This window comes from Anolis carolinensis, chromosome 3, assembly GCF_035594765.1.
Source record: "Anolis carolinensis isolate JA03-04 chromosome 3, rAnoCar3.1.pri, whole genome shotgun sequence".
Lineage (NCBI taxonomy): Eukaryota > Metazoa > Chordata > Lepidosauria > Squamata > Dactyloidae > Anolis > Anolis carolinensis.
The window spans coordinates 263,965,035-264,109,213 of NC_085843.1; the positions used below are offsets into that span (position 1 = coordinate 263,965,035).

Sequence of the window (144,179 nt, forward strand, 5' to 3'; positions counted from 1 at the left end):
TGTTACTACCATTATTTCCATGTACAACGATCTATGGTACGTATGTTTACCGATCCTGCATGCTGTAATGTTCTGTTTGGCGGGCATGCTTCCAAACAAAAACTTTGCTAGGTCTTACTTTCGGGGGAGGCCTTTTATTTAGCAATTCAGCAAAACTTCTACTAGGTCTTATTTTCTGGGGATGTCTTATTTTAGGGGAAACAGGGTAGCTCCTGCCTCTGGAATCCCTCACTAAACAGAACCGCGAGGAACAGGGAAATGCCCACAACATAAATAGAAAACAAGAAAAGTGGAGGCTCGTGGAAGAAAATATGATCCCTGGATGCATCTTGGAAAAAAGCTTTCAAGTGTCTGTAGTAGGTTCATAACAAAACTGTGCAAGGCTTATCTGACCCAGTTGTTCCATTTTCCATGTGTACACTGTTTTGAATGAAAAAAAAATATTCAAACATGTTGAACTATTTTTTATGGTTTAGAAAGATATCTCAATTTTTTGGGTTATTTCTGTCACTGGTTCTAAATTTTCTGTTAAAGAAGTAATGACCAGGAACACATCTACTTGGATAACTGAGGCACACTGAAATAAACGTGAGATGATGAGTATGAATGTGTGCACTATGATTTTGAGACATATAACTATAGTGGCTGTAAATTACATGGCAGTGAGAAAGCTTTAAAATAATACAAGAACAAAATGTTATGATTTAAATATGATTTTTAAAGCTCAGCCTTTCTACTAAAAATGTTTTATGAAGATTAAACTATAATATTTAATGCTATATAAATAAATATCTTCCCTCTATATAGATTACGAGAATAAATAAATATTTACTGTTTACAAGTTTGAAATAGATTTTTAAAAAGAAAATCAATCACAGTGCTGAAAAGATCCCATAGCCCTGTAAAAGGCAGCATGCCTCTTGAATGATTGGGAACCAGATTTGGGATTTTGAGAAATACTGGTATGAAAAGAATGAATGTGTTTTGCAAAATGTTTGAAGTAACAAGGAAGAAATGCGTACGTGCCTTCAAGTCACCTGTCCACTTATGACAAGCCCATGAATTTCATAGGTCTTTTTCAGACAAGAAACACTCAGAGGTGGTTTTTTAGTTCCTTCCATTGAAATATAGCCTACAACACATGGTATTCATTGATGGTCTCCCATGCAAGTACTAAGCAAAGATGACCCTGCTTAGCATCCAAGATCACACGGGATCTGGGGCCTGTAGTACTGTATTTAGTAATCATACTCCCCAAAAGTGTGTGCATGTGAAAAAGATAAAGACATTGTATATGTTCGGGTTTTTATTACCTGAGGGTCTGCATGCCCTATTGCTCTCACAGCTGAATTTGCCACAGTAGTGATGGCAAACCTGGGAGATCTTTTCATGTAAAAATTTTTTTATGGTAATGGAATAATACAAGTTTTTAAAGAAGTACAATTTCCAGGAGCCTAGAAAAAGTGTGGATATCCTAAGGTTAAGATGTTTATCCTTCATGCTCCTTTCTTTCTCTTTAAATAAAATAAAAAATTCAAAAAATTCTTGGTGTCTTGGTTTTTAGGCCTGTTCCTGGGGTTATTTGGGTGCTGATTCTGAATATTGATAGACCACATTAGCTCTATTTTCTTAAATATGGTTATTATGATTTTCTGTGGATGAACAGATGGCAACTGATAGATGGCATATATTCTCTATTTCAAAAGCTAGAGCTGGTAGGGGGAAACTGATGCAATTTTTGGAAACAGCAGGTCAAATATACCCAAAATCAGGGCTAACGTTTGAGGCGCCCAAATGTGTTTTGGCTAATCTTCATGCAGAAAAAAGCACAGTACAACCCCGCGTTACATGGGAGATACAAACCTGAATACCTCCTTGAATACCTGAAACCATGGATAATTGTAAAACTTATTTTGACTAAGTTTGGGCCACAGAAAGGCTAGAACCTAGAGAAGCTCACAGGGAAAGGGGAGATATCTCTTTTGAAGTGTGGGTAAGTGAAACAATAGATATGAAATCCATGGATAATTGAGTCGTATGATATGTGGTCTTGGGCCTTTCTGTTTGCTTTCTGATCAGTTAGGGACTGGGGAGGGGGAATCTTGACTTCCATTTGCATTCACAATTTTAAAACCTGATCTCCTCGTCCTGAATTCTTTTTTAAATACTTCCATGTTTGAACTAACCAAATCTGAAAATTTTACGCATTCTTAGTATAGAGAGAACCATCTTGTACCTGCCCATTTTAATGGCATTGAAGATGATGAATTTCTCAAAAGAGATGACAACTCCAATTCAGCTCTGATGCAATAAAATACACAGGTATTCAAATTCTAAACTACCCTCAAAGCCTGAATCCTGTTTCTTCAGCATCAACATATTTAAACTCTTTAGTTATTTCCATTCTGAATACAAATGCATTTGTGTATTTTAATAAATTCTTATAAAACATTAACTGAAACTCACTTCTTAGGATAATGGTTTAATCTTGCAATGCCTGTTCTTATAACCAAGATCCTTCAACAATGCATTATTCATTCCCTCCTCTAAGTTGATCCTCCTGTAAAACTAGTTGCTGGTCAAGGTTTTAGCACAAATCAATCTCCAGGGATGTGGTTGCAACTGCTTAAGCATAATGAATGACTTCTTCCTAGATTATTTTTTCAGTGTATGATGAACTAAGAGTGAAATCTGATGCTCCTTCCTCCAATTACTCTCATATTGCCGTTAAGTCATTCCATGCTTTTATTACTTCATTACAGGGATGTAATCTAACAGCTTCAAATAAACGAGCAAGTCCTTTGCCAGAATGATATACGTTACACATATACCTCAGTACAAACACAAACATTAATCATGCAGGAAACTGCTGCAAGAAAATGAAAGTAATTTTTATTTCTATTTAGTAGAATCTCTAAAACACTGTTTTCCTGTATTTATCAAATGATAAATGTGGAGGAAGGATTTTTATTCCATATGTTCTTCTAGTCTGAATTTGCTGGAGAATTATGTTCTCTTAAACCAATTCTATCTTTTTTGATTTAGAGGGAAAGCAAAGGGTGAATCTGCACTATGGTGTAATAAATTTAGCTAGGACCACGGTTAAGAGGTCACTGCCTGCTAAACCAGATCAGCCAGGATAGAGAAACAAGTTCCCCAGGTTGAAGGCAAAGCCACAGAAGTTTATTACGGTTTGGCAAAAAAGGATGCAAGTAGAAGCAATACACTTCAAAAGTTACAACTCACAGATAAATACATGACATTTTATACAGTTCTGACAGCTATTCAAACATCCCGCTCCCTCCCCTGATTGGCTGAAAAAGAGGCAGGCTAGGATCTGAGCCCAGGTTGCCCGGGGCAGAGCCGGCCCAAGGTAATTTTCAAGTGTAAGCGAAACAGTATTTTGGTTTGGACTTGCTAATAATCAGTTTTGTTTTGGGGAATGCAGCCCCAGGAGAATAGACACTTCCTTTTTCAGGAAGTGAACTCTTGTCCTTCAGAAGTGCCACGCCAGCCTGGACCATTGTAATGGGTGTGGCAAGATAGCCAGCCTCTGGGCCCTTTACTTGAGTGGATATTTTAACATCCAGTTTTCCTTTACACAAATTAACTCGAACACTTTTAAAAATTTAAAACTGATTTTTCTGATTTTCAATTTTGAAAACTCCTGTACTAGGGAATCTGTTTCCATGTCATCCAACAAGCTATTTTCAATGGCCAAGGTTAATAGTCCACTCAAGCTCCCCCCTCCCTATGACTTCCTCTCACATAATTATACATGGCCATCCTGTCTCCTCTCAACCTTCTCTTCCACATGCTTAACATGCCCAGCTCCTCAAACCGCTCCTCATAGGGATTGTTCTCCAAACCCTTGATCATTTCAGTCACTCTCCTCTAGACATATTCCTGTTATCATTTCTCATTATTATTGTTGTTGTTGTTGTTGTTATCAGACAGACAATCCAGTTCAAGGGAAGCAGCTACATACAGGCCAAAGCCAGTAATATATATATATATATATATATATATATATATATAATTATTATAACTATAAATCCCAGCAACTACAACTCCCAACTCAATTAATTAATTAACTTAACATTAAGTCACCAACTACAACTCCCCAAACGAGCTGGGCCTCTAAGACAATCTTCAGATTAAAATACAATTATTCTTCAGATAATCATCCAGTGCTTTACTTGGCTCAAGAAAATGCACAAAAATATATTCAATGCATGTGTTGTAGAACAAAAGTCTTTCAGAAAAGTATAGGGATTAAACATTAAACATATTGAGAAAAATGTACTTTTAAAGAAAGCATGTACAAAATAATATTTAAATATGTATTTGTATCTTATTTTTGAAATAATTTCTCACATTACTACAGAAATATGATTCCATAGATGAATGAATTAACACATTAGAATGGACACACATTAGAAATTGGCCCATCCACTTCCATTTCTTATTCTATGCTTCTATATATTTTATACTGTTTAATTTTCTACAATTGATATGCACAGTCAACTTTGTTTATTTATTTACTCTATTTATACCCCGTCTTTCTCTTTCAGAAATAATCACACCAGAATTCTTCTATTTATCAATTTTAAATTCCATAATCATTTATGAGAGGTATGCTGCTCAATTAGGTGTAATATAGAACCCAACACAGTCCTGTGATTTATATCCAGGAATCAGATCCCAAGTACAAAATCAAAGCTATTAAATAGCCTTAGCTAAAACTGATTTTTTAAATAAAAAAACCCCTTGTGCTGGCAGGACTGCTGACCAAAAGGTCAGCAGTTCAAATCAGGGGAGTGAGCTCCCGTCTGTCAACTCTAGCTCCCCATGCGGGGACATGAGAGAAGCCTCCCACAGGATGGTAAAACATTAAACATCCAGGTGTCCCCTGGGCAACGTCCTGCAAATGGCCAATTATCTCACACCAGAAGCAACTTGCAGTTTCTCAAGTCACTCCTGACAACAAAGAAAAAAGCTAAAACTGATTATAGTACTAAGGAGCTAGGAAACATAGTGAAAGCACAAGAGCAATTGCCCATTCATTTGGTACAATACTGTAAGATTATTTTGTTGTTAAATGAGATCATCTTTCTAGATATACATACACACACAAAGATTCTGATAGCTATCTGGCTTGGGAAATAGCTGGAGGGATCCTGGCCATCATCCCCTTTCCCAAGGGATTATGTAAACTGGGTGCGCAGAAAATTTGCTGCCTTCAAAAGACATTTTGATACATCTATTTGATGCAGTTCATACACTTCATTATGGTAAGAATTGACACAGTATATAAAAGATACAAGTTCTACAAAAATAATCAAATTGATACATTTTATTAAAGGGTTAGATTTGATAGAGTTTGTAGGATACAACTGCTGCTAGGTCTGTTCTGGAACCTCTAGCGCTGTGGCATTTTTTAGCTCGGGGTCCACCAAAAATGTTTTGATAAAAAGAAAAAAAAAATCGTATCATTTGCTTGAAGTCTTATGATGTTCTATAAATCTGGGGGTTGGAGGGGGTGGGAGTGCCATGGCTCAACAGCAGTGAGATTAATGCAGTTTGATAGCATTGTCTTAGCTCAATGTTGTGGAATCTTGCAATTTGTAGTTTGGTGAAGTGCCAGCACTTTGGGGCAGAGAAGACTAAAGAAATTATAAAATGACAATTCCAAGGATTTGATAAGATTGAGCCATGGCAGTTAAAGTGGCATCAAACTGCATTCATTCTAAAGTATAGAGGTACCTAAAGAAACAAGTCACCATTGCTATTATTTTGAAAGATTTAAGGCATTAGTAAGCATGGGTTATAGAGGTCTGATCTCCAGTGGGAGAGGAATATTTAATATAACCTTTTCCCCTATGTGATATTTTCTAGGTTTAAATCCCTGTCCCAAAACTGTCATTTCCTCTAGGCCAATTGAAGCTTTGCAGATGCATTCAAAATTTGCCTCCCAGCACTACAGTATCTGACTGAATTTGATTCTCCATTCAAATTTGCCATTAATACACACAGTGAAACATATGCATGTGTGCCCATGCATGGATTTCTAAGTGTAGTGGAATCTAAACTAGGTTTCTGGCTTATTTGTATCAAATTTTTCTTGATCTGTACTCCCTTGCCACATGTTGTTTATCTCCTCAAAGCTGAAACCTTGTCGAGATAGAGTGCCTTCTCTAATAGTCGCCCACCACACATTCGTTGTGATAAGTTTACTAAATAATTTGTGGATTTATTCTGACTTGGACTCCACAAAAAAAGATAGATTCTGAAAAGATAACTAAAGCATGTATTTGTTCAATTTTGATGGATGGGTTTGAGGTTGTTCAGCATGATGATGTGTACTAGTAGTCTCTTCCATTTTGGGTTAAGGCCTGGTTATGAGACAGAATCTGTTTTGGTCATTTGGTGAATGACCTACTCTAAGGATTGGATGGGGAAGTGAAACTTATTTGTCCTCCTGGATCTTTCAGTGGCATTTGAAAGCAGCAGCAATTGCATCCTTCTGGGTTGTCTGGATGATAAGGGACTTGAGGGCATTATATTGCAGTGGTTCTGGTTTTTTCTTGGATGAGTGTTCCTAGAGGATGGTCTTGGGCGACTGTTTTTCAGCCTTTTGATTATTAGTCTCTGGGATTCCACAAGGTTCAAAACTGTCCCCTATGCTTTTCAACATAGGTAGAAGTTATCTGGAGCTTTTGAAGTTGAGAGTCATAAATTTATTGATGATACTCATCTGTGTCTCTCTGTTCATGTGATCATAAAGATCTTAAGCTTGTGTTAGTACTGTATCATTGTCTGGGTGTAGTAAAAAACTAGATGTAGGTGAACAGACCGACACTTGTTCTAGATAAGATGGATGTTGTTGCAGTTCAGTGAGAAACCAACCAAGGATTGGGATCACAGTCTGTTCTGGATAGGGTAGCTGTTCCTCTGAAACATCAGAAATACTTTATTTCTGCAAACCTCTTACTTCTAGCTCTCTCTTTAATTCTCAATGGGTCTCTTTTGGCTGCTTAATCAACTACTATTCACTGCCATTCTTTTGTACAAGGTGCTGCTGGAGCTGGCTTTCTGCTGCTGGGGCTGCATTTACACTGCCATATAACCCAGATTTGCAAAGCAAATAATCCACATTATCTGCTTTGAACTGGATTATATGAGTCTATACCACCATATAATCCAGTTCAAAGCAGATAATCTGGATTTTATATGGCAGTGTAGAAAGCATCTAGGAGGGCCTCATGGACTGTCATCATCCCTCCAAATTAAAATGTTTGGAAGTTGTTTGGAAATGTAGGTAATCATTTTTTTAAAAAACTGCTGAAGGATATGAGATAGAAAAACTAATGTCTAAGTAAACATTAAGGATTAGATTCTGTTTGATCTTGGAAGCTAAGCAGGGTTAACCCTGATGAGTACATGGAAGAGAGTCTGTCAATGAATACCAGGTGCTGTAGGCTATATTTCAGAGGAAGGGACTGGCGAAACCATCTCTGAGCAGGCCTGTAGCGAGGGGGGGGGGTTTAGGGGTTCAACCCCCCCCCCCCCGAAATTTTTCAAGTTATAAAAAAAATCTCGTTTACTCATGAATTTTAACTGGTTAACCAAATCCCCATGCTAAGTCTATGAGATGCAAAACATTAAGAGTCCCTCCAGGCACTATCTCAAGCAGATATTGACAGGTTTGTAGCGAGGAGGGGTATGTGCTAGGGGTTCAACCCCCCCCCCCCCAAATTTTCAAAACCCCTCCCGAATTTTTTTTCTGGCTACGGCCCTGTCTCTGAGTATTCCTTGCCTGAGAAAACCCTAGGAAATTCATGGGGTGGAACTGCACAAGTGGCAAAAGTGGCATATCTTACCCACCCTGTTTAATAATTCAGAAGTGTCATTGTGTAATGGATAGGAATTGTGTAATAATGTATTCATATGTAATTAAATATGGGCAATATTTATTATTAATTGTGTTCTTAAATGAATGTAGATTGGCTTTCATTATACGGGCAATTTCAGAGGATGGATTGCAGCAGACCAGCGAGAAAAGGAGATACAGCTTTTTTTGCTTAACATGGATGGATGCAGAGAGATTACCCTCCAAAAACCCTTAAACAGAGCATTGTTCATTCTGGAGGTAACCAATATGGTTAGTCCCTGTGGACTAGCTTTCTCATGCAACACTGCTGCAATGCAGAAACTACTTACAGATTCAAGAAAATGGGTAAGAAAATTCACATCTTTTAAAAGTTGTCCTTCCAGGCTCCCAGTGGACAACATGTATGTGCCACAGCTATTCAGGAGTGCCAGAAGTGCAAACTAATCCATAGCAAGTAGTGCTTTAATTTACAGTGATGCTGGCTAGTTTTGTTGTGATCAAACATATGTTAATAATATGTCATTGTGGCAGGGACTATTGTGATGCAGTAGGATTCCCCCCCCCCCCCGAGTTTAGTAAAGTTAATAAGCAATGTTACTGACATGTCCCCCATGTTGTTTAACATATACATGAAACCACTGGGGAATGTCATCCGGAATTTAGGGATTCAATGCCATCTGTATGCAGATGACATCCAACTCTATCACTCCTATCAAAGAATTATAGAGTTGGAAGAGACCTCGTGGGCCATCCAGTCCAACCCTCTGCCAAGAAGCAGGAAAATCACATTCAAAGCACCCCCGACCGATGGCCATCCAACCTCTGCTTAAAAGCCTCCAAAGAAGGAGCCTCCACCACACTCCAGGACAGAGATTTCCACTGCTGAACAGTTCTCACAGTTAGGAAGTTCTTTCTAATTAATGTTCAGGTGGAATCTCCTTTCCTGTAGCTTGAAGCTGTTGTTCCGCATCCTAGTCTCCAAGGCAGCAGAAAACAAGCTTGCTCCCTCCTCCCTATGACCTCTTCTCACATATTTGTACATGGCCATCATGTCTTCTTTCAGCCTTCTCTTCTGCAGGCTAAACATGCCCAGCTCTTTAAGCCCCTCATAGGGCTTGTTCTCCAGGTCCTTGATCATTTTAGTCACACTCCTATGAACACATTCCAACTTGTCAACATTTCCCTTTAACTGTGGTGCCCAGAATTGGACACAGTATTTCAGGTGTGGTCTGACCAAGACATAATACCACGTTTCCCTGAAAATAAGACAGCGCCTTATATTAATTTTTGCTCCCAAAGATGCACTAGGTCTTGTTTTCAGTGGATGTCTTGTTTTTCCATGAAGAAGAATTCACATTTATTGTTGAACAAAAAAATGAACATTTGTTGTATACTATACAGTAGTGGTCATCACAAACCAGCATAACTAGACAAAATGTGAATCCTATCAAGAATTTCTTGGTACTATCATTATTTCAATGTACAACAATCTATGGTACGTACATTTACCAATCCTGCATGCTCTGGAGTTCTGTTTGGCGGGCATGCTTCCAAACAAAATGTTTGCTAGGTCTTACTTTCGGGGAGGCCTTATATTTAGCAATTCAGCAAAACCTCTACTAGGTCTTATTTTCAAGGGATGTCTTATTTTCGGGGAAACAGGGTAGAGGGGTAGCATGACATTCCTGGATCTAGACAATACTCCTATTTATGCAGCCCAAAATCCCATTGGATTTTTTTGCCGCCGTATCGCATTGTTGCCTCATGTTTAACTTGTTGTCCATGAGGACTCCAATATCCTTGTTGCACGTACTGCTGTTGAGCCAGGCATCCCCCATTCTGTATCTTTGCATTTCATTTTTTCTGCCTAAGTGGGGTATTTCCCCTTGCTGCTAAGGAGGCTGTCCAGGTCCTGAACCGATGCTTGGCAGCTGTGACCATCTGGATGAGGGAAAACAAATAGAAATTGAATCCAGACAAGACAGAGGTAGTCCTGGTCAGTTGAAAGGCTAAACAGGGCATAGGGTTACAGTTTGTGCTGGATGGGGTTATACTTCCCCTGAAGTCACAGGTTCGCAGCTTGGGAGTTCTCCTGGATTCCTCACTGAGCCTGGAACTACAGGTTTCGGCAGTGGCCATGGGAGCTTTGTGCACCAGGTGCGCATCTATCTTGAGAAGCCAAACTTAGCCACGGTGCTCTCGTCACATTTGGAATAGACTACTGCAACACACTCTACATGGAGATGCTTTTGCAGGCTGTTCGGAAGCTTCAAGTAGTCCAAGGTTCCTTACGGCAGTCAGGTTCCTTACTGGAGCAACGTACAGGGACCATACAACCCCCCTGTTATGTCAGCTCCACCGGCTGCCAGTCTACTACTGAGCACAATTCAAAGTGCTGGCTTTAGCCTATAAGACCATATACAGTTCTGGTCCAGCTTACCTGTCCAAAAATATCTCCCTTTATGAACCAATCCAAGTGTTAAGATCTGCTGGGGAGGTCCTGCTCTCGATCCTGTCACCTTCGCAGGTGCGATTGGTGGGGATGGGAGACAGGGTCTTCTCGGTGGTGGCCTCTTGGCTGTGGAACTCCCTCCCCAGTGAGATCAGATCACCTCCCTCCCTCCTGGCTGTGCAAGCAGGTGTTTGATGAATGAGAGAATTATAGTATAACACCTATCACAGTATAAACATAAATGAAGCAGCTAAAGGATAACTATGGGATTTGTGCAATATTTAATATGTTTTATTATTGTTATGTGGAACCTCAGGTGGCTCAGTGTGTTAAAGCGCTGAGCTGCTGAACTTGCAGACCGAAAGGTCCCAGGTTCAAATCCGGGGAGGGGAGTGAGCGCCCGCTGTTAAGCTCCAGCTTCTGCCAACCTAACAGTTCGAAAACATAAAAATGTGAGTAGATCAATAGGTACCGCTCTAGCGGGAAGGTAACGGCGTTCCATGCAGTCATGCCGGCCACATGACCTTGGAGGTCTCTACGGACAACGCTGGCTCTTCGGCTTAGAAATGGAGATGAGCACCAACCCCCAGAGTCGGACACAACTGGACTTAACCTCAGGGGAAACCCTTACCTTACCTTATTATTGTTATATGTTTATGTTGGTTGTTATTGCTTTTGTGTTATTGTCTTTGCGCTTTTTGTATTTTAGGTGTTTGCAACATTGAGTGCTTTGTGTGTCGCCCTGAATCCTTCTTGGAGATGGTGGTGGGGTATAAATAAAGTTATTATTGTGTTGTCGAAGGCTTTCATGACCGGGATCACAGGGTTGTTGCATGTCTTTCGGGCTGTGTGGCCATGTTCCAGAAGTATTCTCTCCTGACGTTTTGCCCACATCTATGGCAGGCATCCTCAGAGGTTGTGAGGTACCATACCTCACAACCTCTGAGGATGCCTGCCATAGATGTGGGCGAAACATCAGGAGAGAATACTTCTGGAACATGGCCACACAGCCCGAAAGACATACAACAACCCAAAGTTATTGTTGTTGTTGTTGTTGTTGTTGTTGTTGTTGTTCTTGTTATTATTATTTGAATAATGTTTTTAACTGGTTTTAATTTAAAATAAATAAATAAATAAATAGATTGAGAAGGTAACTACAAACAGGGAATATTGCCTTGAACTCTTTTTATTTTGATATGGGTTGTTTATTTGTTTTGAGGAAATAAAATAGAAATATGGTTTATAGCATCAAAATAATAAATAAAGAAATAAACCTTGCTTGTATAGGAAGCAGTATCCTCTGGATGCATTGGAAAGGCAATCCAGAGGTCAATGCATTATTTCCCATGTGCCAACTGGATAGGCAGGATTTCCAAATTCTTTTTCAGTTACAGCCCTTTATTTCTCTCCCTTGCTCACCAGTTTTTTTTTACTTCCTGCCTTGTCAGCTGAATGCTAAATCTCTTAGCTCATAATGAGGGAATATTTACAATTAAGATCATTACTCTCATGATAAAATTGAGAGTTATAATAAAAAGAGGAAAAGCACTGATAAAGAAATGAAGACTGGGGCCATGGCACTTGCCAGAAAGGGACAAACCGTGTTAGATGTTACACTTGCGATAGAATCACTGACTTCTGCCCATGAGTTTAAAATGAAATAAAGAGAAGCAGCTCTGGATGCCTGCTGCCCAGTTTGAGTCCGAGAAAAAATAGAAAAAAGGCTGATTTATTGAGAATATATCCTCCAGTGAGTGAGGTGGGCGTAAGGGTATTTTCCCTCAGTACAAAGAAGAAGAGACTCAAGAAGATGAGAGTACGAACTCTGAGAAATGCAAGGTAAAAAAAGATTGAATAGCAAGAAGTGATTAATGGAAATAAAATAAAAAATATTCAGAGTTTTTCAGCAAAGTGGCGGAAGGAACTCAGAGTTCTGAGGCTGAGAAGTTACTAAAGTCTGCTTTGAGCTGCCATGTTAACAATGGAGGCTCTGAGAAAGTCTCCGGCAATCCAAGCTGGCAGACCTGGTGTAATAGAGCAATTTAAGACAGCCATGGATTATAAGATCTTGGCTGCAGATAGTGAAACCTGAGGCATGGATACTGAGTCCTGTTAAGTTGGTGGCCGGCACTAGCGGTGGGCCACCTGTGGATCTGTGTGCCTTGTGAGATGAAAAAGCTAAACCCAGTGTTCCCAATCAAGAAATATTACCAAGTTGAAGAGAATAAACTCTGCCCCCCTCGTGTACAGGAAGCAGCCAGTCCCTTCTTCACTTACTTCTTGGATGTCGACCCGCCCGCCTGTCGCTAACAGTATAACAAGTCAGTTGCCTAGTGTGGCTGGGTAGGAATTTTCCCCCTCTTATGTTTTAGGAGGGTTTTTCGGCAGATTGGGAGGTATGGTAACTTAAATAGAGTTGTCATCGGAACCAGTAGGGTAATTGCATCCTTCGGTGTACACCTCATAGGCACCTCAGTTTGGGTGTAGGCCAGAAGCGGAAACCCTCGCCTAGGATTCAAACAACTCTGGCCAGGGAAAATGATTATGGCCTAGGAATGGGAGACTATGACCACAATTATCCTTGAGGCAGAACCCTCCACCACATTCCCCTTTAGGTCATCCAAGTTTAGTTAAACTGGGGACCTGGTGTTTCGCCCTAAATTTAACCAAGGGGTAGGTCAGGAAGGACCACCAAAATGGGCTGTTGCCTCACCAAATTCTTAGTAAACAAATTAAAGAGTTAATTCGGTAACATTTAATAAAGTTACCTCGTTTTAAACCCAAACTTGTTGTGTCGGCTCTTTATTTCGGGAGGACGTGGGTGGGTGGGGTTGGATGGCTGAGGTATTTTATTCCAGTTAGCTAAAAGGGATGCCAGCTTGCGGTAAGATGCAGAAGAAAGCTAAGATCCTTGGCAACAGCAAAACAGACATGTTTATACACTTTATCCTTTTGTTTTTCTGCACCCACCCTGCCAGAGCCAACTTTTCTCTGATTGGCAGACGTCGTTAACAGCTGGGAGGGATTCTACCCAGGAGGTGGGACTGTGGCAGCTGTCAGCCAATGAGAGAGCGTTCCTCGCTCCCAATGCAGATTTCTGCTCTCCAATGGCTGGCAGGGAGCTGTATGGACTCTTAAATAAAGGAAGATATAGTTTTATGAATGGAATACAGTGTCCCAACACTGGGACAAACAAAGAGGGGCCCTTGGGTCCCATGCGTTTCATTGTTGTGGTGATCGACTTTAAGGGCCCTGCACCAGTGTCCATTGTGTTTCAAAGCAGCATATTGTCCAAGGTGATAGGACTATAGGATCCGTTTCTGGGAAAAGGGGAAATGTCGTTGTGGAAAGTGGGGCAAGTCATCCTAACATCAGGAAAGGAAATGCCAGGTGAAAAATGTGGCTGGACAAAAACCAGGCGGTCCGACCCCAAGTCCTGCTGTCTCTTGCACAGCTGGCTTGACAGGTCAAAGATGATGGGTGATTGAGTCCTTTGTGATCAGGTGATGACCAGGCAAACATTGGAAGGAATTCCCAGGTCAAGGGGTGAAGATGAAAGGTCACCAAGGTCTTACTGGGTGGGGTCAAGTTCCAAAGTTTTATATGAAACAAAAAATAATATATTAAACACACAAGAAGAGTCTGTGGATACCAAGGAGGACCCAACATTATGGAGGCCTGGGTATCCATGGAGGTGAAGGATGGCTAAGGGGTGAATTTGGGTGCAGGGATGGGATATCAGGAAGGAGGGAAGGAAGGAGGGAAGAAAGCCCTGCCATAAGGGCCATGAAGGGCCATGGGGCCATGAGGTCACCAGGGCCGGTTGCTGGAGGCGAAAGGGGAAGATAAAGTCACAAAAGTCAAAGGAAGATACAAAGAGTCAGGAATAGAGGATAATGCAGTAAAGTGCACATTTATTAAAGGGTTACTTTGTGATAGACTAATAATATAAAGGAGAAAGATTGTAGCAGAATGTATCATTGGTAGTTGTTGTTGGGCTCCTCCAGTCCTGCAAACGTTTGCATAACCAATTCCCCAGGGACAACAGGCTCCCCTTCTCCTGCACCGTGGTTCCAACTATATTTTATTTATAATTTAACCTGGGGGTGGGGGGTGTCAATGCTTGACTTCACTGATAGGTATCATGGATTCAGCCATTACGTGACCTCAAAGACTGACTAATGGCAGAAAGAGATAAAATTTAGAAATCAACCTTTTCATAGCCTGTTTTTTTTTTATTGTGTCAGAAGAGAATTGAGAATATACTGCAAGTTGCTTCTGGTGTAAGAGAATCAGCTGTCTACATAAACGTTGCCCAGGGGATGCCTGAACGTGTTACCATCTTGTGGGAGACTTCTCTCATGTCCCCACATGGGAAGCTGGGACTGACAGACAGGAACTCAGTCTCGCAGAAATTAAATACTTTTTAAGAGTCTGGCAATCAATTTAAGGTGGCATTACTGATCAGGAGAGACATTAATTTACAACTAATTGATTATTTCATACAAATTAATTTAAGAAACATGATTCAATCTCGTATTATGCATGGAATGAATTCTTTATATAATGATTCTTATACAAGGGTGCATATTTCTTTGATGTACGAAAGAAAGAAAGTAAATGAGAACTTCGTCAGCAGAAACAAATGGCTGAAGCCAATGTAATGAGCAAAGAACAGCAAAGAAAAAAAAATGGGAAAATGAATTTGAAGGGAGAGATGTCCAAAGAAAACAATGCATTTGGATACTAAGTTTGATTTTAGATGAGGAATTGGAGCAGTGGTTTTCAACCTGTGGGTCCCCAGGTGTTTTGGCCTACAACTCCCAGAAATCCCAGCCAGTTTATCAGCTCTTAGGATTTCTGGGAGTTGATGACCAAAATATCTGGGGACCCACAGGTTGAGAACCACTAGTCTATGATTATATGATGTTACAGGTAAATTTTAATTTAATTTTGTGTTAGAAGCAACTTGAGAACATACTGCAAGTCACTTCTAGTGTGAAAGAATTGGCCTTCAGCAGAGACGTTGGCCAGGGGACACCTGGATGTGTTACCATCCCACTGGAAAGCTTCTCTCATGTCCCATCAAGCTAGAGATGACAGACAGGAGCTCACCCTGTCTCACACGTTCGAACCGGCAATCTACAGGTCAGTAAACCTGCAAATTGGAATCATAAAAAGTGTAACACAAAATCACATAGCCATGGGTGTGTATTCCATTCTGTTCATTGTACAGCTGAGCAGTGGATCTTAGCATCGAGTGTTGGATTTAAAGTTCTTAAACACTTATCTGAAATATCGATGATTTAAGATGGAAATAGCATTGACAAAGATTGGTGCATGGATGGTTTCTCCTAACTCATCCAGAGATTGAAACATGGGATGTTAAGTCATTATTTTGCAGCATAAAATTGCAGTGTAATTGGTTGATTATTTTTGATGAACATCAGAAGGTAGTTAATTAAAATTCAGCAAGGTCATTTAGGCAAGGCTATATATAAGCCTCGGGTGGCTCAGTCTGTTAAAGAGCGGAGCTTCTGAACTTGCAGACCAAAAGGTCCCAGGTTCAAACCTGGGGAGCGGAGTGAGCGCCCGCTGTTAGCTCCAGCTTCTGCCAACCTAGCAGTTCGAAAACATGCCAATGTGAGTAGATCAATAGGTACCACTCTGTCGGGAAGGTAACGGTGCTCTATGCAGTCATGCTGGCCACATGACCTTGGAGGTGTCTACGGACAACGTCGGCTCTTTGGCTTAGAAATGGAGATGAGCACCAACCCCCAGAGTCAGACACGACTGGACTTAACGTGAGGGGAAACCTTTACCTTTTTATATAATTGAACTTGCAACGGAGAGGAATAAACGACTGTAACTAAAGAAGAATTTGAAACTCTTGCCTATCCAGCTGGTGCGTAGTTGGCTTGTAGATTGCTCCTTCTACTATCCAAGAATGACTTATCAAGGTAGGTCCTAATGTTTCATTTCTTGAAATTCAAAACAAAAATGATCTTGCCTCTTCACAACAATTGAATAAACTGTAATCCAGAAATCAGTGACTAAATCTCTGGATCTCATTTTATAATCTAATGGATGTGAATTCCTTTCATACTATATAATTATAATTCCATTTTGACTGTCATGGATACATCTTATGTGCAGTTGAACACAGAGAATTCTCCGAGAGCTCTTGTGTCTTACCAACAACAAAATCTGCAACGTGTAGCCATGGTAGTTGAAGTGGAATTATAGGGCTATCACTGAGCTTATGTCAAGGTCCCGGGACAAGACTTCTTACTGCCCCGGAATTTGTTTTTGTTTTTGCACAAAACTCCCAGTTAACGTCACCCGAAGACTTGTGAATAGTTTTCCCCAGTTTGAACCGCTGCCATGTATAGTCTGTTTTTTTTTGTTTTTTTTAAACAGGGGTGGAGAGAAAGAAGGCAAAATGTATAATCCCACATAGTGGGACAGACCAGAACTCATGCAATTTTTGCAAACTCTGCCCCTTTATTCATTCCAATATTCATTCACTGCAGCTAATATAATGTGGTTATTTGTTTACTTAGTTGTGGTTCTGGAGGATTGATACAAAAGTTGTAGAAAAATGAATTATATGGAGGCAGTGCCACTGGAGAAGCATTTGAAACATGAACTGCTGAATGGAGGTGTGCATGGTACCCATTTCTCCCGTTTCATCCGTTCTTTTGTTCCTTTAGTTTTGGGCAGGAGCATGAAACGGGAACCCCTAACCCAGAATGAAAATAAGCTCGACATGAAAGCAAGTGGGAGTGGGTACCGTTTCCTTGCCTGCTTTTTGGGCCACGTGGCGTTCCTCACACGGCCCATGGAAAATGGTTATTTTTCTCTGAGCCCTGCCTGTTGGGCCAATCAGAGGAGAAGAACACTGTCTTCCTCACCTGTATCTGCCTCGCCTTGCCCTCCACTGCTCGTCTGCTCTGCAGATGGAGGGGAAAGCATCACAGAAATAGTGGTATCTTAAGCCCGTTTTTAAACCCAGTTCTCTTCTGCAGATGGAGGGGAAAGTATCACAGAAATAGTGGTATCTCAAGTTCTGTCTTTAAACCCAGTTCTCCTCTGCAGACTGAGGGGAAAATATCACAGGAAGAGTGGGACTCGGCTCAAAGCGCTCAGCCTCAGCCTGGAAGGGAAGGCGAGGCCAGTGAGGGGAAAAGGAGAATGTTTATAAGGAGATATTATTTATAGAAAGAAAAAAAACCCTTAAACAATTGGGGGATGACCCAAACATTATAAAACTTGGTGGGCTAAAAGTGGTAGATGTGGTAAAAGTGATAGACATTTTTCAGATACCAACTAGAGTTTCACTCTAGCTGATACCTGAAGGAACCAACTGTGAGGCAGGGGGAGGACTAATAGAGAGTGGAGTATATATGCAGTCCACAAGCTCTAACCACTGCTCCTCCAGATGTTTTGGACTTCAGTTGCCACAATTCCTAACAACAACAACAACAACAACAACAACAATAATAATAATAGTAATAATAATAATAATACTTTATTTATACCCCGCCACCATCTCCCCAACGGGGACTGGGGGTGGCTTAAATGGGGCCATGCCCAGAGCAATACAATATAACAAAATATAAAAGAACAACACATTATAACACATTAAACAATACAATAGATAATAATATACAACGGAAGAGCCATGTTTTCAAATCTTTCTTGAAGGCTAGTAATGTGCCTAATCTCAATGGGCAGTGAGTTCCACAATCGGGGGATCACAGCAGAGAAGGCTGGTAAGATGGTTGGGACAACTGGTAAGATGGTTGGGATTTCTAGGAGCTGAAAACCAAAACACCTGGAGAAGCACAGTTTGAGAAACACTGTCCTACCGAGTGTTGCCAATGCAGACAATTCACAGCTACAACATCCCTTTGCATAGAAATTTTTAAAAAGAAAAAGTTCATCATACCATTGATTCAGGTGAAGGCACAAAACAGCAGCAGTGTTAACCAGGCGCTTTTAAAAATTAACAAGCAAGGTACAGGTTATTAAAAATAACATTACATGGTGCTAGCAAATCCTTTCACACAATGACATAAAAGAACTGGGTCAACACAAATGCTCAGAATCAGGGACAACAAACAAGATGGTTTGAACCTGGCCTCTTTTGTGTCACTTTCCAGCTATTGGCAGAGCTTTACAGAAGCTGACAGCTGGTTTAAAAACAGCAAACCTGTGTAACTTGCTACTTTGGGGTGCATTTGTTCTCATATCTAAAGGGCAAGCTGTACAGTAGACTAGAAATTGGAAAACTTTCAAAATAAACATCAAAACAAAGTAACATTTCACTGCCCTCCTATATCATCTGTGTTTATGTATCTCTGGGGTGCCAGGGATTAACATTAAATCAAAATGAAACACTACTCTTTATTTCTTTCTGCAAACCACCTTTTGTAAGTGGGGCAATATATTTGCATTATAAAGAACACAGGTAACTTTGATCTTCAAGATTAACTCTGACAGGTTATTGTTATTTCCTTCCTGCATCTTTATTATCTGTCTTCTATTAACAGGTTAAACTTCCTGAAGCCTCTGCAAGTCAGCAATGGATCTGAAGCGAATAAAAGACTCCATTCATTTCTGGTATTTTCAGTATCTCCTGGTCACCTGCTGCTATGGCCTACTGCCCTGGGAACAATGTATCATCAACAGCATTATATTTATTGTGGTGGCCATGGTGGTCTACACTGCTTATGTCTTCATTCCCATCCATATCCGCCTGGCTTTTGAGTTTCTCTCTCAGATGTTTGGAAGCCAGCCTGAGAGTATGGCATCACTTATAAATTGAGTCAGCCATTTTTGCACAGATAATGAAATACAGTCTTGCACTTCTCTTGTCTTCCCCAACTATGCCAATGTCCATTTTCAATCTGTTTCAAAGTTTTGGGTTTCTGAGCACATGAGTACATCTCCTTTTACTAATCTAGGTTACAATTCCACTGCCTCCTGGCTAATGCTCACTGAAATGTCTGAAACTTCTGTTCTCTTGAAGTGACATGGTCCCACTGGGATATGCTGCTCTGCTAAACCTCATCCCGTGAATTGCAGTTGTATGCGGCAGATCTCCCACAAGAAGGAACTCTTTGTTTTTCATAATAACTTTTGAATCTATTTCTTTACCATTTGAGGATACTAAGGACTTCATCACATTGAGGTTCTGAAGCTGAGTGACAGCAGGGAAATCCATGGGACAGCGGAGGAAGCAATTGCTCTGTATCCCGTATCACCTGCATTGCCACCTTCCCTTCATACGGGGGAAACCTTTGCTGCTCGGCTTCCCTCTGCACTGTCACCTGCTTACTCAGTCAGAACACAGGCAGTCACTCATGTTCTGAATTCTTCTTCCCTACGTCACCTGATGGGCTCCATACTGGCTCCATGTTGAAAGCATCTTGTGGGAGGCTTCTCTCATGGGAAGCTGAGGCTGACAGACAGGAACTCACTCAGTCTTGCAGATTCGAACCTCCGACCTTCAGGTCTTCAGATCGGGAAATTGAGCTAGCACAAGGGTTTAACCCATTGCGCCACTGCAGCTCCTTCAAAGCATGCTGATATGTTTAAAATCAATAATGATGGGAGATGCACAACCAATGCAGCTGGCGCCAATGCCTCTACTTGCAGCTACTAGAGATATGGTGGCAGGAGAGCAAGAGATGCATGCCCAATTGACAAACAAACTATAGTTAATAATACAGTACCCAAGAAATTAAATACTTTTTAAGAGTCTGGCAATCAATTTTAAGGCGGCATTACTGATCAGGAGAGACATTAATTTACAACTAATTAATTATTTCATACAAATGAATGTAAGAAACATGATTCAATCTCATATTATGCATGGAATGCATTCTTTATATAATGATTCTCATACAAGGGTGTATATTTCTTGGATGTATGAAAGAGAGAAAGTAAATGAGAACTTCTGTCAGCAGAAACAAATGGCTGAAGCCAATGTAATGAACAAGGAACAGCAAAGAAAAAATGTAAAGTCAGCAGGGGAAAATGAATTTGAAGGGAGAGATGTCCAAAGAAAACGATGCATTTGGATACTGAGTTTGATTTTAGATGAGGGCTTGGATGAGAATGATATGGTTCACCAGTCCCATGAAGACAGTGATGAGGAGATTTCCTCAGGTGCACGTATTGAGCCAGGTAATAATTTAAAAAGACTATTTATGGTGGAACGATTCAGAAATTTGATGCCAGGGGTGTTGTCAACCTTAGGTCTGGAATGCAGCCCACTGGGCAATATAAATGATAAAGTTAAAAGAAATGAGAATAAGAAAATTGTATGAATGAGAAATCCCTTCAATTTCAAAAAGATTGCTAGTATATTCTCAAAGGTTATGTTCACTTAGTAAAAAATGGAGTTTTTTAAGATTACCCTTGGTGGGACTTTTTATTTTGAGAACTGTACCTCCAAGGAAGGGATATATAGTTCTCAAGGAAATGGACAAAAGTGGGGCAGAGGGAGCATTGAAGACATCACAGGAAGATTCTGCCATATTGATTAGAAGTTCAATAGCAGCAGCAATGGTTGCTAAGGCAATAATTTGGGCACAAGATATTTTAGATTCTCCAGAAGACAAGTGCAGGAATTTAAACAGTATTATATAGGATTAGAGTACTATAATGTATTGATGATGCGAGCCATGATGCAGTGGCATTTGCAGCTTGAAGTATTTTGACTTCAACCATTGCATGTACTGATATTGGCTATGTCACTGAAAGGTAGATCAAAAATCCAAAAATAATCTCGCATACATGCCATTCAAGGAGAATTGATGCAAGTGATTTCTGCCATTTATAGAAAGAGATTGATTTTAAAATATTCTTTTGCAATAGCTATTCTTCCTTTCAAGGAAGAAGACATTTTTAGGTCTCTACAGCCACTTACAGACCCACTGCCAAGACTCTACTTCTGGAAGACAATCATACTTGATCATGAGGGATCGTCTCTGAGAGTGGTTCTCAACCTGTGGGTCCTCGGGTGTTTTGGCCTACAACTCCCAGAAATCCCAGCCAGTTTACCAGCTGTTAGGATTTCTGGAAGTTGAAGGCCAAAACATCTGGGGACCCACAGGTAGAGAACCACTTGTCTATGATGATATGATGATACAGGTAAATTTTAATTTAAATTTGTGTTAGAAGCAACTTGAGAACATATGGCAAGTTGCTTTTGGTGTGAGAGAATTGGCCATCTACAGAGACTTTGCCCAGGGGATACCTGGAATGGTTTAACCCATTGCACCATCTCAGTTCCAACAGATAAAATAATTACAATGAAAGTAAGTGCCTATGGAACAGAGGAAGAATATAAAGCAAAAAACAAAGTTTCCAACAACAAAATTGAAGGTCACATCTGTAGATAATAGACAGCAATATTGATATCAAGGACTTTCTTACTGTGTTTTAGGTGGATTTGCGGGATATAGCTATATCCCATTGAGTAACTCAGATAGCTGGAAAATAAAATTCTGTTCTCTCAAAAACCAACCATCAGATACTTTTGTACAAAATGAGATAGACCATCTCCAGCAAATTGGAATCATAAAAAGAGTACCACAAAATCACATAGTCATGGGTGTGTATTCCATTCTGTTTATTGTACAGCTGAGCAGTGGATCTTAGCATCGAGTGTTGGATTTAAAGTTCTTAAACACTTATCTGAAATATCAACGATTTAAGATGGAAATAGCATTGACAATGATTGGTATGTGAATGGTTTCTCCTAATTCATGCAGAGATTGAAACGTGGAAAGTTAAATCATTATTTTGCAGCATAAAATTGCAGTGTAATTGGTTGATTATTTTTGATGAATATCAGAAAGTAGTTAATTAAAATTCAGCAAGGTTGTTTAGGCAAGGCTATATAATTGAACTTGCAACGAAGGGAGAGGAATAAACAGCTGTAACTAAAGAAGAATTTGAAACTCCTGCCTATCCAGCTGGTGCACAGTTGGTTTGTAGATTGCTCCTTCTACTATCCAAGAATGACTTATCAAGGTAGGTCCTAATGTTTCATTTCCTTGCATTTTCTTTCTTCTCTTATTCTCTTATTACCCATTTTTCTTTTGCCCTTCCTCCCCCTTCACTACCCCCACCAAAATGTTTTCCTTGCTTTCATTGTAAATATTGCTTATAATATCATGAAATATATTTTTAAAAAAGAAAAATTCATTTTTTTGGATGTGGAATGGAAACGCCCATTCAGAAAGGCACCTGTTTTCAGAAGGTGCTCGAAAACGAAAACAGGGTCATTACAAATAAAACAAATAGAAACAGATTATGATCTATACAACCGAGCAAGACTACTGCTGGAGCAATGGAAGTCAGAAATTTTTCAGGTACCAGCTAGAGTTTCATTCTATCTGATACCTGAAGGAACCAACTATGAGGCGGGGGAGGATTAGTAGGGAGTGGAATATAAGCTCTAACCTCTGCTCCTCCAGATGTTTTGGATTTAAGTTGCCACAATTCCTAACAGCTGGCAAGATGATTGGGATTTCTGGGAGCTGAAGTCCAAAACATCTGGAGAAGCACAGTTCGAGAAACACTGTCCTACCGAGGTGAAAAGCTCATCTTGCCAATGCAGACAATTCACAGCTACAACATCCCTTTGCATAGAAATCTTTCAAAAGGGAAAGTTTATCATGCGATTGATTCAGTTCTCTCCCATAGGTATGCTGAATATTTTTTTCTAAACAAAAATGTTTTACAAATTTCATTATCATGTCTTCTTCGTCTTTTAGCTGTGGGTACTAGCAAGAATGAAACACATTTTTGCTAAGGAGCAAGTCAGTATAGAAGAAGTACCATTTGTCTTTAGGTCATAGATTTGTATTGAACTGGTCTGAATAACTATAACCATAAAAAGAGCAAGAACATCAGGGGTTTTTTTGGAACACGATACAACTGTCTTTAAAATTTATCTTATCAATCTTACTCCAAGAATACCAGTAATGAAAACTGGTCAAAAACAGAAGAACAAGGTTCCATAAATATTCTGCACTACTGTTTTTGACACTATTAAATTTAAATGTCTTACTAGCTAGCTGGTGTAGACCCCCTTCCTTCTCTTTCTTTGGCTTCAGATTGAACTTTCAACAAAGACTACATTCAATTTCTCATTCTTAAATTCTGAAAGGAAAGAAAGGTTATAGGTTACAAGGCCAAAGTAAGGCATGCTAAAGGAAAAGTATTCTAAATTAAGAAAAACTGTAGAAGTTTTCCTTTTTCTTTCTTTTCTCAATTTTAAGGGTGACTTTGTTGTCTTCATTAGAAAAGTTTTTTTTCCTAAATTATGCAAGGGAATCCCATTCTCCACAATGCCCTTATAACTTGGTATGCTTAAAAAAATTAAATAGATCTTCCCTCAAAATGAGGTTTCAGAATGTGAAATGCTGTGGAAATGGTGTTGGAGCATTTTTTTATCTTCAAAAAACTTGTTACTAACAAGTGGCATCAGTCACTCCATTAATAATAGCAAATGTCAACAGGAGTGCTCGTTTGAATGAAGTTCAGGAGACTTGGCCACGGAAATCCACTGGGTGACCTTTGTTCAGAGAAAGAGAATAACATACTTCCTTTGAATGCATGACAAGAAAACGCTATTAGTCACCATATGATGGAAATGACTTGAAGGCACCAAAAGGGAATGACTTGAAGGCACAAAACAGCAGCAATGTTAACTAGGCACTTAAAAAATTAACAATGAAGGTACTTTTTTAAAAATAACATTACAAGGTGCTAGTGATTCCTTATCAGAATCAGGGACAGCAAACAAGATGGCTTGAACCTGGCCTCTTTTGTGTCCCTTTCCAGCTACTGGCAGAGCTCTACAGAAGCTGACAGCTGGTTTAAAAACAGCAAACCTGTGTAACTTGCTACTTTGAGGACCTTCAAAATAAGTATCCAAACGAAGTAAAATTTCACTGCCCTCCTATATCATCTGTGTTTATGTATCTCTGGGGTGCAAGGGATTAACATTAAATCAAAATGAAACACTCCTCTTTTTTCTGCAAACCATCTCTTGTAAGTAGGGCAATATATTTGCATTATAAAGAACACAGGTAACTTTGATCTTCAAGATTAACTCTGACAGGTTATTGTTATTTCCTTCCTGCATCTTTATTATCTGTCTTCTATTAACAGGTTAAATTTCCTGAATCCTCTGCAAGTCAGCAATGGATCTGAAGCGAATAAAAGACTCCATTCATTTCTGGTATTTTCAGTATCTCCTGGTCACCTGCTGCTATGGCCTACTGCCCTGGGAACAATGTGTCATCAACAGCATTATATTTATTGTGGTGGCCATGGTGGTCTACACTGCTTATGTCTTCATTCCCATCCATATCCGCCTGGCTTTTGAGTTTCTCTCTCAGATGTTTGGAAGCCAGCCTGAGAGTATGGCATCACTTATAAACTGAATCTGCCATTTTTGCACAGATAATGAAATACAGTCTTGCACTTCTCTTGTCTTTCCCAACTATGCCAATGTCTGTTTTTAATCTGTTTCAAAGTTTTGGGTATCTGAGCACATGAGTACATCTCCTTTTACTAATCTAGGTTACAATTCCACTGCTTCTGGCTAATGCTCACTGAAATGTCTGAAACTTCTGTTCTCTTGAAGTGACATGGTCCCACTGGGATATGCTGCTCTGCTAAACCTCATCCCGTGAATTGCAGTTGTATGCGGCAGATCTCCCACAAGAATGAACTCTTTGTTTTTCATAATAACTTGTGAATCTATTTCCTTACCATTTGAGGATACTAAGGATTTCATCACATTGAGGTTCTGAAGCTGAGTGACAGCAGGGAAATCCATGGGACAGCGGAGGAAACAATTGCTCTGCATCCTGCATCACCTTCATTGCCCCCCTCCCATCATATGGGGGAAACCTTTGCTGCTCAGCTTCCCTCTACACTGTCACCTGCTTACTCAGTCAGAACACAGGCAGTCACTCGTGTTCTGAATTCTTCCTCCCTACGTCACCTGATGGGCTCCGGCAGGCTCCATACTGGCTCCATGTTGAAAGCATCCTATGACAGGACAAAAGCCTGATTTGATGAAGTCCTAAGTCTGGTTGAAGCATAAATACCTTTCACAGTACTGTTTTGCACATGGAATAATTTTGAGGATTCTTTTAAAACAATTTCTAGCAATGCACAAATCTGTCACCATACTTTTGAAAGGGGAAACTTTGGAAACATGTTTAAAAAATAAATGTACATAAACTTTTATCCTCTTGTGATGTCATTCTCACAAAGTTTTTATTGCTGTTATTCAGAGCATGTCATGAGAAATCTACATTAAACACAGAGGTTGGAACCATGCCCCTCACTTCTGCTCCTTCTTCCCTATACATGGCAAATAAGCAAAGAAGTAACAGACAACATTTGTAAATAACAGTTGGAAAATGCTGGCTTTGGTCCTCTTTTCTCTTCCCCTAGAATGACTTTAATACTGGGTTTGAGAAAGACAAGTAGAAGAGATGTATGTTTCTTAAATACTGTCATGCAGCGGAGTGTAACTCTACCTAGAGCTCTCTCTACTCCCCAGTTCTTGTTACATGGCAGGTAATTCTAAGATGTTAACAGAGTGCTGGAAAGCATTTCCGTGTAGCCAGGATCCAAGCACCTCTTTGGACTTCATCAGATTACACTGGGAAGTGTACAGAAGACGAGAGTTCAGTCTAACTCAATTTCGTAATAAAATGGACTTTCCCCCTACCTTTTAATTGCATTGTTTAGTTCACTCAATTGTCTTGTGTATTATTCAATGAAGAGGTTTCCACACTGCAGACATTTGGCCCCACCCACCATCCCTCTCGTTCCCAACAGCAGGTTCCCAACAATTCCCAACAGCAAGGAGGGAAAGAGAGAAAAGGGATGGGAGGGAAACCCATCTGGAACAGTAACAGCAGGGGCTCTCCCAACACAAGACAAAGACAAATCATGGAATGAAGGAATAAAGGTATCCTAAAAGACTATTTTATTTTTTTGCAAAGTAGAAGCGTTACGAGGTAGCTTACAATCAATCCTTCCTTTTTGCGAAGCAAAAGGAAATTGCCCAAAAAAGTTTATTTTGTCTCCTCCCCCCATTTCTCCTCCCACAAATTGGGTGATCCTAACTTGAGAGCAACGATTGCTACTTCATTAGAAATTTGGCAAAACATCCGGAGTTTTGAGAAAAAACCAATTTCCTCAGCTCTTCCTGATACATTGGAAAAAAATGCTGCTCTCAATGTTTAAACAACAAAAATTGCACTGTAACCAAAACGAATGTAGTGAACCCAGTGGAATATCAGATTTTAAGTGTAGAACCTCAGTGGAATTTATGTTATGTGATGAAGTGGTTTGTGTAGTGCAGTGGTTCTCAACCTGTGGGTCCCCAGGTGGTTTGGCCAGAATTCCCAAACAGTTTACCAGCTGTTAGGATTTCTGGGTATTGAAGGCCAAAATATTTGGGGACCTACAGGCAGAGAGCTACTGGTGTAGTGTATGAGATGACTTCAGGAACAACACAAGACAACATACATAGTTGTTCTTTCCAAATGCAGGAAGGTTCTATCTTCAAAGGTTGCAGAAGATATATAGAGCTATAGAGAATGTACAATTTCTCTGTCTAGCTCTCTATACCCCAATTCACATCATTCCTCCTCAGTTCCTCCTCAGTTCTTCATCAGTTCCTCCTCACTACCATCACTGAGCACAAGGGAGCCACTTGTCACCTGGTCATGGTGATATAGCATTTTTCCATATGTCCAGGCCTGAGTGACTCAGTCTTTTACCATTTTAATATGCCAGGTATTTTTACAAACCTTGCACCCATTCCATATAAAAATGGTAAATATCAGACATATTTTTACAAACATAGTACAATACATTTCATAAATTTTCAGTTACACAATCACTGAAGACATTTCCATTTGTACTTCCAACAAAATCATAACAAGATAGATTTGGTTACATTCACTTAACATTACATATACCATCACTAAACCCAGAACAAACACTAATTTTGTGTGTGACCAAATCAGTTCTTTTTTTGCCTCTGGCCAGAATGACAGACTGAAGGTAAGTGCCATTCCTTGTCCCTGGGTTCCTTGAGCTTGGAGAAAACAGGATGACAGGAAGCAGCCTAACTGTTTATAATGGCACAAAATGTGGGTCACTTTTTTAAATAAGGAGAAGGATGCATTAAGACAAATAGACCCTGTCCATCATGTGAACTCACTTGGACCATGTAGTTGGGCTCATAATTATATTATTTTTTGGAAGCAAGAAAATTTAGAACAGTATATATACTGTACCTATTTTTTAAAAAATGTTTTGCCAAGTAAAACCAAGAGCAAACCTGAATATCTAGTCAATCTGCTTTGTGTACAAGTGAAAAATGGTTTTAAAAGTCAAAAGCAAATAGGTCTCAAACAGTATTTTCATGACTACATGCAATACATGACATATTTTGTCTCTTAGGCATGTTAACTGTGTATATTCATGAATAACAAGTTATTAGATTTCTGCTATGAAGTTTTGAGCATGTGTTGGGATCCCCAGAAACAACAAATAATTGAATTTCTTCTATTATGTGTCTGCATATTATTTGCTGAGGCTTCTGTATTAGAGGAAGAAAACACTGCAGGATTCTCTAAGCAGGTCCACTATGATGGTCCTATTACGTTGTCACCACAACAAATCAACCAATAGTAGAATCATAGAGTTGGAAGAGACCACATGGGTCACCCAGTAAGACCCTCTTCCATGTCAGAAAATATAATCAAAGCACAATTTCTTTTCAGTGCACATGGTTGTTTTAAAAGGCTGGATTTTTCTTATGTTCACAACAGGAGTAAAACACATTGCTTTTCTGTGGTCCTACAAATTCACCACCCAAAGTGACATTTTCTTGGAATGACCCTCGTGGATTTTATTTTCTTGTGGCCCTTATTTTCAGAGTGGCAATTCCAAGGGAGGGAGACACAGTTCTCAAGGAAGTGGATGAGTGCTTTTAATCCAGGAGTCCAGCAGGCTACTCCAGTGAGTAAAGAGATCTCTGAGGTCGTTAAACAGTACATTTAAAAGGGACTTTGAATGCGAGGTGGAAAATTTGAACAGGAATACCATTTGTGGAGGAGAATAGGAATTGAACATAGAAGTATTTCAACAATTGGGGACTTGTTATGGCCAATTTTAAGTCGATTCAGTTGCTTCCGCAAATAACTACAAATCAAAGAGACTTTATTTATTTACAGTATTTACATTCCGCCCTTCTCACCCCGAAGGGGACTCAGGGCGGATCACATTTTACACATATAAGGCAAACATTCAATGCCATATAACATAGAACAGAGACAGACACAGAGGCAATTTAAACCTTCTCCAGCTTTGTGATGACTCATGGGCCATGTAGTCCCGTTCCTAGTGCTGTTGTGACAGATGAAGAGGAAAACTTGGGTTTTCCACCATTTCAGCCAGAAAGGGAACTTTCCCAGCCTGAATTAGAGCCCTTGCACCTGCAGGAGGTTTGTATTCCAGAAATCTGCCAAACAAGCCCTGAGTCAAAATCTCCCCCATTTTCTCGCCGTAATTATTATCTACAACAAAAAGGAGTTCAGCAGGCTAATCGCCGAAGCCTGAGAATCGCAGCAAAGCATTCTGATGATTAAGCCTGCTTCCATGAGAAATTTTAGGGAGTCATACATCTGGACACAGAGATTGACTTTCGTTTCTGGTTTCCCCAGAGAAGTGTTCTCTGGTGGGAAACGAGGCCCTATTTAGGTTCCTTGCCCCTTTTGGAATCTTGCGGAGTCAATTCGTCAGCTACTGGAGTAGCGTGTGTGGACAGCTACTCCGTTTCCAAGCCTCGTTCCTGTTTCCAAGCCTTCGTTCCCAGCCTTGTTTACTTCCACGGATCTTGCCTTGCTTCCCGGACCTTGCCAAGTAAATTCCACGGATCTTGGTTTTGCTCCTCGTTTCTTGTTGCCTTGTTCAAGCCTTGTGTTCCAAGTATCAAGTTATTACCTAGCCTTGCTCAAGTTTCATGGACTAAAGGACCTTGTCATCTCCCCTCACTTCGCTTGGCGAAGTGAGTGTTTCGGTTATTGGATTACAACTTTGGACCTTAATATTTCATATTGGACATTGTTTCTTTGGACTAATTTTGACCTTCCCTGAAAGGTCTACTCCTGAACTATTTCCTACACTTGCTTTTATTAACCTTATATATTTCCATAATAAAGATATTAGTTAGATTCTGGCCTCTGTGTATGGTTATTGGTGCTCTGCAGCCTGGGTCGTGACAAGCTTCCAGCTTCCTGAGGGTATGCTTGATTCCAGCCACAGGGGGAGCAGCTGCTTCATCATCCACTGTGACGGTAACTTCCTCATTCCAACGGCGGCTGGATAGTGTCATAAATTAGCCTCACCACATATAAGTGGTACCTAAATTTCCTACTTGATAGATGCAACTATCTTTCCGGTTGCTTAGGTCAGCAACGAGCAGGGGCTATATTTTATTTTTAATTATCGGGTGCTCACCCCGACATGGGCTGGCCTCAAACTTATGACCTCTTGGTCAGAGTGATTTATTGCAGCTAGCTGCTAACCAGCCTGCACCACAGCCCGGCCCATCTGATAGTTGGAGGAAACAAAACCAAGCAGCATGATATAATGGCTTAAAGTCCACAACAGGGTGTGCATTATGCTTTTCTGCCACATGTCCATAAGTCAGAAAGTGTTGGCCAAGATAAGGATGGAAAAATTATGGTGGTAATCACAGTCCCATATTAGCCAAAGAGGCCCTGGCTGTCAGTTTTGCTGCAGATGTCAGTGGTAGCCAAGACAGTTACCATACAGACTTTATATAACACATCAGAACCCAGGTTGGTTGAATAAAATTACCTTCAGGCTATATGTGTAACATGTATATGAAACATAAATGAATTTTGTGTCTCAGTTTGGGTCTCATCTACAAGATATCTGATTGTGCAAATGTAGGTATTCCAACATCCAAAAAACCCCCAAAATCCTGAAATAACTCTGGTTCTGAAAGAAAACTGTCTCCAGTTGATCTCAGGACACAGACAGGCTCATGGCATTTGTTAGATTGCCTGGACCTAAGTAATATGGTAGAGATCTGCAAAATGGCAGAAATCTGTTCTGTTTTCATTTCAAAATTTCCAGTGGATTCTGTTTTTGGGAAGATTATTCCCAAAACAGAAATGGATTTCCAGATCCCAAATTACAAATCCGAACACCCCCCCCCCTCCTAACCCCCCAGATTCTTTTATTAATAGCATAGGAAATGAAGTATTTCATGAATGGATGCATGATGAAAAGCAATGTTGTGGTGTGCTAGCAAAAACCAAACCAACTTCTGCAGTTTGGAGTAGCAGCTTATGAAGGAGTTACAAGGTGTTAAATTCACTTTAATTATTTCATCTCAAGGCACCTGGCTATATTCACAATGGAACAAAGAAATGCTTGTGTATTTTCAGACATTTATATACGGTATATAAAAAAACCCAACCACATATAATCCTGCTGCTCTTGCTAGTTAAATGCATTGCCCTGAGGGGAATTTTAGACTTCCCAGTAACAATACACTGTTTCCATCCTATTTCTTATTCATGTTATTCTATTTTTACATAACATGTTTTTTAGAGCTATCATGTGTTCTGGTTTATAATCTTCCCCTCCCATGTATATTTTCATTAGGCGTTTAGTTAGCTGTTCTGTTAGGCCAATAGTTTTATATTCCTTTCCCCCTAAAGCCACTCTCTGTGATCCTGTTAAAAAAGAGATAAAGAAACATTTTGTTTTATGTTTGTTTCCCTGAGCATCCTACAAATCTGTATGAGGTTGTAATGCAAACAGTTTCAGAAGCTTTATAACAGTGCTTCTCAACCTGTGGGTCCCCAGTGTTTTGGACTACAATTCCCAGAAATCTCAGCCAGTTTACCAGCGGTTAGAATTTCTGGGAGTTGAAGGCCAAAACATTTGGGGACCCACAGGTTGAGAACCAATACTTTACATATATGATGAAAGCAAAAGGGATGTTTGTCTTTATGAAGGAATGGAGATTATTAGTAGGAGTTGTTTATTTGTTCAGTTGCTTCTGACTCATTGTGACCTCATGGACCAGCCCACACCAGAGCTCCCGGTCGGCCATGGCCACCCCAACCCCTTCAAGGATATCATCCATTCATCTTGGCCTTGGTCAGCCTCTCTTCCCTTTTCCTTCCATTTTCCCCAGCATCATGATCTTCTCCATGCTTTCCTGCCTTCTCATTATGTGGTCAAAGTACTTCATCTTTGCCTCTAATATCCTTACTTCCAGTGAGCAGTCAAGCCAAATCATAAAAATCCAATTGCTGTAAATCAGCAATTATCCCTTTAATTTTAATTTTAATTCAATTTGCTGCTCTTGCCTCCTCTTTCACCTCCTTAAGGTGAAAAAGTAGGCAATCAGGCTATAAAAGGTAAAGGTACAGGTTTCCCCTGACGTTACGTCCAGTCGTGTCTGACTCTGGGGGTTGGTGCTCAACTCCATTTCTAAGCTGAGGAGCCAGTGTTGTCCGTAGATACCTCCAAGGTCATGTGGCTGGCATGACTGCATGGAGTGCTGTTACAGGCCATACAGCCCGGAAAATGCACAACAACCCAAGGAGGCTAGCATTTGAGAAATTTTTGGTCTCAAGGAAATATTCCTCCTGTCTTTAAATAATATTTAACTCAGGTAGACTTTTAATTATAATTTTTTATTATTTTTCTTTATTTGTGTATTGGAGTTGCTTATTTTACAGTAATTTTAATTCATATTGTGATTGTTGGTATTTCTGTTTTATTTGAAGTAACTTTTCACATGTAATCTCTATTACACCTAGTCTTCCCTTTGAGTGGGTGGGGCACACTCTGTTCTGGAAAAGATCCATATGTAGATGAACTAGTTAACAAGCTTGCTACTTCCTTTGTGCTGGGGTTCATAGCTCATTTATGCGTGGCACTTTATTCTGGACAGAAAAGGGGAAAGAAAATCTAGAGCCAATATTGTAAAGGCAATTGCACTATTGGGAAAGATATGATTCATGCTGATCAGTCTTCTGATGTAACAGAAAGGATGAAAGTGATGTACAAATAAATGGAGATTATACTAAATTAGCCTTTACAATGCCAAACTCATTGGGTCATATGTAATTCAAATGAATCTACATTATGCCAGTGTTATAATAAATGCAGTATAAGAATACAGTAGAGTCTCACTTATCCAAGCTAAACGGGCTGGCAGAACCTTGAATAAGCAAATATCTTGGATAATAAGGAGGGATTAAGGAAAGCCTATTAAACATAACATTAGGTTATGATTTTACAAATTAAGAACCAAAACATCATGTTATACAACAAATTTAACAGAAAAAGTAGTTCAATATGCAGTAATGTTATGTTGTAATTACTGTATTTACAAATTTAGCACCAAAATATCACGATATATTGAAAACATTGACTACAAAAATGGCCTGGATAATCCAGAACCTTGGATAAGCGAGTCTTAGATAAGTGAGATACTGTAGTTGCTTTTAGTGTACCATACTTCTGAGAATGTAATAATGCTGCCACCTGCTGGATAAATTTCATTACTTAGTTTTAAATAGCATTAATATATCATAATGTTTGGGAGAAAAAAAAGTGTTTTTGGATTATATCTCCCAGAATCTGTTAGCCAGTATGAGCAGTGACCATACTACCCAGAGGAGTCTTGAAATTATAGCCAAAAATGTAACTTTTTCAACTTATGTGGAGATCATCCTTGTTTTAGTATATGCAAACCTGGAAAACTAGGGAGAATAAAGCAATGTACTCAGCAGTTTCTTAACAGTAAAAATACATTTTTGTGAGAAGCTTATGATTCAGTCTTCATACAAACACTATTCAATTCCCCAGGGATGGCTGATAGTACATTGCTTGACTATCTCTAGACAGATGAAGTTTCCTGGATGGCAGCTGTTCTTGCATCCAATTGTTCTCAATTATTCATTATTCACTTTATCAAAGAATTTGTGTCCTACCTGAGAAAAAGAAGAAAACTCCTGTTTTCTGAGAAGGACATTCATGCATTTACAGCATTCTATTCTTGCACTTTTCATTTACAGTAAGTTTCAGGGATATAGACAAATTGAAATACGGTTATTGATATTGGACTGCCAATAGTTTGTTGGAAAGGGTTCTGATACTGCAGCTGCGGGGCTGTAGGTATGAGAGAGGCAACATGAGAACATTGCCCTTCCAAACAGACTTCTGTGCCTTCAAATGGAAAGTTTCTCCAGTCCAGAGAAAGACACTGAAAATAGTTCCAACCCACAACTCTAATATTTATTGTGCTTGCAATCCTTTAGTAACTTTACGAAGTCTTAAATTACTGCAATGTTTAACATTTGGGGAGTGAAGGAAGATAATGTAGGGGAGACTTTTTCATCTTCTCTTTGCCCTTCCCAATAGTTACATTCTTAGCTTAGTACTCTCAACTATAACCATGGAATATGACCATTTCGATATAGACTTATTCACTCACTCCAGATATAAAAGCAACCCATCTTTTGTTATTCTTAAAGGAGTGGGGAGGTTGAGAGCCTCAATCTCCTCTCTATTTATACATCTGTTAGATTCCTCTGTGTTTACTTTTAGGCAACACGTTATGTGCTTGCTTAAAAGTAAAAACAGAAGAAACTAGATGCAAAATAGTTATAAAAATAAGATAAAGGTTTTTCCCTGACGTTAAGTCCAGTCGTGTCTGACTCTGTGGGTTGGTGCTCATCTCCATTTCTAAGCCGAAGAGCCGGCGCTGCCCGTAGAGGTCATGTGACCGGCATGACTACATGGAGCGCCGTTACCTTCCCGCCGGAGCGGTACCTATTGATCTATTCACATTGGCATGTTTTCGAACTGCTAGGTTGGCAGGAGCTGGAGCTAACAGCGGCCGCTCACGCCGCTCCCGGGGCTTGAACCTGGGACCTTTCAGTCTGCAGCTCAGTGCTTTAACGCACTTTGCCACCGGGGCTCCCTAGTTATAAAAATAGACAACTGTTATTTGCATCAGTTATACTATTTCCAAACTGGGATTTTAGAACTGATTTGGGACTGTACCTATGCAAGAATTTTGTATTTCCAAAGAAACTTAGGTTTTTAGCACACACCACCCTACCTCTCACCTTAAAGTAAAATTGCTGACATAAAGCCAAATTACTAGAAATATTCAGGAAAGTGGAAATATAGATTTTTTTTTGTTCACTCAGCCTACGCCTTTAGGAAGAAGGATTGGGAGCCAACAAATTAGATCATTTTCTTTCCTCAAGGTTTGTGTCTACTATTTGTGTTGGTCAGGTTTAAGAGTTTTTTTTTAGGGATCTTTTACACAATGATTTGTCTTCATGACCTCTGTGCCTCACACAAATGGACTTTGCAGCTGGCAAAGTCACCATTTGGAGTGGCCCTCTTTCAGATTCCTATTCATCTGAAATGGACTTTGAAACTGAAGAGGAAATATTTTGGTGGGCCAGTACATGCACAGTATGTTTGAAGGCAAAGATGACCATTTGAAGAACCAGTGTCACAAGTGAGCAATCTGGTCTATCATTTCCACTGTCATGGAAATCTCCTATGAAATCCTGGGATTTGCAGTTCAGGGAGAGATATTTAGAATTTTTAGTTTAGTGCCTTACACACTATGAAGCCAGAACTACATAGAGTGTTAAAGTGGCATCATCATTTTGTAATTGAATAAGCAACCCAGATTATTTTATGTGTAGGTTTCCCCAGCCATATGGGATGAAGAAAGTCCACTTGTTGCTTATGTAGTGCAAGTCACAATGAAGCTGTGACTTGTTTTGCTACTGAGACGGATCACCTGATGTCTGCCTAGAGTCTAGACATCTCCGCCAACACAGTTATTACAGTCAGGGTTTGAGTGAGTGCAAGCAAATTTCTCCGCAAAGTGCCTAGCAACTCTGTCACATTTGGCCTCTTTGAACTTTATCTCAACAAACGGTTTACTATGAACTAACAAGGGCACCAAAGGGAGAAAACTAACTTTTCTCAAAGAGTGTCTATTCTTTGTCTATTTGACCAAATAGGAAATAGATGCCCTTTTAACCACATTCCTGTCAAGTTATAGATTTTTAGAGATAATTTACACCAGCTTTGCAGTTAGAATGGCCACTTATATGTTAATGGAGAAGCACATGTATTTGGACAAAATGTACACATTTGAGGTTATATGTGTAGATGCAAAATAGAATGAACCTTCTTAATTTAAGTCAGTAGTTCCCAGCCTTTGGGCCTCCGGGTGTTTTGGACTTCAACTCTCAGAAATACCAGCCAGTTGACCAGCTATTAGGAACTGTGGGAGCTGAAGTCCAAAACACCTGGAGGCCCAAAGGTTGGAAACCACTGATTTAATTAGAAATACTATCCTAGATATCATAGGAAAAAGCAAGTTACTGGTGTGCCTCCTTGGCTGCAATTATTGATGTGAAATTCAAAGCTGCTGCGTCTCTTATTTTATGTTAATTAAATGGAATGAAGACTGGAAATAAACTCTTCAAACAAGTAAAGCCTTCAAAAAACCCTGTTCTCTTTGAAGTAGGATACGCAACCACACTACTTTCAGTTCACTCAAGAATTGCGTGTTTGGGGAGGAGAATCAGAATACAGAGAGAAAATGAGTTTGATTTTCAGACTGTAAAGTATTGTTGCGTTCTGTTCTACGTTTGATGATAATCACAGGGATTGCTATAGGTAGGCTGTGGTTTGGGAAAAGATTATTACTGTGTTTTTCTTCTGTTTTGAGTGAGTAATGAATGAAGTTATACAGAAGACAATTTTGTCATTTTCTGAATCTACCTTGTTGTCTGGATCCATGGTATTATCCCATTGTTGTACCTCCTTAATAACATAAGAATAACTTACAGTAGCTCAAGTATATCACTTAATAGCCGAGTATAAAGATGCGTCAGCATAGTGTAATAGTTTGTTGGGTCATGACTCTGCCGATCAGGGTTCAAATCCCCTTTTGTCCATCCTCCCAGTTACCTCATCATCTTTTTGATGTTTTATGCAATGCATGTTAGCCTGGCAATGTGACTCCCCTGATTTGTGTACTGCAAATATGCTTGAGAGCAATAGCAAAAGTAGTCCCATTTGGTCATTGGATCATTAAACAGGTTAATGTCACTTTAAGATATAAGATACAATCTCTAAGATTTAAATCAAGTCAATAATACTTGAAATGTAATTGGAAATGGACATTTGTGCTCCTTAACTCATTGACCTCTATGAGCATCAGGATAAAGAAACAAACTCCCTGTTCTGGAGTGTAGGGAAAAAAGGAAGGACACATTACTTTAAGCAATTATATTAGACTCGCTGAATAATTAATAGTTAGATGAAGAATGATAGATATTAATAGTAATTGACTATTAATGAAAACCTATACATGTCACTTGGAACTAAGTCGCATGGAGTTCATTGGAGATTGCTCCCGGATAAAAGGATATAAAATATCCACATCACCCTCAAGGAAATTATTATTAAAGAAAGAGAAATCCTTTCAATTGTGTAATTGTGATTCAGGACCAATGCAATATGGTCCCCAATGGTCTAGGAGTGACAGAATACTGGTGAGGAGTTTCTCATGTATTGCTCAAAATGTCATAGTTGAATAAATGCTGAGTTACATAACTTTGGTAGAGTTCTCTGCCAATGAAAGGATGCCTTCTACTGCTACTCCAAAACGAGTGAAGAAATAATAGTCTTCCATTGCCCTCTAGTGGACCAGAAGATACTTGCAATGTGGACACACAAATGCCTTGCTGTTCTCTGCAGCAAATGAGGAATAATACATTTATTCTGATATAGGTCATTTTATGTTCGTCTGTAGGGGCCTACAAAGTACCCTTATTCTTCTTTGCCTTCCTCTGGAGGAAACACAAAACAAAAATGCCATAGCACACACTTCTGTTTTCATTATATCAACTGAGTTTTGCTGTTATGGTTGTACTTGCCAAAAGTTTCAGAGAGCTGTAGTTTCAACTAATAACTTTCCCAAGCTTTGGAGTGAATCAAGCACAATGTTGCAGTAACTGTTGATCTGATATGAAGGGGCAGGGTTGGGGTGCATCTACACTGAAGAATTAATGCAGTTTGGCAGCATTTTAATTGGTATGGCTCAATTCTATGAAATCATGGGAGTTGCAATTTGGTGTGATATCAGCATTATTTGGCAGAGAAGACAAAAGACCTTGGACAGCTACAACTTCCATGTTCCCATAACATTGAGCCATTCTGGGGAGGCTCTTCTTTTGCTCCCACCTCCGTCCCAAATATATCTGGCAGTGACGGGGGAGAGGGCCTTTTCGGCGGTGGCCCCCTGGCTCTGAAACTCTCTCTCTATGGAGATTAAATTAGCTCCCACCCTGGCCACATTTCACAAAAAATTGAAGACTTTGATGTTCCAACATGCTTTCAAACAATAGGTTAGTTTTTATCACCGCCCAGTCTTAATTGTTTACTGCCCTAATCTCCAGCACTTTATGCCTAATCCTAATTTTATTACCTTGCATTTTGCACATACCCGCCTTCCCTTGCAATTTGTAATAGTTCCACCTTTTTTTCAATACCCATTGATGTATTTTATGAATGTTTATTTTATTGTTAATTGTTTTAATTATATATGCTGTTATTGTGTTCTGCTTTTATCTGTTTGATTCTTGGGCTCGGTCCCCATGTGAACCACTCCAAGTACCCTTGGGGAGATGGAGGCGGGTTATAAATAAAGTTTATTATTATTATTATTAGAGCCCCGGTGGCAAAGTGTGTTAAAGCGCTGAGCTGCTGAACTTGCAGACCGAAAGGTCCCAGGTTCAAATCCCGGGAGCGCTCCATGCAGTCATGCCGGCCACATGACCTTGGAGGTGTCCGGCTCTTTGGCTTAGAAATGGAGATGAGCACCAACCCCCATGTCTGACTGGACTTAACGTCAGGAGAAACCTTTACCTTTTTACTTATTATTATTATTATTATTATTATTATTATTATTATTATTATAATTATTATTATTACTATGGCAGTTAAAGTTTTTTTTCTGTGTGCTTAAAACTGCCCATTTTTGGTTGGAGGTGGGAGGAAAAACAGTACTGCTTTGTGCACATATGCTTGTGTGTAGGTCTTACATTTCCCTCCTTTTCTTTTATACCACCAGACTCTTATAACCCTCAATTTTAATAAAATGGCATGGACTGGAGAAAAGGTTAAATGGTAGACTCTATTGTGCCAGCTGGGTTGTCCCTCCCTTCTTCATCAATGACTTTCAGATCTGCAGCAGATTTTGCTTACCTTTCAAAATTGAAGAAAAGCAGGCTTGTTCTAATCACATCCTTTGAATTTTTTTAATATAAAGTGTAATGTGGACCTTTATAGTCATTGAAATCTTCTAGCCCTCTCTTCTAGCCCTCTCCCATTATTATACTGAATACCAGGTACTGGAAGTAATTATTAGTCTGAAGAACTAACATATTAGATAGAGCCAAGGAAATCCTTAAGAACAAGTTTCATTTATAAGGATCCAACAAAGAACAACTAAGCTCCTCCTATATATTTTTTTAAAAAGTTGTACCAAATACATGGTCTTTGTTTACAGTTTTAGTATTTAAGTTGCTTCACTTTGGCGGAGCATCAGGTTGGATGCTGGAGAACAAGCCTTTGCGACTCTGAAGACTATTCAGGTAAACAGCTCTTAAGAATTTACTACTTGTGCTTTAATAGCCCTTCTCTTTCACTCCTGCTTTAAAATAGTTTCATTTCAACCTTAGAGCAGGGCAAAATTCAACTAGATTTTACCTTCTGTTCCTGCATGCCTCTGAGGCTGGGTCTAAACTGCCATATAATTCAGATTATCAAAGCAGGCAACCTGGATTTTATATGGCAGTGTAGAGGGAGCCTGAGGCTGGATCTACACTGCCACATAATCCAGTTTCTGATCTGAGATTATCTACTTTGAACTGGATTATATGGCAGTGAAGAGAGACTCATATAATCCAGTTCAAAGCAGATAACCTGGGATCAGATACTGGATTATATGGCAGTGTAGGTCCCGCCTGAGGCCCCATCCACACTGCCATATAATGCAGTTTGAACTGCATTATGTGGTCAGTGTAGACTCATATACAGTAATGCAGACTGAACGGCATTGAACTGGATTGTATGAGTCTACACAGCTATACAGTCCAGTTAAATCTGCATTGTAATGGTAGTGTAGATGGGGCCTGAGAAGCAAAGAATGAAGGCAACCACTTGTTCATTTTGCTTTCTGTTTTTAGTTCATTATTTTTATATGCAGGATGATTATCCCTTATACAGAAGTGTTTCGGCTGTAGCAGATTTTGGAATATCTCTATTCACATATATGTACATAAATGAGATATTTTGGAGATGGGACCCAAGTTTAAACAATAATTTTATGTATTAAATTAATTGTATATACATAATATTTTAATAATGTTTTGTATGAAACAAAGGTGGTGTACATGGAACCATCAGAAAGCAAAAGTTTCACTCTCTCGGTCACCCATGTGGTCAATTTTAAGTTTTGGAGTATTTGGGATTTTTGTAATTCTGGATAAGAGATACTTAGCGCATACACACATGTGCATGCTTACAATGGGTGTATCTACATTGTAGAATTAATGCAGTTTGACACCACTTTAACTATCATGGCTCAGGGTATGGAATCCTGGGAGTTGTAGTTTGGTGAGGCACTAACACCTTTTGGTAAGGAAGTCTAAAGTCCTTGAAAAGCTACAGCTCCAATTAGGGAAATGAGTTAAGGAATATATAACGTAGTATACTCCTGTCTGGAGACAAATCCTCCAAAAACTGGAGAATTTGCATCCTTATATCACCTGGATATAACCTGTGAAAATTGGAGACTCAGGGCCAGACTATGGTAGTGTAGATGGAGCCTCAGGCAGAGACACATTCTTAGTTCCCATCATAGTTACCGCAAAATTGATTCCCCTAAAGCAATTGGGAATTTGTGTGCTTTATGTATGTAAAGGCACCATATCATACCCTTTAGCCACAGATGCTCCTTGGGCAGATTGCAAGACATGAAGTAGGACTGTCCGTGCTTTTAAATCCAAGAGATTGAGAGATAAAAGATGAATACTCTTTCAATACTTCTAATTTTTCCAATGAAATTATAGTGCTGTTAACAGTGTGCAGCATAAGAGCCTAAGGATGAATGACAGGTGATCAGTAGCCACTGGTGGCTTAAATATCAATGGGACAGTGAATTCATTGTGGGTTTTAAAGTGCATCTACAGTGCAAAATTAATGTAATTTGACACCACTTTTAACTGTCTTGATTCAATGCTATGGAATCCTGGAAGCTGTAATTTTACAGAGTCTTTAGCCTTTTATGAAAAAGAGGGCAAATTATAAATCCCAGGATTCAATAGGATTGAGCCATGGCAGTAAAGTGGTGTCAAACTGCATTAATTCTACGGTATAGATGAGTCAACACTCTTCTGAATTTTAATCTATCCAAGGTACTAGACCTAGTTTGGTGAGTAGAGTTTGTTATCTTGAATAACTCTATTTAAGTTTGGTCAAAACCTATAGCAGATTCTCCATCCCACAGATATGGGAGCAAACTCCACTGCAAGTACCTAGCTTTTTCTCTCTTCTGTAGTCCATATAAATGTTAGAAGTGAATTATTTCTTGAATAGATGGACCTTATGAGCTCCCAATGGCGCAGCGAGTTAAACCGCTGAGCTGCTGAACTTGCTGACCGAAAAGTTGGCAGTTTGAATCTGGGGAGCGGAGTGAGCTCCCGCTATTAGCCCCAGCTTCTGCCAACCTGGCAGTTTGAAAGCATGCAAATCTGAGTAGATCAATAGGTACTGCTTCTGCGTGAAGGTAACGGCATGCCATGCATTCATGCTGGCCACATGACCTTGGAGGTGTCTACGGACAACACTGGCTCTTTGGCTTAGATTTGGAGATGAGCACCAACCCCAAGAGTAGGACACGTCTAGACTTAATGTCAGGGAAAACATTTACCTTTATCTAGCCAAAATCCATAAGTAAGAGGAGGGTGTCAGCAGGTTTGGGGAACCTTGACACTTTACAGAACATGAAGGGAGAAAAATCATTACGGGGGAAGGACTTTCTTCCAGAGCCTATCGAAGTTTGAGTGTATCTGGGACTTTTTGGGTGGTGTTGGTGGTGAATGGAATACTAGAGCTGTTTCCAAAGGAGGAATGGAATAGCTTTGAAAAGAGCATTTCTAAATTAATCTCAGAACAAGAGTTCTTCACAGTGCAATATTTTGTTGCCAGTCTCATTTGCTAAATCTATGGCTGAGTCAACAAAGTCTCAGCAAAATTGTATCACTATGAAATTCATTAATTATTATGTATCTCGTTGCAAATTATCCAGTCAATTTTTCCCCATTTCTTATCAGATGATTCAAATCTTTAACCAAAATCTCTTCTATCAACTACACCTGCTCATCATAATCAGTCCTCGCATCATTATCTTCCCACATTAAATTAAATTATAAATAAATAAATGCCAAAATCCAATTTTCTAGAACAGCAGGATTCTAACTGTGGCACATGTAGTCCAAGACTGACCATTGCACTATTCCATGTCTTCCAACATTTCAGATGAAAAACAGGACACAACAACAAGAAGGTAATCAAGATAGCAAAAGTTATTCATGAGAAGGAAAACATAAGCTAGGAGGATCTGTAGTAGTTTGCTTTTGTTTGCGGGCCCTTCTATACATGCTGTAAACCCCGGAAGTAACTGGGTTAAAAGGGGAAGGGTGGCTAAATGACGTTTAGCCAAAGTGTGGGAGGGATCAGGTTAAGAGCTAAAAAACACTTGTTACAAAGGTGTGTTAAAACACAGTTCAACCTGAAAAAAGTGCACCTTTGCATGACTATATCACTGCAGTCATGCAAAACACCTGCTTTCCTTCCCTCTCTCCTGTCTAGAATGCTCCAGCACAAGTGTGCTTTTAAAAAGCCCAAAACAGCTGATCAGCTGATTGGGCTGTCAAATGGACACACAGTTGGTTCGAAGGAAGTACAAAAGGAAAAAAAATTAAAACTCTCTGAGACTCTTTATTTTAAACTTTCTATGTGCACTGAACATATATGGTCCAGTGCATAATGGAGGGAATATTTTAAAAAAACTTCCACCGGATGTCCTCCATCCATCCTCCATCCATCCTCCATCTTGATCAGCTTCAAAAGAAGATGTGGTGATGGTGAGGGACCATATCCCGGGACTGACAGGTCCATGTGTTGACCTGCTGTCAGGTCCCAGGATTTTTTTTGTCTTAGATTTAAAATGCAGATTTTGGTGCTGTCTGGAAGCGCCCTGAGCCTACTGGGAAGAGTAAGATACTATTTCCCCCGCAAGACTAAGATACTCCCTTTCCTTTCCTTTCCTTTATTCCATTCTGTACAAAATACCTTTGCATTTTGAACTCAGTTTACAACAATGTGAAGAACACTGAAGACAAAGGGAGAAAGTGAGAGGAGGATAGGGAAATAGGATGTTTTAAAGGCAGTTGAAAAATGGGGTCTGCCCCTGCAAAAATGGGACAGCTAGTAGATATGCTATGCTGACTCTTGGGAGCATTAGGCTGATATGCTGGAGACAATGTGAGTCCCATGAATCAATGTAAGCCTGGGTAAATAACCTTGATTAACGCATAACCTTCTTGTGTTTAATGCTTTTTATTTGTTCATGTTGCAGCCATGCAGTCTGTATTCCTAATCCAAGCTCTGCTCTCCAGTATCGTCTGGGATCCGGTGAGAATGACAGTCATCTTTAGTGTTGCTCCCTACCAGCTATTTGCAGCGGAGTCACTCAGCGGCACTACTGAAACTGTAGACCCTAAACAAGTCTTCACTGTTCCCCCTGATCAGGGTCCAAAAGCAAATGAAATTGATCCAGTCGCAGATGGTGGGAATCGAGCAAGTTCCCAGATTGCTGTAACCTTTCCAGCAACCTTTAACGAGGCAGATGGAGTGGTAAACAAGAACCTTCCAGAAGCAATAGCCGGGATCAACACTGCATCTCAACAACAGATCACTTCAAAAGTGCTTGCTGATGTAACTCCAGGTAGGTCTGGGGATAAAAACAGCAGTAATAGTTTTATGCTATTTTCTGGCTTTCACAAAAGTCTTGCAGTTGATGATTGGTTAGCTCCTGCTGTCTCAAATGCACCAAAAGAAAACGGTGCTGATACCAAGTGCTTCTGTAAAATTCCAGAATCTGAAGGACAAAAGGTGGAAAAAAAAATGCTGGTAATTTTATCACTTAATGCCTTTGGGTAGCTGGAAATCTTTTTTAATGAATCCCATTCATTTATTTCCTAATTAAAAACAACCAGATCAGTATCATACTGAAAATCCCCCAAATCCACATTCTCTGTGCAATGAAGTAAAAAGATACCCAGTGGCGGTAAATGGGTAAATTGTGTCCCCGATGGCTGAGCATGTTGCCAGTATGCAGAACCAGTGAAGCTGAGATTTGCTGTTGCCCTGTTGAGCCCAGCTGTTCCATCGGATGGCTGGCCTACAGCATTACACACTGGGTCTCACAGTCTGGCCGTACTTGGTATCTATGGCAGTATAAATATTTGCAACTTTATAACTAGCCCAAGCATTCTAATGAACCATACTGTACTTGCCACAAACGATATATTATGGCCTGACCTGATGTAACTGTGTTCTAGAAAACCTACAGGTTCATTGGAAGTTCAGTGGGGTTTTGGATAATAACAGGGATGAAAACGTTCCTGATAAGCCTTGTCAGTCACTACCATTTGTTCTTTTAAAAGGTGCAGCTATAGGAGCCTTAGTTATGCCTGGTGATGCTCCAAACACACTGATCGTTGTTAGTGGCTGTCAATTCAACTTTGACTTACGGTAACCCTATGAATGAGAGACCACCAAATCCCTTTATCATCAGACACCCTGCTCAGATCTTGCAGATTCAGGGATGTGGCTTCCTTGATTGAGTCCATCCGTCTGGATCCCCATATTCACTTCACCAGTATCCACAGTTTGACTTATTCACTTCCAACACAATATGCAACCTCTAGGCAAAATTTAGGTCTTTCAATGTGATGTTATGGTATTTTGGGGACAGAGGTCCTTCATTTCAATACAGTTGACTATTATCCCTGGTTTTATAAATGCACATGAAGTCCAGGAACAGGTCCTCTGTAGATACAGAGTTCATACTTGATCTTTCTTTCTTTTTTCTCACTTCTGCATTGACATGATGAACTGGAGAAGTAGCGTTTACTCATTTAAGGATTGACTACTATTTCAGAGAAAGATTTTTTTGGGTTGATGTTTAACTTATTTCTGGCTCATGGTGAAGTGCGTTTCCTGCATGGCAGGGGTTTGGGCTAAATGGCCCCTGTGGTCTCTTCCAACTCTATTATTCTATAATTCTTTGATTATCATGGGGTTTTCCTGCAATAATTGTTCTGAAGAGGTTTGCCATTGCCTAGACTGAGAGAGTGTCATATCCCCAAGGACACTCAATGGGCTTCAAATAATGTATTAGTCTCCTAGTCTGACACTCAAAGTACTACCATGTTGACACTTACACGATATTGGCCACCATATTTGCTCTCCCCTATGTTGTGCCAGTATCTGATAGAGACTGGGTCTACAGCTACCAGATTAATCCACTGCAAAGTGCTCTGGAGCTGCTCCAAGAAAGTCTGGGAATGTCCCTAGAACCCTTTGGCTGCCCACATGTTTGGGCTGAAGGTGCCTCAGGCTACTGCCACTGTGTTGCTGCCAGCAAGTAGCTCCCTGGCAGAGATTTACTGGTGATATTGCATTTTTGGGCACATTGCTGGGCACCCAGCATAAATATAAGGTTGCCGGGAAGCCTCTGTCAGGGAACTCTTTTCCAGGAAACTGTTTGCTGGAGGTGATTCAGCGATGTGTCCTTGGGAGATACATACTGTTCACATCACCAAAACTCTGAGATTCTTTAGAGCTTCCTGGAAGATCTGGAGTAAGCCCCACATTCTATTAACATGTGTTATGGCTGGATGCAACAATTCTGCTGTTAATCCAGCCATGTGTCATGTGGACTCCCTGCAGCAGCTGAGTGCTTATTGAGTTCTCTACATTTTGGCTGTGTAGACTTGGTCAGAGTGTGATGAAAACTTCAAAAGTGGCTGTTGAACGTAGTGTAGTTCAGTTGGATGGCAGTAGTGTGCCATCCAACTTGTGGACCCAGTATGGCTTCTTGAACCCAGAAAACAGTTGCCACTTTTCTAAGATGCATGGTACCATACATATGCACCAAAGCATATTACTTTATTTTTACTCATAAATAAGTCTATGCAAATATAACCAATAGATTGACTAAAACAAGTATGATTAATTGATGATTATGGTGTTCACAGCTGGATTGTGGTCCTACTGCTAACATAAATAGCACAACAGTGGTTAAGTCTTTTGTGAAAGTGCTTGAGGATTCATGTTTTGGCTTTTCACAGGCTTCAACGATGCTTAATTCAGTGTGGAATATAAATGTTAGGCACCTCCTGTGCTGTAATTAAGAAAACTACAATCCTTTCTAGAGGGGTGTATAATTCACTACAATGAGCTGCAAGGGCTCATTTAGAGACTCACAAGAGCCTCATGTAAATAAGCACATTTTAATGATACTTTAAGTATGATCTTAGGGACTCCTATGGCTATAGTCACTGACCCAAAGGATAATGATGGTTGCCGCAATGCTCATGCATATGTTTAATAGTAAGGTTTGAGAATGCATATTTTGTTTGGGATCTTCCAGGTATTAGATCACTTACTCAGAGACAAAAATGGCCAGGCACAAATCAATCAATGAGCCTTTCAGAAACAGAGTGAAATTCACATTTCATCATGGCACATTGTGAGAGGCAAAGGTCAGCTTTTGATTTGGCTGTTTTGGTTCAGGCAGATGGGAAATGTAGTCCAAAAATATCTTCTGGTGCTGCACTTTCCACAATGGAAGATGCTTGCCAGAAGGTTTTGCTGTCACAAACTTGGGCCCCATGTTCCTTCTCTGTGAGTCAAGAGACAAGGACACAGAGCAATGGGTTCCGGTTATTGGATAAGAGATTCCACCTAAACATTAGGAAGAACCTCCTGTTTGTAGGAACTATTCAACAGTGTAATATGCAGCCTCAAAGTGCGATGGAATCTCTTTGAAGATTTTAAAATAGAGTCTGGATGATCATCTGTCATTTGATTCCTGCGTGGCAGGGGGTTGTGCTGGATGGCTCTTGTTGGAACTCTATGTTTCTATGAAAATAGCAGCTTGCGGAGGGAGAATTAGTTGGAACAGTAGCAGCTAAGTGCTAAACCAATGTGTTTTGGTTTACAATGTGTTAAACTCTCCCCTTCTAGCTCCACTAGTTTCATTCTTATTCTCCCTCATCATGTTTGAGCCTGATCTAAGACATTTGCTGCAGGAGGCAAAGGATAAGATGGTATTTCTCCACCTATATTGAGAAGGTGATCAAACTGGCACTTGATGCAATATTGGTGACAGGATTTCATCCTTCTACTCTTCCTGAGTGGAGTAGCTATCTGACACGAACTGTGAAGACAGTATCAGTGCAGCAGAGAATCTTTGTCAGGTTTTAATGCCAACTTTGAAGGAACACTCCAAGGCCTTGAACTGATTTTAGAGTTAATCTTTTTGGATAGCTTGTTTTTGGTTTAGACTAAAACCCGTAGCAGATTACTCAGCACACTGAAAGAAAAATCATCAATCTAGGCAGGCTGGCACCAAAATGATTACAATGTTGGTGCCAGCCTCATCTCCTAGACAAATCCTCCAGAATTTCACAGATGAAAACCAGGATATGTGTGACCAACTGACAGGGCATGGTCCATATGGCAAAAGTTATTAAGGATGAAGAATACACAAACTAGAAGAGACTGCAGCAATTTGCATTTATTTGAGCCTGCTAGGAAGGGTGATAGTTCATCCTCTTCTCACTCCCACACCTCCATTAGGTTAATTACTTTTGGATTTGAACTCAGTTTTCATCAACTGGAGTCCCCGGTAGCACATTGGGTTAAACCCTTGTGCTGGCAGGACTGATGATTTCAAGGTTGGGTTGCTGACCTGAAGGTTGCTGGTTCGAATCCAACCTGGGGAGAGCGCAGATGAGCTCCCTCTATCCGCTCCAGCTCCATGTGGGGACATGAGAGAAGCCTCCCACAAGGATGGTAAAAACATCAAAACATCCAGTCGTCCCCTGGGCAACATCCTTGCAGACAGCCAATTGTTTCAGACCAGAAGTGACTTGCAGTTTCTCAAGTCACTCCTGACACACACACACACACACACACACACACACAAAAAATCAACTGAAGTAAGCTGAGGACAAAAGGAAAAAAAATGGGAGGAGGAGAGAGAAACTATAACATTTTACAGGCAGATATAAAAAAGGATGAGAGAGGATTAATCAGGACTTTCTGAACAGTTGTAGGGTATTCTTTGGTATTTCATTGTTAGAGTTGCACAGCTGTAAAGGTTCACTTTTCCTTGTTGACCAATAATGGCTCTAAGGTACTTGGGAAAGACATCTTAGGATCTTAAGTCACAATCAGTCTGAATGGGGAGAGATGTTCCTTAGCTTTGTAGGTCTTTCAAAGTAAGCACCATAAATTAAAATATGTTGGGGCATGAATACATGTGGTACTATTTCAAAATATCATTTTCCTTGCCTTCTAGGTGTCTCAAACCATCCCACAATGAAAGAAAATCCTGGAGAGCTACTGCTCCAAGGCCAGACAGAAAACCTTGGTGGGTGTAACAATCTTTCTTGTCCAAGAGGTGAAAAAGGTGATGCTGGAAACCCTGGTCCCATAGGCCTTCAGGGACCAAAGGGAGAAAAAGGAGAACATGGTGAACCAGGTGCAAAAGGTGAAACTGGACTGAAAGGGGATATTGGAGAGAAGGGAGAAATAGGTCTGCCTGGGCAAAAGGGGGAGCAAGGTCCAATAGGGCTCGAAGGAGCTCCTGGCATAAAAGGGGATCAGGGGATCCAGGGAAGAGCGGGGCCTCCTGGCCAGTGGGGGCCAACAGGACTTCCAGGCCGCAAAGGAGAAAAGGGACAAAAGGGGGATTGTAGACCCGTTGAACCCACAGCCTTTTCGGTGGCTCTTCAGAAAAGGAGACCCTTGCCTTTGCCAGGAGCCCCAGTGATATTTGAGAATGTGCTTCTGAATGAAAATGAAGGCTATCATGAAGAAACAGGTATATTTACTGCCACTGCTGGAGGTTTCTATGTTTTCAACTATCACCTGGGTGTTTCTGGGGGGTCAGTAAAGGTTGGGCTTTTCCACAATGGTCAAAACATTCTCCAGGGATCAAGTGCAAGGCAGTTTCCCCAGAACGTTAGCCAAGTTTCTGGCTCAACGTTGGTCCAGCTTTCTGAAGATGACGAAATCTGGCTTCAGATTCTGAATGCCTCTCAGAATGGCGTGATGGTCGATGAAACCACAGATTCTGTGTTTTCAGGGTTCTTGTTATACCCTGATTAATAACATGAAATCAAATCAAATAATAATATTAATGATAATAAAGAGCCTGAATCCAATTATCTAGTTTAACTAAAGTGGACCCATAGGATCAATGGAATTTACTAAGTGCTGTTTTTTACCATTCAGCAATTGATTCGATGAATCTATTTTAATTAGGATTAATATTGGCTTTAGTCCACAATATCAAACATTTGCAAACCTCTGACAGATTTCATTATTGCAAAACAAACAAACAAACAAACAACTGTGTACCAAACCATACTCTTATTTAAAGGGCAACTAAAGTTTTCAATTTTTTAAAAAAATTATCTATTGCACCTTTTCACATGTATTGCTACATAGGGCTTAACTATAGTTGCCAGTTATAATGACTTTTATTATTAGTTTAGAAAATTTGAAATGATCTAATAATCTTAAGATTGGAAAATCTGCAATAAAATTGTATGGGTGGATTGGACAGAGCAAGAATCACCGAGCAGCTATCATATTCAATAGCTATTCTTTGGCTAGTTACCGAATCTTAGCCTACCTAATAAAAAGGTTCTGAAAGGAAGCCATGCCCTTGCCTTGTGCTCCTTTCTTCAAAGGGAGAATGCAAAGGTAAATATATGAAAGTAAATTACCCAAAAGATGAGCTGAGCTTGCTTAATCTGCAAACTGCGCAGGCTTTGTGTTTTGCATGTCTGTTGACAAAGCTTTGTTGATTCCTAATTAAGGCAAACTCAAGAGACTGCAACTTGCACTATCCTACCAATTGGGATAACTGTTTGCCTCTCTTCAAGGAGTATCACCACTGGGTTACATTTCAGTAGAACTGTGGTGCCATTTTTGTTATACTTGTTTCCTTTGTTAATGCATTTATGTTGGAGGGGGAAGATTACAGTACAAATAATAAAGTGGAATTGGGAATTAAAGCCTTTACATCTACATATTATCTGCTGTTGTCTGACATGTGTTTTGGTTCTTGGTTATCAGCGTTCTTGGTTCAGTTCTTGGTTATCTTGGTTTTTATTTTACATACATAAACTCTAAGGGTTACTAGTACAAACAAAAAGGAGGGATACTATGACTTCCTCTTTCTTAGTCAGAGATTATAACTAATGTATATTTGGGTACCAGCAATAAAAGAAACATAGTCTAATGCTTAACTAGTGAAATTTTGCTAAAGGCCTTTAACATTTTGAATACAACTCCTGAATAATCATCTAAAAGAGTCCAGTAGAAATCAGTAAAAGTCAGTTTCTGAAATGTCTGAGTCTATATATGGCATGTGACCAATTGTAGGGGAGTGGAAGGGATGAAACCCAGGATACTTTGAGAAATGGTTTGGATGCAAAACCATGAATATGTAGATAAAATTAAAACAAAAAAAGATTGGAATGTCTTGATACTTCCAGGGACTTTTTTGTTTCTGGATAAACCCTTAGAAAAAATAGGACTTTTTAAGGAAATCTGAAAAATCTAACTGCATTTGAAAGACTACCATTCCCAGTCTTCGTACTAAAAGGATGTTTGAGTGGATCCTCCACACAAGCCTTCAATTTTATTTTCTGTCCCCACCACTTTGAACAAGAACAGCTAAAAAGTTCTATCCAATCCTGTACCATTTGATGAATTGTAAAATAAGGCAATTTCTTACCATATCTTCACAAGAGTGATGTTCTTTCCCAAAATGCCACCTAATTCACCTAGGACAGTGGTTTTCAACCTGTGGGTCCCCAGGTGTTTTGGCCTACAACTCCCAGAAATCCTAGCCAGTTTTCCAACTGTTAGGATTTTTGGGAGCTGAAGGCCAAAACATCTGGGGACCCACAGGTTGAGAACCACTGACCTAGGTATAAGCTGTGTATTTGTCAGCTGCTTGACATCTTTCTGAATTAGTGACACAGCTGACACTCATAACTTGACTGTGCAGAACATGAACTTCCCCAGTGTGAAAATTCATGGCTAATTCTTATGATATTTAAGCCCTAGCTCACAATTTTCTGAAGGAAGTTAAAGGTGGCGAAGTAGTAGAACGAATAGAATAATTGAACCATAGAATCTTAGGCCCAGATAATAGGGCGGTGGCGACTCATATAATCCAATTCAAAGCAAATAACCTGGGATCAGATCCTGGGATATAAGGACAATGTAGAATAGGCCTTATACTTGTAAGGGACTACAAAGACCATTTAGTTCAACTCCCTGCCATACACTCCTGAAATATGCCCATCCAACTCCAAAGAAGGAAAGACCCCATAGACTGAGTCAGACTGTTCTACTATCAAACATCTCTTGCAGCAAAGGGGAGTTTTGTAATGTGTAGATGGAACTTTTTTTCTTTAAATCCCATAAGTTTGTGTTCTAGTCTGTGAAGCAGCAAAAATTAAGCTCATTATGTCTTTTATATGACATCCCTTCAGGTATTTGAAGATGACCATCTTGGTCACTCAGGGCATTACATGTTCCAGATGATTCATTGGACAATGGGATTGCTTCCCACACTGTAGTTCCTTGAGCAATCTTCAACAGCAGCACTTCCCTCAGTGAAGTATGAGTACAGATATGAAGTCATGGGTGCCGTTGTTTTGGTTTTAGGCTAGCTCTTTTGTTACAACCAGACAGTTCCTCAAAGTCCATTCAAGAAATCCAGACTGGCTCGAAATCCAGACTGAGACATCAATTGTTTTTGTCTTGTCCCCTTCCCCCCAGTTTGCTCATAATCTAATCCAGAGGTGTCAAATGTGTGGTCCTCTACTGCCTCCAGATGTTTCAGAATCCAACTCCCAGGAGATCTAGCCAGCTTGTCCAATGACCAAGAACTCTGGGAGCTGAAGTCTAAAATACATCAATGGCCATACGACTGACACCACTGGTCTCATCAGTGCAATTTCTATTATTGCCAAAACTGCATTTTCCCTTCGTACAGCTAAGTGATACACACAAAATGATCACAAAGACACCAACATCCAACCGAATGCTACTGCTGTTGCTAGTCCATGTAATGAGACAACTTTATCACACTTTCCAATACTTGATGTTTTATAGGAATATACAAAACTCATAGCCAAGAAATCATAGACTTTCTCCTAGATTGGAAACCTTACTCCACAAATCCTATGATCACTCAGTTACATCAAGGAAACAAATTTTGAAGGTTTCCCATAGACTGTGCAAATATGAATTGAGTCGGGATTTATATCCTTATGTACAGACAGCTTTAATTTGGAATCACAAGGGCCAGGTACACTTTGAGGAGAGCAGCTATCAAGCCCAAAAATAAGCTGCAAGATGAAAATGACACTGTCACACATTCCTATTTAATAACTCATGTAAATGAAGCAAAGCGGAAAAAATCCAACTATTACAAGGAACATTGCAGCTTGGCTACTGTCAAAAATATGTGTTGCCCTTTATAGCTATCCAGTTCTGGACATAATTATATACTTTCTCTTCTTCTATATAGTCACTGTTTAAGTAATTCAAAAGAACTTCATTAGAAAAAAATATTAATGCGAGCCAAGAAATTAAATCTAGATGTCATGCTTAGAATCAGTGGGTAACTTTGTTGATGCATAACTTACATTTAAACTTTTGGATTCAAAGCGTGCATAGTAATTAGGATGCCATTAATTGAGCCCCAATAAGCAATTTCCTTACAAATTGCAAGTGTAAATTGCCCTTTTTGCAGCAACATTGCATTTTTGTGCCTATTATTATATTTCATTTTGTTTCCAGTCTTTGGATGCAAGGCTATTAACAGAAATGGATTCACCCTTCTCTTAATTCAGTGGATTTATCATTGTGAACAATAAATGAAAGGCAACACAAACTTTATTGGTTTCATACTGTTTATTGCTACTTACAATGGAGTGTAATTAGAAGCATTTAGACAGTACAGACATTAAAAGGAAGTTCTTATCCATACATTACTGGCTGATCATTGTAACTGGAGCTTGGTTTTAAAGTTGGCTATTTGATGATGATATTGTTAGGTACCAAGACAAGGTAGCAGGAGGTGTCCGGTTTCTGGCAGTCCTATAGTGAATATGGGGACAAAAAATTGGCCATCACAAAACATTATGGTTAATGGCAAGACCTTGGGAGGGAAGAAGGAAACATTTTCTTCAGCTACTATTCACTTTCCCATCTTATTGGCCTGAGGAGCTCCCAGGTCTTACAGGATGTCCACAAGAGTCCAAAAGTCCAAATTTCTCTCATTTTTCTCTGTCTCTCAGACATATATTTTCTCAGTTGTAATCAACCAAAAATAACAACAAGGTTTCAGATTCAGCTTAAAACTCTATAACAAGATTGGGGAAAGTGAAGCTCACAGGTCACATTCTTCCTATGGACCCATCTTTTGCAATGAGAAATGGAAACAAAACAAAGCATTTGGAAGTGCTCAGGTCCATGGTAGAACTGAGAATAGTTTTGGAAAATTGGAGCTATACAACATCTGTAGTTGTCCACCTCTTCTTTATAGAATAGCCATCCGAACCTATAGAACATTTCAGAAGAGATGGGTTTATTTCAGCGCAATGAAAAGGAAAGAGTGAGAAAAAGGTGCTTCAGACTAACAGAAGAAAACATACATGTATTCCTTATCTTTATACACTATTCATAAGGCTGATTCAGAATAGCAGCTAGGAGCAAAACAGCACCAGGCTGAGCCCGTAAGTGTCAGGGTAGTAGAGAGACAAAAAGGCTCCACTCCAAATGGCTGTGGGGCCTCCAACATGAGGGCATTGGCCCCAAATAATAATTCTGCCCCCCCCCCCCCGAAATTTGACTTCAGTCTTCAAATGTTTTGCATGGCAGAGAATGAGACTCTTGTATCAGTTAGGTGTGAATTCCCATGGTAATTTTGTTGGCCTTATTTCTTCAAATGCCTCATAGCCTCTGAGGATGCTTGCCATAGATGTGGGCGAAACATCAGGAGAGAATGCTTCTGGAACATGGCCAAACAGCCTGGAAAATGCATAACAACCCTGCCTAAACTGTATTTCTAAATACAGAAATACAGAAGTTTTTCTAGACATAACTGAGGAAACAGACTTAATATGTGCTACCAACTTTGTTCTCTCACAGATAGTCTCTAATGTGCCACAAGATCCCTTTGCACAGTTATTCCAGCCTTTGTATTTCTAAATGTTCACTCCTCAACAGATGGCAGTATGGGTATGCGGCAGACTCTTCTCTACATTTCCATTTGGCAGGAAGCCTTAGCGTTGAACGGTTGTGTTGTTAAAATGTGAAGTATGGAACCCTGCACAGACGGTTAGTCAATGCGACTTAAGCAACGTGCAGTCATTGAATTCTTGACTGTAGAAGGTGTCACCCCAAAGGAGATTCATCAGAGATGCAAGCTGTTTATGGTGATTGTGTTGATGTGAGTACTGTGCATCATTGGGCGGGTAAGTCTAAAGATGTTGAGGTGGGAACGTCTGACTTGCGTGACAAACAAAGAATTGGACGTCCCGTGACAGCAACCATCGAGTTTCACAAGGAAAAGGTTGACAGATTGATTTAGGATGATTGTCGTATCCAGAGGCGGTCCAACCATAAGGCGAAATAGGCATTTGCCTGTGGCGCCATCGTCCCGGGGGCACCATCGTCCTGGGAGGAGGGCACCACTCTCCACCTCCTTCTCTTTTGGGCCTTCCAGCGGCCGCGCTGGGCCTTCCGGCCAGCACAGACCCACCTTCGCACCACGCAAGCCCACCTTTGGGGCCTTCAGAGATTGTGAGGTCTGTAGGAACTTGGAAGCTAGGTATGTGGGGTTTATATATCTGTAGAAGGTCCAGGGTGGGAGAAAGAACTTTTCTTTGAAGTAGGTGTGAATGTTGTAATTAATCACCTTGATTAGCATTTAATGGCCCTGTGGCTTCAAGGCCTGGCTTCTTCTTGCCTGGGAGAATCTTTTTTTGGGAGGAGTTAGCTGTCCCTGATTGTTTACTGTCTGGATTTCTTCTGTTTTCAGAGTGTTGTTCTTTATTTATTGTCCTGATTTTAGAGGTTTTTTTTTTAATACTGAGGGCTATCTGGGTTATCTAAGTCCACACTGCCCTATATCCCTGTTCAATGTTTAGTGCTAAATTTGCAAATATAGTAATTCCTACATAACATTACCATGTATTGAACTGCTTTTTCTATTGATTTGTTGTAAAACATGATGTTTTGGTGCTTAATTTTTAAAATCATAATGTAATTTGATGTTTTATAGGCTTTTCCTTTATACTTCCTTATTATCCAACATTTTCGCTTATCCAATGCTTTTATTTTTCAGTGATTGGTTTGGGGGGGGGGGGTGTGCCAAAATTCTGTTCGCCTACACTTGAAAAATACCTAGGGCCGGCTCTGGTCGTATCACTCAGAGAGAAATTTCAAGCATAATCAGCATTTCACAAGAACGTGTAGGTCACATTATTGCTTTGCTTGGCTATTGGAAGATCTGGTCACGATGGGTACTGTGAGACGCTGGTTGCGGAAACAGAGTGTCGACTTCTTCTGTGACGGCTTCAGAAAACTTGTTCATCGTTGGCAGAAATGTATCCAATTGTCTGGTGATTATGTGGAAAAGTGAATAGTGGTAGTTAAAGAGCACATTCTAAGGATTATTTCTGCGTTTGATTTATTAAAATATTCCCACGCAAACCCAAGTAATGAAGGTGGAGGTATTACTTTTCATTCAACCCTCGTATGTTGCTGTGTCACTGAATTTTGGCATCAATATAACTACCAGCAGCATAGGATGATACACTGTGGGTTCCAGGGCACATCTCCCCAAGACTGTTGTCATAAGACTTGATTGTGGAAGAAGATATGGTTTAGAAGACTATAGCCTCACACTTTTGCGATCTCTCAGAGAGCTTATGAGGCTATGGTGATTCAGAGTGAGGACTTCATCTCCATGTTCATCTGAAGAACTGCCACTAATTCATAAGCTCACACTAAGACATATTACAACAGCTATAGTCTAAATCTCTGTAAATTGGACTATTGCTATTGCTATTATAGTATCCACATCACAGCATATCTTTGAAGTGACAACCAGTTTTGTGTCTGCTTCAGCTGATGAAAAAATAATCAATAAAGCATATTTCTGGTGTTGCTCATATGTTCAAGCTTTCCAAGTATCATTGAAGAAAAAGTAATGAAAATCCTTTAACTTGAATATAGAGTTCTGACAAGGGAACTAAAAGTGGATGACCTTTAAAATTGCTTACACAATGAAAACATAAATGCATATAAATGCAGCAAAAGGTCAGGACAAAGGCAAAGTTTTGTTGTGTCAGGAGCAACTTGAGAAACTGTACGCTGCTTCTGGTGTGAGAGAATTGGCTGTCTGCAAGGATGTTGCCCAGGGGACACCAAGATGTTTTTGATGTTTTTACCATCCTTGATGGGAGGCTTCTCTCGTGTTCCTCCATGGCGCTGGAGTTGACAGAGGGAGCTCATCTGCACTTTCCCCGAGTTGGATTCAAACCAGCAAACCAGCAAATCAGCAACGTAACCTTCAAGTCATCAGTCCTACCAGCACAAGGGTGTAACCCACTGCGCCCTTAGGGGCTCCAAAGGCAAAGTTGACATCAATGATATCTAGAAGGTGATATCTAGAATTCTGGATTATAGAATATAGAAAAGTACCTGAAGTACCTCTTTGTTTTAGCAAATCAATGTTTTCCTGTGCTACACTGATACTGTCTTAATCTCTTCTCAGTCTGAACTCTCAATTTTCCAGTCATACAGTATTCCTATCTATAGACATTTTAAAAAATGTTAATGTCCAGAAATATCCAAAAAAGTCAAACTGGATAACTTGTTTTGTTCATTACGGAGGGACTAAATTACTTGTCTCATCCATATGGTCTGGTTGATAGATGCAGAAACATTGCCTTGAGTTGAGTTAGAAAAGTGATCCATTTAACCCAGTACAGTATTGTCAAATTTGACTGGCCCAAATCCTCTAGAACAGGGGTTCTCAAACCTTTTCAGCCACAGAACCCTTTTTGAAGCAAAAGTTTCTTCTGGAGCCCCAAGAAATGTTTATATTATATTATATTATATGTTTATATATCAGGCATAGAAAAATGTTTTCACCAACATAACCTTAACAATATTTGAGTAGAAGACCCCAGGGGCCATCCAGTCTGACCTCCTCTTCCATGCAGGAAAAGAACAATCAAAGCACCCCCGATGGATGGCCATTCAGCTTTTGTAACAATAATAATAGTAGCAACCCCAGGGGTGAGGAAGGTAGGGGAAAAAGCTTTTGGGGCAAGGGAAGTGAGGAAAAAAGGCTTTTGGGGCATGGGACATAGGGGAGGGAGAGGAGCAGGAAAGAGGAGGGAAAGCTTGGAAGGGAAGAAGAAGGGACGGTGGAGCCCCCCAGTATGTTTCACAGAACCCCAAGGGCTCCATGGAGCACATTTGGAGAACCGCTGCTGTAGAGTTTGAGGGGGGATTTTTTTTCCCCAAGCCTTATCGATAATCTGTGATATTCCCTGGTCATCTTCCATCCAAATTCTAACCAGACCTGCCCCTCCTAAACTTTTGAAATCAGATGGGATCAGATGTTTCAGGGTGTGTGGATCATTATGCTCAGCTCTGTATTCAAATCCCTCTTTAATTGCATGTGAGGTTGGCCCTCCTCTCTCTCCCATTTTTCAGAGCTTCGCCAGGAAGAAGATGATAAAAGAAGTTCCTTCACAGTATTAGAAACATTTATGGGTAAAGGTTTGTGTTTTAACATTTATGTATTTTTTATATCGGTGTTTTAATTTTTTTTGTATTTTAATTTTATATTGTACCCTGTTTTGAGCTTTAGGGAGAAGTGGATAAGAAATAACAACAACAACAACAACAACAACAACAACAACAACAACAACAACAACAACATGTCAAGCTTCTCTGGGACTTCCGAATTCAGACAGACAGTGTGTTGGAGCACAATACTCCTGACCTCACGATCGTGTTAAAAAACAAAGTATGGATTGTCGATGTTGCAATCCCAGGTGACAGCAGGATTGAGGAGAAACAACTAGAAAAGCTGGCACAATATGAGGATTTAAAGATTGAATTGCAAAGACTGTGGCACAAGCCAGTCAAGGTGGTCCCAGTGGTGATCGGCACACTGGGTGCAGTGCCTAAAGACCTTGGCCTGCACTTGAACACAATCGGTGCTGACAAAATTACCATCTGCCAGAAGGCCACCTTACTGGGATCTGGACATATTATTCGCCGATACATCACACAGTCCTAGACACTTGGGAAGTGTCTGACGTGTGATCCAGTACAACAGCCAGCAGAGTGTCTGCTGTGGACTCATCTTGTTGTGTTTCAAATAATAATAATAATAATAATAATAATAATAATAATCATCATCATCATCATCCGAAAATACATCACACAGTCCTAGACACTGGGAAGTGTTCGACTTGTGATTTTGTAATACGAAATCCAGCATATCTATCTTGTTTGCTGTGTCATAAAATATAATAATAATAACAATAATAATAATAATAATAATAATAATAATAATAATAATAATAATAATAATGTGTTGTTGAAGGCTTTCATGGCCAGAATCACTGGGCTGCTGTGAGTTTTTCGGGCTATGTGGCCATGTTCCAGTAGCATTCTCTCCTGACATTTTGCCTGCATCTGTTGCTGGCATCTTCAGAGGTTGTAAGCCACATTGAATTTCTTTTTTAGGGAGAAAACACGGGGTGTTAATACTACTACTACTACTACTAAGAATAATTTAGAGGCAAGTGATGAGTTCCCAAAGGATGGTTATCAATGAGCCACTCAGCAGCAGACTGCTGACCTGCAGATGGCATTGGATTTACATTTACTCCAATTTCACCATTGTTCTGTTGGCTTTCTGGAGAAGTCACCAATCCAATTTCTTTCCTGGTTGCTGCATCCTCTCATTGGCTATGATTAAAGCAACAAAAGAAATAAAATAAATTACTACCTATCAGACAATTGGACTGGCTTCTTCTGTGCGCTGTGAAGAGTGAGAACTCTTGATAAGAGGAACACTCAGAAGGTAGGAAATGATAATAATAAACATTTCATCCCCCCAAATAAGACCTTCTTGCAGGAAACATTTGGGCTTCTGCAGTTGTTGTCAGTAGAATTTGATCTTTGAGAAATTATATATACAACAAGAGCATAGCTGCAAAGAGACTGCTTAGTTTTCCTTGGGAGAAACCTTAAGAAGGTGTTCTCAAAACGTAGGAGAAAGAAACACAGCTGTTCTGTTTGCTTTCCCTTGTAAACAAATTCTGGAAACTAAAATTACCTCTAACTTTTATTAGTGAACAAATGTCAATGATAACAGGCATATTAAAGTTTCGCTCCAGGGAAAATTTTCATGCCAAACAGATTTGTAGAGTAGAATTAAATATAATTGGATGTTTTGGCAAAATGTATTTATATGAAATGATCTTTTATGAAACAGAGGGCCTCGATATTTTATTTAGAATACATTTGGATTCTCTGTATAGTTAATGAATGCTTAAAGTGAGATAACATTATTTTTGTTGCACATTGAGTGTGCATTCCTTATCTGGAATTCCAAAATATTCCAAAATCCAAAATTGTTCACAGGGTTCAATACACACAAGCTTTGTTCTGTACACATAATTTCTTGAAATGTGATGTATAAAATTACCTTCGGGCTGTATATATAAGGTGTATATGAAAGATAAATGAAGGTTGTGTTTAGATATGGGTCCTATTTCCAAGACATGTAACAATGTATATACAAGTATTTCAAAATCCAAATAAAATAAAATGCTAAAATATGGAACTCCTCTAGTCTCAGGCATTTTGGATATGGGGTGCTCAGTCTCAAATGGTACCAAAAAAAATTTAGGCGGAAAAGAACAGAGAAAAAAAAACTGCCTGCAGTCCAAGTATCAACGGTGAAGAAATATAGAAAGTAGCTGTAGCAAGTCAGAATCAGACTTCAGAGAAATTAGATTTTGGATTACAACAACCATAATAGTTCAGCCATCATGACCACATTCTGGAAGCTGTCTCAAAAAAATTAATGTCTCCAAATACAGGAAAAGCACTGGTGAGGAAGCCCGCTATATACATAAATGATGGGGCCTCCTGGCTGTTTTATTTCCCATCTATGTTGCTGCAGACTTGGTAGTCCATAGAGCACAGAATTGAGGAATTTCAGACTAGATGCTCATTATTGCATTTCTGCTGAGCTAAAAAGTCCACCCCCATTATGTGACCACAATGATGTGACCATTTTAGAAGTAGGGGAGCAAACTCTCTCAGACAGTTTTGGGGGTGGTGATGCTTAGCTTCTGTTATCTTCCTTCTTTTCCTGTCTGCAGTTTAAAAATTACGTACTCCCCTTTTCCATACTTTGTAAAACCGTGGCAGGCAGTGGTTTTCATGATAAATCTGCTCCAGCTTTTAATTTGAAATTTACTAGCGCAGTCCAAAAGGCTGAACCTGTTTGGAGAACTGTGTTCAGCAGCTACCTTCTTTAAAGTCCAGACTAAAATTGGCTGTTTTGCCTTACTGACACGGAAGCCATTAAACTGCCAAAAATGAGAGAGCTGATTCCCATTATCTTTCTTCCAGAAGGTGGTAAGACAAAGTTATATTAGTGCAGTGTCTTGATGTACGAAGAAAGACAGATTACTTTGAAAGCTTGGAAGAAAGAAAATAAAAGCTAATTCCTGTACAATGGGGAAAGACTATGTGGATTCTGATTTATTGACTAGGTTTATTGCAAGAAAACATTAAGATGTTTTGGCCTGGTTCCACAATATAACGCAGAGAAAATCTCCATCCCCTGCAAGAAATCTTACATTCAAGAGAAGTTTTCCAAAGCTGGAATCATCCAAACTTCGAGCTGCAGCTATGTGATTCAAACAAATTTTGATTGCTATATTTATAAGAGAAACTTCATGGACAAAAATCAGAGCGAAACTCCAGGGACTATAGCCACTTTAATCCCCCTACTTATTACCATTAAGTTTTAGGCTGTCAGGGCAATGTGAAGAGCTGGGAGAGAGCAGGTGTGGTGTCCAGCAAAAGAAGTTTGTATTTCTTTGGCGAAAGGAGTCCGATCATAATCTAGCATTCCCTATAAACACTTTTGGGTCAGACTTGCTTGTGGATCAGGGCACCCGAAAGAGCTGCTCTTGTTGATTGTGTACACTGATGCCTTTGCCTCATCTTGCCCTGAACTATATCACAAACTATATCAAACCATTATGCAGCTACTACTAGATACTGCTGGCAGGCTGTAGCTCCCCAATGCAGAAATATAGAATATAGTATGATGCCATATCTATGAGTGACACTTTCCAAGACCTTCTGTAGATACCTCAAATTATGGATTAAAGCAAATCCTATATTTTGACTATACTTGAGCCAGAAACACATCTAAGAGTTGCAGAGGATGATCTTGAGAGGCTTACAAACACTTTTTGGGTGGAATATTTTTTGGGTATGTGAAATTGTGGATTTTTGCATTTCTGTGTCTACTCTTATTTCATTGAATGTGAAATATTTGTGAAAACAGTAGGTGTCATTAGGAGAAACTGTACAAAGAGATACCCTCTATGTTGCAGCAGCATTTCCATGGTCCATTAAAATAACAGATTCTCCAGCATTAAATGAGATTTCAGGACATGTCAAAGTAGACTGTGTTGATATTTGTCCTTGGCATGTTGTTGTGAGATGTCCCTCTATTTGGATCACTGTCTACCCTGAACTGAGGTGAGGAAATCTGTGAAAACTGTGACACTAGGACAATGATTCTCAGCTGTCCTGGCCAATTACTATAGATTCTGGGACTTGAAATCCAAAACACTTGGAAACCAGAGTCAGAAAACATTGCTCTTGGGCACTGATCACCCATCTGTGACTGGTTTATTGTGACATTTGAAGTACACACTCTGGTTGCTTCTCCAGTGAGCCAGAGTCATAAGTGAAGAACACTGTGGTTTATAAATCTGGCTTTTCGGGGGATGGAAAATCCAGAGTGCTGGATATAGGCATCAGATTAACAAATTACATTCTCTCGGCATAAGGATGGGGTCGCTCACACCGTCCTTATGCCAGGAGGAGGGTGAGACACAAAGTGGTTGAGAACGATTCAGAGGACTCTCAGCTGCCACGTGCCTTCCTCCCCCATATTTTTTCCCCATATTCAGTAAGATGTGGTGGGCCACTGTGTCCTTATGCCAAGAGGGCAGGGAAAATGGGAGGGCCTGAGATAAGCACCCAGGGGGCCACATCTGGCCCGCGGGGCCTTAGTTTGCCCATGCCTGTACTACAGGGATGTGATCAGGGATTACATACAGGTTCTACTAGCTTATTATGCCATGCAGACTGGGCCATAATTAACACTTGAGTCATGATGCAGAAATATTCTACAGAGACCCAGCTGACTAGACCAATCTAGGTATAATGAATCAGGATCTAGCTCTAGCACAAAGCTGAGTGAGGTGGATATACATCAAGTAACAGATTGGAAGTTGGCCCATTTCCAGCAACATTAGGTTCTGGCTTTTATATCCCTTCTAAAAAAAGCCCTCCTATAATAGCTAAATTTGAAGCAGTAGGAAAAAAACTGATTCAGAATCTTATTGCAGAACATTTAAGTCATTGTGCCCAAGAAGGAAAGGTGTTTCTTGGCACTTTTTGGATTATCTCTGACTTTGCAGATATTTTATATCTTTTACCACTGTGTTTCTCTGATGCTTCCATGAATAAAGCAACTATTCTGGTGCTTCTAGACTTTCTTTTCTTTGTTAACAGTGACATTGTCACCTCGACCAATCTTCTGTTCCATATGCCAGCTTGCTGCCTTTGATAGTCACAAGTCTTTCCTGAGTGTTTAAGTTCATGTTCTGCTTCGGTAAACCTCACAGGCCATTACCTTGCTAATTGTTAGAGTTACGAATCTCTAACAAAGCAATGGATTGTCCTCAGTTATTTGGAGTAAAGCATACCAGGACTCTTCTGTAAAGGGAAGTGACCACCTCACCTTTCACTTCTTGCGTCAACCTGATGCCAGCACCTTAAAAACAACCTCTCTGTTGTTTGGCTTTTGGCTGACTCTGAGGCTGGGGCTTTTGAGAGGGGTGTCTTATTGTCAACCTATTGGCATCAAGATCTCTGACAGTACAAGAAACAAAGTGCTCTGTGAGTCAGCAGGCTGAACCTCTGTTTACACATAATGATAATAAATAACATAAATAATCTTCTGGAAAACAAATCTCATAGTACAGCAACTAGTTTTGTGTTTATGTCCACTAGCTAGTGCCACAGACCATCTTTAGAAGGTCAGAAATTTCTCCCCATGCTTTGACGGCCTGACTTGTATTATCATACTGAACAAAAAAAGGGGTTGCTTTGGAACTACATATTCCCAGAACATACATCTGTACAGAATTAGGGTAAGGATACCGGATATAAAAAAGTATCAGCATTCTTTGGCCAGCAGTTTGTTTGATCCCATAGTCAGAAAAGTTTCTTTTTTGCACTACAACTTCCAGAATCACCCGATACCTGGTTCTAGGAGCTGTATTAAAATAACTAAACTTTTCCATGGTCTCGTCAATCCCTCCAAACTGAGCCAATGCTATGTACTGCATAACTTTAAATTTAATTCACAAAAGCAGTTTATGAAGAAGGCCAACTGTGAATGGGAAGTCTGGTGGGCTGTACTATTCTGGGTTTCTGCCCACTATCCTCTACTTTAGTCACACAAGTCACATCTTTTTTAATACACTTCGATCATGTCCATAGACATGAAGTGAACATACATACACACACACATATTTCAATTCCCTGATATTTCAACAGCCATAATAACTCAGGTATTCTCTCTCAACATTTTAAAATGTTTTGCTGTTCTACGACCCCATCAAGTTTTCAGCATGTCTTCTAGTCTCAGTCGCTTACAACAGCAACAGTTTGGTCAACATCCTAAATAGCTGCTCAAGGTACTGAAGCCTGTCATGCAAATAATATCAGCACCTTACTCAGTTTCTTTAAAATTCACACTATAACCCAGAATGGATTCCTTGCCCCATTAAGTTAGAAGCTTGCATCTATCAGTATTATCCTGAAATGACTGTGAAAATAGAAAACCGTGGATAATAGTGACTCCCTCTGAAATAAATGACATCTGCTGGAAGTTCTCCTGGACGACCTAGAGAATTCCTAGAAAATACATATTTTGTCAGATGTGGGTAGGTAAAATATGGGGTTCATACTTTATAAGTATTGTACTGCATGAGAGAATTCAACCCATGCATTTAAAACTTGGAAGTTCCCATGCAATGTGTGAATCTCCATCTGAACAGGCTGTCAATAGATTGTGTGACTGGCTGTTGTCAGTCATACGGTGGTGGACTGGACACAGCATTGAGGAACTACATTTTTTTACAGAGTTCTGTAAAGCATTTTGTTAGTTTGTTTTTATTTAAACATTTCATTGTTTTTCCTAAATGAATGACCTCTGTAAGGAATTTTAGGAAAATAAAGAATAAGCTATGGCCCAGAGGATGACTTCCTCTTCCTAATGCATTGGGAAACAAGTGCCTAATCTTGCTTCCATTTATTTCTTCCTATTAAAAACCTTTCAATGTGTGTAATTGTGCTTGACTTTTTAGTCATTATGGAATTATCTCTGATGGGGATTCATCTCTGTAGTCCTCTGAATGAACTACTGTGAATATACTTCAGCTACTCAGAATGTTCTTGCCCAGTCAACCTTACAAACCAGATGGTTTTTTTCAATTTTTATTAAAGTTCTTATTAGTAATGTTGCAGAGGACAACGTTTCATCAAGATGGATATTCGTTATGATTTTTCTGTCTGCTTATAAAATGAGTTCTGGAATTTTAAACAAGCAAAGTTAACAAAGACCTGAAATATCCAGGAATAAGGGACTGGTTAATATTATTCATTACGCCTCCTTTGATTTGGGCTGGAGTCTATGGAAACTGATGTCAGAAAACGTGTTAGCCTTTAGGTGCCACTAGACATTTTCTCAGTGGATATTAAATTGGAAGACCTACACCATTACAATGACAGAAGCACATCCTTTCATTTTGTAAAGTCTGTAGATTTCACAATACATTTCTAAATCCAAACAAATGTGTGGTGCTTTAACCAAGGTTCATGAAATGGCATTGCAATGCCCCTCGTGGCACAGTGTGTTAAAGCACTGAGCTGCTGAACTTGCGGACCAAAAGGTCCCAGGTTCAAATCCCGGGAGTGGAATGAGTGCCCGCTGTTAGCCCCAGCTCCTGCCAACCTAGCAGTTCGAAAACATGCAAATGTGAGTAGATCAATAGGTACCGCTCCGGCGGGAAGGTAACAGCGCTCCATGCAGTCATGCCGGCCACATGACCTTGGAGGTGTCTATGGACAACGCCGGCTCTTCGGCTTAGAAATGGAGATGAGCACCAACCCCCAGAGTCGGACACGACTGGACTTAACGTCAGGGAAAACCTTTACCTTTTTAATGCTGCTGCTGAAAATACCTCGACTACTTGTCTCTACAGCTATATTGTTCAAAAAATAAAGTAACCTCACCAGATCCCTTTGGGACAAAATGTAAATTAAAAGATATTATGAATGTACATAGAAGACAGAGCAAGAATGACCCATGGATTCTTCCGCATCTATGTGTGTTCAGCATAATACTTACACGGAGAGCATACATGCCAAGAAATCTGAAGTGCTGGCTAGTCTGCTGCAGAAAAATCAAGAAAGAAATAGTTTAGTGTGGCCTTGATAGTACTTGGATGGGAGGCAGCAAAGGAATACTAAGTACTGGAGGAAGGTGATAGTCAACTACTTCTGAGATTAGAGAAGAAGATCCAATGGAATTCATGGCGTGCCATAACTTGACAGGTAGTTTGAAGGTGAACACACACAGAGAGTGGCTCAAAGACTAATATGTTTTATTTGGCATATAATTTTGAGGTCTGCAGCCTGTTTCTTGAGATGCACACATGTATAGTGACACTATTAGTGGGACTGATAAAAGTATAGGGAAATATACATGCCCAATTTCCAGTTGCAGCCATTTAAAGGCTATGGGATTCATTGGTGGAAGATAAAGGTTGTTGGTTCTCCTTCTTCCCCTGTTAGCACCGGAGTCTTCCAACACTTCTTGTAGTACCAATATTTATATGGTCCTCGAGTAACAGACCGCTAGTCACAGAAATTGTAAAGATGAAAATATGTACAGTAGGCCCTCCCCCTTTATGGGAGGTAGGAATGTAGAACCATCACAAAAGTGGAAAGAATGAAACCCCTCTGTATTTTTCTTACATGAGAGAAAACTTCTCTAATTTTTTTTAGTTCTTTAGGTTGTCCAGGGTAGCAGTATGGTCAACTTCTGGCAGAAGCTGACTCTAGAGTTACCCTAGAGGACCTAGAGATTCTTAGAGAGAACATATTCAATAAATATGTAAATAATCAAATCTGCAAAAGTTAAATCTGCAAATGTGGAGGGATGACCGTACATGTATGAAGTTTTTTTTTGTACTTATTTCTATTGCATGTTGTATTTTAATTAATCATTAATTTGTGCTACCATTTGTAGACTGGCTCATGTGTGCACAAAAAGGGACGGTATCTTAGAAATGACAATGGGGCCCAACTGCCTCAATGTAGCCTTTGCTTGGCACCTCATCTGTTTCGTAGGCAATTGCAGTCAAAAACTGTAACTATTGGTCTGTACTTATTTCTGAAGAGCTACATGGCATAATGATAGAGGAAGCACACAACTTCAAGATTCAGAGATGCAAAATGAGCGTTTGTGGAGGGATATTGTTTCTCTTTAGATTATAAATCCAGGCTGCTTTGGAGGTGCTTTGATAGTTTTTTTTCTTGCATGGCAGAAGGGGAATGAACTAGATGGGGGTCTTCCACTGAAATACTGTTAAGTTTATGTTGGTTAAAATTGTTCTTGATTTTAAATATTGTAATTTTTTGCATTGTGTGAATTAGTTCACACAAACACTTTCCATCCATCTACCTCTGGCAGCCTATGCCTGCTATAAACATTTATTGGTGCTCTACGAGAAACATTTGCTTCAAAAATGACTGAAAAGGTTGAGAACTCCTCTACCTGAGATGTAGTAACTGCTACAGGAAGTGTCACTGCCCAACAGCTAGGATTACTTCCTTTGGGAGGTGGAAACTTTCCTTTCTGAGTCTGTAAATGCAGCTTATTAATGCTCTGAATAGTATAAAGACAATTGTTCTGAAATAAAAAAAATATGGTGGAAACATTATAGGCATACCTCAGTTAACAAAGCCTCTAATGAAGAAGCTATTTTTTGCAAAGTATCTTCCCATCTGCCTAATCCTCCTTTCCTCTTTGTTCTACATCTAGCTGTATGTTTATCTTTATTAATATTGGGTGGCACTGGAATGGCGAAAGAGGACTAGAGAAAAACACTTTCCCTGCTGGATTACAGCAACATGTGACAGCTGAAGTAAAAAAAAGGTTTCCTGATTTGGTGGTGAACATTTCTCTTGTAAAGCTCGGCTTGCTTTCATTTGATGAGGTAGAGGTAAAATAACCACATTAACAACAACCTCAGATAGCCAGCCAAACCTGGCCGGAACAGATACAACAGAACAGCCTGGGGACTAAACTCATCAGATAAAAAGATGGAATTATTATGTGAATTATTATTATTATGCTGATAAAAATAAAACCCCAAACTGCAGCATCCCTATCGCTTCCAGTCCTGTATCTTTCGTAGTTTGTAGTCATGCAATTAATTGGCTCATAGAAGAGTTTTCTTATCTTGTGTAGGAAAAAAACAAGACTTGTGTAACTTAGCAGAGTGTGAAAATATATTTTAACTGTCCCCAGCTGGCATCTTCGGTATGGGCCACCTTTATGAGAGATAAGGGAAGTTATACATAGGGAAGCATATAGTATAAAGTAAAGTTTAATGAGCTGCGATGGGTTTAAGGTGTGTTAACTGAGTGGTGTGAGTCCCTGCTGACTCTGGAACAAGTCAATGTAACCATGTGTTGCCTTCCTATTTCATCAAAAGAAGGGAACTTTTGTGAAAAGATGTTCTAATGAGGGGAAAACATCTTCTAACCCCCACTGGTTAGAAGCCTTGAAAAAATGCCTATAACCCTCATCATTATTTCCCCATTTCCCTGACATAATGCCAAAACATTTGTCTTGTGGGAAGGCATGAACAGAGATTAGATGATGAAGGGGAATAGCTACCTTTGGAGAGGAACAAGCATTGTCTCTAGGATGCCAGATAATGGGGACGTCTTACTGCTACTTGCTCTATTCTGATTCCCTGCACTGAGAGCCAAGATGGTAATTTGTATGTCTTAACAATGAATCGCCAGGCAGTAATATGTGTCCTTGGGAATCTGGAATTAGGATTTCACGCTCTTCACCACTTCATGAGTGGCATGTGTGGCACTGACCAAGCAACATCAGAGTGTAGACAAAATGACCAGAGTCAACCCTTCCTCTCCCCTTTACTGAATCTGAATAACTGAGTGCAACCTACTATTTCCCTTTGAACTCAGTTGGCAGCAACTGAAAGAAGTTAAAGACAAAAGAGGAAAGTGGGATATTTTAAAAGCAAATACAAAAGTAGAATGATGAGGATTAATCAGGACTGTCTATGGCAAATTGGGGTCTTTGGAGGATATGGTATTTCTAGATGTTTCGTCCTAGTCCAGATCTTTGGCAGTTTCTCAATTCCCCTAGGGATTGAATACATTTTTCTTCATATCTTCCTATCCTTGCTTTTTGTGTGCTTTCAAGCTGTTTCCTGAGAAGCTGTTTCAACCCTAAGAAGAACCTTTTACAGGTTTTTTTTGGCCAAAATCTATTCAGATCTATTATATGCCTGAAGCTAGGAGAGTGTGACTTACCCAAGGTCTCCCAGTGGGTTCCTATGGTTGCATGAGGATTGGAAATCTGTTTTCCAGAGCCATAGTCCACTGCTCAAACCACTACACCCTGCTGGCTATTTGCTATCTCTGGCCTGTGTAAAATTTGAGTAATTTAGATAGAGGAAGAGAGGATTGTTTGTGTAAAATTTAAGCAGAGATAATTTACCTCTGCTTGAATTTTCTCAGCATCCCTTGGATGTTCTACAGTTATAGTATGAATGCACCTAACACAATCTAATATTTATAAAATCTTTGAGAAAGTCACCCCAAAGGTGGTGTAAAATAATCTAAAACTATGATGAGGAAGGACTCAGATTGCTGCCCAATAATGAATTAAAGCATTGTTCCTCTTGCTCAGTATTGCCTATTCCAGCTGGTGATGCTTTTCAGGGTTTCATCCAAGATTCCTTCTAAGTCATCTCTGGAGTTCTTTGGAATTCCATGGTAGTCTTCTATCTAAGCACTAATCCGCTTTAGTCCTGTTCAACAGCCCAAATCAGATGAGACCAGAATGCCTTTCATGCTCAACAATTGTATCTGGATGATTCTTCTTTTATTGACATGGCAACGTCCTACAGCATTGCAGGATTTGTAGTTCAGTGAGGACTGGGTTGCTGTGAGTTTTCCGGGCTGTATGGCCATGTTCCAGAAGCATTTTCTCCTGATGTTTCATGCACATCTATGGCAGGCATCTTCAGAAGTGGTGAGGTATATTGGAAACTAGGCTAAAGAGGTTTATATATCTGTTGAAAGTCCAGTGTGGAGAAATAACTCTTGTCTGCTGGAGGAAAGTGTGAATTTTGTGATTAATCACGTTGATTAGCATTTAATGGCCTTGTAGATTCAAGGCCTGGCTGATTCCTGCCTGGGGGAAATCCTTTGTTGGGAGGTGTTAGCTGGCCCTGATCATGTCTGGAATTCCCCTGTTTTCAGAGTGTTGAACTTTATTTGCTGTCCTGATTTTAGAGTTTTAAAAACATTGGTTGCCAGATTTTGTTCATTTTCATGGTTTCCTCTTTTCTGTTGAAATTATCCACATGCTTGTGGATTTCAGTGGCTTCTCTGTGTTGTCTGACATAGTAGTTGTTAGAGTGGTCCAGCATTTCTGTGTTCTCTTCAGTGAGGACTATTTCATATTTTTGCCTGAGAGCTTTAATGTCTGACCGAATTGCAAATCCCAGGACTCCATAGAATGCAGTCATGACATTTGAAGTGGAATCATAATACTGTACTATAATTCTGAAATATAGTACATATGGAATATAGGGCAGTATGGTTTATTCTTTTACAGTGTTTCGTAGCAGATCTCCACAACTTGCAACCCACCAAGATGAAGCAGCTTGCCAGCTATTTATTGATCTCAGCCAGTGCACTGTTTGTTCCGCCTGAACTGTACTGGGATTCAAACTAATTCACAGATGAGTGTTTGGACTATTTGTTGTTAAATATCAGTTGCTCAAGCAATTGCTTGGTTATGCAAACAACTGTGCCAAATCACATGCCGCAGAAAGGCAAAGGTAAACCCCTCTGAACAAATCTTGCCAAGAAAACCCCATGATAGCTTTGTCTTAGCTCAGAAATGACTTTCAAAACAACAACAAATCCTTCAGGCAATTCTCTGTTGTCCTTGGACAGATATGAATACAGTACATCATTGTATGACCTCCCAGAGGCTGTCACTCTTGTGTAATAATGCTAGGATAATAATCATAATCATCATAATAATCCTTCTGCCATTATACTTAATCGGAGTCTATTAGATGTCTATTACTGCAAAAGAACTTTGCAACCAAGCTGTACATGATTCAGTGCCAAGGTAACAAAGGGTAAGGGGGAGGCATCTGGTTAAGGGGCAGGATTATATAGGATAGTGGTTCTCATCCTGTGGGTCCCCAGGTGTTTTGGCCTACAATTCCCAGAAATCCTAGCCAGTTTACCAACTGTTAGGATTTCTGGGAGTTGACGGCCAAAATATCTGGGGACCCACAGATTGAGAATCACAATAGAGATCCTCTACTCAGTAGGGTCTCCTAAAGATCTGGAAATGTTTGAGATGTTCAAAGCTAAGGTTTTAGAAGATTAACATTTTTTTTACTGTGTGAGTGGATCCAAACATGGGGACAAGTGAAAAAAGCTGATAGTCAGAGTTAGCACTTGACCTTTGGGATGGCTAAATTCTTCAAGTAGCCACTCCTTCCTTTTTTCTGGAACTAACATACCAAAGACTGAAGAGTCATCCTATTTCCCTAGCCAGTTGTCTTTTCTAAAAGTGCTTATATTAAATTTTTGTAACTTTAAGTGAAACATTCCAAGCTGCATGGTGCCTTATTAGTGTGATATAATATTTTTGAAAAGTCTATATTTCTCTGTTAAGCCTCATAGCTGATGTTTGGCATGCAAAGTGTACTTTCCCCAAGGTCAAGATCAGGCTAGCTTACTTTTATTTCCTAGAGAGAAAAGGAATGGAAGGGACAGAGCAAACTTTAGTAGGCATCACATTCTGTCAGCTGATGAGGAGCTACCCAAATTGGAAGGTGGTAGTTAATGGGGTTTCATGTAGTCACATAAGTAGGAACTAGATGTTCCTAAGAGCTACATCCTTTACCTTCCCCAAGTATTTGCATTGGGTGGAAATCTGTTATATCTGGAAAGGCCTGACAGACACTGCAACCTAACAACAATGGTTTCAATCACTATGTAGTCTAGCCTAGGATCCTGTCACAGTGTGGGCAACCTGCATCCCAATAATACCAATGAACTTGGCTTATCTGGTATGGGTTGATGAGAACTAAAGTACAGCAACTGGAAGGATATAGGTCTGCTATTCTCCTATTCCTGACGTTACAATTTAAAAATAGTCTAGTGTTTCTTTATGTGTCTGTCTATTTCTTCCTACAGCTGCAAAAATGGGGAGCATGCACTTGCCCTGTGCCATCTTTATCCTAATAATCACTATTGCTAATCTGAAGATAGAGGGCAAAAGTACCCCTTTCCCAAAATTTACTAAGATAAAAGCTGTTGGAAGGGTAGCTACGGAGAACCATGATGCTTCAGATGCACTACCCACTGAAGATGGTCTCTTCACTGAAGTATCCGAAATGAGCGACACAACGACAGAATTGTCTTCTCCTAATTATGCCTTCAGAACAGCCACCACACTCTTCCCTTTTGAAAATTTTACCCTTGACTCATCTGACTTTTTCTTTAACTGCTGTGATTGCTGTCCTCCAACCCCAGGAGAGAAGGGAGAACCTGGAGAACCCGGAATGCCAGGTATGGAAAAGCTAATATTCATTCTAATCCAAAGGCTTGTCTGCACTTGCCAATTCTTCTGGAACCAGTCCAGAGCAGAAATGGTCTGGACTAGACCTGCAGTCCCCAGAGGCGTTCACACACTCCATCACTGACCCACTGCAGTGGCTGGGTAGAGTATATATGGACCAGCTGGGTGGAAATTGATTTGGTCTGGCTGGACCTTTCTTTCCCTATTTCCATTGCAATTGTAGATGGCTGTAGAATTCTGTGAGAGCTTCTGGATATTGTGGGCACCCATTGCTGACATCAATATGACCAGGGAGAAGGAGGAGCTGTTCCCTTTCCTTCTCTATGGTCATTCAGATGCCTTGGTTGATGGCCAGGTGCTGTCTGCAGTGGAAATGGAAGGTGACATTAGCCCGATCCATCCCCTTGTTGCTTCATTGATGAGCAGGGAAAAGGGGATGGTGGCCTTTGTGGACAGCAGACTGGTTTACATCAGAGCTGCTCTGCAGTCCACATTGTGCCCAAAGTGCAGGGTTGCTCCAGAGTTTTGATGAAACTTTCAGGCATTCCTTGGTTTTCCTTAGCCTGGAGCTAAGCTGGTTTTTCTGGCCCACTTTGGAGTTTGAGGTTCGTGTAGAAAAACTCCAAGTATTATTGAATTATTATGATACTATTTTGTAATTGCTGTCTCTAATATTTCCATATGATCCTGTCTATATTTTGAGATTTTCCATAGAGAGTTTTTTTCTGTCCATCGATGTCCTTCTTCTCCCTGGTCAGATAGATGGAAACATGAGAGAGGTTCTTGATTTTGCTGTAAGGCTCTGGAACTTCCTTTTAAAGGCCCTTCCACAAGGCCCTTTATCCCAGGATCTGATCCCAGATTATTTGCTTCATCCTGGAATATATGAGTCCTCATTGCCAGATAACCTGGGATAAACAGATAATCTGGGATCAGATTCTGGGATATAGGGGCAATGGGGAAGGACCTTAAGAGAGATTAAACTGGCACTCCTTGCTATCTTTCTTTGAGCCTTTTTTTTTTTTTTAAATGGCAGGTCTTTGAAGATTGAATTCTGGGCAAGGGATGCTGAAACTGTATTATGTAATATTAATGCAGCTGTTGTCATTGAACCCACCCAGAAATAATAAGAGCTGTCTACATTCAATTCTATGGGTGCTAACTTGGGAGTAAGCTACACTGAACACATGGAGAGCACTTCAAAGGAGACATTGTGCTTGTAAGAGTATTTAAGGTTGAAAATTGATGCCCTTTGTAAGAAGCTAAAATTAAGAACACACTGTCTGACAGTGTTGAGCCCACCCACCTTATAAACAATTTAAGTGGGGGAACTGGTAGCGGTTGCATTATCCATAGTTTATTTGATAGAGGGATTTATTTAGTCCTTTGATCTGTCAATTATTTAACATAATATTTATTCAAAACATTTTTTTTTAAAAAAATAGGTATTAAAGGAGATATGGGAGAAAAGGGCCTTCCAGGTTTACCAGGAGCTCCTGGACTACAAGGCCCAAAAGGATTAAAAGGAGACAAAGGTAAGGATGGAGATGAAGTGAAACATGGTCATAAATTTGTTTGGATTTATTATTCTCAGGGTTTTTTTTGAGGAACAAAAAAGGGAAGATGGACAGTCTTTTTCACACAGTCAATGATCGTGTAGAAAGGCTAAATTGAGACCAAAACTATCCCCTTTATTCCTGACCTCTCTGAATTCAGTTCAAAGTAAGGAAAAAGAGACTACAGGAATGGTTCCCCCCCTTCATAATAATGTATCCTGAAGTCATTCAATGGGGCTGTTATCAGAAAAGAAAAGAAATGGACTCTCTACAAAGTACCTGATTAAATTGTAGTTGTGGTAGCGGACATTAGTGGGGATGGCTTTAAAAGGGGATCAGAAAATCAATTGAGAATAAGGCCATAGATAAGTACTAGCCATAATAGCTATATGCTACATTCAAGATTAAATATGGTACACCTCTGAATACCATTTACATGAACATCATGTCCTCCAACTGTCCTAATTTGGCAGGTAGAGTCCTGATTACTCCTCTGTTGTCGTACTTTTTCATCTGTTTCTAAAATGTCCCAGCTTCTCTCCATTCCTCCCACTGTCCTGTTTTCTTTCCCCCTTCAACTGTCCTAAGCTTTCTTCAGATTTTCCACAACATGTGGTGATTCCAGTGGCCATGTGACAAGATCCTTAGAGCAGTCCACCTTAAAATCAGTTTAAACAGTTTAAACCAGTGGTTCTCAACATGTGGGTCCCCAGATGTTTTGGCTTTCAACTCCCAAAAATCCCAACAGCTGGTAAACTGGCTGGGATTTCTGGGAGTTGTAGGCCAAAACACCTGGTAACCCAGAGGTTGAGAACCACTGGTTTAAAGAAATATAAACAGTTTAAAGGTTAAATGCTTATGACATGAAATAACAATTAAAACAAGCATGAAAGCAATTAAAAATCCATATATACTGGCAAAAAAATGCCCTGATTTTATTTTTTCAGCTCACATGGTCAATCAGTTTGGTAGTACATACAATGACTACTGGTGAACCACCACAGCCACTGTATTGCTGGTCAGAACCAGCTGCCCAGAAGAGCAACATTACTTTTGGTAAGATCACAACGGGGCACCTAGCTATTTGATCACCAGAAGTAGTTATCAGCATGGCTCTGCCAGGGAGCTGCTCCTGGCCAGCAAAACAGTGGTAGGTCTTTTTGATGCGTGGATCATTCTGGAGCCAGCTCAATCCAGCCATTCACACATCAAAACCACCAGGGGCCACTCTGGAGTTCCCTAGAAGCTTAAGAGCAGGGATCCTCAAACTTTTAAAGTTGACGGCCGGTTCTTGGTCTATCAGACTGTTGGGAGAAGGGACTATAATTTGAAAAAACAAAACAAAAACATGAATGAGTTCCTATGTGCACTGCACATGTCTTATTTCTAGTGATAAAACATGAAAGAACAATACAGTATTTAAAATTAAGAACAATTTTAACAAGCATAAACTTATCAGTATTTCAGCGGGAATTATGGGTCTGCTTTTGGCTGATGAGATTGTCAAGTTACTTAGGATTACTGTTGTTTGCCTTCAAGTTTAGACCTTGGAGTGCCGCTTCTGGCCCACAGGCCTTAGTTTGGGTTTTCTTGCTCAAGAGCAACTTGTGATTCTTCTGATGGCTCAAAGGCTGGAAATAGGTTTTTTTTTTTTTTTTGCTGTGGGCCTGGTGATCTGGAGTGCTTGCATCAGGTTTAGGATGAGAATATTTTACTTGGCTTGTATAGATATGGGGTTATAGTGATAAATAATCTGAACTAAACTAGCTTCACCTTTGCTAGAATTGGGAGAAGCAGGAGATGGGAATTGAAGAGGTGGAAAGATCCCCAAGACTATCAGTTTACATATCAGGTTGGTTAGAAGAGGTGGATAAGAGATGCGGAGACTGGAAACTACATCAGTGGAAACTATTTAACACTATTACACTGCTCTGTTTAAAACACCTGATAGTCGTTAAGTGCTGAGTGTTACTACATTCCTAAAGATTTCTCATTGGGCTAAATCTTTATACTGTAGTTCTGTATTGAGATTGGGATGTGGTATGTCTTTTAACATGTATCAGCATCACAAACAATACTGTAAAAATGTTGTAGGAGATAAAGGGGAACATGGTGAGCAAGGAGCAAATGGAACCCCAGGATATCCAGGCAAACCAGGAGAACAAGGTATGCCACATAAGGTTTGAGAAGAATTAATGAAAACATATTTGTAAATGTTTATTGGTGCAGTTTTTTTTTTGCCTGGGATTGGTTACAGGAAGCATTAAACCTGTTGTTAACAATAGTTTTCTGACTACCAATCCCTGATGCAGGTTAGTTTCAAGATCCCCACAGACATAAACATCTGTGGGTGTCAGGTCTCATTGTATACAATGACACAGTAAAATGGCATCCCATATATAAAATGGCAAAGTACCCAAACAAGCACTGGAGAGAGCTCTAGGATCTCTGAAATGGCAGGAGGCTACAGCAGGGTATTCCTACGCTTTGGGTACTGTTCAGCACATGGTGAAACTCTCATGAATCCAGTGTAGCAGCAGATTGGAGTCCATATGGTCCAACCTGGCTGAGAACACATCAGCCTCACTGGACTGCTATCTCATATCCCTGTCATTGTTGCCACTCTCAATTGGTCCCAGAACTCTATGCTAGCTACTGGCTGTGGTGGGCACCCTATGCTGTTATCACAGAAGGGTCACATGGCCAGGAAGAAGGAGGTTGCTGACATCCCCAGTTTCTTATGGGTTGCATGAGCACCTCTGTTGATGCCAGCATGGGGTGCTGACAATGGGCAGGAGGTTCAGTGGAGCATTGCAGTTGTCTGGGAGCAGTGATGGCAGTAACATGGGCATGATCTACCCTCTTTTCTTTGCACTCATCAATTTTTAAAAAAGGAGATGGTGACATTGCCTTATGTGTACATTGATCAGACTGCTGTTCAAATTAAGTAAAGGTAAAGGTTTCCCCCGACGTTAAGTCCAGTCATGTCTGACTCTGGGGGTTGGTGCTTATCTCCATTTCTAAGCCGAAGAGCCGGCGTTGTCCATAGACATCTCCAAGGTCATGTGGCTGGCATGACTGCATGGAGCAACGTTACCTTCCCGCTGGAGCGGTACCTAGTGATCTACTCACATTGGCATGTTTTCGAACTGCTAGGTTGGCAGGAACTGGAGCTCATAGCGGGCGCTCACCCCGCTCCTGGGATTTGAACCTGGGACCTTTCGGTCTGCAAGTTCAGCAGCTCAGCGCTTTAATCCAAATTATTAATGCAAAACTAAACTGGATTAACCTTATTGAACCCATGATATTTACTAGAAGTGGAGAAACATCATGGGGATAGCCATGAGCCAACTCAGGGTGGATCTGGGTTATAATGCCATGTAGGCAAACCCTCGGAGCTTGGAATTATTAATTTTTTAGACTATAGCTCCAGAACCGCTTAGTCAACAAGGTCACCCAGTGGTAGTGCATCATTTGGCAACAAAATGGGGGGAAATGTAAAAACTAAGCTATGTTTATTTTTACTGACGATGCTTACTTTTCTTTCTGATTTTGTGTTATTATGCTTAAATTTTCAGGTGAAATTGGATTTAAAGGAGACAAAGGAAATCATGGTCTGCCAGGAGTTAAGGGACAAAAGGGCTCCAAGGGAGAAACTTGTGAAAATGGCACCAAAGGAGAAAAAGGAGACAAGGGGGACCTGGGATTACCAGGTGTGGATGGGGAAAATGGAGAAAAGGGAGAAAAGGGAGATGTTGGTGAAAAGGGTTACTGTGGGGATCCTGGGGAAAAGGGAGAAAGAGGAGAAAGAGGGGAAAGGGGACTCAAAGGAGAAAAGGGCAACAAAGGAGATGTAGGAGTGGAAGGTGGACCTGGTGAGGATGGGCAAAAGGGAGAAAAGGGAGACCCTGGTGTGAGAGGTGAGAAAGGTGAGCCTGGTCCAGTTGGGATGATGGGGCCTTCTGGGATGAAAGGAGTTCCTGGCTTGAAAGGCATGAGGGGGCCTCCTGGGAAGAAAGGTGCAAGGGGTCCCAAGGGCTCAAAGGGTGAGGCCATAAGAGCCCCGCGATCAGCATTTAGCGTTGGCTTATCCAAGCCATTCCCACCCCCCAACACACCCATTAAGTTTGACAAGATACTTTACAATGAACAGGAAGATTACAATCCTTTGACGGGGAAATTTAATTGCTCCGTTGCCGGGGCTTACATCTTTTCTTATCATATGACAATACGAGGGCGGCCTGCCCGAATCAGCATCGTATGTCAGAACAAGAAGATGATCAGAAGCCGGGAAACCCTCTATGGCCAAGAGATAGACCAGGCGTCCTTCCTTACCATTTTGAAATTAAATGTTGGGGATCATGTTTGGCTGGAAGTCACACGAGATTGGAATGGGGTTTATGTTAGTGCTGAAGATGACAGCATATTTTCTGGCTTCCTTTTATATCCAGATGAAATACTGGACACCTTGCTATGAATATGGCATGCGGATCTGAGTGAAGTATCTGGGAATATCCCCTTTTTCTCTTGTTTATTTTTAAAAGCATATTTTCTGATCCAGATCATAGTTTATATATTTATATTTTTAATAAATATACACACATTAATGAAAAGTGCCTTGAAATACATGGCATTAATCAGCACATAAGAAAATAGAAATGCATTTTGCAAAAGGTTATAGAAAGTTTTCCAAAAGATTTTGTGTTTTAATTCTGTGGACATTAGATAATTAAAGTTACCAGTTTTATCAATCGGGATATCAATTCAGTTATAGGATATGGCAGACATGATCAAGTCTTTTACTTCTCCACTCATGACCTTTAGAGTTGGCACTGATATTTTATAATGCAAATGAGTCTGGAATTGTAGGATTTTCCCCAGTGTAGCTTGCATTAAATTGCTAAAATATCATTTGATCATTTCTTCAAAACACATCTATAGTGTTAAGAAAAATTACTTATTAATTCAGATTGAGTGCTAATGTAAAACAATGACAGTTTCAATCTAGAAATTGTATCATGTAATCAGTGTATTAAAGAAAGAGTGTATCCACTCATCAGAATGACTTTCAAACACTTAAATGAATTATGTTCTTTTGGAGAGTTTGCTAATAAAGTACAATGATTTCTTGATTGTGAGTGCTTTCTTCTGCATAATATGTAGGCTAATCTAATGTGTCATTAATTGGTATATCCAGCAATGAGAAATTTATTGAAGAATACAGATATGAGAACCATCCCTCTGTAATTGTAGTGATGAATATTTTTTTCCTCCCCCATAAGACATATTAGAAATTATGGCAGTGCTTAATCTACAGCATTAAGTAACATTTTTAAAGTTTATTATGAGTCCCCTTTGCTCTCAGACCCGGTTCTTTTTCTGTTAGATAATCAAGTCACTATCTTGAGATCTGCACAGCTGTGAAGCCATGATTCCACTTTAACTGCTATGAAAACATCCTACTGAATCCTGCAGTTTGGTGAGGCACTACTAGAGCTTTCTGGCTGATTCTCATTCTTTAAATGGCGATCCCAGGATTTGTAAGCTTTTGTGTGTAACCTTTTGTGAATGTATGGCTCTGTTCAAGTGTTCCTTAATGATTTAGAGTTAATACCCAAAAGGGGAGTGCTTATCTCTGGCTCTTATAGGGCAGACAGCAAGTTCAGTATTTTCTGGGCTGTATGGCCATGTTCCAGAAGTATTCTCTCCTGACATTTCGCCCACACCTATGGCAGGCATCTTCAGAGATTGTGGGCAAAACGTCAGGAGAGAATACTTCTGGAACATGGCCATACAGCCTGGAAAACACACAACGACCCTGTGATTCCAGCCATGAAAGCCTTCGGCAACACTTCAGTAGTATCAGTTTGTCTGGATAGCTTCACTGCTGAGTTCTGACAGGGAGTCCACATGGCATACTGGTAGGATTCCCCATACACTACATCCAGCTCTTACTCCATAATAGCTGAACATAGGATTTACTCCAAAACTTTCTGGAAGCTCAGAGGTGATCCTGCAGTGTCAGAGGTGTGGGTCATGGTTTGCAAAGGCACTCTGCTGTGTGTGTTAACTGGAAAATGAAGTGTATGAAGCTGATTGGCTGAGGCTGCAAAGACCTGGGGATTGATTTGACACTGTTTCTGTTCTGCTGCTGCAGAACCAGTTTGGACAAGTTTTTCAGTGCTGACTGAGTACTGCTGGTGAAGAGAGCAGTGTACTCAGAGGAGCCTTGCTATATTGAGGCCTGATTGCTGCTGAGAAAAGAAGGTGAAGAACCAGGACTGTATTCTTCTCTGAAGCAGATTTGTGGACTGAGAAAGAACTGTTTATGACAGTGATTAAAGGGACCATTGTAAATATTACTTTTTTTATCTTTTGGAATCAGTAAAGTTCCCGTATTTTTGTTTTGCAAACCCGGGTGGCATGTTATTGTTCTGCGGGTGTCTCTGGATCACCAGCACACGTAAGAGCTTCCATTTATCATCATCAATCCATAATAGATCTGACCAAACTGCTAATGGGTCATTGCTGTCTCACTCTCTCCCAAGTGCTTGGTAGTGATGTCACTTTTCTTGTGAGGTCATGTCAGGTGCTATGCTTAATCACCAGAAATACAATGTTTCCAGCAAGCTTCTGGGGAGAAAGTTGCTTGCTGCCAATGAGACAGCAGTGGCGGAAATGTTGATGAAACCTTGAACCAGATAGCCATGTTTTTTTCTGGATTTTTTTTTCAGAACTGTAGACATGGTCAGAGTCTCAGGCACCTTTTCTGCTCCCTCCACACCACTGCAAAAGATTATAGCCAACTTCTATTCTTCTTCTCAGACTTTTGTAATATTCTTTCATCTGCTCAGATATTTCTTGACATGGAGCCAAATGGTTTCACACCTGTGCTTCTATTTACCATGTTTTTAGGAGCATTATGTTCTGGTATAATACAGTTGGCTTTGAGACAAATTCTGCTCCTAGCTGAAATGACAGTGGAACAAACATCTGCACAGATGGAGAATTTGGGTGCTGCACCCCTCTTAATAAGCTCCTTGACATAATCATCCGACAGCACTCTGTGCATCTGTAGGATGTGCTATTTGTCACTGTCATTAACCTGCAGCTCAAAAAGACATCCTGGATGAGTAGAGCTTTATTTCATCTTCTCTCTCAGGTGCATCAAAGGGGAACACTTTTTAAGCAGCAAACACAGAGCTAAGCTGCCAGGTAAGCAGGCGGTTTGCACTCCTAATACCCGTTTGAGTGAAAAATGAAGGTGCTTCGGTGAAGCACAGTGAATTCATGAAAGCAAACTCAAGGATGTGACAACCTTGAAGCAGGGATTTCCTCTGAAAGAGACATCATGTTATTTGTGTCAGTGTGAAAGCCACAAGGTTTGTTAGCTGTGAGGTTTGTTAGAAGCTGGGCTAGATTTCTGTACTGTTTCATTTTAGGCTCAAACAAGGGTGCTTCAAGTGAGCAGAAATTTACATCCATATGTTATCTGACTTTTCAAAAATTAGGGAAAATTATGCTTGTGGCTGTTCATCATACTGCAGTGCTCCCATAATTGCCAGCTTTTCTGTCTCTTTCACTGACACCACACATTATTAGTTTTATGAATAGCATTAGTTGATGTTTTTAAACATAACATAAAAGGCAAAATGTTTTAAACAGATGGACATTTTAAAAATATTTTAGTAGGTGTTTAAGGAAACATTTCCCCTTCAAACTGATTTGTGGATTTACTTTCATAAATGGAATATGCAGGTGAGGTGGGAAACCTATTTTGGAAATACAGTACATTAAATTAACATTTAAAGAGATGCCGGCATTAATCTTGTTTCTCCTTCTCCAGTTCTATGGTTCTGTTCATGTAAGTTTGAACACTTTCTCCTATGTGTAGAAATTTCCATACAATTGCATACTCTCCTGCATGGATAGTCCTGGTTAATCCTCTGACCTTCGCAGTATTTCAGATGCTTTTAAAATGTTCCCGTCTCTCTTTCCTCATTTCATTTTTCTCCTTTTCCTCAGCTTATTTGTGTTGGCGCAAACTGAGTTCAAAGTGCATATTGTTGTTAATTAAGTCAACACGGGGGAAAGAGAGGTGAGGAGAGGGGAACATTATCCTTCCTTGTAGACTCAGACAACAGCAAAGTGCTGCAGCCCCTCCTAAGTTGTCTGCTCTTTCTCAATAACAACTTTTGTCACATTGACCTCATTCTATGTTGCTCTGTCACATACACCATGGCATCCATCTATGAAATGCTGAAAGATATGCAATTGGATACCTGAAAAAAACCCAGGTTCCCCATCATATTGGGAGAATACAAGGATTAAGAAAGCTCTCATAGTTCCCTGTAGGGATGGACAACTATGTGAAGTCTGGAGACTAAATTCTGACCACTGGGATTCTCTGCCAAGTCTCCAGATGCTAATGAATGCATAAATAAATGAAGTCAGTACTAGAAATAGCTCAATCGTTTCATTTCTGATTTATGGATATACTGTAGTGCCTTGAGGGTTCTTTGACATTGAAAAATGCAATATTGTTGCTCCTGGAGGCCTTCAGTATGGAATCCAATTTCTTCTACCAGAAAATGCATGCTGGGGAACTACAGAGGGGCCGAAAGGCTGCCAAAATGGCATTGGGGCCATATGCTGTCTATGGACCATATGTTATTAATCACTGATCTAATCAGACATGACACAGTGAAGGAAGAAGAGAGGCAAAGAGATATTCTTCAGGATTGATGGACCAGCTTTGCCTCACATCTCATCTCCCTTGACTGCAGCCTACTAGAATGACTGGCAGTGGTAACAGATGAAAGAAGTTCCCGAAGGTATTTTAATTTTTTTAATGCAAATCTGTGCCACCTTTTATCTTTGCTTTTAGTGATGCATCTCCTTTCTCTTTTTTGTCAAGAGGAAAGAGTGTCTTTATATCAAGGACCAATCATTATCCTCCAAATGCTAAAAAATGCATCCTCAAACCTTCTCATTCTGATCAATTTATTTTGTTGTAAACATACATTCAGAGCAGTGGATGCTGTTTCTTTCTTTCCTTCTAATTGTTACTGACAGGACTTGATTTCTTGCCTGTCTTGGTTTTTATACTGCCTGTCTCTGATCCATTCACATTTTGATCCCAAGCAAAAGTTTGGGGCAGGAAGCCAAAATATGCAACGATGAAGTCTGACAGATGCCTTAGAGCTTTGCAGGCTAGCAATGATGGGATGGCAGCTAAGTAGATCTAGTAGATACCAGTATGTATAAGACTGATCTGGTAATCTCAGATACTCCTTTGGTTGTGAAGTACAATCCTCATATCCACGGGAGACACATTTCTGGACTTACTGTGAAAATGTGAAACTTTAAATAATAAAAAACCTACTTGAAACGAATGACATGGATTCCTGCTGGAGAACCAAGAAAATGTTTAGAGAGAATAGGATGACTGTTCCAGGATGACTTAGAAGTATTCTGATGGAAATATACAATAGAGTCAATCTGGAGCATCTAGAAAATGCCTGGAGAGAACATTTTTTCTTGACACAAGTAAGTTAAATCATGGGTCCTGTGTATATGGGATTCATACTGTACCACCTGAGTAGAGGTTACTCTACTGAAGATGTTGAAGATTGAGCCTAGGATCTTCCATTACTTTACCAAGACCCTATTCCTGGGGTTATTTGGGGCACTGATTCAGAAAATTTCATTGGATAGGCTGCATCAGCTCGAGTTTCTTAGATATGGTTATCATGATATTCTATGGGTGAGCAGATGAGGACTGGTATATGGCATATGTTATGTATCTAGAGCTGATAAGGTAAAACTGGTGCCATATCTGGAATCAGAAGGTCAAATATACCCAGAAACAGGTCTAACATTTGAGGGACCAAAATGGTTGTTGGCCAGTGTTATCGGATGGGTTAGCTACTTGAATGCTTGGTGTCTGGTTCACTTTTAGGTAACAATCCTTGTGAGCGTACAGACCATGACTCCTGTCCTGAGAGGAATCCAGAGGTTTTTCTAAACAAAACTACTCTATGTGTCTCAGAATCACCATACCACACAGTAAATATATGAAGCAGGCAGCAATCTCCATGATTTCAGATGTGTCTTTGCAGCCATTAATAGTTAGAAATGTACTTTTCAAGGCAAGATGAGGGCAGTATGATGTGCCAGCTACACAAATTATTAGTAAAATCTCCTGTGTCTAGAATCTTGTAAAATACATCTCTTGTATTCTTTTATTTCTGAGCTGAACATAATATGAAGGTGCTGAAAAATAGTGGATAAATCAGCTATCACTAGCATTTTTATTATTCTCTGTAAATCTGTGCTGGGGTTTGAGAGGCAAACATAACTATGGAAGCTTAGCCTTCAGTAGTGACTTGTGGAGATAAGGCTGTCACACTGGGCAAGGAGAGCTATAAAACATAACCCTTAAGATTAAGATAATGTTTTTAGCACTTTGATGGGTAACCTTTCTAATATATGGTGCCTGGTCAAGGTGCCTGAGGCTCTAAAGAATAAACTTGAATTTTATTCCTTTAGGCTTACAAACTTTTCTTTTTAGGGGATTAGTTTTCCAACAAGCTGTGGTGACATGTTTCTTTGGAAAAAAATTGAATACAGTTGCTGCAAATGATATAATGTGAAGAGATATAAGAAATTATTTTTTTGTTTATTTACGATGACCACTCATAAATGAATAATTAGCATTAAACCATGTTGATATGTATTAGGAAAAAGAGATTCTGGGGAAACTTACCTTTTGGGTGAATAGCACTCAAATTCAACAGCCAGCATAACTACGGAGTGAAAGATTCTGAGAACTGAAGTCCAGATAATAAGAGAGGTTGCATCTTCACTATAGAATTAATACAGTTTGACACTGCTTTAACTGTCATGGTCCAATGCTATGGAATAATAGGAGTTGTAGTTTCATAAGACCTTTAGCTTTCTATGCCAAAGAATTCCAAACTACAGCTCCTGAGATTCCATAGCATTGTGCCGTGGCAATTAAAGTGGTGTTGGTCTGCATTAATTTTACAGTGTAGAACCTGCCCAGGTCAACTGCAGATAATCAGCTGTATCTAAAACAGTCTGAATCTGGCTTTTCTCCAAACACCCATTCACCATCTATGGTGCCTTCATCAGCCATTTTGTTTTTCTTTCTTTAGAGTTTTACCACTTTGCAGCACAGTCGATGACTCTCTGCTGAGAAATAATTTCTACTAAATGAAATTTAAATTTTGAATGTATGCTACTTGGTTAGCCTTAGCGGAGCTCCATTCTGGCCTTTGGTTATTAGAACCACCATGCAGGGAAATTGGATTTTGTTTCAATGAGGACAAACTAATAAAACAACTACTGGTTTTTATTTTAGTTTGGATGTGATTTAAACAAGTAATACTCCATTTTATGGGACCCTTGGAATACTAGTCTGACATTTCTAGAGGTCTACATAAACTTTCATGGCCCTATAACAGTATATTAAGCTACAGGGTCTTCATAAATATGCAAAATAGCTTTAATAAGATCATTGGCTATGATTGTTCATCAAACTGCTATTGAAAGTGCACCAATTTAGTCAATAAAAATGTCGGCCTATGGAGCTTATACTCTCCAAGTTTATTTTATTTTATCTAAGCAGGTTAATAAAATGTTAGGCTAATGGTTACATTGTTTATACAGTATAAGCCTCTTCATTCATACAAACATTCTTGGTCATAACTCTATTGGACATAGGTATGTGTTCTCAGTAACTGATGGGCAGCAGGTACATTCCTCAGTATGTTCATCGAGAAGTAAATCCCACTGAGTTTAATAGATCTTACTTCCTAGTACTATGTCTATGTTTTTAGCCTTAGCTTGAGAAGTTATAGAAAATTTATAAACCCAAACACTGTGATTATGGAGAGCAATTGATGGTGCATAAAAAAGCCTGTGTTTTATATTTGCAGGTTAAAAATGTATACCAAAGAAAGGAAGAAGGTGACTAAATCATTGCTATATATATAGCCATAAAGATGTTATACTTTCATCATAAACACATTCATCTGGAAGCAAATGCCCTTGGTTTCAATGGGACATACTCGTATATTCAAGTATGTGCTGTTGGGATCCAACTTTGAACAGCCTTATAGCAGAGCATACTACAGCTCAACAGAAAGTTGGACAATTTTTTTGGGGTAGGAGATGTGGACAGATCCCCCAGTCAAGATGACTATTCCATTGGGAATGCTGACTGGGGAATTCTAGGAATTGCAGCCAAAAGCGTATTTTTTTCCAAAGAGCATAGTGATGATAGTATAGAAATCTTGCAGTGTTTAGCGTGACAGTGGTCTTCTCAAGGACTATAAACTGGGCAAAGCAAACAAAAAAAAACACACACTCTCAAGTTAAGAGTTGGATAGTAAACAGAAGCTAAATGACTTCAGACCAGGATATTTTGAAAGACTGCCTCCTTCTGCATGAGTCCGCTTGAAGTCAAAGATGTTCAGCATCTATAATGATGAGAGCATCTTATAAAGCTAACAGCTCTTCATAAGATTGTTGAAAATGTGAAATTGGGGCAAAAATCCAAATACTTTGGAGGAAGTGTGAAGATGGGACAGAAATCTTGGAGATAGATCTGGCTATGTGATAGTTTTCCACCATTTCCATGCTGCTTCTTCTTCTTCTTCTTCTTCTTCTTCTAATAATAATAATAATAATAATAATAATAATAATAATAATAATAATAATTTTATCCCGCATATCCAGCATATCTATCTTGTTTGCTGTCATAATAATAAAATAATAATAATAATAATAATTTTTATCCCGCTTTATCTCCCCCAAAGCAAACTCAAAGCGACTTTAATCTCTTGCTTGTGGATTTTCATCTCACAGATATGCTGGTACTACTAACTCATTATAACTCATTGCCAGCACTTGTGCATAACAAAGCCAGAAACCACGTTCCTGCATTATGGTATTGTCTCTAGATGTGGTGGCAGTAAGGAGATTGGCCTGCATTTATTTGTTCTGCTGATGATAAAAGAAGAAATACTCTCTCCATAGTCTTGGATTGCTTACTGACCTAGATGAGGAAAAATGAATTATGGTGTTCATTGAGTCCTCTGTCGCTTTGTAATGAGGAACTTGTGATTATTCAGGAACATTCTGTTCCTATGTACCATCTGTCTTTTAAAGGAGTCGATGTGGTGACATGTTCAGAAGTGTCTTCCGTAAAAGTGAAATGAATGCAGATGCAGATTAATTTCCCCGAAGAGAGAGAAATTGATGCAGAAAATATCTGGAGAGTGGTGGTTCCTCAGCTTTGCTGGTCCTGCCCAGATGATTGCAGTACTCATTGGTACTGGAAAGTCTGATCCATCTCCTGTTGGATGACAAATGATGCACAGTTTTCTTGGACATCTGTTTCTGGGGTTTGCAGGGGTGAGTAGAAAAAAATTATTAGAAATCATTTCCTTTGAACAGACACATTTATATGAACTTATGTACATGTGGAACAATTGTTCAGGTTATAGAAATAAGCAATTCTATCCAGTTTGATTCTCTCAGAGAAAATAAATGGAGAAGACATTCTAGTTTCAGTCTAAAGGTAGAATTCCATGCTGTGATCTTTTTTACAAAAGTTCTGCTTTTATGTTTTCCTGCTAACAGAGGTTAGGTGGACAAGATAAGACCTTTTCAAAATGTAGCTGAACTCCAGAGCACCTTTTTATGGGAAATATGGTATTTGCTCTCTCTGTGCTTTTCCAGTGGACTTTTACATGAGTGGTTGTTTAATTAAGTTGATTTTGTGCTGCTGGATTTTCATTCTTGCTGTTGTATTGCCTATCTACTTTGTTGTGATTGATTCACTGGAATAGTGTATTATAGAGGCAATTTGGAGATTTAATTTCTGGGATCAAAAGGAAGGGTATAATTTTAATATAAATATATACAGTAAAAATAAATATATACTGATTGTTGTCTTGAGGTGTTTGGTTTGAATCCAAAGACATTTTTTAATTATTAGTTGTTATTGAACAAAATTGTGTTTAGGTATAAACTAACAAAGAAACGGGGGCATCTAAATGTATTGAATTGGATCCAGGCTTAGTTAAGCTTCAAGTTAATCAAATTGAATTAATGGGATTAAATTTCGTTTTGACATACTTCTTGTATGGATTTCAACAATTCCATTTGAAGCATGACTAAGATGGGATCTAACCCACTGATTTCAATTTGTATTGAACTGTGCCTTTAGTGTGTAATATCCACTTCCCTGACATGGGTTGGCGGAGTCCTAATGCCTTCAATACATCTAAAGTGTTTTACTTAGTACACAGGCCTTGAGATGTCAGGAACAAAAACTGAAACCTAGAACTGATTTTTTTGATGTCCCACAAGATTGGCCCTGGTGCCTGGACAGTAATGTAACCTTTCATCCCCATAAGATTGTTTGGATATGAGAGAGACACAGATGGTTGTTGATATCGCTCTCCCTCCTGAGACAAAAATCATCCCTGATAGCCAATGGCCTCTCTCTCCCCCCTTCTTTCCCGCCTATAGTTTTTCAGAATGGTGAAATATGTCTGTTTGTTGTGATGATGATGATGATGATGATGATGACAACTTTATTTGTACCCCAGCACCATCTCCCAGAAGGACTCGGGACAGCTTACGGAAGCACATACAGTGCCATAACACATTAAAATAGAGGTAAAATCACATCATATCAAATATTAAACAATGATAACAAAAGTTAAGCTAAATACAACATATTACAAAAAGTCTAGTTTAAAAATCAATAAAACACAGAACAAATGGCCATAAAAAGAATAATACAGCATCCCAGCCACGGCCCATTTCAATCATTAAAGTGCTAGTGATAATATTAGATTAGAACACAGGTTGCTACCCCTTGCAACTGACCAGGAGGACCTTTGCCTTGTCTGGATTTAGTCTCAGCTTGTTAGCCCTCATTCAGTTCATCACAGCTGACAGGCACCAGTCCAGGATCTGGGGAGCTTCCTTGGATTGTGGTGGAAAAGAGTAGTAAAGTTGGGTGTCATCTGTGTAGAAATAAAGCTTTGGATGACCTCACCCAGCGGTTTCATGTTGATGTTGCAAAGCATGGGGGGATAGAATCAAACCTTGCAGGACCCCACAGTTCAAAGGCCAGGGGTTCGAGCAGGTGTCTCCCAGCAACACCATCTGAGTACAATCTTACAGGAAGGAGTGGAGCCACTGCAAAGCAGTGCCCCCAAGACCCATTTTGGAGAGCCGACCCAGAAGGATACTATGGTTGATGGTATTGAAAGCCACTGAGAGATCCAAGAGAACCAGCAGAGACACACTCACCTTATTGCCCTCCCTTATGTTTGCATTATCTGTTTTGTGATTGATCATTAGAAGATAAACCCAGGTTTAGTCTGTAAGTTCCTTGAAGCATACATAACCTGCTTTGGGAGGGAAATGGGATTATTACAGTGAATGCAAATTTCTGTCAGTGTATGCTTTGACTCTAAGCAATGCCTGAAGTTAGTCTTCATTCCACTTAGTAGTGGAAGGCTCCAGATATATGAGACCATAAGCTCCAATGAAAGAAAAAAGACCTCAATGATACCTTTTTGTTCCATCTCCAGAGATCTTTTGTCTGTGGCTGACAAATTGAAATAGGGTGGGCTCAATCACATCTGTATCACAACAGTGCAAACAGAGTGGCTGCAGAAGTGGTGAGAAATCCTGACTCATGAATGAGATTTCACTCATTCACTGCTCCACAGTGATATGCTGTGTTTAGGATCCCCGGATCAATGTCTCAGATTTTCATCTCTACATCTGGTACTAACCACACAACAGTTGGAAAATTATGGAGCCAGGCTGGATTTGTCAGGCATGGTTGGTAGCCCTGTAGGTGAATGTTAAACTCACACTGAGGTGTTCTTTTAATATATTGGAGGTGAACTACATGTTGCAAAAACACCACATATTTCTCCATGATGGTTGCTTTTAGGAAACAGACATATTTTTCCCACTTTTTTCTTTGCAGTAGCAAGATAACCTGAAGAATCACTTTCTAGACAAACACTGTAAGGCATACTCAATAACATTTACAGTTAAATTTACTGGGATTGAATTTATAAATATCATAGGTATAGAGGTCTCTGGATAAGAAAACATTTTTGATAAGAGACCTATGCCACACCGAAGGATGTTCCTGTGGTGGTAGAATTTATCCTAAGATCACAGTTTAATGCATCATCTCACAATACAACTATTCATAAGTTTGGCCTCTCCCAGGGTCATTTTGATTCCATTTTATTCATTTATCACACTTTGTGTTATGCCCTTCTTATAAGGAGCTCAGGAATCTTTAATTCATTGCATTCTTATACCCGTGAGGTAAAGTTACACTATGGGGAGGCAGAGATCTTTTCCCCTTCCAACCCCAGATGTTTTCCTGCCTTCATTGTGGGGAAGCTGATTCTAGCACGTTCTCATTTTGAAGGGTGGGAACAAATTCCCATACACACTGCACATGTCTTATGTGTAATGCAATTTTTTTTGGAAAAAAACCCCCAATATAATATTTAAAATGAAAACCAAGTTCAACCAACATTTTTTCAATGGAAAATGTGGGCCTGCCTTTGGCTGGTGAGATAGTCAAGTTAATTAGGATTGTTGTTGTTGTGTGCCTTCAAGTTGCTTCAAACTAAGACTCAAGGGCAAGATGCAGCCCTCTGAGGTTGTTAGCCAGGACCTCACCCTAAACTTTAGACTTAGGGTGACCCTAGTTTGGGAGTTCTGTTTTAGTTCAACCCTGTGCTATACAAGAACACAAAATCAAAAGACGCCCAACATATAGTAATCATGGCTTTGTTTAATCCCCCTCAAAAAAAAAGAAGACGACCCCACCACACTCTGACACAACATATTCCACTGTCAAACAGCTATCATCAGGAAGTTCTTCCTAATACTCAGAATCTCTTTCCCTGCAGTTTGAATACATTGCTCTGTGTTCTGTTTCTCCAGAGTAGCAGAAAACAAGCCTGCTCCTTCTTTAATATGACATTATTTCAAATATTTAAATATGGCTGTGTTCTTGTCTTCTCTTAGCTACACAGACCCAGTTCCCGAAGCCATTTCTTCTAGGCTTGGCTTCCAGACCTTTGATTTTCTTAGCTGCCCTCCTCTGGACATATTCCAGCTTGTCAGTATCTTTCTTGACTTGGACATACTATTCCAGAAGGGAATGTTCTTTAGAAAATAGTAAGGCTAGCCTTCACAGAGCTGCTAAACTTCTCAGAGGTCAGTACTAGTATCCCACTGCATCCAACTGTGCCAGTGCTGGTGATACAATCCCAGGATATTTGCTAAGGCCAAAAACATGTAATTGAGGAGAGCTCTATCTTCAGACAAATCTAATTTTCATTGGGTATCTTCAACCTGCTGCTAGGGGAAGAGGCAGAGAGAACTGGTAGTTGAAAAGAAGGGTGGGCTACACTTCCCATAAACACTTACATTGGATTTTCTTTGGTTTGAAAGCCAAAACATTCACATCTATAGTATATAATGGGATTTTGTAGCACTTTTGAGGTTAACTGAAATAATTTGGTAGCATAAGTTTTTATAGATTTAAGCCTACTTCCTCAGATACATGAAGTAAAGGAGGTGTGGAGTAAAGTGCATCTAAGGAAGGGGGCTGAAGTCTAGAAAAAGTTTATGCTACCAGCTTCTTTCTCTCAGTCTCTAAGGTGCTACAATATCCTTTTGCATACTGAAATTCCAGGCTAACATGTTTATGTCTTTGAATTCTATTCCAAAGTATAGTTTAAGATGCATACTACCTACAGGAGAGCTGTCCATCAGCATTGGGCTATTGCAAGGCTGTTGCAGTAGTAAGATGAGCTCTCCAACCGAGGAATCTAGCAAGTGAGAAATTTTAGAAACATCTCTGAGATGTTTCCCTTTCTTGGTGCATCTGTATATGAGTATATGAGATCACCATTCCTTCTTCCAAGCAGAGCTGGATTGTTTCATTCCAGAAGCATGCTAAGCCTATTAGTTGTCAGGCTTTGTGTTTGGATCCAACATTTTCTCTGCTCCAGAGATTGCAGGATATCTAAGCCAGTAGTGGAAGGCCTGGAGGTGGTTTTATGTTTATGTGTATGTGTTTGGGGCACATATCTCCTATAATATATACTTCTTGCAGTCCATCTTCTAAGACAGTTCCCTCAGTTACCTCCTCCTCATGTGGGTTGGGTATTGTATTCCATAAAAGGGATTTTTCAAAGCTCTGTTCATGGTATGAAAACCTCTGCCATTAGCCTGAGCAAGGCAACAACACCAGGATTGGAAGTATCAGAGGTAGTGAATTGCTTTCCCAGAGGGTCAAAGCTCCACACGTGCATAATATCCTTTCCCTTCCTCATGTTGTGGGTTGCGTTCTTTCACTTCCCAATCCCTGCACTTTGTTACTGACATATCTGTTAAAGTTCCCAAGTAGTCTGAAAACGCATATGGCTCCATTACACACAGTTTGTGTAAGGCTGCAGCTGATGTTTTCTGACTGATAGGTAGGGACCAAGATATCTAAGCCAATAAAGAAGGCTATGAAAGCCTTAGACAACGCTTTTATTCCTGTTACATTACACAGAACTTGTAGATTTGTGTTCTTTGTTTTTAGAAAAACACAAATTGTAATGTTGAAATGTGTAAAAACAGGCCCCAAACATTTTGAGATGCATTCTTTTCGTGTTCCTAAAATTGTTCTTAAGTAAGGAATGAGAAATCACCAGCAGAGGGCAATGTTGATCTACAACAGACTTAAAGCCAATGGAGGAGTTGGAAAAATGACACTCAGAGGCCTCAGAATCATTTTTTTTTTAAAAAGGGAACTCCTAACATTGAAACATATTTTGCCTTGACTCAGAGCTGAATATATCTAAAGCACAGGCTGTGAAAAACAAAATGTGGTGTTGCTGAGACAGAAGGGGCTAGAGATCTGTAGATTCAATTGTCACATTTTCGGCTTACAAAACTGGAATAGTTTACTGGCCCTGGGATGGGTCAGATTCACCCAGAAATAATCTGGTGAGGCCAAAATCAGCAGTGAAAGGGACTGAGGCTAGAAAGTGCCGGGGCACTGCTTCCTTTCTCTCCCTGCCATTTCCCCCACTCTCCTTTCTCTTTCTTTGTCATCTCCTTTTTCCTTTCTCTGTCTTCTTTTTTTCTAGCTGCTAAGAAAAGTGAAAGGCCAGATCTGCATAGGACAGAACTAATTACTTAGACAGGTCTTCTGCAATTAGGCCACATGAAACCATGGGTAGATTGACACTGCAGAATTATAGTACTTTATTCCCACTTCAACTGCCATGGTTCCATCTCGTGAAATCCTGTGATTGGCACTTTATAGAGAGGAATTTGGAATGATCAGTTAGATAAAATCCAGTGCCTCACCAAACTACAAACCCCAAGGTTTCATGGGATGTAACCATGGCAGCTAAATTGGAATCATAGTGCTATAATTGTGTAGTGTGAACACTGGCCGCCTCTGTTTTCCAGCATACATGCATCTTTCTTCCCTCCACTAGTGCCAACTGTCTACTAAATAGGTAAGCACCCTCCAGACATCCAGTCACAGCCAGTAATATTATCGTTCATTGGTGTGATAGGAAATGTAGTCAAAAACATTTGGCATATGTCCACCCCACATGCATATGGGCAGCTACTTGCTTCTGAAAAAGGTCACAGGCTGTATGGCACAAGGTCATGTTATGTTTGAATTAATAATTTTATTTGGAGGAGAACAGAGAATGCATTCACGAACAGGGGAGGGACACTAAAACAAGCACACAAGGGAAATGTAAACCTGTGAAGACATTATCTTCACCCTGCGTCTCGAAGTTGTTTCTGCCAGCCACAGCAAAACTGCAACTTGTCAGCTCTCTGAAGACATCCTCTTTTGACTCAGGAAAGAAAAATGCAACTTAATTAAATTGTATATGCCGGTAGGTGGATGTGATTTGCATTCCAGTCAATTAATGTTTATTTTTTTCTTTGATAGCAAACTATAGCAAGCTACGGAAGAGGACTAATTTCATCTATTTTGAGAACAGAACACCAAGTCTCAAATTAATATACCCTCTATCTTGCTGAACTCCCAACACAACAAGAAATAAATTATTCTTAACATTTGTGCTCTAGTTAGAAGCTGATATGCTATGTCAATCCATGGCTACAAGTCTTTTGGGTTTTGTGTTTAGTTCCCCTATAGAAACAGTATAATGCACAGTGTCTGCAATCCAACTGTATCATCTTCATCCTTATAGTATCTGGGATTGGCTATATCTCCCCTTGCAGATATAACTTCAGTTCACTCTGTTGCTCCTGAGCAGAGTAGATAGCTCAGTTCAGCATCTATTCCAGAAGATGCTTCATTCTCTTCCTTAGCAACACCAGGAATTGGCAACTACCTTTGTCTTTCTCTGAAAAGCTCCTTTAGCAACTGCCACCCAATAAGGCCAAACAATGCTTTATTTTGTATTTGCTGATAACTGAAGAGTTCATTCATTTATTTAGTGATACTTCGTTTACATATTATGTTTTGGATGCTTGTTGGGTCATTTTTATTTGGTCATTGTTCTTTTACTTACCATGATGCAGATAGTTGCCATGCAAAAGAGAGCAGTGAATTTGCTCCAAGTTTTAGTCTGAACTTTAAAGGAGCCATGAAACCCAAACAGCTTCTGCATCTTGGAAAGCTCTTACCAAAACAGGTTCTGCACCTTGGATAGCTATCACCCAAATATAGCTCCAGATTAAAACCAAGAGTTGATTCATTACCTTGCCGCCAAGGAAGTGACTAGCTTACTCTATTCCTTCAAATAGGATGGTATGATTTTTATTTTCTGCCTTCCTTTGTTTTTAACAGTTGAGTTATATTGTTTATAGACAGGCAATATACAAATATAGTGATTGATTACTTGATTATAATTGGAGTCTCATTTAAGAGACAAAAAGAAACATTTAAATAGCAACAACACTTTGTATGTGCAAAGCATTTAGTTTACCACTGAACCATGACCTCTCTATTGTTTGGGTTGTTATGGCCATATACAGCACTTTATCAACTGCAGTAATTAGGATTCATTTATGAATCCCTTAAAAAAGAAGGCTGTTAAAAAAAAACATACCAAAAGGGAGCAATTGGAAGTCCAGTAAATTGTGAATGGCATAAAAACAGAACATGGTGAAGGGTTTTAATTACTTTGTTATTCAGGAATGCAAAAGCTGCTTTTTTTTTTTTTTTTTTGCTGTGATGGATTTTTCTGGTATCAGTTTTCTGATGTCTAATTAAAGATGGTCTAAACAAAAATAGGCAGAAAAGTATCTCTTAGTATACAGTCTAAGATATTTAAAACTGCAGTTTAGTAGAATTAACAAGATCCAGCTCTGTGATGTTGCTAGAGGTCTCAGACAGGTTCATGTTGCTTTCATAGGAAAGCAAACAAAAAGACTTCCTAGGAAGCTTTGGTGTAAATGCAGGCAATTAAGTCAGGCTGAGCCTGGACACAGGCATGTACATTAAGCTTTGGTGTGTGTAAGAATTATCTTTTGGTATCAAGACAGTCTATTTACTGCAGAGGATTTATATATGAGGTTATTCAAGCTTCTGAAATATAATTCCATATAACGCTAATTGCATAATGAAATAAGGCCCATAGCACAATACAACAATGTCATGGATTTATTTGAGGTATCCTGGCTTTCTGTTCTGGGCCATGCATATTTCAGCCACATGAAGACATTAGGATATTTTTATTTGGATTATGTTCTAAATTCACATCCTTACTAGATATTTTCCAACTGGCCTTATGCACCAATAACCCTCTGTTCTTCAGCTAAAGAATCCATCAATATTAGAACTACAAGTGGGTCAACATCAGCACAGCACTTATTATCCATAAGGACTAGCGAAACACTGCATTCCTTCTCATTGTGCAAATATTTGAACATTTGAGAGCAGGTTATCCAGAAGGTCATATGCAGAAAACATGTTGAAGACCAGGTCTCCTTGCATGAATTGTACCTGAGCATCCTGGTGTGATTTAAGAGTGAACCTACAGACATTGAAAGTGCATGAACATTGGCCCCATAGATGGAATGATCAGATTCCAGAGTAAGTAGGTCCAAAGGTATATGGATGATGCTAAAAACATTAGGATAGTGAGTTTAGATATGTAGTTTTTGTGTGAAATCAGGACATTACTGTACAAATAAGAATTCTGCTCACCCATTAAATTTCCTTTAGCCCATAATTTCTAGCATGACAGTACCATTAAACTTCACGTAAGCATTTAGAGATCAACAGTTTGGACATCCAAAGCAATGGGGCAGGCAAAGCTATCAGCGGAAGACAAACGTAGGCCCGGGCTGTGGCGCAGGCTGGAGAGCAAGCCAGCTGCAACCAGCTGCAATGAATCACTCTGACCAGGAGGTCATGAGTTCGAGGCCCGCTCGGAGCCTATGTTTGTCTTGTCTTTGTTCTATGTTAAAAGGCATTGAATGTTTGCCTATATGTGTAATGTGATCCGCCCTGAGTCCCCTTCGGGGTGAGAAGGGCAGAATATAAATGCTGTAAATAAATAAATAAATAAATAAACGTAGAAAATAGAAGAGTTCTAAGTGTGAATGATTTTCAGTGATTTACTCTCTGCAGTGCTAGAAATTTGGGGACTGAAGGAAAATTTCATTGGGGATAGGATGTTTATTTGGGAGGACAAAGCTCTCCATCCTTAACTCCTGAATATTTTAGGCTGAAACTCTTACTGCCAGCTACTTAGAGATAAGACTTAATTATCTACACTGAACACTTTAGCTGTGGAGAGGCTGGCAGAGGAGGAAGCAACTTCAATGGGAGGGTGATTACACACGGAGTGCCGGAACTGAGTTGAGCTTGGCTGCAGAGGACAACTTCAACCCAATTCCAGGATCTGGAATATCTCAGCTTCATCATTGTGGAGACATGGGATTTTTGTTCACCTTCCCTGCCGCAATGCAGATCGCTGGAGTACTTGTCCCTTAACTGACTTTTCTTTTTAATGTGGTTTACATTGAAGTGCACTGAGCTCTTTTTTTTTTTGCAGTGTCCCTCAACATTGCTTATCCCAGATTGCAGCCTTTAATGTGCGTTGCTGTGTGTTTTTGCAGTTTAAAAACCACAATCTTCAAACCACATTAAGTGGCCAGTGTAGATGTGCCCTTGGATATTTCAGTCTTTTCAACAGGGAGAAGGGATTCTGTGCCAAAACTTAAGCAGCACTTAAGCATCCAAGAAACCCACGGTGGGTTTGGTTAGGATCCAATGTCTAATGTTTCTTACCACTCCTCCAGTGCTACTAATATAAAAAGTTGCTATTCTAGCCTCCTAAATTTATTCCCACACCTCTGGTCAGTGTTAAAAAACTAGGAAAACTCTCTTTAGACATCCTGGAAAAGGCTGTAAGTAATACAGGGCAATTCCACAGTAAAACCTTAGCCTGGAAAAATCCAGGGTCACATACAGTCAGCAACATTTTGAATTATCTGTGGCTGAATTTAGATTGACCTTTAGCTGTCTTTTCACTGAGAATTTTCTCATTCCTAGGGTTATGTTTTTACTCTGCTTAAACCACCAAATTTCAAATGTCAACTAACCTGAAAAGAAGCACACGTACAATTAAAATACTTGCTCTCTGAAAAATCCTTCATTTTTTTTAGGTTTTTAACAATGTAACCTGTGTAGTTCCTTAAGGTGTCTGTATCTTTTCTCTGAAGGGCATGAAACACTATTAATGATAATAAGAAAAAAATAGCTGGCAGAGAAAAGAATGAACTGCTGGAAGCAGCAGAAGAGGTTTAACACCTGTGAAGAAAGTACTGGGGTAGAGGGCACAGAAAACGTACAACTGTGTGTAGAGAGAGAAAAAATATTTTAGTCTGGAAGCTTTTAATTAGAAAGGAAAAAATCCCTTTTAGTCTGAAAGTGTTTAATTAGAAAGGCAAAGATATTCAATTTTGTCTAGATCTTCATTAGGCTTTCCCCACATTTGTTTTTGGAGCTGTTCAGAAACAAAACTCAAAATGCAAAAAATAAGATACTTTTAGGTTACTTTTTAGTTTGAACCAGAATACTCAATTCTGTTTTTAATTCGGTGAAGCAGAGGTAGATCCAATGGCCATCATTATGCCCATCATACAAGCTGCAAGGATGGCTCTCAAATGCTCCAAAAGTGAAAAAGAGGAGATATAATCCACTTCAGGTAGAGTTCATTTCTGTGGGTTAAGGTAAGGAGTACATCATTTCAAAAAAGGCAATTTTACCCTGTTAAAAACAAAAAGGGGCAAACTGGGGAATATGGAAGAATCGAAGGCTTCAAAAATGGTCTGGAGGACCATGTGACCCCAGGGCCACCCTATCATACTGCATACCTCCACTTTCATCAAATGTGTAGCTCCTCCTTATTTGCATTTCCATTTTAATTAGGCATTGGAAGACAATCTCCATAAGTTTTGTATCTTAGCCCTGTGCACTGTATTGGACTGTCGGCAGGTTTTGTACATTCAGCCTGGAGTTACTGTGGCATGGCTGTCTGGTTTTCTTCCCCAACATGCTCTCTTGATTCAACACTTACCACAATGCTTTCTTCCCAGTGTCCATGTTACCAGTATGACACATTTATGTATTCGTATTTTTTTACAGTTGTAATGCAAAGTTACTACTGAGGGATAAGTGCTATACCACGACAGTAGGAATGAAAACTCCTACTGTTCATGCAGCATAGTGCAGATGATAAAAAGATAAAGCTTTCCCCTTGACATCAAGTCTAGTCATGCCCGACTTTGATGGGTGGTGCTCATCTCTATTTCTAGGCCAAAGAGCTGGCGTTCTCCATAGACGCCTCCAAGGTCACGTGGCTGGCATGAATGCATGGAGCTCCTAGTGCAGATGATAGGCCAACTTAAAAACTGGAAATATGAGAGATGGAAAGTCATAGGACTGATTGCTTCACACATTGATCCAAGTGGTCCATGTAGATGTGCTCTTGAAGATCTTTCATTCATGGTCACCATAAGCCAAAGTCGACTTGATAGGAGTTAATAACATGGAAGAATTGCCAGGGTGGCAGATAGAGTAGGGAGAGAAAATGCATATTTAATCCTTATAATCCCAGCTCATACTTGTATTTCCAAGCTGCTTTTTTACTTATTAGGAAGTTCCATGAAAGATATACAGCAGTTTCTTAGCAGATGAATCAATTGTGGAGTGTATTCTCTGCAGGCAGAAAGCTTGACAACCACAAACATACACGTTAGTGATGTTTCTTGCCTGACCTGTCAACCTAATAGTAAATACTGTGTAAAATAATCCATCAGATCATTGTAATCACCCCCACACACTTTCCCCTTGAATGGGACTTGTTCATACACATTTGTTGTTGTGTCATATGGGCAAAAAAGCTGCGAAATGTTTCTGACACTTGTTTCTTTTAAAAAAGAAACCGTGCTTGACAATAACAAACCCTGTATGAAAAAATCAGAAGAGATCACTTTCAGAGCAATAGATAGGAGTTTCACATCTGCAGGATATAACTCAGAGGTGGGCAACTTCAATGGATCTGAGAGTTAATGTTCTGCCCCTGAAGACCCAGGGAACACAAGGACTGTCAAAAGTGCCATAAAACCTAGGATCTGGTTCATGAAAAGACAGCATAAGCCTGATTCAGACCATTAAAATTCACTTTTATGATTACTGTTCAGGTCAACCATCTTTTCTAACCATGCAACAATCAAAAGTTCTGCAGAACCTACCTTTTAAGTATTAACTGTTCATCTCATAGTGTAGAGTTTCCCAAGAATTCAAATATTGTCATCTATCTGTGCCAATGTTTGGATGTTTAGCCATAGAGCTGATAATACACCCAAGCAGAGATGCTGCCATGCCCAGTCCATTCATGAAGAGTACCCAAGTGGATGTAATTTGCCATCAGAAAGGTAATGTGGTTTGGCTTTTTAAAATTCATCCTGAAACCTGGCGCATATTCTTTGGATTCAGCATATGAGGAATATCTCTTTAGTGTAATTTTTGCAGAGTGACAGTTTGAAGAAGAGATGTGATGATTTTAATCCCAACCCCACCCCTTTGAACAGTTGAGTAGGACTACAGAGTTTTCTTAGAGCATTTCCAGTCAACATCAAAATTCATTTTAAAAGTTTAAAATAAAGAGTTTCAGAGATTTCTAATTATGTTCTAGTTGTGCTTCCCTTGAGCCACCTGTGTGTCTATGTTTTGACAGCCTGATCAGATGTTTCAAGTTTTTAAAATGTGTTTGTGCACTGGAGCAGTTCACACAGGGGAAAAGGAAGGAAAGCATGTGTTTTCTATGACTGCAGGGATATATAGTCATGGGAAGGTGGACATTTTTGGGGCGGAATCAGGTTTTAAGTGCACTTTTTTAACACATGCTTTTCAGCTGTTAACTTGATTCTGTCTCACTTTGGCTAAATGCCATTTAGCCATGCCCCCTTTTAAACTGGTTACTTCTGGGTGTTCAGCCATGTGTAGAAGGGCCCTTTATTACATTGGACATTTTAATAAACACAGCAACTTCACATCTTCTTTTTTTTTTTGCTTTGTTTATTGTGGATCAGATTTAATAATTGTGCTGGTGGGGGAGGCAACTTCTCTCTTGAGTGAAATGGGGCAGCTGGGGTCTTTTAGATGCATCGCAATCCCCCCCCCCCAACATCAACTACTGACTTGCCAAAGGGATCTGGCTGCCCTTGCACAACCAGGAAACCTTCCATACTACACAACTATATTGCAATGATTCCACTATAAGTAATCGTTGTGTGCGTAGTAAGATAAGCCTCAAGAAACCTATGGCTAAGAATTCTACAAGTCCACCTTAAACTGTAAATCCCCAAATTCTGTAGGATGTTGCTGTAGCAATTAAAATGGAATAACAATGTTGTAATTAATAATAATTATGTGCTATAGTGCTGTTATTTGCTATTATGATGCTATAAATAATAATTATTATGTAGTGTGAAAAGACCATTTGGGAGAAGCAGTAACAGCTATCATCTTTCAGTCAAGGGTGGAAGTTGCTTCTTTGTTCCTAAGTATGCACAGACATCCGGATACTTCCAAGACATATCCGTATGGTCAGTCAGTGGCCAAGGAAGGACAGAAGAAAACTCAGAGCCTCTGGTTGCCTTTGCATATGTGGGGGACAGAAGTGTTGTACAAGGATGTCGCCTTCCATGACATCTCCTTAGAAATCTATGGCAGTAAAATTGGACTATGTGCCAATCATTAACAAGGGGATGGGGAAAAAAGGCCACATAGTGCTCCAGAGATGCAGTTTTCTGATTCCAAAGACCTCATTTTAATGTTTTCCATCTCAAACCTACGAAACTCCTAATCAAACCACCACATAAATTGTGATTTGATACTCCTTGTCTTACACTACCGCTGCAATTTCCAATGTTCTGAATTTTTTTATAATGGCTGTATTTCAAAGATATGACATGGTGAATAATGGTTTGGCCCATAGGGAGGTCATGGGGGAAAATATCTGCCTCACCCCACCCCACAACAGTGGTTTCTCTCTCTGTAACAGAATTCTAGCCTGTCTTTCCAATGCCTTCTTCATTTTCTTCTTATTTTGTATTGAAAATACAACAAGATCCTTATAACAATGGAACCAATGTCCATAGTTTCACTTATCTGTGACTAGGGGGAAATGGTATGTCTAAGAATTGGCTAGGTTCTCCAGGAAATTCTATGATACCTTTCCCATAGATTTCCGTAGAGAACCTAACAAATTCCTAGACATGATACTTCTTTAGCAATGTCCAGGTTTTCCAACACAACTCTATAGCATGCTGGGACTGAGGGTAATGTAATGGCGTTTTGGTCATATCTGTGGTTTCATGTAATTGCGATCCAGCCAGGAATCTATTTCTGTAGCTTGAGAACTTCTGAAGTTAAAAGAGACGATAAATATACCCTAGCTTAAATTAAAGATATGAGGAGATGAAATTGTGAAGGGGGGGGGCACTGCTAATAACTGGACAATTTGGGGAACAAGCTTCAAACTGCAAAGATAGTTCTTATAGTGCAAACTTTCCCACTGACATACGTATCCTTGAAAACACACACTTTCCCTACTGAAATAGTCCTTCTCATTAAGGTTGAATTGAACTGAGTGCCATAAAACTAGACATATTTGCTAATGAGATACAGTGTCCAGGACAGAAGAACTATGGTAACTGAAGGTGGGAAGGTGGGAAGAGGAAAAAAATATCCAGGACAGAAAGAGAGGGAGGGGGAAAGAGAAAGAGCTTAGTTAGCAGAACCACGGATCTGGAGACAAAAAGCCCAGCTTGCTTAAGAAGCTTCAGAATACATTAGTATGTGTATTAATTTCAGGAGTGACTTCTGTGAAATCGGACAAACGTATTAAGTGCAAATTTCCATAGTCTGTTGTATTATCTTTATTTTCTGCAGTGGGGAAATATAAGGATTAGGAAATGTGTGATAACGATGCAGGATGAGGCCAAAATAGCCATAATATTTATTGATTTTTTATGCACAAGAGAATCTTCAAATGCACTCCAATCATCAAAGCCCTTCTACAGGAACAGAGGAATCACATGATATAGTCATCCTGGAATTGTACCATCAGAGGAATACCACATCAACATCTCCACAGGTTTGGAAGAAAAAAAGCATGTTAGAGAGAAGGCCTCTTCTACACAGCTGTATAGAATCCAGATTATCTGCTTTGAACTGGATTATATGCCAGTGTAGACTCAGATAATCCAGTTCAAAGCAGATTATCTGCCTTGATATTCTGGATTATATGGCAGTGTAGAACGGCCCTTAGTTGTTTAGGCTTTTCTTTATGGAGCAAAAAAATCCCCATAGGAACCAATGTTATTAATACCAGGATAACATAGAAACAATGAGAAAGTCCAGAGAAGGTAGTTCTACTGAGGAGAATGAAAATAAAGTAAAATGAAGCCATGTGAGAACCAAATCTGTAGTGGAATGCTTTTAAGAATTGTCTAAAAGCCTCCATATATGATATACTAGTGAAAGTATAGGTCTGGGGATTGGGAATGACTTAGAAGGGGATGAGTTATATGTGTCAGCTTGAAGTCATTGTAGGAATCTATATATATAAAAGTGTGATGGCATCACGGCAATTCACAAAACAACAAAAGTACAGGCCCCCCAACCTCAAAATTTGACAACACAACCCATCATCTACGCCTCAAGGTTGATACAACAAAAAGAAAAGAAAAATAAAGTCCTAATTAGAGGGAGAGCAATAATTTTTTTTATCCAATTGCTGCCAGTTTAGAGGGCTAATCTCTGCCCACTTGGTTGCCTAGCAACCAAGGGACAGCCAGGCTTCAGTTAGAGGACAGGCAGATTTAGGCCTCACTTAGGCTTCTTCCACAGATTATCTAATTTGCACTGGATTATATGGCAGTGTAGACTCAAGGCCCTTCAACACAGCTATATAACCCATTTATAATCTTATATTATCTGCTTTGCACTGGATTATCTTGACTCCACACTGCCATATAATCCACTTCAGTGTGCATTTTATACAGCTGTGAAGAAGGGGCCTCATATAATCCAGTTCTAAGCAGATAATTTAAGGTTATCAATATACAGTAGAGTCTCACTTATCCAACGTAAACAGGCCGGCAGGATAAGTGAATATGTTGGATAATAAGAAGGGATTCAGGAAAAGCCAATTAAACATCAAATTAGGTAATCGTTATACAAATTAAGCACCAAAACATCATATTATACAACAAATTTGACAGAAAAAGTAGTTCCATGCGCAGTAATGCTATGTAGTATTTACAGTAGAGTCTCACTTATCCAACACTCGCTTATCCAACGTTCTGGATTATCCAACGCATTTTTGTAGTCAATGCTTTCAATATATCGTGATATTTTGGTGCTAAATTCATAAATACAGTAATTACTATATAGCATTACTGTGTACTGAACTACTTTTCTGACAAATTTGTTGTCTAACATGATGTTTTGGTGCTTAATTTGTAAAATCATAACTTAATTTGATGTTTAATAGGGTTATCCTTAATTCCTCATTATCCAACATATTCGCTTATCCAACGTTCAGCCGGCCCGTTTATGTTGGATAAGTGAGACTCTACTGTACTGTATTTACACATTTACCACTAAAATATCACAATGAATTTAAAACACTGACTACAAAAACATTGATTATGAAAAGGCAGACTGCGTTGGATAATCCAGAACATTGTATAAGCGAATGTTGGATAAGTGAGATTCTTCTTTAATATGAAATAATTACTGGGATAGAATAATGCAGAACAATATAATCTCTAAAACCAGGACAGTAAATAAACAGGGGAATTCCACACAGGAAACAATCGGGGCCAGCTAACACCTCCCAACAAAGTATTCCCATCATCAAAGTCTGGCAAATCCTGTTTTCTCAGGGCCACAGACAGTAGAAGCACATAAAATATCGCAAACAACACCACTCTGAAAACAAGGGAATTCCAGACAGGAAACAATCAGGGCCAGCTAGCACCTCCCAACAAAAAATTCACTCAGGGAGGAAACAGCCAGGCTTTAAAGCTGCAAGGCCATTACATCCTAATCATTTTTCCTAATTGCAGCATTCATACTTGCCTCCAACAAAAAAAAAAAAAAAACAATCAGAAATATTGTATATTCACAACCTTTAGGAAATAATATCCCCTGATGGCGCAGCGTGTTAAAGCGCTGAGCTGCTGAACTTCTGGACCGAAAGGCCACAGGTGTGAATTGGGGGAGCGGAGAGAGCCCCCACTGTTAGCCCCAGCTTCTGCCAACCCAGAAGTTCGAAAACATGCAAATGTGAGTGCATCAATAGGTACTGCTCCGGCGGTAAGGTAACGCCGCTCCATGTAGTCATCCCACATGACCTTGGAGGAGTCTACGGACAACGCCGGCTCTTCGGCTTAGAAATGGAGATGAGCACCAACCTCCAGAGTCAGACACGACTGGACTTAATGTCTGGGGAAAACCTTTACCCTTGACCTTAACTACCACCAATTCCTCAATACTTTATTTCCCATACCACCATACTTCGCCACAGCAACGCGTGGCCAGGCACAGCTAGTTACATATAAATGCCATATTTAAAATTACAGTTGGCTCTCCATATTTGTAGGTTTGATTATTTATCTGTGACTTTGATTACTATGTTCTTTCTAGGGATATCTAGGCCCTCCAGGATGACTCTGTGGTGAACTTCTGTTGGAGGTGTTCTTAGAAAGGAGGTTTTTCATGCAAAAATAAAATAAAATAAAATAAAAATTAGAAGTTTTCCACTACTGTCTTTCCACTTTTGCAGGTGGCTGCATCACTAACCCAAAATAAAGTGGAAGCCTATTGTATATTTGAATGCTGCTTGGAAGCTTGTTGGGGACTTATGTCTCTGTAAGTAGATTTATGACTGTGTAATTAGAATTGGGTAGTTCTGTAATATTCATATTCAATAAAGGGCTACTGTTATGCTTTACACAGAAGAGTCAGAAAATGACCTATGTGTTGATACAAGTATGGTTCATCCATTGCAATATCTTATAGAACAGTGGTTTTCAACGTGTGGGTCCCCAGGTGTTTTGGCCTACAACTACTAGAAATCCCAGCCAGTTTACCAGCTGTTAGGATTTCTGGGGGTTGAAGGCCAAAACATCTGAGGACCCACAGGTTGAGAACCACTGTTTTAGAAGACTGAAGGTTCTTCATCTTATACCTGTTGGTTTGGTTTTTGTGGGAGTTGCCATTTTATTCACCTAGACTCCCAAAGTTACAAAATCCTGTCCTATCTACTAGTGAGATCAACATCTGTATTCCCTGAAGATATTATTAAGCCTTGATCTATCAGGATATTAACAAGAGAAGAAGCTGCACATTTATACTAATATTTATTCTAGTAACACAGATAGCATAGATAAATATTTTGCCCTCAGTGTCACAGCTTACAGAGACCTTGAATCAGACTAATCTCATTCTTATAACAAGCTTATATCATATTAGAATCAAATAGCTAAGCATTACACCACCTCTCCTTGTGTGTCTATTTAAACGTATCTCTACATGGGCGTTTTGTTGAGCATTAGATAGATAATAAGGTTAATCAAGAAAGGAATATCTTACCATATGAAAGAGTTTGAATTATCAGCAACTGCCTAGTAGTAGCAGCAGCGCGTGAATGTGGGCCAGGCTTGCTAGGAGCAAAATCTGGTGCCTTGCCATTCAAAAGGTTTCTATTTTATACCTTCTCCAAAACCCATTCAGCCAATCAACTAGTACAGCTTTCTCCAGTTAATCACAACCGGTCAAAATAGAGATACTATCTTTGGCTCCATCTATTCTGCCATATAACATCCAGATCACCTGCTTTGAACTGGATTATTTCAGTTCACACTGCCATATAATCCAGTTCAAAGCAGATAATCTGGATTTCAAAGCAGTGTAGATGGGGCCTACAACTCTGTCTGTTTAGTAGGAATAGTCATTACCCAACTGGTCTCAGCCAATGGCTCTCCAAGGAGGTTCATTCTCAGATCAGGCTAGTGACTATCTTCCTTTTTTGTGTGCAATTGCAATGATGTATTGCTGGTTTTATACCAGTGACCTTATAGTCAGACTTACAAGATGGTTATTACTTCTCTTTTCCCCTCATGTGGATACCCTTATCCTTAATTAGGTCGATTAACTTGGCAGGAGCTAACATGTGTCCATTTTCATAATCTGCTGCTATCTAATATGATGTGTTTTAAAATTAATATGTCTGAATTCTGAACTGGACAAAATGATAGGACAGAAGAAATAACAAGAACACATATCTAGTAGAGTGTCAAGAGCTCTAATGAAGCAAACAGAATTATAAAAAGCTGTGCAGCATTGCGACCCTTTGTGCACTAGTCTCATTGGGACAACAATTAGGGAGTACAAATGTAGCATTTGGACAATGTTACTTCAATCCCATTATGCATCTTCATAATCCACTAATAAAGTTTCTTAGTCCCTCTACTGCATTTTAAAGCATACACAAAGTAGACTGTGACAGACATAATAAATAAATAAATTCATACTCTTGTTGTTTGGTTTGGTATTGTGATATGGCCTAAGGACTGATCAAACATTATTATTATTATTATTTTATTATGACACAGCAAACAAGATAGATATGCTGGATTTTGTTTCACAAAATCACAAGTCGAACATTTCCAAGTGTCTAGGACCAGAGCTGGCCCTAGGTATTTTTCAAGTGTAGGCGATCAGAATTTTGGCGCCCCCCTCCCCCAAACCAATCACTGAAAAATAAAAGCGTTGGATAAGCGAAAATGTTGGATAATAAGGAAAGATAAAGGAAAAGTCTATTAAACATCAAATTACATTATGATTTTACAAATTAAGCACCAAAACATCATGTTTTACAACAAATCAATAGAAAAAGCAGTTCAATACATGGTAATGTTATGTAGGAATTACTATATTTGCAAATTTAGCACTAAACATTGAACAGGGATATAGGGCAGTGTGGACTTAGATAACCCAGATAGCCCTCAGTATTAAAAAAACCCTCTAAAATCAGGACAATAAATAAAGAACAACGCTCTGAAAACAGAAGAAATCCAGACAGTAAACAATCAGGGACAGCTAACACCTCCCAAAAAAAGATTCTCCCAGGCAAGAAGAAGCCAGGCCTTGAAGCCACAGGGCCATTAAATGCTAATCAAGGTGATTAATTACAACATTCCAAAAGTTCTTTCTCCCACCCTGGACCTTCTACAGATATATAAACCCCACATACCTAGCTTCCAAGTTCCCACAGACCTCACAATCTCTGAAGGCCCCAAAGGTGGGCTCCCGTGGTGTGAAGGTGGGTCTGCACCGGCTGGAAGGCCCAGCACGGGCACCGGGAGGCCCAGCATGGCCGCCGGAAGGCCCAAAAGAGAAGGAGGTGGAGAGTGGTGCCCTCCTCCCAGGACGATGGTGCCCCTGGGACGATGGTGCCACAGGCAAGTGCCTAGTTCGCCTTATGGTTGGACCGCCTCTGTCTAGGACTGTGTGATGTATTTTCAGATGATGCGTGCAGATCCCAGTAGGGTGGCCTTTTGCAGTTGGCAGATCATGATTTTGTCAATGTCTATTGTTTCCAAATGCCGGCTGAGATCTTTTGGTACAGCACCCAGTGTGCCGATCACCACCGGGACCACCTGCACTGGTTTCTGCCAGAGCCTTTGAAGTTCAATCTTGAGGTCCTGATAGCGGCTGAGTTTTTCCTGTTGTTTTTCGTCAATGCGACTGTCACCTGGGATGGCAACATCAATGATCCAAACCTTTTTCCTTTCCACAACTGTGATGTCTGGTGTGTTGTGTTCCAGAACTTTGTCAGTCTGGATTCGGAAGTCCCACAGTATCTTTGTGTGCTCATTTTCCAACATTTTTGCAGGTTTGTGATCCCACCAGTACTTTGCTGCTGGAAGGTGGTACTTGAGGCATAAGTTCCAATGAATCATTTGGGCCACATAGTTGTGCCTCTGTTTGTAGTCTGTCTGTGCGATTTTCTTACAGAAGCTGAGGATATGATCAATGGTTTCGTCGTTTTCCTTGCAGAGTCTGCATTTTGGGTCAGCAGCTGATTTTTCGATCTTGGCCTTAATTGCATCATTATTATTATTATTATTATTATTATTACATAAGTAATTGTAGAACCATAATCAGAATGCTGGAGAAGACCCAGCCGGATAAGGTCTGAAGCAATATATTATTTATTTATATAGGTTGAGTATCCCCTATCCAAAATTTCAAAATTCCTGATGCTCCAAAATAGTCCACATTGTTGGTTGAGATAGTGACAGCTTTGCTTTCAGATGGTTCTGTGTACACAAACATTGTTTCAAGCAGAACATTATTTAAAATATTGTGCATAACATTATCTTCAGACTATGTGTGTAAGGTGCATATAAAACATAAATTAATTTCTTGTTGAAACTTGGGTCCCATATCCAGGTTATCTCATTATGCACATATATGAAAATACACGTGTAGTAGGCTCTAGTTAACTGGCACCCATAGGGATTGCTAGATGCCAGAGAAATGTAGTTTCTGGTAGCTTGAGAGTTATTATTAAAAATAGGCCTAACTAATACTAAATTCTATGCTATACCATACCATAAACTCTGTATTGACTTCATATTAATATTGAAATACAGTAATTAAAAGCAAATAATGACAAATGAAGACAAACTTAACGTAATGCAACACTCTTTTATTGTATTATTAAAACATTTTAAATGAAATATTTTAAATTTTTCCCCAGTTGCTTGAGAATTCTGGTTACTTGAGTTTCAGTTAATTGAGAATCTACAGTATTTCAAAATAATAATAAAATATCCTAAATCCCAATGACTTGTGGTCCTAAGCATTTTGGTTAAGGGATACTCAACCTGTATGATAAAACAAACTGAAGTAAATATTGGGTTTTGTTTTCAGATTTGTAATTTTATTGAATGTATTACTGAAAATAGGAGAGCAACTTTAAATTCAAGTTTTTGGAGTTTCATATGCAGGAGCTTTATAAAAATGTGATATTCTTTATTTAGTCAGGTTGGGCAGGGGTCCAGAGGTTAGTTTTGTTTCAGTGGTTGGCATGATCAATGCACATGCTGATACTAAGGTGAGAGAAGGGAAACTTAGTCCATTTAATTTCAGGTATTATCCCAGTAACTATTTCTTGGGGGGGGGGGGGGGGGAAGAGTTAAAAAAAGAGAGTGCTGAAATGAAAACTTGCATTTAATCTGCTTTGAAAGCTTATATTATCCTGTGGGTGATGATCAACCCTCTGCCATTATTTCTTTATTACATTTTGAATGTGCAGCTCTCCTGTGGATATGAGCTTATGAAAAGGAGGGGCGTGATTGCAAATCTGGATTAATATTAAAATATTTTTATTCAGAACCATTTGAAATCATTTCCAAGTCAGATAAATACTTGAGAAACCATGTGACCACCCAGCTCAAAAGGAGTATTGTTTCTTATTAACCTGCTCATCTTGATGCCAGCCAAATGTCTGTTTAATGCAGAAATATTTTCTCAATATGCTGGGAAACAATGTGCAAATTTTCTGCTTCCAGGAAAATATAAAAGAAATGCAAATCAAGGAAAGGTGCTATTAAGATTTCTAGCATTTGTATCACTAGGATATGTTTTGGAGTGATGGTAATTTTTGATGTCTCCAGATAAAAAAGATGCAATGATTTTTTTTAACAGGAGAGAGACAATGACAAAAAGGACCTTTTGTGATGCTAGTACAACCAAAACTGAAGTACTGGATCAGAGGTTTCATATGCTCTTCATGAATAAATTAATCATAACAATTAATGAAATCTTTTTTTCTGAGCTGTAGCTCAGTTCCAGATGAAATACCACCAAAGCTTTATTTCAACTTAAATTTTAATGGTCAGTTTGTATACATAGAATCCTAGAATCCTAGAACTATAGAGTTGGAAGAGACCCCATGGGCCAACCAGTCCAACCCCCTGCCAAGAAGCAGGAAAATCTCATTCAAAGCATCCCCGACAGATGGCCATCCAGCCTCTGCTCCAAAGCTTCCAAAGAAGGAGCATCCACCACACTCTGAGGCAGAGAGTTCCACTGCTGAACAGATCTCACAGTTAGGAAGTTCTTCCTAATGTTTGAGTGGAATCTCCTTTCCTGTAGTTTGAAGCCATTGCTCCATGTCCCATGTTACAAATTCTGCTATCTATGGATTCCACCATCAAAAGCTTGAAAATATTTTTTCAAAAAATCGAAAAACCAAACTCTGATTTTTGCCATTTAATATAAGAGACACAATTTTACTATGCCATTGTATGTGCAGTGTTCTCTCACTTATCGCGGGGGTTACGTTCCAGGGCCACCCGCAATAAGTGGAAATCTGCAAAGTAGGGACGCTATTTTAATTTAAATATTTATACATTATTTTATTTACCCCATTGTTGCTGCTTCTCCTTCTCAGGGCTGTCCCCTTGCTTCGGCCCTGCCATGTGGCTCTTGCTGCCTTTACTAGGGAAGAAGGAACGCCGCTCTGCTTGGTGAGCAGGCGGCAGTGGTGGCAAAAGAATGTGGTGGGCTCGGGAGAGGGGGCAGAGTCCCCCACGATTCCCACCCCTCTTCCAAGCCCTCCACATTTCCTGGCATGGCTGGCTGGAGCAGCAGCAGAAGAGGAGTCTGGCCGCCTCTTCCAGGCTCTTTTGCCGCCGCTGCCACCTGCCCTCCCTCGCTCACTCACCGAGTGATGATGTTTCTAAAATATCGTTAGGGGTCTGCATCGTAAATATAACGATATAACATTTTTTGTTACTTTTCATTAAGTAATTGCACGGGGGAGGGGGGTATCCAATCCCCCTTTATTCTGCCACATAGGAAAAGCACAGTGAAACCACCCCAACAAATGCCTATCCAGCCTTTGAAATAATAACAACAGCAACAACAATAGGAAACCTACTAGGTAAACAAATTCAGTTTTTACCAATGAATATAATTTATTAGACTAAGAAGAGTGAAATAGCCAAATGTGAGCCATACACATGTATATCAATGTAGAAATTTAAAGAAAACTTCATTCAATAAACACTTGCTCAGTCAAATTAGAGATGTTTCAGCTCATTGTCAACACATGGTTTCTATATTGGCAGACATTGGGTTTCAAGGGGATTATTATTTCACATTGCAGAGAAGATCTCTGAACACCTTAATCGTAATGGAAAAATCTTTCAAATGGACAGTTTGAAAGACGTAAAAATTATTCTCTGTCACTGTGATTTTATGGGGAGAAGGTGCTTGGTGCGTTATCTCCCAAAGCTATCCTAATAAATCAACACTACTGAAAACATTAAAAGGTTTGGCAGGACTGGGCAAAAACTGTATCTCAGAAAATGTTGTTTTTTTTTTTGCATTGGTGATGCTTCAAGAACACTTCACACTAGCTCTCATATTCAGTTCCTTCTTCTATTAAAGTCTATAGCAGATGCAAAATGAATTGGAAATAAAATGATGGACATTCATTGAAGAAATTTGTATCAGACAAAGAACATGTAATGCTTCCCTGCTACATAACGAATTATGGAAGAATCAAAGTTTATGAAAGTGACTACTTAAAAACTTACTGAAATTTAGGTAAGTTTGGGATGTAAGAGCTTTGGGATTTAAACAGTTTGGAAGGACAATTATTCAAACAACTCTTCAATTAAAAAAAGCATATAATTGAACAGAAAACTCCAATGCTGCATTGTAAAGAAAAGTGGAAGTATGAGAGACACATACTTATATGTATTTATTTAATATATATATTGCCTTTCACCCAGCTTAAGACTGATCATGACTTTGTGCTTTGTGCTCAGTAATTTCTGACTTATGATCACCTTTAGGCAAATCTATCATGGAATTTTCTTGGCAGAATTTCTTCAGTAGGAGCCCTTGCCCTCTTCTGAGGCTGAGGGAGAGCAACTTGCCCAAGGTCCAGGTTTCTATGACTGAGCAAAGATTAAATTCCTGGTCTTCCAGTATCCAACACCTGTTACTTTGACTGGCACTGCATGTTATAGTAGAAATTGTTGTTTGATGGGTATTTTTTTTCCATCTAAAGCTCAGATTATTATTATTATTATTATTATTATTATTATTATTATTATTATTATTATTATTATTATTGCTTTATCTCCTCCAAAGATGACTCAAAGCGGCAAAGTTTATCCTTTCTTTTTAAATCTGAAGAAATATAGCTCTCTGCCCTGCCATCAATCCCTACTAATATTGTTGTTGAGTAAATTATTGAATTAAGAATATATGCTAATGTGATTCTAATTGTTTCAATGAGTGTAGTCTAGTTGCCTGTGATTCAGGCTATAGGGTACTGTTGAGACTTTCCTATAATGTCACGGAGATAAAAAAAATTAACTGGTTTTGTTTTTCATTTATATGCTTGGATGACAATAATGTAATTTTTACGTTGTATGAGATTGCCATCACGCATATTTATATGTAAGTTGTGGAAGAGTATGTAAAAATATGTGTAATAACAATGTTACTGTCATGGCTGGTTCTCTACTCTGCTTTATTTATTTATTATTTATTTACAGCATTTATGTTCCGCCCTTCTCACCCCGAAGGGGACTCAGGGTGGATCACATTGCACACATAAAGGCAAACATTCAATGCCATAACATAGAACAGAGACAGAGACAAGACGCAGGCACGGGCTGACCTCAAACTCATGACCTCTTGGTCAGAGTGATTTGTTGCAGCTGGCTTGCTTTCCAGCCTGCACCACAGCCTGGCCTTTGCGAGATGGACGCCTGTCACTAGTGTTGGTGTCATCCAGTATTGTAATTCATGGTGTCACCCTGGTAGATCTCCTCCCATCCCAATCTATACCACAATAAAGGGTTAGTAAACTGCCCTTATCCGTAATTTCAAAATCCAAATTAATCCAAAATTGTCCACAGGGATGGCTGAGGCAATGACCTTTCTGCTTTCTGAAGTTCAGTGTACATAAATTGTTTCATGCACACAGTTATTTAAAATATTATATGAATATTGAAAATATTGTTTATAACATTACCTTCAGCCTATTGGTATAATATATATATGCGCGCAACATCAATACATTTCATATTTATATCTGGGTCCAGTCTCCAAGAAATATGCAAATACAGATATTCAAAAATCGGGGGGGGGGGGGGGAAGAGAAGGAATCAAAATCCAAACTACTTCTGGTATTAAGCATTTTGGATAAGGTATACTATATTGTAAAAAATATACTAGAACATTTGACAAGATGATTGAGTATAAAAAACTAGTAGCAACAAACAGAAGCAACAACTGTTTGTTCTAGTGCATGCAGATAGAACCATGAGATTCTAAGTATCATTGTCAGTGGGAAATAATGACAGCACTCTAGAACACTCAACATGTAAATTAGCATAAAGTTTTAGCCTTTTACCCCATAGTGATGCCACTGTAATAAATAAATAAATTTCTGCACAATTTTTTATAGATGTCCATTTGGATGGTGTCACCTGGTGCAATCCATAGCCCCTTTACCATTCTAATGATATCACTGCTTCTAAGCATCTTCCTTTGTTCCTGCAAGCTGGGGTCAATAGAGGAACATAGAAAGTTGTCTCTTATGGTACCATAGGAAAGCTGTGTTCAGTTGAAACTAGCTATAAGAAATGTATTTGTTGCTGCTGCTCAATTATCTGTTGCTTCTTCTGGGCACAATCCACAGACATGTTGAGTGGGAGATCAGGATATAGGAGGCTGCTGCTGCTCCTTCTTTCAATCATTATACAATGTTTAAGTCAGGGGCCCCCAAACTAAGGCCCGGGGGCCGGATGCGGCCCTCCAAGGTCATTTACCTGGCCCCTGTCCTCAGTTTTATAGTATTTTTATATCAGTTTTAATAATATAATATATTGTATATACATATAATATTGATAATAATCTTAAGTTATACAATATAATACTAATAGTAATACCATATAATAATATTAATTATATGGTATATATTACATATTATATAATAGTATAGTGGTATAGTTCAATATAGTAATATATAATGCTAATATTGTGTTATGCTAATAATATAATATATTGTATGTACATACAGCTGCTCTGAGTCCCCTTCGGGGTGAGAAGGGTGGGATATAAATGTAGTAAATAAATGCAGTAAATAAATAATTAATTTTAGACTTAGGCTTGGCCAAAGTCTGACATGACTTGAAGGCACACAACAACAACAACAACAACAACAATCCTAATTAACTTGGCTATCTCATTGGCCAGTAGCAGGCCCACACTTTCCATTGAAATCCTAATAGGTTTATGGTGGTTAAAATTGTTTTCATTTTTAAATATTGTATTCTTTCATTGTTGTTGTTGTTGCACTACAAATAAGACTTGTGCAGTATGCATAGGAATTTGTTTGTATTTTTTTTCAAATGATAATTCGGCCCCTCAACAGTCTGAAGGATTGTGGACTGGCCCTCTGCTTAAAAAGTTTGGGGACCCCTGGTTTAAGTAACCAGAGGAACAGAGAGCAGCAGTTAGAAGGTATCACTCATGGGTGGAGCTCTTGTTTTGGCAACTCTGATTGTAGGATCCCTGGTGGGGCCAATAATCCCAACCTTGGCAGCCCTTGTTGACAGCCTTAACTAAAAGCTTTTACAAACCCTTGATAACCATAGATTATAGGTGATTCTCAGGAACAGTTCTGTGTACTCTGAATTTCAGAAATCTGTTCCCCTGCCTTCTTGAAAAAACAGGAGTGCCAGAAGATGAATTTTAGTCGCTATTATTTACAAAGATGCAAATGACCCAGCCAATCTGCATCCAAGTCGCTTCCAGGCTTGACAGTCAGGCATCTCTTTTTGTGCTATCTTTCCCATATTGCATAGGAAATGTTTTGGCTTAGACTGTATTCTCTGAATAGGCATGATAACCACCATTCTGTGCATTCTTTCAAAGACATGATTGATATTTGCCTTGGAGTGTCTGTGACTCTATTATCTGTAGCTTTATTTATACAGAAACGCAACTCCAATCACTTCATTTTGAATGGGCTGATGACAATGCGGAAAGAAAGACAGTATCTCACAAGGGAGAAAGGAATGTTCTATGCAGAAATGATTACCAAAACGCATAGCTTCTGAAGAATTCTTCCTGTTATTTGGGTCAGGCACTCTATTTCTAGAATATTGATATGTCATATAATCTCAGTCATGTAGTTGTATACTAACTTCTCCTCTAACACTTTCCTCAAAATTCACATATAAGCATAAAAAAATTAGATGGGAGGCATGTCACAGGGTTTTGATGGGTGGCAGGGTTTCTGACTTTCTGTGACAGACATCTCATGACAGGTGGCAAACAATTTAATCAGTTGTGTTTTGAATTAGGGGCCCTTTGTTTAAAATAAGATTGGGAATTATGCAAACTCACAGCTGTTGTTGGCCTATAGTTTCCAGAAGCCATAGCCAGAATAGCCAATGAGAAAGAATTCTGGAAGTTGCTGTCCAACAAGATCTGAAGGCCATGTAATTTCCATCTTTGTTTAATAGAAAATCAAACAGAAAATCAACATAAGTTACCCTTATATATTTTTTTAACTTGAACGCACTAAGACTGAGTTTTATGGATAGGAAAATATATTACATGCATCAATTAACCATCAAAAAACAGATCAGTCACCAGCTAAAAAAATTCTTAATAATTTGACTGACATGAATGAGCTAATTGAGCCATGTGTTCAGTTGATAGCCAATCATATTGGGTCATCATCAGTATATGCAAACAACAAAGTTTCATGAAGGTGTAACAACATGATATGATATTTTAAAAACTGAACCCAGCACTATGATTGGTTAGAGCAGTGGTTCTCAACCTGTGAGTTCTCAGGTGTTTTGGCCTACAACTCCCAAAATCCCACCCAGTTTAGTTTACCAGCTGTTAGGATTTCTGGGAGTTGAAGGCCAAAGCATCTGGGGACCCACAGGTTGAGAACCACTGAGTTAGAGTATCTACTCTGGATGCTTATAAGGTGATTTTTTTTAAAGAAAATTGAAATATGTGATTGTAGATGCTCTGCATAACATTTACTTTGGCCCCTGTGTGGCCATAATTAAATCCAAAAGGGATTTGGACATTAACTTCATTGTTTCTTTTTAACTGATGCAATCCCAAACTTTTCTGTGTCTATATATCTATTGTGAATGTCCCACTGATGGTTAGGAAAGCAGAGAAGGAAAGACTCTTCACTCCAGAAAAGGGAGAAAGTTGAATTAGCAGCTCAGTTTGGAAATTGCAACATCACAGCTCCCCTCAAAAATTGGCTATTATTTATTTTGAGCTATTTCAAAACTCTGCTTTCTTCAAACCAAGTTCTGTGGGTGTGAATTTCTGTGGGGGATCTTTGTTTATATTGTTGGTTTGCAGTTGTCAGATCAGGGTAGTTTCCCATGTGTTAGCCTTCCTTTGGGAAAGATGAAGATCGGTTCAATGAAGAGGCAGTCTCCTTTAGTAGAGTTTGCAGAGAAATGTGCTGAATCCCTTGCATATCCCTCTGAGAATAACTTCAGTAAAGCAAGGAAAACTGGCAGGATTCAAGTTATATAACGGATAAATCACACTGAAACATTCTTTCTAAATATAAATACATGAAATGAGATTCTGATTCAACAGTTGCAGCTGCAGTGACAGAACTCTATAGCTACATCTGCCAATGCCAACCCTAAAAACCTACTTCTCAAACCTGCAGGCCCCCAGCTGTAAAGTTTCAGAGGCACTATAGACTGGAGAACTGAGAAATGTTGACTGCAGAACTTGCCTAGTCATGATAAGTCTTCAAATAAGCTATTGGAGATACCCTTTTTTCAATGTGCCCTGTGCCTAGAAGAAATAGCTTCCCAGCAGTCTGAGCTACAGCACTTCAAAAATCCCTTGGTTGGGATGCTCTCCAGTTTAAGAGGTAGATTTTGGAGATCATGTTATGTCATTTACAATTATAAACACAAATTTCAAAAGTTATGAGATTGTATGTCCAGCTTGCAATCTCATGCATACCGAACAAGATGCCGGCTGTTGTCGCCTAGCTATTTCTGAAGCTCCAGGATTATCCCTCAACATGGAATAGATGTAATTACTTGTCCCATTCTTTGGATTCTATGGGTGAATGGAGTAAAAACTAAACAATTATGAGAGATGGAGGGGGAGGGTGACATTCATCATCCTGAAGGAGAGAAAAAAGACAGACAGATAGGCAGACAGAAGAGTATGAGGAGTTTTTATGTGGTCTTAGATACCTTGATGACCATGCATTACAATATACAGTGGGGCCTTGGCAGCCACTGTGGTTTGATTCCAGGACCACTTGCGGATACCTAAATCAGTGGATACTCATTTCCCATTATTTACAGTCACATAGTAAAATTGTGTCCCATATGATAAAATCAAAGTTTGGTTTTTGATTTCTTTAAACACTTTCAAGCTCTGAATGATTGAATCTATGAGTATAAAATTTGTGGGCGTGGAGGGCATTGTAAAGTTAATGGGCAAAGCTTAATAGTGTAAATAGAACTATGGGCTATTTCCCCCATACAATAGGGTGTTGGTTCCATATTGGTCATTTTTATAGTAGTAGAATTCAAAAACATAGCCGTATCAGTATACAAAGGGATCTTGTAGCTCCTTTAAGACCAACTGAGAGAAAGATGTTTGTCGCATAGACTTTCATAGACAAATCAGTCTGCATCTGAGGAAGGAGTTTGGATCTATGAAAGCTTATGCTACAAACCTCTTTTTCTCAGTTAGCCTCAAATGCACTGCAAGACCCCTTTGTATTCTTGGAGTAGAAAACTGAAATCAATGGGATTTTAAGTTAGTCATGCTTGCCCAGCAGTCATGCTGCCCCAGGCAATGACAGAATTAGGAGAATATTGGGTATTTGCTACTTCCCCAGATTAAATGTCTCAAGAGCCTTGAACTTATCATGCAAAGTTTCCTGTCTTTTGTGCTAGCGTTTGGTAAAAAGTGATGAATTCATACATAATGGAGCCACAGTGTCAGGAACAGTTATTCTGAATAGACCTCTGGCTAAGACTCTATTTTACAATATACAGTGAACTCTGCGGAACAGTTTATTCATTATTTATATGACAGCCAACTATGGACATATGACATTTTCCCCCCTCTTGTAACACTCTCTGCTTTTTGACATAGTACAGAGCTTATTTTAGTTTGTCACTGTAGGGTATAATTTCTGCTGCCACTTGTGTGTGTGAAACAGAGGAGAGAGAAAAAGAAAGAGAGTGAGTCTCTAATGAGGTATTTTTCCTTGCTAGATCAATTGTTTGTACGGACCAACACACTGAAGCACTGTGAACCTTTTAAAAAAATACATAAAGAAGCTGGAACAAATGTGCTTAACGTTTGATTTTACAAGTTAACCAGAGATGCTGCAAGAACCCTGTGTTGTGTTTGACAGATAATGTATCACTTACAAGAAGAATTACTGAGATAGAACAGAACATTGCATCTTTAAAAAGGTGGCGATGCCTCTCAGCTTTTTTTACTCAGCATGGTCTTTCGTCAAAAAGAAATATAGAACTTCTGACATTCTCCCATACATTTGGCCTTTGTGTTGCAGCACTGCAAATTATCTTTGACAAAATAGAAAATAATGCCTCTCTAAATGGAATTCTTTGGCACATTGAACATGCTGGGGGTTGGAAAAAAGCCATTAAAAAGTAGTAAGCAAATGAAGGGACTTGTGTATTTCCTCGGTTTGCTGCATATTGTGTGTAACAAACTATTATTCATAATATACCAACAAGCTTACAGTGAGCTTGTTGTTAGGCTCTCAGTAGAGCCACAAAGCACATACCACTGCTGCATAACACAATGTATAGTGTGTCATTTAACTAATGTGGTGATCTCTTTTAGTATCTTGGGGAAAGAGCTGGGAAGTTAGTTTAGGAAGGATGAGCTGGAAGGCCACAGGTGAAGAAGGACTGTAAAACAGAATAGAGACTGGTGGTCTCTGAGATATGCACTATTAATGTTTATTATTAATTTTATTTGTAATTTGGCACATGGTAGATTTGCGTGATGCCCAAAGGAGTGGATCGACAATAAATTGCGTACGATAGGAATTAATTATTCATAATTGCATATAGTAATAAATAAACCAGGCAACTGGGAAGACACCCTAGAATCTCAGGAAGACAGAACAACGTATCTACCGGTAAGACTGCATTTACGCTTACTGGATTAATCCAGTTTAAAGTGCTCTGGAGCTGGTCCAACAGCTGGCTGGGCAAAGGGATCACTGGTATTACTGCCACTTTGTTGCTGCCAGCAAGCAGCTCACTATAGATGGTTGCTGGAGACATCATATCTCTCAGCACATGGCTGAGTGTTATGGACATCATCAGAAATGTGACGTTGCCAGCAAGCCTCTGCTAAGAAGCTACTTGCTGGTGGCAGTGTAGTGGTGGGTCAGTTGGTGGTGAGGATAACAATAAGCTCTATCCAGCCTGTTTCTGCTAACTACATCTCTGAAACTGTGAGATCATACAGAGTTTTCAGGAAGCTCCAGAATAAATCTTGTGCTCTATTGACCCAGATTAACGACAGGATGCAGAGCTTCTGATGCAACTCTAGCTGTGCATTGTTTGGATTCTCTGTAACAGCTGAGTGATGAGTCCACTTTATTTTGGCTTTGTAGATCTAGCCTAAGACAGGCTACAACATTTCAGGATGCTGGAAGTCACAGGAAGATTAGGATTTCAAGATTATCCAGAAATTACAATAAAAAGCTCATTTCAGTATAGTACAAATAAACCACTTTGTGTTATTAAGTAATCATTAGAATTTAAGGAAGGCAATGAATCCCACCCACCCAAAGCAAGGACAAGAATCAAGTGGTAATCAACCCCAAACCCCAATAATGACCTTAACATTAAAAACAACATTACTACTACTACTACTACTACTACTACTAGATTTTATTTTTTTACACACCTTTTCTCACAGAGACAGGATACAACATAGCTAAAATACATAATCATAATTAAATATAGCATGGTTGCCAGTTGGGTTCTGGCATGCTGGAGTAGCTGCTCCCCAGAGGATATAAGTGTTGAGGGCAAATTGTACAGGAGAAAGTGATCCTGCAGGTAACTTGGACCCAAACTATGTAGGGCTTTAATGCAAAACACTTTGTACTTTGTTATGAAAATAATGTTAAAAGTTCACTTAAAAGATGTGTAATTTTAGTTTATTAATTTTTTTAGAAATGAATGTTCCAAACTCTGAAAATATGCTGAAATTTTGTCTGTCTTTCACAGTTTAAAATATAATTATGGTGCCATTTGATTTCACTTTTGACAGTGCTGATTTAAAATCCCTCCTTTGTACAGAACACTTTCCTAGAGTTTTGTACAATGAACAGAAATACAACAAGCAGGTTATTATTCAGACACTAAATCATTTGGCAGAAGGGCAGGTACTGCTGCAAGAAGATACAGCTAATTTTTTTTTAAAAAGAAAGTTCTTCAAGACCTTTAAAAGTTCAAAGAGCATCCACTTAATTTAATAACCATGAGCTATTTTAATGTCATTTTTTTTACCTAAGGACATGAATTAGAAAAGGTGTGCATGAAACACGCACACACACATGACTGAATCTTAAACTTAACAGATGCAAAGCTATTCTGCTTTTATGCAATTAAAATTCTAATTTTTGAAATCTTCAGATGGGATAGTCATTTTTTCTTCAGATTTCACATAGAAAGCAGCTTCCAAGACAGGCATTTTGTGATGTGGTTCCAACAAATCTTTTGCATTTGAGTCTTACTAAAATCAGCTATTTGCCACAAGCTCCGTTGTTCATCCAGAAAATTGAAAGCCAGAAAAAACATGACTGAGTTTGAAAGCAGAAGCAGAAGTTTTATTCATCTGATCAGATGGCTGTCAGAGCAGCGTAATTGCCAAAAGAACTGATATAACATACAACATAGTGCAAAGCATTTTATCCCCTTCGGCAGCTATTCAGAAGACCTGCTCCCTCCTCTGATTGGCTCAAGAAAGATTGAGCTAGGATCTAAACTGTCATTGGCTGCCAACAAGCCTTTGGGGAATGATTTTCACCCTGTAAAGCTTGTCCTGATGGTATACATCTGTTGCACTTTTCTATTCCTTCAATTGGAATAGTTCCCTTGTTTCTCTCATTCTTAATCCCTTATATTCTCGGGTACATTTCTTGACTTCATTCCTCAATATATGCACTTTATGGCCCAGTTATTTTTATGTGTTTTCCATGTTTTATTAATTTGTTATTGATCTGTTTTTATTGATTGGTTTTATTTTATGTGTTTTATTATGTGTGTTATGTTCAGGCCTAGCCCCATGTAAGCCGCCCCGAGTCTCTTCGGGAAGATAATGGTGGGGTATAAAAATAAAATTGTTGTTGTTGTTGTTGTTGTTGTTGTTGTCACGAGGGATGGAATGGAAGCACCTAGTTCAGACATCCACAGCTAGTTCACCACAGAGAAAGCGCAAGTATCAGCTGAGAAGCCTATGGCTAAAGAAAGACTAAGAAACTGTGCTAGAAAACATTGAACTGCTCCCCACAGAGAGGATTCTTTGTTATATAATCCATGTGTTCCCATGTGCACTATTTAAACGTGTAAACCCCTTCACATCACTCCAGAAGACATATATTGGTTTAATAATACTAGTGGGTGTTCCAAATCCTTGTCTAGGATTCCAACCACAAATACCATGCTAGTTATCATGGATGCAAGAAAGTTTGGAGATACTATGGCATCTGTTGTGACTCAGCTGGAGCCTCAGCATGACTCTGATAGGGATTGTGGGATTCAGGTTCCTGATGTTCAAGATCTAGTAATCAAGATCTGATGTTCAAGATGTTCTGGCTAGTAACCAGCTGCTATAAATCACTACTGACCGAGAGGTCATGAGTTCGAAGCCCGGGTCGGGTTAAGCCTCCGACCATAAAAAAAAAAAAATAGCCCCGGCTTGCTGTTGACCTAGCAGCCCCGAAAGACAGTTGCATCTGTCAAGTAGGGAAAATTTAGGTACGCTTTATGCGGGAGGCTAATTTAACTAATCTACAACACCATAAAACTGCTCACAAGGAAAAGAATGAGGAAGAACAGCCACCAATGGACGGTGAAGTAACAGCTCCCCCTGTGGCCGGAATCGTGAAGCTGGAAAGATGTTAAAAATGCCTCTGTGTCTGTCTAAAAAACTGAATGTTGTTTGTCTGTTGGCATTGAATATTTGCCATATATGTGTTCATTGTAATCCGCCCTGAGTCCCCTTCGGGGCGAGAAGGGCAGAATATAAATACTGTAAAAAAATAAAATAAAATAAAAAGATGATGGGATTCAGGTTCAAGATGACTCTGATGGGATTATGGGATTCAGGTTCAGAGTGTCCCTGCTGTGAGAGATGAAGAGCAGGGAGACATTCCCACAGCAGGGAATGGGGTTGTTGATATTGAAGATGATACTGTAGCTAGCCAGGTGTAAAGGGAGGATAGCTCCTGGTTAGATAATGTGCAGATAGAGGCTGCTGTTAATGAGCTCTCTGGCCTTGACAGAACAGAATCTTCTCTGGATCGAGCTGGCCGTTTAGAATTTTGGTGCAGGAGTGTTAGAATAGCAAACAAGAAAGAGAAAGAGGTCAGAGGCCAAAGAAATCCATTCATGCTGTGCAGAGAATATTAAAGGGAATGCTGAGAGAGAAATCTTTGTCAAAAGCAATGTCTCGTTTTGGAGTATAGAAGCTAGCTCTTGCTTTCCAGGATTACCTTGCAGCCTTGTGTATTCAAGTTATGGGACTTTGTCAAGCATTCATGGAACCTTGTTTTATGCCTTATGTTTTCTTGGATTACTCTTTATAGCCTTTGTTTTGCAACAATCTGTGGGATCTTTACTTTTGCTTTTTAAGAACTATTTATTTTCTATTTCCTAATAAAATACAAAAGACTTCAACCTGTATACAGTCTGGTGTGTTCAGCAAGGTGAAGCTAACCTGAGGTATGACAGCATCTAGTCCTACAGTGCTTCCCCTTCAGAGGGACTATCACCCTGGGGAGTTTTTGTGTACTTATTTAAAATTTGATAAAATTGAGGTATAAAATCATTAGCAACTGGTTGCTTTTCAAGACATGTAGACTAAGTTGTTGAGCAAATTTGGATGTGGGGCAGATTAAACCATTGATGAGTATTTGGTTGAGTCTAGAACTAAATGATCATTCTGGTAGTATATCCCAAATAATTAATCAAATATGGATAAAGTGTGTTGGTGGTACTGTATTGCTGAAACATTAGTTTGAAGCCTGTTTGTAATCCCAACAACACTAGACTCATTCAGTCAGATGGCAATGGCTGAAAATCCCATTGATCTAATCTAGTGTGGTCAGGACTATCAATGGGATTCATACCATCATATCCTGCACAGAGAGAAATTTACCTGGAGAGCATATTATATTATGAAATGTCCAGCTTTGTTGTAGTGTGGTGAGAACACTTTGTTGTTGTGGGCTTTTAATGACCTAAACTATGTTAACATCATTAGATAGTATGAGTTGCTTTTGCCTCCCCCGTCCCCTCCCCCGTCCCTCTCCCCCTCGTCTTCCTCCTTCCTCCTTCTTTCTTTCACACAAACACATACACAAGCCTAAATTTAATAAGAAAATCATCTGTTGGCAAAACCCCTTGCAATTTTGCTTGCAAAGACCACTGCAGCATCAAAGTGCAAGAATCTTTTCAGGATCAGGTAAGGGAGGAAATCTATCCCTCAGCAGAAGATATTTTGTTAATAGAACAGAAAATTACCTAATTTACCTAGTGTAGTGGTTTAAGAATGCGACCATACCTCTGGAGACCAGGGCTTGAATTTTCACTGGGCCATAAAAGCCCATTGGGTGACCTTGGGCAAGACACATTCTCTCTCAGCCTCAGAGAAAGGCAAAGGCAAATCCCATCTGAATAAATCTTGTCAATAAATCCAGTGATAGGTTCATCTTAGAGTTGTCATAAATCAGAAATGATTTACTGTCTCATCACACGGCTTATCTCGCTTTGCTGCGGGGTGTGGAGAAGCCATTGCCTCTCGCCCTGCATCGCCTGGCTCCTTCAGCTGTAAATCCCATGTGGGGAAGTGTGGTGCTCTCGTGGGGTGTGTGGCTTCCCCCCATTAAAGTAAATGGCAACACAGGAAGTTTCCCACAGCAGTGCACCGGTTCCGCCCTCCTTCACCCACAGAGGTGGTATGATGTTGTCTGATGATAGCTGGCCGGCTCCATGGGTGACTGGGGTCGTAAAAGGAACATAACATCATTTTTAGAGAGAAGCATGGATATCAAAATAAATGTGAATGTATGGTTTCTAAATCTGGGTATTCAGGTATTGTAGAACACCCTTAATTTTACATGCACAAAGAATTTTGCAAACATTGTTCACCTTAAACTCCTAAAATACATTAACATTCCCATAGGATCAGAATATATTCCAACATGCAAAGGTTGTTTGTTTTCAAAAAAATCCATCTGGGTGATGGTTAAGAGAATATTTTTTCTACCCAATGGGACAAATCATGATTATTTTTTTTTTGGTTTTTGACACATCAGGAAATGTCTTAATATCTGCTGGGAATGGTACTATAATTCTGGAGAAAATGAAATGTTTTCTGATTAAAAGGAAATCTGATAACAATACAGCATTTTATGTATATTGCACAGCTTGGTTGGCATTTAGACAACATAATTATTTCCAACATTTCCTTTGAGGGAAGAATTTGGGCTTGTAATTTAAAAAGTCTTGAAGGAACGTTTTTCTGATCTACTTTGCATTTGAGGATATTTTCATATACAGAAGAGCTGTCGTGGTGGAAATTCAATTTTGTACTTCCATTATAATCTTTCAGTGCAATTGGAAAAAAACAACAAACCATATGTTCAGTTCATGGTATTGTACATGAATTGCATATTTCAGAACTTGCATGTTGCTTTTTAAAGGGAAGCAGTTATTTTCCTCATTATCCTGATCCCCTGATGGGTCATTACTCTCACTGTTACTGCAATCCAGAAAGGTAACTTGCTGTATTACTCCTCATGAATGAGTTTTCATTGTTCCACCAGTCTCTTCATTCCCTGACTACCTCTTTACCCAACCATTTGGACTAAATCTGTCCCTTTGCCTGAACAGGGAAATGCTCCCATTCCTACAAACATTAAACCTTGCATCTCATCCAGCCATTACATGTGTATCATATGTGAAGCCATCTTGGGCAGCTAGTCTGTCAAGAAGGCACTGGCAGGTGTCATGCACAGAGATTCTCTATACTGCAATATTTTGTTGAGGGTCCTGTCTTATATTGCCGCTAATCATTTTTAAAGGCAGTAAGATACTCCCTAGAATGATCTTGGGGAATAGCTAGAGTTCTGCAGCAGCCCTGCTCTTGTTGTCACATTAAAACCAATATCACCTCCTTCCGTGTTTTGAATTTTTCACATTAGATGTACCCCCGCACCCACGCATGACATTTGAAGTCATGGCATCATTATACATGATGAAGCACCAATGTGGCTTTGTCACAGAAGAACTGGGACATCAATCAAAGGCTGAAGCATTTTGATACTTATTCTCATTTTAAACTGAACTCAGATCCCCCTGGAACTGTAACCTGCCTAGGAGGCTTAATTAGACTAACTGTTGGGGAAAAATAGCATAAAACATGTGGGTGAGTTCCTTTTGAAATTGTTTCATGGATCTTTGATAGCTCCGTCAGGATATGTCTGAACTTTGAAGGCTCCTAAATGAAACTTTTTCTATTATGTTCTGTTTCCTAGAGGAGAATTTTAATAAAGAACAGCTACATTTTGAACTTATAAAACAGCAATAATATGAAAAATCATTCCAAATAGAAATTTGATTTGTTGAATTACTTGTCAGGGATAAATTCTCCTACACCCCAAATGTTTCATTTTACCAAAGTTTTTGTTTTGAAGAGGGTATTCAAGAATAGGTAATCCTGGTTACAAGATTAGTTCCTTATTCATTTCAGTTTTAACGGGGAATATATTAAAAATATTGGAACCAGTATGATGTAATGATTTTTGTGTTAAACTATCACTCTGGAGACCAGTTTGAATTCCCATTCAGTCATAGAAATCCACTGGATGACCTTAGTCAAGTTACATTCTCTCAACCTCAGAGAAAGTGAAAGGTCCCTGTGAACAAATATTTTAATGTGGAGGCTACACATCAGGACAATCAGATGTCCTAATGTGTACATGACAACATCGACCAGCTTTTTTGGACTATCTTTGGAGATGTGTCAATGGGATTGCCATTATGACCACATTGCTCTTCAGAATTTACCTCTGCACTAATGGCTGGCAGTCCAATCGTAGCTGGGTTAATCCATTCAGTTTCCCAATTCTTTATTGGAGCTATAGGTTTTGAAAAACAAATGTTCTTTGATGCAGGTCTACTTATCTATTAAATAGTTACTATTCTCCCTACTATATGTGTAAAGTAAAACCTCCTCTTGATACATCTCATCTCCCACCCCCACCCCCCAAATATATTTTATATGCCTCAATAGGCAACACAAGCACACTTATGTGCCACTACTGTAAACATGAGAATTGCTCAAAATCTGGAACCTTTTTGTATTTGACTGAGTTTCTGATACAGTATTTTGAGTCACATTTGACAAAGTGTAAAATGAAATATTGTTTTTTAAATGATATTTTTGCTACAATGGCTTGTAACAGTTTTCAAGTAATATCGATTGTACGAGGTTTTCCTCTCCATTTCATGCTAAACCTCTGGTTCATACTCTCATTATTCCCCATTTAGACCTTTGCAACCTTTAACGAATATCTGCCTTTATACTTCAATTCTTTCACTTCTCCATAATGCCAATAATCTCTCCTCAACTGAACCATGAGATACCCTTAAAGCCTTGCTGTGTCTTTTCTTCCACTTCCTCATCTAGGGCAAACTTCTTGTCCTTACTTTTAAAGCTCTCTTAAGCCCTGTCACCTTTACTTCTTACATATTCCCCCTTTATGATCATGAACAATATTAGTTGCCTATTCTCACTTCTGCATACACAGTGAAGACACTGGATGGAAAGCAAACAGTCATCTGGGATTTATGAGCAGTTCTTCCAGCTCAGAGAATAAAGCACCATACCCTCCAACTGTCCTATTTTGGAAGGGACAGTTCTAATTAATCCTTCATCATCCTACTTTTCACCAACTTTTCAACTCCTTTCACTTTCCCACATTGGTCCCATCTACATTGACAATTTAATGCAGCAGCATGATGACTTGAAACACATTCTGCCAATGCACACTGCAACAGACAAAAGGGGTTACAACCAGGGCCGGCCCCACTATTGAGGCACCTGACGCCGCCGCCTCGGGCGCAGGCCCGGGGGGGCGCCGTCAGGCTGGACGGGAGGCGGGGCACCGCCCTGATGGTGCCCCGCCTCCCGCCCAGTGCGCCCTGGCCTGTCTGGCCTTTTCTAGCAGGCCAGACTTCAGCGGAGGTCCCTGCAGGCCGCAATCGCGGCCTGCAGGGACCTCCGCTGCAGTCTGGCCTGCTAGAAAAGGCCAGACGGGCGAGCGAGAGTAGCGTGGGAGGCGGGGCCAGCTCTGGCCCCGCCCCCTGCCCAGCGTGCCCTGGCCCCGCCTCCCACGTTGCGTGGGAGGCAGGGCCAAGGCACGCTGGGCGGGGGGGGAGCGGCGTCAGAGCTGGCTCCGCCTCCCACGCTACTCCCGCTCACCCGTCTGGCCTTTTCTAGCAGGCCAGACTGCAGCGAAGGTCCCTCCAGGCCGCGATTGCGGCCTGGAGGGACCTCCGCTGCAGTCTGGCCTGTTAGAAAAGGCCAGACGGGCAAGCGGGAGTAGCGTGGGAGGCGGAGCCAACTCTGGCCCCGCCCCCCTCACTATTCGCCCTGGCCCCGCCTCCCACGCAGCGTGGGAGGCGGGGCCAGGGCACGCTGGGCGGGGCCAGGGCGCGGGAGGCGGGGCCGGTGGCGGGGGCGCTTTTCAGCACCCCCGCTTCACATCAAAAAATATCTCCGGCCGGCCCTGGTTACAACACATGAAAAAGATCAGGGGAAAGTATGAAATAATGTGTTGTGGCATATCCCAATATATCCCAGATTGAAGGGTGAAATTGGCCCCGCAAAATGCAGAGTGCATTAGAGATTACCGTCCTTGCTGAAGCACTGTGTAGAATTTGGAACAATGGGATGAAGTAGCTGTTGAAAAATGCATAGCTGGCTAGCAGGGGGCTAACCGACCCACTGGAAGTGGTAATGGATTACTGCCACTCCCATTTTTCCCATCGCCTATACTTCTGGAGCGCTGATGCACATCTCTCTTGGAAATGAGAGAAAACCCCCACAGAGTCCAGATTCCATGGTAAATGTAGTCACCTTCCTGGCCTCAGACCAGTTCCAGACCTGTCAGTCACCTGCCCAGCAAAACCAGTTCCAAGCTGCAGTAAATGGTCAGTGTAGAAGAGTCTATATCTTACTTAAATTGCTGCAAATTGGTTTCAGGTCAAAAGTAGTGTGCATTCCGCTCAGATACAAGAGAAGGTGGGGACCTAATATTGCCCTTCTACAAAGACTCAGGCAAAAACAAACTGCATCAGCCTCTCCTACTTGGTCTGTGCTTCTTCATTAATAATTTTGCCATCTTGACCTCACTCTGGCATTGCTTGGCCAAATGTATCCTGGTTTTCATTTGTGAAGTATTAGAAGCTGTGTACACTCCAACAGATACATTGACTGTACAAGAACATGTCCTTTTGGTTAAGTTTACAGTCCAGTCACCAGTGAATGGATTTGTTCAGAGTATCTGGCTCAGTGATATTACAGTACAATTTGATTAGACTCTCTGGGCTTTTTGTTTCAGTCTCTGAAATCCTTCGGTCGCTTCTCGGCTGGGTAGATTAATCTCTCATTACATTTGTCTGCAATGTGGCTGCTTATGAGTAATCATAAAGTGTCAGTTCTGAAAAGCGTCCATTCATTTAGTTTCTCAGGAATGAAAAACGGTGATAAGTGAGGTTGTAAAAAGTCAAATTAAATGTTAATTGATTCAGGGGCACAATGCTGTGAGCCACTTAGTTTAGACACAAGCACTACATTTATCAGTTCTGACAAATTGTCCAGAGTTGCTTCTGAGATGCTCACATTCCTATTTTCTTTATTGTCATTTTAGATGAAGGCCCCATCGCTTAAATAAATAAAGGACACCTATCACTAAATGTGCAAGGGTGATAGGAAACCTTTATAGAGGGATGGAACCTAATGTGAATATTAACAATAATATTCTCAGAAAATTGATGATGGGAAAAGAAGATGCAAAGAGCAGGTTCCCTTCTTTTTTATTACAGGCATGAAGGAAAGGAACACCATGACAGTCACACTTGGGAGAATTCAATATAATAGACTTTATACAACATTTAAATTGACCATATTTGCATAAATACTAAAGTGCAAATCATTCTATTTTCACCTTCTTACTGAAATCAATTACTGGCTCATTGTAATTAACTTTCATTTATCTTATGTGGGACAAAAATATGCTGCTGAGACATTTGGATTGTACCCAAAGAATGTCCTTCTACTAGAGGGAGGTGCATGTGAATTTCCTAAAAATTAATGTGACATAAGAACATAACTATGTGTTCATGAAACTATGGATCCCCAGCTTCTGTGATGTCATGTGAAATTATACTAGATCAGACCTCTAGGGCAATTTTATCCTGATTGCTATTATTAAGTGGTGCTCAGACACCAGTGTGAGGCACATAATCAGAGTTGTTTGGCATAGTCATGACACAGTAGCATCAATGAAAAAGAAGGAAGGAAAAGAGGCAAAAGTACATTAGGTTGTATGTTGGGAATGCTTCTAACAAACACTTGGCCCAAACCTTTTTTTTGGGGGGTGAAAACCTGAATGCCTCCATTATCCTCCTTTAGGTCATGCAGCAGTGATAGAATCATAAAATCAGAGAGTTGGAAGAGACTGCAGGGGTCATCCCTCCTCTGGCATTGCTAAATAATAATAATAATAATAATAATAATAATAATAATAATAATAATAATAATAATAATAATAATAATAATTGTATTTCTTACCTGCTTCTCCTTGTGGCTCATAGAAAAGTGCACGGATTTTGCATAAAGGCATTGGCTTCTATGTGGTTAGGGTGGTGTTTGAATCCAGTCATGTTTTGAGTCCAAACTTTAAATGAACAAATTTACAAAATGAATTCAACTGGGAGAAATGTATGCTACTACAGTTAGATAGGAAAAATGAAATGTACAGATGGGTGACACCTGGCTTGAAAACAATACATATAAAAGGGATCTAGAAGTTGTAATTCAATACCGGAACGTATGCTCTATTGAAAAGGGCACTTTTGTTTTCTGCTGATCTAGAGTCTAGGGACCTCTTCACATGGCCCATGTGGGCCGTGCCATTGCACTGGCATCCCTTCCCCCATCACATGGTGGGGTGTGTTGGCATCCTGTTCCCATCAGATGGGAGAAAGGGCAGCAATGTATGCAACACGTGTTGCCCCACTGCCCTTTTATATGGGTCAAAGGGAAGGAAAGTGTGGGTAGCTCCATTGGAACTACCCAAAACATACTTTCCTCTCTGTGGTGGAGGAGGAAGCGCCTTCTGCCGAGCATCTGATGGTGCTCGACAGGCCTTGTCCAAACCTCGGATAAAAGCGGCAAAACTGAGCTATTTTGCCCTATGTGAAGAGGTCCGCAGACATGAAGCAATGGAGTCAAATTGCAAGAAAACAGTTTCCACATAAATGTTAGGGAGAACTTCCTGATAGTAAGAGTTGTTTGAAGGTGGAATATGTTGTCTCCGAACATAGTGGAGTCTTCTTTTCTGGAGGTCTTTAAGCAGAGGTTGGATGGCCATTTGTTGAGAGTGCTTTGACTTCCTGCATGGCAAGGATTTGGACTAGATGGCCTTTGTGGTCTCTTCCAACTGTATGATTCTGTCTATTACAGTTGAACACTTTGAAAGTTCTCTTGAAGTTCAGACAAATTTAAGAGATATAGCTAACACCATATTGCTAGCAGACAATAGCAAAGACTTAGAATGACTGCTGATGAAAGTTAAGGAAGAAAGGGAAAAAACAGGATTACAGCCAAATACTGGGAAAACAAAAATAATGACCACAGATGATTTACACAACTTCAAAATGGGTAACGAAGACATTCAATTAATTGAAGATTTTTAAACACCTAGGCTGAGTTATTAATCAAAATAAAGGTTATAGGCAAAAAAAAAATCAAAGGAAGAACATAATTAGAAAATCAAAGCTTTTAAAAAATGTAGTACTAGAGATACTGCAGACTGCTAAAATGACAAATAATCATGTCTTAGATAAAATCATCTCTGAACTTTTACTATTATACTATTGTGGGTTTCTATGACTAGGTGGGGACTTGAACCCTGGTCTTCATAGTCCTAGATAAAGATTCAATCAACTACATAAACTCAGATTTGGAAGAGACTATAAGGGTCATCCAACTCAACCCAGTGCCATGTAGGAACATACATTCAAAGCACCCCTGATAGATGGTCATCAAGTCTCTGTTTAAAAGCTTTCAAAGAAGGAGACTCCACCACACGCTGAGGCTGTTCCACAGTCAAATCACCCTTTCCTAATATTCAAGTGAAATCTCTTTTTTTCACAATGTAAATCTATTTCTCTGTGTCTGAGTCTCTGGAGCACAAGAAAATAAGCTTGCTTCCTCCTCAGCATGACATCATTTCAGATATTTAAACATGACTATCATATCATCTATTAACCTTCTCTTCTCTAAGAGCCCTTCCACACAGCCATATAACCCAAAATATCAAGGCAGAAAATCCCACAACATCTGCTTTGAACTGGGTTAGCTGAGTCCATACTACCATATATTCCAGTTCAAAAGAGATAATGTGGGATTTTATTCAGCTGCGTGGAAGGGACCCCAGTTAAACATATTTAGCTCCCTGAGCTACTCTCATAGCACATGGCTTTTGAACCTTTGATAATTTTGGTTGCCTTTCTATGGACACGTTCCAGCTTGTCAATGATGCTGGCTCTCCTCAATGGGAGTAAACCTATGGAACAGTGGCAATTACAGTTTTGCCTTTCAGTAGCATATTCAATGAGTCTACTGTAGTTAGGAGAAGCAACTGGACTTGCGCAAAATATTTACAGCCATAATAGCACTGATGTTGTCTCTGCCTTTCTGTGGGGTCTGGCAGCTCATGTGTGTAATTCCTAGAGCTTCCCTGGAGCTCTCAGGATCAACCTATCCATTGTTTTTCATATTTGCTTTTATCTCCAGTTGGTCCCTTCAGGTAATATGACACAATTCCTGAGTAGTTTCTAACAGATTACTATTATTTATGGCTTCAGCCCTGAAACTCTACAAACATAAAAGAGATGAATCCTTACCCTGAAGGGCAGGCAATCAAATTTAGACAAAAGGTTGGTGGAGACAGAGAAAGGAAGAACAATGAATGCACCCTTTTGCTTTAAAAACACACATGAAATCAATGCCTAATACAGTATACACAGCTATGAGTCTGTGTGCTCAGTTTCCATGGGGATTGTTTCTGTTGGGGTGAGCTGCTAAGCCACATGAAATTTAGAAGAGAAAAAACACTAATCCAAAAGGATGGTCTTTAAGAAGAATGAATGCAAAGTGGGAATGTGATGGAGGTAATTCATATAGCAGAAATTCTATGTTAAAGGGCAACAGGATTTCAAAAGGATATAGGGTGATATTGAGAGGATTTATATGGAAATAGTATGACATGACTTTGGTGTGCTCTGGTTAGGAATTCCAACTTAGATGGCAACATATTGTTGAAGGCTTAGATGACTTTACCTGCACTTATTCATTCCCCTTCTTACCCCAGAAATTAGCAAATTAGTTTTCCCCACTTAGACTGTTATAGAAGACCCCCAAGCCCACCCCTAATAAACAGAAGAAATAGTTGGATCCATGAGAATTGCAATTTCCCAAGGATGGAAGGCCAGATGAATTGGAAATGGCCTCCGTCCCCACAACCTCCCTCAAGCCTCCCAAGACCAGCAGTGACCCACACTCCATAGCCCCCGAGCCCCCGCACATGGGCACACCCCCCCAGTTCAGCTGTTTGACTCGAACCAGTCCGCTCCAGTGAATTTCCGCAGCCTCGATGGAGATTGCCCAGCTGATCCTCTCCCTTCCCACAGCCAAGAAACAAGCCGGATGGCTATTATGTATCTAAAATACCTCCATTAACCAAGCCCCTGCTACTACGTATCTCATTTTTCATATTTCTTTTTAAAAAATTATTTCCTTTTGCAAATGTGCACATGAGCAGAGGGGATAAAATATAAACAAATAAAGCCTTTATTCACTTATGCTCAGCCTTGGTGAGACCCTCACTCTTTACCCCCTTCTTCTCTCTCTATGAGTACCAAGAACCACATAAGCTCTCTTTTATATTATTATTATTAAACTCTATAAAATGAAGGCAAATGTACATGAACCTATAGAATAATAGAATAGTAGAGTTGGAAGAGACCTCATGGGCCATCCAGTCCAACCCCCTGCCAAGAAGCAGGAAATCGCATTCAAAGCACCCCCGACAGATGGCCATCCAGCCTCTGCTTAAAAACCTCCAAAGAAGGAGCCTCCTATGAACTCCAGTAAACTCTCTTGAACAATTCCAGATACCTATTCCACGCCCTGTGTGAGAACTATAGCTGGGACATAATTTGTGGGACAAAGGACCTTCCTGGATCTTAGCGGGAGTCCAGCTGCCAGCTGCCCAACAATTCCCCTCCATCAAGATTACATCTACATTGTAGAATCAATGCAATTTGATGGCACTTTAACTTCCTTGAATCAATACTATGGAATCCTGGGATTTGTTGTTTGGTGAGACACTAGCACTCTTCGGTAGAAAGGTTGAAAATCTTGTAAAATAAAAACTTCCTAATTCTATAGTATCTAATCATGGCAATTAAAGTGGGGTCAAACTGCATTAATTCTAGAGTTTATATGTACACTCAGGCTGACTCTACACTGCCATAAAATGCATTAAACTGCATTAGATGGGTCTACTACACTGACCATATAATGCAGTTCAAACTGCATTATATGGCAGTGTGGAAGGGCCCATGTCTTCATTGGGCAATTCTAGATCCCCCCAGTCACCATTTACTTAATTGTATTTTATGCTTCCCCTCCAAGCTATGCATACTTCTATTTGACTACTGTATGGTAGCATTTTAGTTACATAACAATCCACATTAGATTTCACAATTAGTGAATAGAACATGGGCAGGAAACCTCCACCTGGTGGGCCAGATGGTGATCCACCAGGCTTATTTAGAAAGGAAAGCCCCCCTCTCTGAATATAGATGTCCACTTGCTTTATTTGTTTTAAAAAGCCAATGCATTTTGGCCACTGCCAGAGCTGGACGTCCTCATAGGCTTCACTGAAAACTACAGACAGAATTCCATTTAATGCATTAACAAGAACAATCCAAAATTAGTTATAATCTCTAAAAACATTGGTCTTTTAAGAACAAATTTGACTTGAAATGTTGATAGAAATCCCTCAGCTTCAACCCATAGTAATACTGAAAGGCTTTCCAATCTTTTCTAGCCTACTTTCCTTTCTCCAGTTTGTCTTTAGTAAAAATTTAATTAAACACAAGATTTCATTAATTAGATGTCTTGCTGTTATCTTTATTGGAAATAAAGATCTGTACATGAACGAGATTATAAAGTCTTTATTGTAATACCATTCTCACAAAGTTATTACAACATTTAGTAGATCTTTATGCTTTCGACATAATTTCTAATGGCTTTTAAGCATAATATTCACATTTTAGATTTTGAAAGTCATTCTTATTCCAGCAATGGCCCTTAATACCAGTGTTTAAATAACAGTTGTTGAAATAAATGAAAGAGTTGCAAGAAAATACATTTGTTTTACTACCCCTGGATTTTTTTTCCTAATTAGACTACTAACAACTTCCATCACTCAAGAAAGAACAAAATATTGTGTAGCCATAAATGCACCATCCTAGATTCTTTGCAAACCCATTCCCCATGTGTGGTTTCTTCTGCACTATGAACACACCCATTCATATATGACTAGGGAAGCTAAGCTGGTTCAGGCTTGGCTAATATGTAAATGGCTGACAAACAGGGAACACCAGGCATATAAAGGCAAGGCTAATAAAGTATTATGCTTGAAACTACAGGGAACTACTGGCTGTCAGAATTTACAGTTATTGTTGTTTCTCTTCAAGTCGTTTCTTACTTATGACAATCCTATTGAGGGTTTTCTTGGCAAGATTTGTTCATAGGAGGGTTGTCTTTAACTTCCTCTGAGGCTGAGAAGGGATGACATACCCATGGTCACCCAGTGAGTTTCCATGGCCAAGCAAGGAGTCCAACTGAGGTCTCCAGAATTGTAGCTCAATGCTGAAACAACTACTAAAGGTGATCAATTGTGTGATTGTCTTAAAAGGGTAGGGTCTTAGCAGCGGTAACACAGTGACTATGGAGATCTATTCTGGATCTGCATGGTCTTCCACAATGAGGGCACAGATTTCCAGATGGGAGGAGGTTCTGACAAGGGTTTGATTGATTTCCCCCTTTCACCCGCTATTTGTGCTTCATGCTTGCTCTCTATAATACTGGGCTACTAATAGGTACCTCTTCTACACAACTATTTATTCCAGATGATCAAAGCAGATAATCCACATTATCTGCTTTTATCTGGATTATATGAGTCTACACTGCCATACAATCCAGTTTAAAGCAGATAATCTGAATTCTATATTGCAGTGTAGATGGGGCCTCAAAAAGTTAGCAATGTGGTTGTTTGTGTATTTAGCTGATGAATTTAACTGTTTTCTACTGCACTCACAGTGAATAAGTTGAAGGGCTACCTCACTGCCACCTCAAAGGGCCATCTTTTCCTAACCATGGCCATTTCCCCACCCAGACATTCAGAAGGAGTGCCATGTTGAAGAAAATAGAGGGAATCCCTGGTTCTTTTAGGTTCTCTTGGGATGTACTAAGATATCACATTTTGCCACTCCACTGAGACAAAGGGATGGAATCATTTTTCAATCAAAGTTAAGATAAGCTGACTCCAGTTTTTGGCATTGATCTTTGAAAAAAATTTCTAGACGTGAATATATCAGGCAAAGTGACTCTGAATTTGGATTCCTCAGTTAGGGAAGTTCTATACAATCATTTTACCACTTCATCATATTTATCTTGGGAAGCATCCTATGACACTTCCAATCCTGCTGGAGGATGGATGGGCTCACTGCCCATCAGACGATGCAAGGGAGCTTCCTGTGGAAGCCCCTCCTCCAACTGGATGGAAAGTGGTGTATAATGTTTCCATCTCAACACGGATGTCTCCTTCCATTTCAAGGATACCAGCACACTTTTTAAAACAGGCCTTTTTGAGACACCACTTTTCCTTAGATCCTTTTTGAGAGCCTTTTCCCTCAAGATCTAACGTAACTGGGTTAAGGCACCTTTCTTAAGGCACTACATTTTCTGTGATGCTTTCCCCTTAAGATCTTTCCAAAGAATCAAGGTGACGACACCTTTACCAAAGCATCACATTCCCCGGAGTCCTTTTTCCTAAAGATCCTTCAACCACAGGAGGGTTAAGGCACCTTTCTTAAGGTACCACTTTCCCTAGGGTAATTTGCCCTCAAGACCCTTCCACTGAAGGAGAGTTAGGGTACTCCTTTTAAATACTTTTTTCTGGGGATCCACACTATCTGAAGGAGCATCAGCAGACCCCCCCCCTCCCAATTGCTCCACGTCACTGAACTGAAACAACCTAAGGAATCTGACAGATCCCATCTCATGTGTTTCCTCCCTTTCCTGTTTCCACCTGCATTTTGGGAGCTCAAAAGATGATTTCCCCCTGTTTCCTTGCCCCCTTGTTTTGCTACACTTCTACTACATTTCAGGGACAAAAGGCAATGAATGACAACTGGAAGTAGTTTGACGTTGTGTGAAGGGCTCTGTGGCACTTCATCCCTGAAATGTCTTACAACCTCATCAGATGGGGTAACTTTCGGCAGCATATACCAGGTTCTCTATAGTTTTGTGACAGCTCACTGGCTCCCATCTCACAAAGTAGAACTATTTCTGGCATGGCTCTGTCACAAAATTATAGAGGATCTGGTGTATGCCACTGCAGCAGCAACACAGGAAGCTTCCCACGTTTATTGGGAATCAATGTAGGGAAACTGGGCGGTTAATGCGGAGCATGGGCAATGGTTTCTCCATACCGCCCCCCCCCCCCCCCCCCCCGGCCAGGAACTGTTGGATTTGCCATGATGCGTGATGATTCTGGTGGCCCATATCATGAGGTTGCTAAAAGTGTGTGTAAATGGGAGTCAACCTCCATCTGTTGAGGTCCTTAGTCATAACATAATTTGAATTGCAATGGCTCTGTTAATCATGATTAAGGCCCCATCTACACAGACCATTTAATGCAGTTTTAAACCAGTACTGAAGAAAGTGATTTTGCTGTGCAGATGACTACATATGAAATTCTGGAACCAGTTTGAGGCTTGAATAGTGGTTATACAAACAACTGAGTACTGATGTGCATTAAGAGGTTTCTTTCATGCTCTTACGTGGGAGTTTTGTCTGGTGGCTGCAGTTTGAACCTAGTTTCAAACTCCATTAAATGCTCAGTTTAAATAGAGCCAAAGAATGCTGATATGAGTACTCCATAGTTTTCAAATGATCAAGAAGAAATACAGTACGACTCATGTATCCATGCAGCAAGTATACATGGTTTCATTTATCCATACTTGACACCATATATCCTTTTTTTCAAAGTCCTCCAGCATGACTCTATGATATTATTGGTTCAGATACCATTCATTACAGTTGTTGTTTATTTATTCAGTCGCTTCTGACTCTTTGTGACCTCATGGACCAGCCCACGCCAGAGCTCCTTTTCAGTTGTCACCACCCACAGCTCCTTCAAGGTCAAGCCAGTCACTTCAAGGATACCATCCATCCATCTTGCCCTTGGTTGGCTCCTCTTCCTTTTTCCTTCCATTTTCCCCAGCATCATGATCTTCTCCAAGCTTTCCTATCTTCTCATTATGTGGCCAAAGTACTTCATCTTTGACTCTAATAACCTTCCCTCCAGTGAGCAGTCAGGCATTATTTCCTGAAGTATGGACTGGTTGGATCTTCTTGCAGTCCAAGGCACTCTCAGAATTTTCCTCCAACACCACAGTTCAAAAGCATCATTACAGTAGGGTTCACTATTAACCATGGTTCGGTCTATTCACAGGAAGACTGGAAGTATATCCTCCATGGATATGGTGGTCATATTGTACTTATAAAAATGAACAGAGAAGTGACGCATGCGGGGTGGGGGAAGCACAGCACTATGTTTATTGAACACTGCAGGCATTCTTATACTCATCTGGATTTACAATATTATTAAGTATGTTGATTATTCTTCATGATGGGGGAGCATTTAAAATGCACAATTACTGAACCATTCTGTGGATGCACATCTGAGAGAGCACCAACATTTTAAAAATAAATCAAATTAAGCCAGAGGGCTTTTATGAAGCATTCCCTTAGAGCAGGAGGTCAAAACACACACAAAATGACAGACACCTTTATGGGATATTAACCCAGCGCCAAGGATGTGTGAAATGAAAAGACTTCAGTGAAGTGAGATGAAGACATTTATATGATTAACCCATGAAGAGGAAGAGGTCAAGTAAAGACAACAAAGAATAAAAGTTACAGATGGGAGGAGACTTTTCTCCTGCATCAAACCACATTGAGAAGGTTAGAGAAGAAACAAGGCATTATTTCATACCTGTAGGCCAAATGAAACATGATATTATCCAGATCTTTAACCATGACACATTTGCTTAAATAAAACCTTACGAAATAGGCATTGAGGAGGAAGGAGATCAGTCAGATAAAAAGTATAGTATGGAGAAGGGAGGGCTTGAATTCTTTGATGATGACCACAGCAATTAGTCACCACCATAATTACTATGTACAATGGGAGCAAGACACCAGCAGGCAGAGGAAACTGATAATCTTAGGGCCCTTCTACACAGGCCAAAAATCCAAGAGGAATCGAGGAGCTGGTCCGGGGATGGCATCTAGATGCTCTCCTGTGCTGATCTGAGATCAGCATAAGTGGGCAAGGGCATTACCAGCCTCCCACTCCTCACCCTCCATTTTCCCCTACACTTACCAGGAGAAAACTCCAACAAGGCCTGGAGCCTTTCTCCCTCCCCCCCTCTCTTGGAAGAGCCAAAATTGGGCTTTGGGAGGGAAGGAGAGATTTCTCTTTCAAGGTCACCAGTTGGTTTTTCCAGGGAGAAGGGAAAGGGGGAAATGGTTTCAAGCCTCCATCAGAGCCTTCCTTCAGTAAGTTGAGAGGAAAATGGGGAGCACTGAGGGAGTCTACAGGAGGGAGAGAAGACAAGCACGTGCTTTCCATGCCTGCAGAAATGCACAAGTATGGAAAGATGTGTTTTTAAAGGAGTAACCAGATTTAAAAATCACCTTTAATATGCGTTTTTAGCACTTAATTTGATTCCTTCTGAATCTTCCAGCATTGTTTAGGCAACCTCCCTTTAACACAATTTAACCTGGGTTACAATGCATGTGTAGAAGGGCACTCAGCCAGCTAATTTTGGAAAAGGGGAGACTGACAGAGAAAGCTGTGATCCTTGGATTCTGCTTTCAATGCTTTACTGCCTTGCTGGAGCAGGACAGGGGAATGGTTTACAAGGGGAATTAAACAGGAAATATCTTTTGTTTTCAAAGGAAGAATATTCATATATTGCCCAGAACCACATACATTTTTGAATCCCCTCATTCCAACCATTACTGGAAGTTAACTGAACAACATGAGAAAATAATACCAGTGTAGTTCTGGACTAATAGAGCCTATCTGATTTGATAATCTGGATTATACGGCAGTGTAGAAGGGGCCTAAGATAACAAATTATCTCAGCATTGCTTTGACAGACAAGATCATGATGGAGGGAAAGACTTAGGGTCCTTCCACACAGCCATATAGCCCTGAATATCAAGGTAGATAATCCACAATATCGGCTTTGAACTGAATTATCTGAGTACACACTGCCATATAGTCCAGTTCAATGTGGATTTTATACAGCTGTGTGAAAGGCACCTTAAAGCCCCTTCCCGCATGCCATGCACCTGTTTTTAATCAAGCCTTCCCTCCCCATTTGTGTCTTTTTTTAAAGCATACCAAAATTAAAGACATAAGGAGGGGTAACTATAATATTAAGTTTGGTCATGATCCTACATTGTGTTTTTATAGTGTATTTAAGTGTTTCACCGTTCTTCTTCTGAACATTGTACAACCAATGGCATCTCTATGAATGTGCTTGCTTCATATCTCATTATGCATTAACAGACGGACCACAATGGCTACTTTTGTAATTCTAGTGAATTAAGTGGAACATTGAAGATACTGATAAATAGAATGAGCAATGGTTACATTTATGAATTTCTGATGATGTTACTTGATGGTTACCAAAGAGGAACTTAACATATGAACAAAAGAGCCACAGAGCTCCAACTATTACAGACATGGCAAATAGTTCATATTAAAAGTAAATACTTATGTACATTTAACTAGATGTATGATTTGAATGTTGGATTATGACTTTGGAGACTAGGGTTTGATTCCCTCATCAGTCATGGTACCTCGCTGGGTGATTTTCGACTAGTCATACACTCTCAGAGTCCATCCACACAGGCCCCATAACGCGGGAACTCCTGCAGTTTTACCAGAGATGTCCAAACGATCCCTCTGGTAAAACTAAATTAATTTGGGACAAAGCAGGAAAACCCTGCTTTGTCTCAAATTAATTTGATAGCCTATTAGACCATGGGCCTTGTGTGGATTAGGCCCGGGGACCTCGTCACACGATCCCCAGGGCCAATCCACACAGCCCTCTTGGGTTTTTCAGGCTGAATGAGCTCAGAAAACCCAAAGGGCACCAACCTCCTCTCCAAATCACTCCAAAATAGCTCCTTATCCCCGGAGCCCTCTCCTGGTGCATCATCTCTCCATACCATGAGGACTCCAGCAGGATGATAATGGCAGCCAGGTAAGTTATTTTATATTTTAAAGCCTTATTTGGGGGGGGGTGGTATCTTGGTATCCTGACAGAAGGTACTGCAAAGGCATCTAGACACCCCCCCCCCCAGGGGAAAGCATGTGCTTTCAGGGGTGATGTGGGGACTAAAGGCTGCCCTGACCCAAATTTTTTCAACCCTGGATGGCATTGACTTTTTGGTGTCTGGAAGTGCCCTCAGCTCCTGAAAACCCCATGATAGGTTCATCTTAGGGTTACTATCAGTCAGAAAAAATTGAAGGCACACAGCAACAGTAAAATAACAACATGTCCCAATCAGTATAATGGTCCTAACACCTGAGTAGCTATGTAGGAGTTGCTGTTATGGTACCTCTCAATACGATTCTTTTCATCCACATTGACTCTAGTGAGTTCCCAGTAACACAGCATTGATTCCCATTGTGCTATTCCTAATTGAAACTATGGCCTTGTAAGTCATTCCAGTTACGATTCAATTGATCTTGTATATTAAGCTTCATAGTATCTTCTGACATTCTTCTAACTTTATATTCTTTTGCAAAAAATCCTTCATCTTCTACCTTGCTCTTTTCCACATTGATTTTTATTTTTCATTTCTGTCCTTCTCCTTCAATTATTTCATCTCTGTGGTCTCCAAATTTTCCTGTCAATTTTCTGTTGCATGGTGTTATTACTTGACAAAGTTTTCTCTCATTCCTTTCTTTTTGTTTCTTGGGTTTCTTTTAAGATTATAGGCAATTAGGTCGTATAGGTGTTAACTTGTGTACAATCCTTTGTGTTATACTAATTTTATTTGGAAAAATATCTGGCAGTTACATATTTATCAGGCTTTGCTTCATACATTTTTTTTGGAATGGGTATAGGTTTTTTGGGGGGGACTACTTGCAGTTGAATGAATGTTTATCCTTCTATTCCTTTTGTGTTACTGATAATCATTATCCATTTGTCAGTAGAATTCTCATACCAAAATGCTTCTAAGGCCCATAGCTACATGAAGGAATTATTGATAAAACCAACACTAGAAAGTGATGGAATAAACTTTCCCTTCCTGCACGGAATAGTTCTGGTTAAAATACTCACCACCTCCGTAAAATTGAAAACAAATATGTAGGCACTAGATATGTCTTTCAAGTAGCATTGTTTAACCTGAAGTGTTGTAATAATAAACAATAATGGAAAGGCATTAGAGAGCCCCAGGACATTAAGAGACATGGAGGCAACACTTATGGAAACAGAATAAAGGAAGTGGAACTGTGCGTACTTGGCCTCACAGAAAATGTCTATAATGTACTGAAAGTTTTCAAACACTGAACAAGCTCTTAGAAATTAAATGTGTAATGATGACTCATTCATTACTTTGAAGAAAGGGCAAGCAGTAATGTTACTAAACTACAGAGAAAGCATTTAGAAGAATGCTGGAGATTAGATAATGGAAATACTAATCTACCTAGAAAGGAGCTATTTTGGAGATTCTACGGAATGTATTTGGAAATAGAAGTAAAGGATGTTCACTATGGAGGTTAGTCTGAAAACTGGAGAGGATTCCTGGAGAAGACTCCATCAATGGTTTTGCAGAAGAGGGAGTTTCAGCAGGTATTGCTTGTCACACAATCAAGTAACACCTACTGAAATTCCCCCCTCCATTCAATCCCTAAAGACACAGGTTTTCAATGTAGCAACCCTACCATATGGGCAATTGAAGAATAGGGGAGGGCAGGGAGGCTCTGTGATACCACTAGAGTTTATTCTGTAAAAGTGGGAGTAGGTGGAAAGATGGATAATAAATCACACAACATGGAACTACCAAACAGAGCAGCTACACAATAATAGCAAGGGGCTAGACAGGAAGAAAATGGATGTATTATCACCAAGGTATAGAGGATTATACATAAATGTCTTTCATCAGGAAGTTTCAGAAAAGAAAAGGTGTTTGTATTTTTGTTGGATTTGGCTAGATCCCAAATATCTGGGCAATAATACGGGTATACTGGCTCACAAATCATTCATGGAAGTTCAGAACAGTGGCAGAGACTTGTTAAAGGTGGTGATACTCAAGTTGGTATTACAGTATTACAGCTTGCCTATCAAAGTTATGTAGAATTTGAATAGCATTTGAATTGTGACTAATGTATTAGGGGATATGTTGTTGCCAATATGGTCAGATTTACATTTGGGTTTTGTTTGTTTCAGTGGCCATTTGTTTTGACAGCCCCTTGAGCAACATGGTAACATATTCTGTTATAATGTCCTGTAATTATAATGTAACATAATTTAGAAAAATGTTTTAAGCATCTGCGCAATTCATTCTGCCTTTGTGCTTGTCGATGTTTTTGCCTATCTATCCCCCTTCCCATATCTCCTTGAAACCCGTCCCTCAGTCTTCCCCTT

The 144,179-nt window shown here is 39.7% G+C and overlaps 3 protein-coding genes across 3 annotated transcripts; all 3 read left to right on the top strand.

The window, feature by feature from the left end:
* Positions 1-17,868: 17,868 nt before the first annotated feature.
* Positions 17,869-23,639, top strand: LOC107983786 (serine palmitoyltransferase small subunit B). Its single transcript, XM_062976724.1, has one exon. The coding sequence runs from the start codon at positions 18,934-18,936 to the stop codon at positions 19,174-19,176; it is 243 nt and encodes an 80-aa protein (XP_062832794.1). The 5' UTR covers positions 17,869-18,933; the 3' UTR covers positions 19,177-23,639.
* Positions 23,640-23,891: 252 nt separating this feature from the next.
* Positions 23,892-25,654, top strand: LOC107983785 (serine palmitoyltransferase small subunit B-like). Its single transcript, XM_016998920.2, has one exon. It carries the CDS (start codon positions 24,575-24,577, stop codon positions 24,815-24,817), a length of 243 nt encoding a protein of 80 aa, XP_016854409.1. The 5' UTR covers positions 23,892-24,574; the 3' UTR covers positions 24,818-25,654.
* Positions 25,655-39,049: 13,395 nt separating this feature from the next.
* otol1 (otolin 1) lies at positions 39,050-78,912 on the top strand. Its single transcript, XM_062976989.1, has 7 exons — positions 39,050-39,166; positions 43,216-43,584; positions 48,232-49,041; positions 71,886-72,260; positions 73,716-73,805; positions 75,921-75,992; positions 77,405-78,912. Exons 2-7 carry the CDS (start codon positions 43,218-43,220, stop codon positions 78,301-78,303), a joined length of 2,613 nt encoding a protein of 870 aa, XP_062833059.1. The 5' UTR covers positions 39,050-39,166; positions 43,216-43,217; the 3' UTR covers positions 78,304-78,912.
* Positions 78,913-144,179: the final 65,267 nt, after the last annotated feature.

Excerpts from the sequence above, each read along its gene's own strand:
- LOC107983786 (XM_062976724.1), top strand. The coding sequence starts at position 18,934 with ATGGATCTGAAGCGAATAAAAGACTCCATTCATTTCTGGTATTTTCAG.
- otol1 (XM_062976989.1), top strand. The coding sequence starts at position 43,218 with ATGCAGTCTGTATTCCTAATCCAAGCTCTGCTCTCCAGTATCGTCTGG. Across the intron at positions 43,585-48,231 it reads GCTTGCTGATGTAACTCCAG|GTGTCTCAAACCATCCCACA; the intron begins GTAGGTCTGGGG and ends CTTGCCTTCTAG. Across the intron at positions 72,261-73,715 it reads TGGAGAACCCGGAATGCCAG|GTATTAAAGGAGATATGGGA; the intron begins GTATGGAAAAGC and ends TTAAAAAAATAG.
- LOC107983785 (XM_016998920.2), top strand. The coding sequence starts at position 24,575 with ATGGATCTGAAGCGAATAAAAGACTCCATTCATTTCTGGTATTTTCAG.